The 117414-nt window shown below is 42.5% G+C and overlaps 1 protein-coding gene across 1 annotated transcript; it reads left to right on the forward strand.

The window, feature by feature from the left end:
- Nucleotides 1-24776: 24776 nt before the first annotated feature.
- LOC110505296 (SH3 and cysteine-rich domain-containing protein) lies at nt 24777-111363 on the forward strand. The gene is made up of 11 exons (XM_021584440.2): nt 24777-25618; nt 33947-34325; nt 53276-53409; nt 59865-59946; nt 60265-60371; nt 69407-69488; nt 74539-74615; nt 98365-98459; nt 106881-106932; nt 108631-108768; nt 109563-111363. The coding sequence occupies exons 1-11, from the start codon at nt 25508-25510 to the stop codon at nt 109659-109661; spliced, it is 1356 nt and encodes a 451-aa protein (XP_021440115.2). The 5' UTR covers nt 24777-25507; the 3' UTR covers nt 109662-111363.
- Nucleotides 111364-117414: the final 6051 nt, after the last annotated feature.

The raw sequence follows: 117414 nt of genomic DNA on the forward strand, positions 1-117414 counted from the left end.
GGTGTAATTTCTTAATCTTTGTCACAAAACTCCTACCCCTTCACAGAAGAAATCCTGCTCTCCACTTATTTTAAGCTCTTATATCAGGATAAGATTTTTGATAATTATATTACTGTACTCTTTGAGATGTTTGAATAGCAACTTGTGTCTAGGAAGGGGAACTCTAGTTCCCTGCAGTGAAAGGGAAGTCCCACAAAGGTACACTTTTCAAAAGTATGTGGACACCTGCTCATTGAACATCTCATTCCAAAATCATGGGTTTGACCCCACTTTACTGCTATAACAGCCTCCACTCTTCTGGGAAGGCTTTCCACTAGATGTTGGAATATTGCTGCGGGGACTTGCTTCCATTCAGCCACGAGCATTAGTGAGGTCGGGCACTGATGTGGCCTGGCTCGCAGTCGGCATTCCAATTCATTCCAAAGGTGTTCGATGGGGTTTAGGTCAGAGCTCTGTGCAGGCCAGTCAAGTTCTTCCCCACCGATCTCAACAAACCATTTCTGTATGGACCTCGCTTTGTGCATAGGGGCAATGTCATGCTTAGGGTACTAGTACGAACCATGAAAATCATATTATTCTCCACCAAACTTTACAGTTGGCACTATGCATTCGGGCAGCTAGTTTTCTCCTGGCATCTGCCAAACCCAGATTCCTTAATCGGACTGCCAGATGGTGAAACGTGATCCAGAGAACGCGTTTCCACTGCTCCAGAGTCCACCACTCTAGCTGACGCTTGGCATTACGCATGGTAATCTTAGGCTTGTGCTTGGGTACTTGGCCATGGAAACCTATTTTAATGAAGCTCAATGTTATTGTGCTGACGTTGCTTCCAGAGGAAGTTTGGAACTTGGTAGTGAGTGTTGCAACTGAGGACAGGTGATTTGTAGACGATACGCGCTTCAGTACTCGGCGGTCACGTTCTGTGAACTTGTGTGGCCTACCACTTTGAGGTAGAGTCATTGTTGCTCCTAGACGTTTCCACTTCACAATAACAGAACTTACAGTTGACTGGGGCAGCTCTAGCAGGACCAGAATTTTATGAACTGGTTTTCTCAAAAGGTGGCATCCTATGACGGTGGCACGTTGAAAGTCACTGGGCTCTTCAGTAAGGCTAATGTTTGTCTATGGAGATTGCATGGCTGTTTGCTCGATTTTATACACCTGTCAGCAACGGGTGTGGCTGAAATAGCCGAATCCACTCATTTGAAGGGGTGTCCATATACTTTTGTATATATTGTATATATATCAAGTGGATAAGGATTTGCCCCGCTCTGTTACTGAGTTATTTTCAGTGTCTGGCTCACCAAATAGGCATTTTTTTGAGTGCAAAATCGAGACAACAAAGCTAAGCTTTGAGCAGAGCATTTCACAAAGTTATTTTTAAGGTTTGACATTGCTCATTTCTCGTCAAGAGTTTATGGGAACGGAATCAGTGCAGTTATCATTATTCTTGGTGCACCACATTGTCATTGATAAAAAGGGATCTTTATTGACATTTCAGTCACCAGCTTTGTGTTTGTATTCTACTTTGTCACCATTTTTGTTTTGGCTAACTAGTGACCATGCCATCTAATGGTCTCTGATTAAATGCATGCCATGTGTCTGTATGCTGCCAAATGGAAGAAAGAGCTGTGTTTGTTTGTTTTGTGTTTAAACTTAAATAAAGATGGGCTGACATGTTAAACTCCAGACTCATTCTTTATAATTCCTGCTTGATAACAGACCATTCTTTTAAAAGTCTTACTGACTTTCACAATGCTGTAATTTAAATCCTTACAAGTTGTCATTGCTGTAAATAGTGTCAAAAGTTGATGGTATGATTGGCTATATTTTGATTGTAAACACAGAACAGGCCAGAATTACCACCATTAGGTAGTTGTGCATTCCCAAAAAGTGACACTAGATCACCACTGGGTTGCAGTGTAGATTCACTATTGACTGAATTGTTATACTTTATCAAGAATTAAATCATTAAATTGATTTACATTTTTTGCATATGTAACAAAGTGGTAGAGCACATTCTTTGTATTATAATGTGCAACCCCTTTCTCGTTTTTTGGGTGTGTAGGCACTTTATATTGTTATACACAATGCTTAATTTCAAAATAGTGACAGTAGTACCATTCTATAAAAACATCCTTCAGACTTATTCTGAAATGGCAGGGCCCCAAGCAAAAATGTATCCTGTGGTTTCTGTTCACTCTACAGTAGCACACTAGAGGAGAAGCACAAAAAATATATATACAAATAAATCATAATAAGCCAGTGTCATTTGCTCAGATCTTGTTGTCCTTTTGTTAAGATGGGGTCACCTGCCCTGGCCCTATCCTCCATGATACCTTCAGTTATTTCAAAATCTTTAAAAGCTCCTCTCTCTCCGTCCTTCTCTTGGGAGGCTAATAACTTTGAAGATTCTAGTTAACCTCATTTTTTCTCTCCTTTCTACTCTCTTTCTCGAAGGCCCAAGATGATCCAGGCCATTTCTGTTTTTCCATGTGAGTCCTTGGCATACTTTGTCTCTCACTTCCACCAAGAGCTTCCTGCCTATTTTAGATGCTGGGAGATGTCTGTGGAGAGTTCATCAAATAGAGGTCAGTGTAACGACGTGGCATTGTTAACTGTTAATATAGACATTAGGGTGACATTGAGACTGTTTTGTCATCCAATATATAAGTAAAACTCCTCAAAACAGGTTACTGTGCTTCTAAGAGCAAATAAAAGGACCATGACATGAGAACCCCCATGAGAGATTGTGTCTGCAATAGTAAACTTATTTTCTTTCCCTTGGTCTAAGTAACATTTCCACAGTAAGTGGATGCAATAATGTGACATGGAGTTTTAGCCCTTTTGAATTCTCCCTTACTGCCACAACTTGTCCTGTAAAGGGTTAATTCGCTATTGCTCAAGATCAAATACTTGGATGCATCATTTTTTATTTTATTTTTCCTTTATTTAACCAGGCAAGTCAGTTAAGAACAAATTCTTATTTTCAATGACGGCCTGGGAACAGTGGGTTAACTGCCTGTTCAGGGGCAGAACGACAGATTTGTACCTTGTCAGCTCGGGGGTTTGAACTCGCAACCTTCCAGTTACTAGTCCAACGCTCTAACCACTAGGCTACCCTGCCGTTGCCATATTATCCTCTCAGATAATCCGTGTTCAGGTCCTAAACATCTTAATTTGACTAATGTCTCTCAGCCTCATCCATATATAACAATTTTGTCAAAATGACTGTAGCTCCCACTTCTGACACCATGTTATATATGGGATCCAAAGTAATTTTGGCAAAAATGTTTAGGTAACCGCAGGCTTTGATAAATAATTAGAGTTCCTACACTCCCTTTGCCATTTCAACTAGGCTGCTAGCTTCCGCAAATGGTAGTGGTTTCATGAATAGAGTGCTCCTATCTGTCATATGGGCTTGACCAACAGGGTTTTTCAACTTTTCATCAATTCCTCTTTTGTTTGCCAGAAACTCTTTATAAACAGACAAGTCATTAAGCACAGAACTTTCCCAATGCTCTTAAAGTTCTCTTCACTTCCCAGACATTGCCATCACGATTTTTAACTTTTCCATTTGTTCCAGTCACAGACTAGGATTGTTAGTTGTCAGTCTTCAAAGTGACCCAGGAACAAGACACTTCGTCAGCAAAGTGATGAAGTTTTGCTTTGGGCAAAATGTGGCAACTAGCCACAATGAATATTTCTGACAAATGTGTCAGGCACTGCACTCATAGAAAAACAAGATCCAAAAGGGTTTTTCAGCTGTCCCCATAAGAGAACCCTTTTTGGTTAAGGTAGAACCCTTTTTGGTTCCAGGTAGAACTCTTTTGGGTTCCATGTAGAACCCTCTGTGTATAGGGTTCTATATGGCACTCAAAAGGGTTCTACCTGGAACAAGAGGGTTCTACCTGGAATCAAATAGGATTCTTCACATGCTTCTCCTATGGGGACAGCTGAAGAATCCTTTAAGGTTCTAGATCACACCTTTTTCTAAGAGTGTGTATGAGACTGAGCAGAGAGGTAATTCTGAGGCCTGGCTAGGTGAAGAGCGATTTGCCCGACGTCTCAGCTCCAACCAGGGGAAGAGAGATTGATGACCTAACAGACATCAGTCTCATTAAACTGAAAGCTGCAGGGCAGGTGTCGCAGGGAATGTGTGAAAGTGGGTGTCATTTAGGCAGATTTACACCCTCTTTTGACTGTCGGGGATGTCACTTCAGCACAGTGGAATATCCTCATCCATGGTTCATACCCATTCTATGGAAATAAGCGGAAAATAACTGTGCACAACATTTGTATTAATGTACACTATCTCTGTATTTGTGTAAATGAAAGTTGCAATGTTTTACCTATTTAACTAGGCAAGTCAGTTAAGAACAAATTCTTATTTTCAATGATGGCCTAGGAACAGTGGGTTAACTGCCTGTTCAGGGGCAGAACTTGCAACCTTCCGATTACTAGTCCAACGCTCTAACCACTAGGCTACCCTGCTGCCCCAGTTATGAGATGTAGTCATTGTTTATGTGCATCTATACGTTTCTATATGGAGTGGAGAATTATTTTTGCTGAAAAAAATGAAAACTGAAATTTTATTATACAATATTTTAAAAATAACATTGTATTGTATTTTATCACAATGTCATATCAAACTAAAAAGTGTGACTTATACTTAAATTGGCTAATATTCACTTGGGTATGACAGAATTCTCCTTTGAAAAATCCCCCATAATCTCAAGACAATCACAATACACTATATATACAAAAGTATGTGGACCCCCCATCAAATTAGTGGATTCGGCTATTTCTGATAGGTGTATAAAATCGAGAACATAGCCATGAAATATACAAAGACAAACATTGGCTGCAGAACGCCTTACTGAAGACCTCCGTGACTTTCCACGTGGCACTGTCATAGGATGCCACCTTTCCAACAAGTCAGTTTGTCAAATATCCGCCCTGCTAGAGCTGCCCAGGCCAACTGTAAATACTGTTATTGTGAAGTGGAAATGTCTAGGAGCAACAACGGCTCAGCCGCAAAGTGGTAGGCCGCACAAGCTCACACAACGGGACCGCCGAGTCTTGAAGCCCGTAAAAATCATCTGTCCTTAGTTGCAACACTCACTACTGAGTTCCAAACTGCCTCTGGAAGCATCGTCAGCACAATAACTGTTCATCGAGAGCTTCATGAAATGGGTTTCCATGGCAGAGCAGCCGCACACTAGCTTAAGATCACCATGCGCAATGACGAGTGCCGGCTAGAGTGGTGTAAAGCTCGCCGCCATTGGACTCTGGAGCAGTGGAAACGCTTTCTCTGGAGACATGAATCACGCTTCACCATCTGGCAGTCCGATGGACTAATCTGGGTTTGGCAGATGACAGGAGAATGCTACTTGCCCCAATGCATAGTGCCAACTGTAAAGTTTGGTGGAGGAGGAATAATGGTCTGTGGCTATTTTCCATGGTTTGGGCTAGGCCCCTTAGTTCCAGTGAAGGGAATTCTTAAAGCTACAGCATACAATGACATTCTAGACAATTCTGTGCTCCAACTTTGTGGCAAAAGTTTGGGGAAGGCCCTTTCCTGTCTCAGCATGACAATGCCCCCGTGTACAAAGCGAGGTCCATACAGAAATGGTTTGTCGAGATTGGTGTGGAAGAACTCGACTTGCACAAAGGCCTGACCTCAACCCCATCGAACACCTTTGGGATGAATTGGAACGCTGATTACGAGCCAGGCCTAATTGCACAACATCAGTGCCCATCCTCACTAATGCTCTTGTGGCTGAATGGAAGCAAGTCCCCACAGCAATGTTTTGCATCTAGTGGAAAGCTTTCCGAGAAGAGTGGAGGCTGTTATAACAGAAAAGGAGGGAAGAACTCCATATTAATGCCTGTGATTTTGGATTGAGATGTTCAACGAGCAGGTGTCCACATACTTTTGGGAATGTAGTGTATCTGTTGCCATAGGATCCAAAGCTCCTGTAATGATGCCATTGTCCAGATGAGTATGAATGACTTGCCAATTTGAAAATAGCAGAAGCTGAGAGCACATAGCTGACAGCTTAATGAGCATTACAGTGCCTGAACTCTGTCTCAACCATACCCATAGCAACATATTAGCAGGAGAACATTACCTTTAGGAACACACCCTACGCCAGTATTTCATATTAATTAAATTCTCTGACAGCACCTTGCTCCTGCCCTCTGTCTTATTATGATTGCTTTATGAGGCCCAACTGTCTACTAAATGGTTAGATGGAGGCGCAGGAATATACAGTGCTATCATTCATAGGTTTTATGAAGTAATCAATCACTTAACAATATCTAAAGTACCAGAACTACAACTAAAACTGTGCCATCTTTCAAAGGGGTTCTAACAACTTTTAGATTGTTATAATGACAAGAATATACACTATGGACACTGGGTTGAATCTTGATCACTCTCGCATTTACTTCAAACGAATACACTCTTAGAAAAAAGGGTTATTCGGCTGTCCCCATAGGAGAACCCTTTGAAGAACCCTTTTTGGTTCCATGTAGAACCCTTTTGGGTTCAATGTAGAATCCTTTCCACAGAGGGTTCTGCCTGGAATCTGAAATGGTTCTACCTGGAACCAAAAATGGTTCTTCAAAGGGTTCTCCCACGGGGACAGCCGAAGAACCCATTTGGAAACCTTTTTTCTAAGAGTGTATGACTTAGTCAAAGCTGGGCGTGATTAAGGTCTGTTGCAGTGCAATAAATGTTTCCCAGGATGAGTATAAAAAGTTGGAAATCTTTTTTGCGTGTACTTGGGGAGTCATTTCTTGCCTCCTGACATCACGCATCGGGAGGTATCGTAGCAACAGCCAATTAGGTGTTGTTAAACTAAATGGAGGTCAAGAGTCTTGGGGAACACCCCCACCACCCACCTCAGTCGCCTCAAATACACCAAATGCTTATGATTCACAGCCAAGACAAGAAAGTCTCAACAACAAAGAGGGTCTCCTTATCGGATGTACTGTATATTCATTTGGATCTATTTTCAGCATTCTGATTTCTCCTGCTTTTGAAAATATGTTTGGCCTCTCCTCTTGATGCTTTGTAATGGAAAATAAAGTGTGTCCTTAATGGTACTCAGATAGCACTCGGGAAATGAAGGAGGACTCACACTAGGGAACTATCACGCAATATAGCTTTGTAGTTTAACACTAATGTTGTTGACCTTCAAACTACCTATTGTGAATCAGTCTTGGCTGAAAGCTGCCTCGCTAACTCACTGTTTTTTTCTTAAGAGCTCCACTAATCTCATGACATGTTAATTGTGCTGAATTATCAGAAATGAACAGTGTTTTCTTCACTACATAGATTTATGGCTTTGCTCATTTGAAAGTATTTTGAACATGTATTCCATATTTATTGTCTTTTCTGTACAGGTGAGAAACCATTCCAAGTTATTCTGGACATGGCATCCCATCATATTGGAGTGTGATTACATTCCTAAAATGAATTCGATTGAGACGAAATTGACCCCAAGGGCATAAAGTTAGATTCACAAATGTGTTCATGACCCTTAATTTGTTTTTTGTATGGATTAGGGATTGTCGAACAGAGTGAGAGAAGCTGAGGATCGGTCCTGTTTGAAAACAATACAAACCCAGATATTTTTGGGATGCTCAAAATCATCAGTTAACCGTTAATTGGAGAAAGCCATCCCCATGGTTCTGTTCGAGGCAGCCGTCTTCTTGTGTGGGGGGTTTGGAGTTAATATGACACCTTTGTAACAAAGGGTATGATTTGGGGCACAGTTCTTTCATCCTGGCTGGCCTACTCCCAGCCTGCCTCCACCGCCAGCTGCCTCCAATAGCTGATAAAAGGGAGAAGAGATGGAGAAAGAGAGAGAATCAGAGCGAAGGAGAGAGAGAGAGGGGGGGGGAGGGGGGGGAGAGAGAAGGGGAGTAATTGTGCAGTCTTTTTCCCCTCAGCTCAGGGTCACGTTTTGATTAGAAACTGAGGCGAGGCAGTTGTCTTCCACAGATGGCACTCTGGTAACAAGGCTTCTGTGTTAGCGGAGACATGTTATGTTGCTGTAACACTAAAGGCCAAATGAAGAAACCAATCACATTTATGGGGGGAATATGAGAATGATCATATATTCTTGAAGTGTCTCTCTGTCTCTATTAAATATTTACTTTATAGGGTATAATTTAAGTGTTATTGGGGTTCATAACCAAAAGAATGTGTTTCATGTCACTGAGTTTATTTTTTGTTAGATAGGATTAACCCGTTTTTTCAAAACAATAATGAGATTCATATGGTAAGAAGATGACTTGGGAGGAGAATTGATGCTGCCTAGAAACAAGAAATGAGAGTAAATTGAGCTAATGAAATAACAATTACAGGAGAAAATTTTAATTATTTGTGCTGCTTTCTTCAGCAACCTGACCGAAAGTATGTGGACACCTGCTCGTCTAACATTTCATTCCAAAATCATGGGCATTAATATGGAGTTGGTCCCCCATTTGCCTCTATAACAGCCTCCACTCTTCTGGGAAGGCTTTCCACTAGATGTTGGAACATTGCTGCGGGGACTTACTTCCATTCAGCCACAGGAGCATTGGTGAGGACGGGCACTGATGTTGGGCGATTAGGCCTGGCTCACAATCGACGTTCCAATTCATCCCAAAGGTGTTTGATGGGGTTGAGGTCAGGGCTCTGTGCAAGCCAGTCAAGTTCTTCCACACCGATCTCGACAAACCATTTCTGTATGGACCTCGCTTTGTAGACGAGGGCATTGTCAAGCTGAAACAGGAAAGGGCCTTCCCCAAACTGTTGCCACAAAGTTGGAGCACAGAATCGTCTAGAATGTCATTGTATGCTGTAGCGTTAAGATTTCCTTTCACTGGAACTAAGGGGCCTAGCCCGAACCATGAAAAATAGCCACAGACCATTGTTCCCCCTCCACCAAACTTTACAGTTGGCACTATACATTCGGGAAGGTAGTGTTCTCCCAGCATCCGCCAAACCCAGATTAGTGGAGTGATTCATCACTCCAGAGAATGCGTTTCCAATGCTCTAGAGTCCAATTGTGGCGAGCTTTACACCACTCCAGCTGTTGCTTGGCATTGTGCACAGTGATCTAAGGCTTGTGCCCGGCTGCTCGGCCATGGAAAGCTATTTCATGAAGCTCCAGACGAACAGTTACTGTATTGTGTTGACGTTGCTTCCAGAGGTAGTTTGGAACTCAGCAGTGAGTGCTATGCGCTTCAGCACTCGTCGATCCCGTTCTGTGGGCTTGTGAGGCCTACCACTTCATGGCTGAGCCGTTGTTGCTCCTAGACATTTCCACGTCACAATAACAGCACCTACAGTTGACTGGGGCAGCTCTATCAGGGCAGAAATTTAACACACTGACTTGTTGGAAAGGTGGCATCCTATGATGGTGCCACATTGAAAGTCACTAAGCTCTTCTGTACATGCCATTCTACTGACAATGTTTGTCTATGGAGATTGCATGGCTGTGTGCTCGATTTTATACACATGTCAGCAACAGGTGTGGCTGAAATAGCCAAATCCATTAATTAGAAGGGGTGTCCACATACTTTTGTATATATAGTGTAATAACTACTGGTGAGCAATTGGAAATGTCTTGCATCAGAACACAAATAATTCATTTTCAGTCAGAAATGATTCATGCTTTTGTGATGTTGCCCACTCCATTAGTATTTGTGCCTGCCTTCACAAAAACAATGTGCTTGATTTAGCAATGGTGGCTAACCTACTTATCCACAAATAAATACGGGGTGTCTCACACTGAAAGTGATCATGACCAAAATGACACAATCAGAATATACAGTACTGTAAATAATGTTAAAAATGAATGAAAATGTACATGTGATATAACATGGTTTCATAAAACATCCTCTTAATACTGATGCTGTATGCCAACGCCCTTTAGGTTACACTTTATAATAATGTTCAGAAATAAACCATTTATAAGTCATTTGCAAAGAGTTTGCTTACCATTTATTAATCATTAGTCCCACATATTGTAAATGTTAGTAAGCTAGTTATTCACATATTTATAAACAACTTTATCATAAAGTGTTACTGCCCTTTTTCATGTCAAATGATACATCTCTGTTTATATATGAAACATCTTATCTAAGCTCTCCCCATATAGATCAAAGGGAAATTCAAATTGTTCAAATATAAAAGCAATGCTTTTTGCATGTGATGGCTTTCTTGAAATATATATGAAGCAAACAGAACTGAGTTGAAACGGAGTTATCGGCTGCCATAACACAATATCTTAACATTTATGAGAATATCAAAAAGAGAATGGTTTACCATCACAGTAAACAACTGAGGAAAGGTATGACAGATAGTAGCATAATATAGCAACGCTTTTCAGCCTTTTCATATACATTCAGCATGTATGACATACGTCTTGAGCGCTGGCGATAAGACCTTGTGCGCAACACTATGCTAACTAATAACCACATTAGCTAGGTAGAGGTTATGGGAGAGATATGAGCGCGTTCCCCTTGGCATTCAGTTTAAAGCACACAGCCCCAGAGTTCGCCAAAAACCTGGGGCCACACATTGTGCTATTTAAAGCCATATTCCAACATGTCAGGTTCAGACATACACGACTGAGCCACTCAATTGTAGACCTCCTGTACAGTACAGTAAGAAAAACCTTTCATGAAAGTTAAACAACGGACAGCTTCCTCTAACGTGTTGTGGCATTTTCTCTTAGGTATGTTAGGTGAGTGTGTTGCTTTTAGGTGAAAACGTTGTTCAGCACAGCGGCATATGTTGAAGAAACGGCATCATCTTTGTATGTGCCTACTGACAGGTGACAGGTGTTATTTTGTTACACTCATAATACCTTCTGACAACTATTACTCTTATAGAGGTATCACCTCAGCTAAGAATGAGACATGTGTGTATTGAGGGAATGAGAGGAATACGCGCTAGAACATTTGTAGAGGGGTAAAATACAACCAGACCATCTTCACTGTGTGAGCCCTCAATGTGTGTTGCATCTCTCCCTGGGGTTAGGCAGCCTTTACCACAGTGCCACTCTATGAGAGAGATGCTTTCAGTGAGGCAGGGGGCTGCTGTTACTGTTGCGTGCTGTTTTCAGCCCAAGTCTGCAGCCTCATTAACGCTGGCTGGTGAACACAGAGACAGAGTGACCAGCTGGAGACCAGCATCGTGGTCTTAGGGGTTCAGTTGTTTGCGTCACCGGATGAAATACACAGGACGAAAAGTTCAAAACGTGACACTTGGCCAAGACAATGAAAAGGGAAAACTATATTTTCTCCATTCTACGAATTTAGGCAGTGCATTTTACATTTTCAATAAATTGAGTTTTTGTGATATTGAGTAACACCTATTGAGTTTTTGTGATATAAGACACATCCGCTCTCACATCAGACATAATCATAATTGATATCAAATGGTGATATGGAAGTGCAATTTGGTGCTCCACAGGCACTACAACACCCTGACCATGGTATCAATATTATTCTGTTTAAAAAAGTGATACTGTGCACCACCATCGATTATCATTTTTTATCTTAAAAGCAACATTCACTTACAATAATAGTTTCTGTCTTTTATCTCTTATCAGTCTACCTCCCTGCTGAGACCATTCCTTGGATTCCTCATTATGAGTTGGGTTAATTAGCCCGGTGCCAGTGCACAGCTTCTTAGGGAATCCATTTACCCATTACTTCAAACACACGCTGTGCCTCTTTCCGCCATACTCCAGTCAGTACAGACAGTATGGGAGGTGTGTGTCAGGTCATGTGGGGTGGGGTCACAGTATATTTCAGGTCACATTTTTGTTTTCAACATCCTTAGGTTGAGGTCTTCTCTGTCCGTGTGAGAATCAAAGCTTGTTTGCGTCCTGATCAAAATCCTATTAGAATAACTGCAGTGCTGACATTCCCACAGCCTGTAATAGTTAATGTGGCCATCAGCGAGAATTCATGCCAAAGAAAGGCGATTATGCCAAAGAATTAGCCATCTTTCATCCATTACTTTGAAATTTCACTAAAATACAGATACATTTGCAGCGCTTCACCTTTAAAGGTCAATTTTGCTGGATTTTTACGAGGAAGTTTTTTACAGGGTGGTGTCAGCATGATTTAGACATTGTTAAATTATTTTCCTCCTCACTCAAAACAATGATTTGTTGTTACATTTTTGCCGATGGCCTGATACATTACATTACCGTGGTATCACATCAGGGTAACATCCAAAGAACATCTTACGTAAGAACTTGTTGATATAGGGGTTATTTAAAAATAGAAGTATTACGACATAAATATTTTTAAGTACAGTACAGTACATTCTCACCTGATAAACAGTGATAATTAGGCCTGTAATGTAAAGTGCTACCTTTATCATTTTTCTGTTGGCATCAAAACAGTTAACACCATGTGTGGATGAAGGAAACTACATTCTAAGAATAACTGGCTGACATGTTTAGTCTCTCAGGGGAGCTGAGAACCAAAAAGAGGGATGTTAAGATTTTGGCAGACAAGGGTGACAAAGCTTCTGATGCATTAAGAAAGAAATGGTACCCTGACATTCTAATCAGCACCAAGGCAAATGCAATTCATGAAGCAGAGAGAGACAGAGAGTCCCTTTCCAATCTACAGTTATATTTATCATCTTACCTCATTCTGGCACTGTTTTTGGTGTGGAATGAGAATTTAGCAGCCGGCATAGGGAGATGTGTTCTACTGTAACGCAAAATAATCTCCAACAAAAGTCAAACAAATAGCCATAAAAAGCCTTTCTGCATATGCTATGTCAGTACTAGTGGCAAACTCTAGGTCAATTGTAGAGCATTATAGGGAGGGAACCAAGCAGATGTAAAATGTGCTATTTCAATATAGCACATTTTTGTGTGAAATCATTAAATATTCCGTGTGGAATTGGAAATGTGTATATCTATACTGAACAAAAATATAAATGCAACATGCAACAATTTCATTGATTTTACTGAGTTACACTTCATATGACGAACTCAGTCTATTGAAATAAATTAATTACCCCTAATCTATGGATTTCACATGACTGGGAATACAGATACAGTGCCTTGCGAAAGTATTCGGCCCCCTTGAACTTTGCGACCTTTTGCCACATTTCAGGCTTCAAACATAAAGATATAAAACTGTATTTTTTTGTGAAGAATCAACAACAAGTGGGACACAATCATGAAGTGGAACGACATTTATTGGATATTTCAAACTTTTTTAACAAATCAAAAACTGAAAAATTGGGCATGCAAAATTATTCAGCCCCTTTACTTTCAGTGCAGCAAACTCTCTCCAGAAGTTCAGTGAGGATCTCTGAATGATCCAATGTTGACCTAAATGACTAATGATGATAAATACAATCCACCTGTGTGTAATCAAGTCTCCGTATAAATGCACCTGCAGTGTGATAGTCTCAGAGGTCCGTTAAAAGCGCAGAGAGCATCATGAAGAACAAGGAACACACCAGGCAGGTCCGAGATACAGTTGTGAAGAAGTTTAAAGCCGGATTTGGATACAAAAAGATTTCCCAAGCTTTAAACATCCCAAGGAGCACTGTGCAAGCGATAATATTGAAATGGAAGGAGTATCAGACCACTGCAAATCTACCAAGACCTGGCCGTCCCTCTAAACTTTCAGCTCATACAAGGAGAAGACTGATCAGAGATGCAGCCAAGAGGCCCATGATCACTCTGGATGAACTGCAGAGATCTACAGCTGAGGTGGGAGATTCTGTCCATAGGACAACAATCAGTCGTATATTGCACAAATATGGCCTTTATGGAAGAGTGGCAAGAAGAAAGCCATTTCTTAAAGATATACATAAAAAGTGTTGGTTAAAGTTTGCCACAAGCCACCTGGGAGACACACCAAACATGTGGAAGAAGGTGCTCTGGTCAGATGAAACCAAAATTGAACTTTTTGGCAACAATGCAAAACGTTATGTTTGGCGTAAAAGCAACACAGCTCATCACCCTGAACACACCATACCCACTGTCAAACATGGTGGTGGCAGCATCATGGTTTGGGCCTGCTTTTCTTCAGCAGGGACAGGGAAGATGGTTAAAATTGATGGGAAGATGGATGGAGCCAAATACAGGACCATTCTGGAAGAAAACCTGATGGAGTCTGCAAAAGACCTGAGACTGGGACGGAGATTTGTCTTCCAACAAGACAATGATCCAAAACATAAAGCAAAATCTACAATGGAATGGTTCAAAAATAAACATATCCAGGTGTTAGAATGGCCAAGTCAAAGTCCAGACCTGAATCCAATCGAGAATCTGTGGAAAGAACTGAAAACTGCTGTTCACAAATGCTCTCCATCCAACCTCACTGAGCTCGAGCTGTTTTGCAAGGAGGAATGGGAAAAAATGTCAGTCTCTCGATGTGCAAAACTGATAGAGACATACCCCAAGCGACTTACAGCTGTAATCGCAGCAAAAGGTGGCGCTACAAACTATTAACTTAAGGGGGCTGAATAATTTAGCACGCCCAATTTTTCAGTTTTTGATTTGTTAAAAAAGTTTGAAATATCCAATAAATGTCGTTCCACTTCATGATTGTGTCCCACTTGTTGTTGATTCTTCACAAAAAATACAGTTTTATATCTTTATGTTTGAAGCCTGAAATGTGGCAAAAGGTCGCAAAGTTCAAGGGGGCCGAATACTTTCGCAAGGCACTGTATGCATCTGTTGGTAGCAGATACCTTTAAAAAAAAATGGGCATGTGCATTCAAGTTGCCATTGATAAAATGCAATTATGTCCGTTGTCCTTAGCTTATGCATGCCCATACCATAACCCCACCGCCACCATGGGGCACTCTGTTCACAACGTTGACATCAGAAAATCGCTCGCCAACACAATGCCATACACGTGGTCCGGTTGGACATACTGCTAAATTATCTAAAACGAAGTTGGAGGCGGCTTATGGTAGAGAAATTAACATTAAATGCTCTGGCAACAGCTCTGGTGGACATTCCTGCAGTCAGCATTCCAATTGCACGCTCCCTCAAAACTTGAGACATCTGTGGCATTGTGTTGTGTGACAAAACTGCACATTTTAGAGTGGCCTTTTATTGTCCCCAGCACAAGGTGCACCTGTGTAAAGATCATGCTGTTTAACCATATTATTTATATGTCACACCTGTCAGGTGGATGGATTATCTTGGCAAAGAAGAAATGCTCACTAACGGGGATTTAAACAAATTTGTGGCCAAATGTTGTGCATGGAACATTTCTGGGATCTTATATTTCAGCTCATGAAACGTGGTACCAACACTTTACATGTTGCCTTTATATTTTTGTTAAGTGTAGTATTCTCAGCTCCTTGATGCCAACCTGCAGACAGCTAGTGAGCACCCCAGTACATTATTCACACATGCTTAACTTGACAGGTCCCTAAATAAACCCAGAAGATCTGACAACCTGGTGAAGGTAGTGAGAATGTTGAGGCTTCTGTATATTTAGTGCTTCTGAAACCTAGTAGCCTATATCATCATCTGCTATATAAGGATTAGCATGGTAATCACAGATGCAGATGGCTCATTGACAAAACCTTGATTCTGTAGCCAACATCTCCATTTGCCTCCAGAATTATCATCCCGTGTTTGAATTGAGTGTGGTTTGGCAGCGACAATGACATCATTTTAATGTGTACATGTGTAACGTGTAACATGTGGTTTGGGAGAGTCAACATTACCAATAAGCTGCTAAATGCCAAATGCTTGTGGAAGAACAATACTGACAAAAAACACTCAAAATAAATAAAAACAGGTCTCTTGGTGAGCTAGCCCCTTTCCCAGAGGCTAATGCATGGATAATGGACGCAGCAGAGGACAGCATTCAGGACTGGGTGGCTTAACCCAGGAAAGAGGCTCCCATCAGGACCACAGCCTTTAAGGGATTAGTGATATCTAATGGGAGGTGCTCAGGCTTTTCATAGGCCTACAGAATGGTGTGAGCCACAGAATTGTTCTGGGATCATAGGGACTGGTGGAAAGGCTGTGCTCTTGGACCAGACTGTGTAGATGTTCGTATATTGAGAGCTGAGAAAACGCTGAGAAAAGCGCTCTCAATTGAACAAATATGTATTTACTTGTATTATTATTATTATTATTAACACACCAGCTACCTTGTTCCTTTGTGATGACTATAAATGTAATGTCATAATGGTAAAAAGCAGGCTTTTGAATGCATTCGAGAATATTGAGCGTGTTTTTATACTAGACTGTAGCCACACACAGTAGGTGATGAGACCGCTGAGAGACTTGAAATGACCTCCCTTTAATGAGTAGCATCTGTGGGCTCTAATGGATGTTATGTGTGTGTGGTGTGTGTGTGTGTTCTCTGGAGGCAGTGGGTCTGACAGCACAGCACTGATTCTGTAGATATGACTGCAAAGTACAAGGACTAAATCATGAAAGGTACTCCCAAGGCATTGACCGTTATCGCAAAAGGCGCATCCATCACAGCCAAACCAATTGTTTCTCTATTGTTTCTCTATTCTCTGTGTATCACACAACATCCATATAGTAAATACAATCCTTTGAATGGCCTGCCATCTCAACTCCCAGACGGGCGAGGGGTACCGGAGGAGGAGGCTCCCCCTGCACCAGCTGTGGTCGGAGAGGACACACGGCCGATCGGTGCTGGGGGGGTCCGTCTGGGAGTCAAGATGGCAGGCGGAACACTTCTCGGTCACCCCAGGTGAGTCAGCACCAAACCCACCCAGAACCACCTGTTGGTCACATGTTTGTCTTGATTTTTTTCCCTTCTTCCCAGCATAAGGCGCTAGTCGATTCAGGTGCAGCTGGGAACTTTATGGATCGCGGACTCGCCATCAAGCTGGGTGTTCCGCTCATGCCGATAGATTCTCCCTTCCCCGTGCACTCCCTAGATAGCCAGCCATTAGGGTCAGGGTTGGTCAGGGAGGCCACGGTTCCACTGGACATGGTGACGCAGGGGAATCATAGGGAGCGAATTAGTCTCTTCATTATCGATTCGCCTGCGTTTCCAGTGGTGCTGGGGATTCCCTGACTGGCTAGTCACAATCCTAAGATTTCATGGAGACAGGGGGTTCTCCAGGGGTGGTCAGAGGAGTGTTCTGGAAGGTGTTTGGGAGTTTCCATCGGTGCCACGTCGGTGAAGAGTCCAGACCAGGGTTCCACGGTGCGCATCCCCCCCGAATATGCTGATTTGGCAATCGCTTTCAGTAAGAAGAGAGCGACTAAATTACCACCTCATCGACCGGGGGGGGGGGGATTGTGCGATAAATCTCCAGGTAAACGATGCGCTTCCCAAGAATCACGTGTACCCATTGTTCCAGGAGGAGACGTTGGCTATGGAGACATAGGTCACGGAATCTCTGGGACAGGAGTACATTCGGCCCTCCATCTCACCCGTCTCCTCGAGTTTCTTTGTTGTGAAGAAAAAGGAGGGAGGTCTGCGTCCGTGCATTGATTATAGAGGTCTAAATGCCATCACAGTGGGGTTTAGTTACCCACTACATCTCATCGCTATGGCGGTGGAATCATTTCACGGAGCACAGTTTTTCACAAAACTGAATCTCAGGAGCGTGTATGCGTGTTCGGGATGGAGACGAGTGGAAAACCGTGTTTAGTACCACATCAGGCCACTATGAGTACCTCGTCATGCCGTATGGGTTAAAGAATGCTCCAGCCGTCTTTCAATCCTTTGTAGACGAGATTCTCAGGGACCTGCACGGGCAGGGTGTGGTTGTTTATATCGATGATATTCTGATCTATTCCGCCACCCGCACCACGCATGTGTCTCTGGTACTCAAGGTGCTTGGTAGACTGCTGGAGCATGACCTATACATCAAGGCTGAGAAGTGTGTGTTCTCCAAACGAGCCGTCTCCTTCCTGGGTTATCGCATTTCCACCTCGGGGGTGGTGATGGAGTGTGACCGCATTAAGGCTGTGCGTAATTGGCCGACTCCTACCACGGTGAAGGAAGTGTGGCGGTTTTTGGGGTTTGCCAATTACTACCGGAGGTTTATCCTGAGTTTTGGCCAGGTAGGTTTTGGCCATTACCTCACTGCTGAAGGGGGGGCCGGTGCGTTTGCGGTGGTCGGCAGAGGCGGGTGCCATGCTATCACAGCGCTCGTGTACGCCACCAAAACTCCGCCCCTGCGCTTTCTTTTCGAGGAAGCTCAGTCCGGCGGAGCGTAACTATGATGTGGGGGACCGGGAGTTGTTAGCGGTGGTCAAGGCCCTGAGGGTGTGGAGATACTGGCTTGAGGGGGCTAAGCACCCCTTTCTCATCTGGACCGACCACCAGAATCTGGAGTATATTCGGGCAGCTAGGAGACTGAATCCACGTCAGGCAAGGTGGGCCATGTTCTTCACCCGATTCAGGTTTACTCTGTCGTATAGACCAGGTTCCCTGAACGTAAAGGCTGACGCGCTGTCCCGTCTTTATGACACGGATCAGTCCACCGAGCCTACTCCCATCCTTCCAGCCTCAAGGCTGATGGCACCAGTGGTATGGGAGGTGGACTCGGACATCGAGCGGGCGTTACGGGCAGAGCCTGCGCCTCCTCAGTGTCCGGCTGGGCGTAAGTACGTGCCGCTTGGTGTTCGGGACCAACTGATTCGGTGGGCTCACACCCTACCCTCCTCGGGTCATCCTGGAGTGGCGAGGACAGTGCGGGGCCTCCGGGGGAAGTATTGGTGGCCCACCTTGGCTAGGGACGTTAGGGTTTATGTCTCTTCCTGTTCGGTGTGCGCCCAGAGTAAGGCTCCTAGGCACCTTCCTAGAGGGAAGTTACACCCCCTCCCCGTTCCACAACGGCCATGGTCTCACTTATCAGTGACCGATCACCCCCCGTCTCAGGGGAACACTACGGTTTTGGTGGTTGTGGATCAGTTTTCTAAGTCCTGCCGTCTCCTCCCGTTTCCCGGTCTCCCTACAGCCCTACAGACTGCGGCGGCGTAATTCACCCACGTCTTCCGGCACTACGGGGTGCCGGAGGACATTGTCTCTGATCGGGGTCCCCAGTTCACGTCCCGGGTATGGAGGGCGTTCATGGAATGTCTGGGGGTCTTGGTCAGCCTGACCTCCGGTTATCATCCCGAGAGTAATGGGCAGGTGGAGAGAGTGAACCAGGAGGTGGGTAGGTTTCTGCGGTCGTATTGCCAGGACCGGCCCAGCGAGTGGTCTAGGTACGTCCCATGGGCGGAGTTGGCCCAAAACTCACTCCGTCACTCCTCGACAAACTTATCTCCGTTCCAGTGTGTGTTGGGCTACCATCCGGTCCTGGCACCTTGGCATCCGAGTCAGACCGAGGCTCCTGGAGGAGGAGTGGAGGAGTGGGTGCAGCGCTCCAAGGAGACCTGGATGGCCGTCCAGGAATCCCTCAAACAAGCCAGTGGATGGCAGAAGAGGAGTGCTGACCGCCACCGCAGCGAGGCACCCTTGTTTGTACCGGGGGACAGGGTCTGGCTCTCGACCCGAAACCTACCTCTCCGCTTGCCCTGCCGGAAGCTGGGGTCGCAGTGTGTGGGGCCCTTCAAAGTCCTGAGGAGGATAAACGATGTGTATTATCGATTACAACTACCTTCCTATTATCGTATTAACCCCTTGTATCATGTGTCTCTCCTCAGGCCGGTGGTAGCTGGTCCCCTGCAGGACGGCGAGGTCACGACTCCTACCGAAGGTGGCTCCCCTTCCTGTTCAGGTGGCGCTCGGCGGTTGTCGTTACCGGCTCGGCGGTCGTCGTCACCGACTATTTAGTCCCCCGTGTTTTGGGGGATTTGTTTGCGTTGGCGTCGTTTTCACCGGTGTGGTGAATTAAAAGTATCGCTACCCTGAACTCTCTGTTTACTGCGCCTGACTTCTTCCTCCACTACCTTTATTTTTTTATTTTACTAGGCAAGTCAGTTAAGAACAAATTCTTATTTTCAATGACGGCCTAGGAACAGTGGGTTAACTGCCTGTTCAGGGGCAGAACGACAGATTTGTACCTTGTCAGCTCGGGGATTTGAACTTGCAACCTTTCGGTTACTAGTCCAACACTCTAACCACTAGGCTACGCTGCCGCCCCCGGGCACCCGGGCATTACACACACACACACACATAACATGTGCACACATGCATAATGATGCCACACACACTCACACGCACTTTCACACTCACCACATAAGCTGCTGCTCCTGTCTATTATTCTATCCTGTTGCTTAGTCACTTTACCCCTACAGTACCTATATGTACAAGCTACCTCAATTACATCGTACCCATGCACATCGACTTCGTACTGGTACTACCTCTATATAGCTATGTTATTTTTACTTGCTATTGTTATTCGTTATTCAATGTGTGTTTATTTCTCGTGTCACTATTTCTATTTCATTTTTTATCTTTAACTTTGCATTAACTCAAATCAAATCAAATCAAATATTAGGTTGTCTATAGGTTGTCTCATCGTTGTCGGTGATCAGGCCTAACAATGTTGTGTCGTCAGCAAACTTAATGATGGTGTTGGAGTCGTGCTTGGCCACACAGTCGTGGGTGAACAGGGAGCACAGCAGGGGACTAAGCACGCACCCCTGAGGGGCCCCCGTGTTGAGGATCAGCGTGGCAGATGTGTTGTTGCCTGCCCTTACTTCCAGGAAGTCCAGGATCCAGTTGCAGAGGGAGGTGTTTAGTCCCAGGGTCCTTAGCTTAGTGATGAACTTTGTGGGCTCTATGGTGCTGAACGCTGAGCTGTAGTCAATGAACAGCATTCTCACATAGGTGTTCCTTTTGTCCAGGTGGGAAAGGACAGTGGGGAATGTGATTGAATTTGGGGGAATAGTCTGAAATGTTGCCAGGGGAACCACATGCACTGGGCTCTCAAACAGTCAACTTGTGAATGTCAACACTATTTCAAGTGGATATTTGTCATTTTTAAGTGTTTCTTCTGTGCTTTGGAATTCCCCCAATGTGAAAAATAAAGCTGGCACCCATTTATATCCAGTTGAGAAGTTAATGATCACGACCTCTCATTATTCAAGACTTTCAGTCATGCAATGCTTAAAAGGTCATTTCAAGTTAATTCATGTATTTATCATCCCTCATTCCACCTAGCAAATATAATTCCATAAAGTGGCTGCCTGGCACTATGATTCTGGTACCAAGAATAGAGTGTGAACATTCACTGACAAGGTCATTGAAGATTAGCACTTCAATAGTGCTGTTTGCTAAATCAAGGAGAAGTGTTACAAAATGTCTTTGTAGATCCTGTCCTGATAGGATGTACATTATACTGTGAAGTTCCATAACACGCAAACAATCTCACTGGATATCTTCCAGAGACTGGCAAAAACTGTAAACCCCCTGGATTAAAACCGCAACTGCATTTTGGAGTTATAATGCGAAATAAATCTAGTTTCCAACCATGGAAGACATCAAACTGTCATATCTGAACTCTTGCCTGAGAGAACAATGGGGTAAATTGGACTAAAATTTTCCCAATGGCAGAGGTGAAGCTGTAGCCTTTGTTTTCTTTAAGCAGAGAAAGCAGGAAAGAAAGAAAAAAAGAAAAGAAAGAACTGATAGAAAAGAAATAATCTGTGATAATCAGTCTGTCAGCCATGAAATTACACAAGTCAGCTCGTCACAGTGCCTCAGCCTAGACCCTTAATTTGATATAATTAACCCTGCATCTCTCCTAGCCCTTTGGCTCTTAGTCATGACCAGCAGCTGAGAGTAGAAATTATAGTGTTTCTTCTCCTTCACTTTCCCACTTCCTGTCTGCAAGTGGTGATGCATTTTCGTCTTAATCGCTGATGAGTTGGTTCTCGGTAACCCACCATCTTGGTTGAGTCACGCTCACTCACTTGTGTGAGTTCTTCTCACTCACTTGTGACTGATTTCATTAGGGATAATGAAGTGTCATGAACCTGTTGATCTGACACAGTTGAGTCATTATGCTGATGAAAGAAAGACTTTGTGGCCAAAATTAACTTCCATCCTCACAGGCCAGGGGCACAACAATGTATGAATTTGTGGTTGGATCAGAATCACCGGCATTATCATTGGCCAGTACGGAGAATTAAGTAAAACCACAAGTCCAAATCCCTATCTCCATCCATGGCTAATTTAGGAAAGGGCCAATTTTAGCTAGCTGGCTAGCTAGCCACTGGAGGACAACAACACAATGAGATTCAACAATTCAAGTTTTTATGTAAATTACTTATGCTTTCAATTGGATTTGATAGAAGTCACGGCAAATCCAAGATGGCTTCCCTTGACACTTTTTTTTTGCTGCGCCAGGACCATTCACAGTTGAGCTTGCTCAGTTTAGCTCAATGCTAATTTTGTATACTTTTTTTGTCAAGGGAGGACAGAGGCTCACTGGCTTCCCTTGCCTTCAATGCAACAGGAGGCAACAATGTCATACTCGTTTGGACCAGACAGCATCAGATAGATGGCCTACACATAGAGAGACAGAGGGGCGCTGTTTTGCTCTCTCGGATGCATTCACCTGTGAGATAAATTCAGCCTCTTGCGAATTGCAGGAAAATTATGAAACGCAGAGAGACGAAAGATATATTATTTTACGCTTTTTAATTTTTTTGTTGGTAAATGTTTTTGGGAAGCCTAACTTCCCTTGGCATCCTTGAATATACACACCTGCCATGTTATTTAGGGCTTGCTGTCTTCATTCATTTCAAGCAGCACTAGGCCTGCAGGAGACAATACCAAGAATTGTAGAGTAAACTACATATCAGAATTGATTTCAGACATATGGGCTCCCGAGTGCGCAGCAGTCTAAGGCACTGCATCTCAGTGCAAGAGGCGTCACTACAGTCCCTGGTTCGGATCCAGGCTGTATCACATCCGGCCGTGATTGGTAATCTCATAGGGCGGCGCACAATTGGCCCAGTGTCATCCGTTGTGGCCGGGGTAGGCCGTCATTGTAAATAAGAATTTGTTCTTAACTGACTTGCCTAGTTAAATAAAAAAAAATTAAAAAAAATATAGACAATGCTATGATGTTAAGATTATTGTTATTTCTGACCATTACTATTTTTGGATTAATGCATCCTGATATAAGATCAGTAGCATAATATCTGTATTTCATACCCTGCTCTGTTGTGGTGTTTGTATTCAAGTCACAGAGAGGCTGCAGTCTAGCTCGCTCTGCTATTATTTCAAGGACATCACCTCACAGAGGAGCCTTGGGGGAGGCAGAGTGATCTGTCACTACTAGGATCACAAGACAGGGATTCATTTGTGAGTAAATTTGCTTTTCATTATAGTCATGCACTACAAACCAAGTAAATTTTAAACATAATGACAACACACAAGAAAAAATCTCAAATATATGCATAATTTGTTTGTGGCTACAACATATTGGGGAATAATACCAAACTGATTGGCAATAAAGCAATAAGGCCAGAGGGGGTGTGGTATATGGCCAATGTACCACAAACTCTTGAGGTGTCATATTGCTATTATACACTGTTTTTTCATACCCGTGGTACGTGGTCTGATATACCATGGCTTTCAGCCAATCAGCATTCAGGGCTTTAACCACCCAGTTTATAATATACAGTATACATTGAGTGTACAAAACATTAGGAACACCTGCTCTTTCCATGACATAGACTGACCAGGTGAAAGCTATGATCCCTTATTGATGTCACCTGTTAAATCCACTTCAATCCGTGTAGATGAATGGAAGGAGACAGGTTAATGATTTTTAAGCCTTGAGACAATTGAGACATCGATTGTGTATGTATACCATTTAGAGGGTGAATGGGGGAAAGACAAAATATTTCAGTGCCTTTGAACGGGGTATGGTAGTATAGTAGGTGCCAGGTGCACCGGTTTGAGTGTGTCAACAACTCTAATGCTGCTGTTTAAAAAAAATTCTCAACAGTTTCCTGTGTGTATCAAGAATGGTCCACCACCCAAAGGACATCCAGCCAACTACAGGCATTGATGAAAGATGACAAAGGAGGCTGACACGAATTGTACAGAGCAACAGACGGGCTACAGTTAGTCAACTGACAGTCCAGTACAGCATTGTTGCCCAAAGACCCATAAAATAATGCACAACTCATCATACCTTGACACGAAGGGAATATGGCAGCCGATGACCTTACAGAGTTCCACTTCTTTCAACAAAAACACAAAACTGCGGTTGCAGTGGGCTAAGGAATGAAAACACTGAATAGAGATTTGGAAAAACATCAAGAATGGTCCACCATCCAAAGGACATCCAGCCAACTTGACAACTGTGGGAAGCATTGAAGTGAACATGGGCCAGCATCTCCGTGGAACACTTTCAACACCAAATTGAGGCTGTTGTGATGGCAAAAGGGGGTGCAACTCAAACTTAGTGTAACGGATGTGAAACGGCTAGCTTAGTTAGCGGTGCGCGCTAAATGGCGTTTCAATCGGTGACGTCACTTGCTCTGAGATCCTTGAAGTTGTAGTTCTCCTTGCTCTGCAAGAGCCGCGGCTTTTGTGGAGCGATGGGTAATGATGCTTCGTGGGTGTCAGTTGTTGATGTGTGCAGAGGGTCCCTGGTTCGCGCCCGGGTATGGGCGAGGGGACGGTCTAAAGTTATACTGTTACATTAGCAAGGTGTTCTTAATGTTTTGTATGATAGCCTGCCTGCTGCCTGCTTCAATCTGACCCAAGAATAATAACCAAATTCATGTAATATTCTTTCTGACATTTATGATGACAAAAATAGAAGGATGTCTGGGACTGCATTACCAAACTACATTGACAAGAAAGACCCCATCCCTCCACATCCACCATGAGGCAAGCGCTCAAACAGAGAGTAAGCGAGAGGTTTTAGTTTAGCCAAAATCTGTCCAAAATAAGCCCAATGCGTTTCCATTTATTTTGCACCTCAACTTGTTGCCTGCCTTCCCGTCCTCGGGACAAGGACTCCCATTGTTAGGGCGGAGGGATTATCATCTCGTCATTATATACAGATCTCTAGCTCAGCTATCCACGGATGAACAAGACGACAGCAGAATCCAGCTGATCACTGACAGGACCGCAAGGGCAAGAACAGCTCGAGACCAGAGGCAGCGCGCATGGACACGGATGTGTTGTTGGCAACATTACGCAGCACAAGAGTGGTGGAAAGTACTCGATAGAGTCGATAGTGGGCGAATTATAACACATTTGGCTTACAAGTGTGTGTCCACATACCTAAATGTAATTTTAAACCTTTATTCTACACACCAAATTGTTTTATTTTCATCAGAGTCGATTATGTAGCTTACCGTTCCCTTTCGACGGAATTCCAGGCATCATCTACATTATTCCAGAACCGCCGGCATCAGAAAGACTTCTCTTCACAAACGACAGTTGAAGAAGTCACGACGAAGACAGGAAAACACTGAAATGTGTAGCCAACAGGGATATTTAAGAGTGTGAAAACTTCCTCAACGCAACACGAAGCTGCTCTTTCAGTTTTTTTTGTTGTTCTAGAGTAGAGAAAATGATTCCACCGGCTAACATCATGCAGGACGAGAGTTTGGGCAAGAACGAGCGCGATCAGCACGAGACACCTCAGTCACCAGCGCCCAGTGCTAGTCAACAGGAGACAAAGGTAGTGTACCCAAGAAGGTCGTTTTTAGGTGATGCGACCATTCCATTAATCAGTAGATCGTGAAAGGGTATGAAATAGATAAAGAGGCTGCATGACTCCCTCTCAATCTAGAACAGCCAAAGCTTAGACATGTGTTTTACAAATTTAGCCTGTTCAATTAATTATATATTTTAAATATGCAGCCTCTCAGTCTGGAACAGCCAAAGCTTTGACATGTATTTGACATATGTTGTATATTTTTGATGGCTCATATATTGGACAAGGTCATACTTCACTTATGCACTATGGTGGAAACAAAAATATATTCACACTGTATATTCCATCCATTCATACATATTTAATGTATTCAGTTATGTATTCCAAAAATGTTAATTAAAACGTATCTGTCCCATAATAGGCATTATTGAAGTAGAGTTATATGATTGAAAAATTAAGCCTGTACTCTGAAATGCTATTCTAGGCAACTATTTTGCATTATAGCGTAATGTCCTTTCATAACAACATTGTTTGTTCCTGAGTTCATTTAGTCTGAATTTAGTTTTTGCACTTATTGTTTTCAGCCAATAATATTAATTTATGACATTCAACCTTGTCAATGAAAGTACAGTATCATAAACAGCTTAATATGTATGAATAGGACAGACAGATGGACCCTAAAAGTTTTGGTGGTTGCAACGTGTGGGAACTATAGGATTGTTCCAGCTCTGCTATTGGCATTTTGTCTACAGATGTAAACTCTTAATTTGAGCCAGTTTGCTACAGCAGAAAAATAATCATGAACAGAAGGGAAATAACCCTACAGCAACAGGACCCATAAAAGAATGCGCAGCTCATCAATACCTTGATATGAAGGGGGTATGGCAGCCGACAACCTTACAGAGTTCCACTTCTTTCAACAAAAACACGAAACTGCGGTTGCAGGAAATTTTTATAGGGGTTGATACATTTTTCATTAGGGCAAATCAAGTCTGAAATTTCAAAGTGGAATTTACAAACTTTAGAAGCCTTTTACACTATACTCATAACTATACGTTTGCATTTCCTGCTCCGCAGGAATATTCTAAGCAACAATAGAGTGATCAAATTAATTTCCCATATCTGTAGTTTTGTAGTCCACACCCATTTATCTGGGTCACCTGTAACCCTGTGTAAGTACTTCAATTAGATGTGAAATACTGGACCAATCACTATCACTACAGTTGTAGATTTTAAACCAGTTACGCTCCCTTCCTGTCCCAAAGCTCTCGGGCTTAAGCAGGACACTTTAGACACGCTTCTGAGTTTCTTTCATCACTGACCTGTTTTCATTTCAGTTTTTCCATTTCCTCTCCATGGCAGCCAGTTGCTCCGGCGATGGCAAAATGAGAACTCTTTCCCTTTCATTGTTACATTACTGTAGCACTCCCTATCCCTACACATCAGTAAATGTGGTCACTAGACTGTGCGATTAGAAGGGATTTGTGGCAGGTATCCTGGCATAGTTAGCAGCTGTGGGCAAGCAACTGTACTACTTGCTTCCAGGTGTCTCAGTTGGGATGCTATGGTTGGGTTCCTTGGAGAGAGGTGCATGACTTTGAGAATGTTGATTGCTTTCTAAATGGATAATGAGCTATTTAGCCAGGTGTCATTATACTCTTTGATAATCAGAAATAATATCTTAGAAAGGCAAAAGCATTTAACCCAAACCCTCTGAATCAGAGAGGGCTGCCTTAATCGACATTGGCGCCCGGGGAACAGTGGATTAACTGCCTTGCTCAGAACAACAGATTTTTACCTTGTCAGCTCAGAGATTCGATCCAGCAACCTTTCGGTTACTGGCCTGCTCCCAGAATTCCCTTGATACTCTAGGGCAGGGGTATTCAACTCTTACCCTACGAGGTCCGGAGCCTGCTGGTTTTCTTTTCTACCTGATAATTAATTGTACCCACCTGGTGTCCCAGGTCTAAATCAGTCCCTGATAAGAGGGGAACAATAAAATAAACACTGTGGAACTGGCTTTGACAGACACAGTTGAGTTTGAAGGTTCTAGGGCATTCTAGAAGGTCAGAGTAGTGCATGGAACCATACCTCACATGGGTGATTCAACAATGCACATGGCACAGACTGTTGATTTCACTCAAAATGCATAATAAACCATTTGTAATACATGTTCATGAAGTCGCAGAGAAAGAAGCTAGGCTATTTCTTTGAAAACACCATATAGGGACTCTTTCAATCATTTGAATGTGACTTTTATGGTTTTTCCTTTTAAGGAAAAGTTGGGATTCATAAAGTAAGAAAAGTTAAGTGCCCTATCAAAACTTGCATCAGTATCTTTGCTAAAACTCTAATTTTGTATAGTCTTAATGACAAACACTATTTAAGCTTCCTTGGGAAAATCATAATTCATCATATTCCCTGAGGTGTTTTTGGTAAATTAGGTTTTAGCCCCCCCTCTCATGGCTCCTTTTAAGCTTGTCCATGTGGCTATTGCTCTTGTGATAGATCCCGTATCAACAGCCAGCTATTTCCCAATGGTGCACCCACAGTCTGGTGTTGCTTGATGCATTTATTTTCTTATTATGCTGACAACCTTTATGTTAGTTTCCAGTCTTGAGAAAGAGAACATTGCATCCTTGAGCCTTCATTGTTTAGAATTAGAAATAGCTGAAAGCTCTTCATCCAGAAAGTAGTTTGTTTTATTTTTCATCGTTGGAAAGCAATATATAGGTGCAAATGTTTTCTATACAATATAATGCATGTCAAATCATTTTAGAATTGAGGTACAGTAAATGTTCTGTTTAATTCCATAGTATCTCTGTAACTTAAAGATAACACAGACAGATCATCCCCTTACTGAGGGAGGGAGAGAGTGGACAATATCTTTTTTATACACTACCGTTCAAAAGTTTGGGGTCACTTAGAAATGTCCTTGTTTTTGAAAGAAAAGCACAGTTTTGTCCATTAAAATAACATCAAATGGATCAGAAATACAGTGTAGACATTGTTAATGTTGTAAATGTGTCACGGCTGATTTCCTCCTCTTCGTCTGAAGAGGTGTAGCAGGGATCGGACCAAAATGCAGCTTGGTAAGTCTCTATAGTTGTTTTTAATGAATAAACCGAAACACTACAAAACAATAAACGGAACTTGAATAACCGAAACAATACCGTGTGGTGAAACAAACACAGACACGGAAACAATCACCCACAAAGTACCCAAAGAATATGGCTGCCTAAATATGGTTCCCAATCAGAGACAACGATAGACAGCTGCCTCTAATTGAGAATCAATCTAGGCAACCATAGACATACAATATACCTAGAAAGGAAACAGACAAAAACACATACATCACCCATGTCACACCCTGACCTAACCAAAATAACAAGGAAAACAAAGAATACTAAGGTCAGGGTGTGACAGTACCCCCCCCCCCCCCCCCCAAAGGTGCAGACTCCCGGCCGCACACCTAAACCTATAGGGGAGGGTCTGGGTGGGGCGTCTGTCCATGGTGGCGGCTCTGGCGCTGGACGTGGACCCCACCACACCATAGTCTTTGTCCGCTTTAGTCTCCTCCTAGGAACGGCGACCCTCGCTGTCAACCTAGGATTGGCACCCTACTAAATGGCCCCACTGGACTGAGGGGCAGCTCCGGACTGAGGGGCAACTCCGGACTGAGGGGCAGCTCGAGACTGAGGGGCAGCTTGGGACTGGCTGACGACTCTGGTGGATCCTGGCTGACTGGCGGCTCTGGCGGATCCTGGCAGACTGGCGGCTCTGGCGGATCCTTGCAGACAGGCGGCTCTGGCAGATCCTGGCAGACTGGCGGCTCTGGCGGATCCTGGCAGACTTGCGGCTCTGGCGGATCCTGGCAGACTGGCGGATCCTGGCAGACTGGAGGCTCTGGCGGAACCTGGCAGACTGACGGCTCTGGCGGATCCTGGCAGACAGGCGGCTCTGGCGGATCCTGGCAGACTGGCGGCTCTGGCGGATCCTGGCAGACTGGCGGCTCTCGCGGATCCTGGCGGCTCTCGCGGATCTTGGCGGCTCTGGCGGATCCTTGCTGAATGGCGGCTCTGGCAGATCATGGCTGAATGGCGGGTCTGGCGGATCCTGGCAGACTGGCAGCTCTGGCGGCTGACTGGCGGCTCTGGCGGCTCCTGGCTGACTGGCTGCTCTGGCAGCTCCTGGCTGACTGGCGGCTCTGGACAGGCGGGAGACTCTAGCAGCTCTGGACAGGCGGGAGACTCTAGCAGCGCTGGACAGGCGGGAGACTCTAGCAGCGCTGGACAGGCGGGAGACTCTAGCAGCGCTGGACAGGCGGGAGACTCTAGCAGCGCTGGACAGGCAGGAGACTCTAGCAGCTCTGGACAGGTGGGAGACTCTAGCAGCTCTGGACAGGCGGGAGACTCTAGCAGCTCTGAACAGGCGGGAGACTCTAGCAGCTCTGGACAGGCAGGAGACTCTAGCAGCTCTGGACAGGCGGGAGACTCTAGCAGCTCTGGACAGGCGGGAGCACCTGTAGGGCTGAGACGGAGAGACAGCCTGGTGCGGGGGACTGCCACCGGAGGGCTGGTGCGTGGAGGTGGCACTGGATAGACCGGACCGTGCAGGCACACTGGAGCTCTGGAGCACCGAGCCTGCCCAACCTTACCTGGTGGAATGCTCCCGGTCGCACCGCCAGTGTGGCGAGGTGGAATAGCCCGCACTGGGCTGTGCATGCGAACCAGGGACACCATGCATAAGGCTGGTGCCATGTACGCCGGCCCAATGAGACGCACTGGAGACCAGATGCGTAAAGCCGGCTTCGTGGCACCTGGCTCGATGTCCACTCTAGCCCGGCCGATACGAGGAGCTGGTATGTACCGCACCGGGCTATGCACCCGCACTGAGGACACTGTGCGCTCCACAGCATAACACGGTGCCTGCCCGGTCTCTCTCACCCTCCGGTAAGCACAGGAAGTTGGCACAGGTCTCCTACCTGGCTTCGCCACACTCCCTGTGTGCCACCCCCCCAAGACATTTTTGGGGCTGATGCTCGGGCTTCCATCCGCGCCGCCGTGCTGCCTCCTGCGCTGCTGCCACCAGCGCCTCTCAGCCTTCGCTGCCTCCAGCTCTTCTTTGGGGCATCGATATTCTCCTGGCTGTGCCCAGGGTCCTTTCCCATCTAGGATCTCCTCCCAAGTCCATGTCTCTACATAGTGCTGCCTCTCCTGCTGCTGTTGCTGCTGCTGCTTCCTCTCCTGCTGCTGCCTGTTACCACGCCGCTTGGTCCTTGGTTAGTGGGTGATTCTGTCACAAAATAACAAGGAAAACAAAGAATACTAAGGTCAGGGTGTGACAAAATTACTATTGTAGCTGGAAACGGGACATTTTTTATGGAATATCTACATAGGCGTACAGAGGCCCATTATCAGCAACCATCACTCCTGTGTTCCAATGGCATGTTGTGTTAACTAATCCATGTTTATCATTTTAAAAGGCTAATTGATCATTAGAAAACCCTTTTGCAATTGAAAACTGTTGATCTGATTAAAGAAGCAATAAAACTGTCCTTCTTTAGACTAGTTCAGTATCTGAAGCATCAGCATGTGTGGGTTCGATTACAGGCACAAAATGGATAGAAACAAAGAACTTTCTTCTGAAACTCGTCAGTCTATTCTTGTTCTGAGAAATGAAGGCTATTCCGTGTGAGAAGAAACTGGATCTAACCAAAATAGAAAGAGGAGTGGGATGCCCCGGTGCACAACTGAGCAAGAGGACAAGTACATTAGAGTGTTTAGTTTGAGAAACGGACACCTCACAAGTTCTCCACCAGCAGCTTCATTAAATAGTACCCGCAAAACACCAGTCTCAACGTCAACAGTGAAGAGGTGACTCCGGGATGCTGGTTTCTGATAATGGGCCTCTGTACGCCTATGTATATATTCCATATAAAATCAGCCGTTTCCAACTACAGTAGTCATTTACAACATTAACAATGTCTCCACTGTATTTCCGATCAATTTGATGTTATTTTAATGTGCTTTTCTTGGGTAACACACATGCACTGTATGCTCATAAAGTACTGATGTCTAGTGTATTATGTCGCTCTCTGGTCTTAGTAGAGAAAAAAGTGCAAAATTCAATGATAATGCTCCTGTAGCTAGACAATGTTAGAGATTGCTTTTATAATTCTACTTCTCAGCCAGGCCCTATTGAAATGGAGAACAGGTATTCCTTATATAAGTTATCAGCTCATGTCTTACCCCACCTTACCTGTTTAATTCAATTAGACTTGAATCGAAATGGAAAGAGAGATAACGTTACAATTTGACTTTCAAGATGCCACAATGTATGCCAACATTTTTTATCTCGACCGTAGTTTCATTTCCATCTCATTACTAAGAAGGTAAACAAACAGAAAAGGCAGCGTTTCTCAGTGAGAACGCTGTGTGTTTCTGAACATTATTGATAGGTATTTTCTTTCCTAATCTCCTAGAGTGAAGGCTAGGCTACATCAAAGCTTCAGTGAATTCCCAGAGTACCGTGATGTGTAGGTGGTAGAGGGCTGGATTGATTGTTTCCAGATTGACCTGAGTAATCAATAGGTCCTGATCATACACTTGCTACCACAACTCCACTCAGTTGATTTGAACTGTTATACAATCATTGATCACCCCAAGTGATTTCAACTTAACAAAACATTAATGATCCTCTGACTGTATAGGCTTATGTGTGTTAACCTCAACACTTTCCGGTCATGTAACCTAGAAATCATTGTTGAGGCCAATCTAATAAAACCAGATCAAATGGCATTTACGAAAGTTCAATCATGAAGGCTGGTCTGAAGCATAACATAATTCACTTTTGTTTCCTATTCCACGGGCATATTGGGAATGAATACAAATGTATCATCATCAAAATAGCGTCTTCTTTCTTCTCCTCTTTCCTATTAGCCATGTGCAGAATGTCATTCACCTACTTACCTTATAGCCTATAACACAGCACAATAATGCACATTCCTCACACCTGCTGTTTAACCTTGCAATTATCACCTTCCTCTTTCTCAACCAATGGGTGTAATTATTGGGATGTATTTATACTGAATGTCAACTTACCCATGTTCTCTCACTTGCTGTTTTTTGGCAACAATTTTCAACAACCATCCACTTCCCCACCACCACCAGCTATAATAATCTTAGGGCCCGCCACTGGAACTCCTTTACCCCAGCGGGCGGGGGGCTTCGATGCCAGCAGCCCTGCATAGGGCTACCTGCCATCACATCATCGTAAACGAGGTCATTCCCCAAACTATTTAATAAAATGTCATATTGCATTCCGTCTTTGTTGTTCGTTCAGTTAAGCCTGTACTCGATTGAACAGCAGGGACAAATGCACCTAAATAGCAAGCAGAAAATAGGCACTCAATTCACCCTGGTGTTGGGTCCCCATTACAGAGCCAGCCCTGTCCTGTGTAATTGAACATCATGTTTTTATGAGACCATTCTATGACCGTCATTCACCATCATTTATAAAGAAATGTTCTTCAATGTTTATTTTTTACATTTGATTGAACCTTTATTGAAATAGGCAAGTCAGTTAAGAACAAATTATTATTTACAATGTGACGCTGCAGGCACTGACTGGACAGATACGGAAGCAATGAAATGATCGTTTGTTGGAGAATCATTCGGTTGAGACTTTGTCACTACCCAAGTGGGAGCATAGTAAACGATAAGTCCTTCAAGATTAGGAAATACATTTTCTAGAGGTTGTAGAGGAGCTGTTTCCTGTCTCCAGGGTTGCTCTATAAATTATAGTTTAAAAAAGAGAAGCAGTAATGAAATTGATTCAGGTTGTGGCACGGAATTGCCGCCCAGCATGGTAGAAATGATAAGCTACCTCCATGATGCATAGCCTAACCCAGGAAATTGCATTTCCTTTCGAGATGGGGGACCGGACCTACTGTATACAGAGTTTTCACAACAACAACAAAATCAAGTTGACCTGGCAATGTAAGTGGGCAATATTGAGCATCAGAAAGCTACAAATAAATGAACATTTATGAATGGTTGTCTCTTTCAGTTGAGGCAAGACTAAATGTGAGTTTTCTTGGAACAGCCCAATGAGAAGTCATATGGAGTAATAGTGCAGAACAGGACTTTACGGAACCTTGTACAGATGTAATGCGTATAGTGATGGAAATTTTAGGAGCAAAGATACCCATACATATTACAGTCATGAGCAAGATTGACTGAATTTGATACATACTGTACAGTATGTAATAAACATGCTTTAATATGTTATGATGGGACTATAGTCAATTTCTTCTCAAGCTTCTCTCTCTCTCTCTCTATCTCTCTCCAGATGCAGAAGCTGAAGCGCTCCTTTTCCTTCAAAACCAAGAGAATGCGCAGCAAGAGCGCAGACAATTTCTTCCAGCGCAACAACAGTGACGCCAAGCTGTCGACAGAGCTGCTCTCGGACAACAGCAGCATCACAGGCCAAATGAGCATCATCGGGGTTACGGTGGCCAATCCCGTCCACCCTGTCCACCATGCCCCCCCTCGCTCAACCTCCAACCTGGTGATCTCTAATGCGCCCCCGGCCATCCCATGTGCCCCCCCTTCCTTGGTCTACTCCCCGGGGCGCCACCCCCTCGCCATCGACCCCACCGGACACGGCTTCATGGAGCACATCTTTAAGAAGCCCACCTTCTGCGACGTCTGCAACCACATGATCGTAGGTAATGGTCACCCTTCCAACCCAAATAAACATTTGCACCGCATTGTATTGCAGAAAAAAAATAAATGCAGATGATCTGGAAGGTGTCACTTATCCAGTGACTCTCGTTGATGTTTTGAAAAGCATTGTTATGAAACCACCCCTTTCTCGTGAGATGTAGTTCTATCCATCAAAATGTGTCAGGCGGTCACAAGTGTCATAGAGTCATACTTAACCACTAGCTTCATTCCCGTAGGAACAGCCCGACAGCGGAAATGTGTCAGAGTTGTCCAGGAGCTGCAGTATGAACTGGGTGCTTAGTGAAAGAGGTCAGTCGGTCTCTCTCAGTGTCAGTGACAGGCAGCACAGTTCCATATGGCGGTCCCCAAACAGATGCTCCACCTTCCTTGCCCCCTTGTTAGGCACCATGCAGGCAGGGACCACCGGGAGCTTATGTAACAAGGTAGTAATGAGGGTCGCTTCAGACCATCTGCTAAGCCAGTGTTTGACAGCCAATAAAACAAAACAGACGGTAGGTAGGGACCACGTGCTTTTGGTGTTGTTTGATGTGTCGGGGAGATGGGAGTACCAGGAGAATGGACCATTTGTTTCCTCTCTGAGTTTGAGGAACAATAGTGCTTTATTATTATGTAAAAAGTGCTTTGTTATTACGTACACTGCCGTTCAACATTTTTGGGTCATTTATAAATGTCCTTGTTTTTGAAAGAAAAGCACATTTTTTGTCCATTAAAATAACATAAAATTGATCAGAAATACAGTGTAGACATTGTTAATGTTGTAAATGACTATTGTAGCTGGAAACAGAAGATTGTAATAGAATATCTACATAGGCGTACAGAGGCCCATTATCAGCAACCATCACTCCTGTGTTCCAATGGCATGTTGTGTTAACTAATCCAAGTTTATCATTTTTAAGGCTTATTGATCATTAGAAAACCCTTTTGCAATTATTTTAGCATAGCTAAAACTGTTGTACTGATTAAAACAGTACTAAAACTGGCCTTCTTTAGACTAGTTAATTATCTGGAGCATCAGCATTTGTGGGTTCAATTACAGGCTCAAAATGGCCAGAAACAACGACTTTCTTCTGAAACTCGTCAGTCTATTCTTGTTCTGAGAAATGAAGGCTATTCCATGTGATAAATTGCCATGAAACTGAAGATCTCGTACAACGCTGTGTACTACTCCCTTCACAGAACAGCGCAAACTGTCCCTAACCAGAATAGTTTGAGAAACAGACATCTCACAAGTCCTCAACTGGAAGCTTCATTAAATAATACCCGCAAAATACCAGTCTCAACATCAACAGTTAAGAGGCGACTCCGGGATGCTGGCCTTCTAGGCAGAGTTGCAAAGAAAAAGCCATCTCTCAGACGGGCCAATAAAAAGAAAAGATTAAGATGGGCAAAAGAACACAGACACTGGACAGAGGAACTCTGCCTAGAAGGCGAGCATCCTGGAGTCACCTCTTCACTGTTGATGCTATGCATCAATTAAGAAGCCTGATGAACATTCCTCAGCGATCAATGCATCTCTAAATCCTATCTAGACTGTAGATAGTTGGAAGTAAGCCGTATTAGAAAACCTGTTGAGAATTCTCTGCCAGGAGTCAACAATACCCTGTTTGCACTTTTTGCTTTTGTCGCATAAAATATTTCAGAAAAGTCCATGCTATACTATCTAGCCCTCTCACTCCACCTCTCTCTCTCTCTCTAAAGGTGATATAATTTTTCTGACTGGCCCCAAGTACTTGAAAGATGTCTTGTGCGTTGCTCCCTCAAATTTTGGTGGAAATAAGCTTCAGTCGGCTTTTCAAAAAGCCATTTAATTGACTAGAAGGCTCCTTGCGTTCCGCGGATGTAGGCCTTGGCCATAAAAGTCTCTCTTATTGAACGTGATGGGAACTCCACAGCAGATTAGTTGCCTCTGATTGAGCACCGCACATTACTCGGTTATTGATTAAAGGGCCTTGCTGCAAATTACCTATTAAATAAACGTCTACCTTGTTACTGGGGAGTGTATAGGAGAGTTATAGGGGGGTGACAGAGGGTGGAAAGTAATTTACAGTTGAAAAGAGGTGATAAATAATCGTCCAGCTTTTACTGAATGCCTCGATATGAATCATTTTCTAGCTGTAAGCTATGTGTGTATGCGTATGTTTATGAGTATTGAACAAATATACTTTATACAGCTTATAAGGCATGTATGGAGGCCTCATAACCTGCAGTCGCTGGGCAGACGGGTTTAGGGTCAATAAATATTGTGGGGCTAAAGGGCGGGTGGGTGGCAGACGGGTTGAATAAAGAGAAACAATACCTTAAAACCATATTTTTTTTAAGTATAATTATTGTGCAATTTACATAGGCTACATTGAGGTTTTTCTTTCATTACTTTAGGCTATCTGGTATTACTGCATAAGCAGAAAAAGTTAACGTCAATCCACGGATGCAAAAAGGACATTATCAAAGTTTAATAATTCAATAAAACAAAAGCTGCAAAAGCTGCAGGAGAGTTGAAAATAAAGAGAAAGGAGAGCTATAAAAGTAATATTTGGAAAAGATTTGGTGAAGTGGTAAAAGAGGATGATAGCAGTGTTATGTCGTGTGTGATGATTGTGAGGCTCTATACAACTTCGACAGTCACAAGTCTTGTTTTATAGAATTCAATACATTTAATGTGCTGCGCATATGAAGGGCCGACATGTATCAACTTTCACAGTGAATGCTTTTGTTTATACGTTTTGTGCGAATTAATTGATCATCACCAAATGCATCATGAAAAAAATATTGAGCTTCTGGAATAACGGCCATTCTGGGGTGATAAATACAGTACCAGTCAAAACTTTGGACACACCTACTCATTCAAAGGTTTTTCTTTATTTTTACTATTTTCTACATTATAGAATAATAGTGAAGACATCAAAACTATGAAATAACACAAAAAAAGTGTTCAACAAATCTAAATATATTTTATATTTGATATTCTTCAAAGTAGCCACCCTTTGCCTTGACGACAGCTTTGCACACTCTTGGCATTCTCTCAACCAGCTAAATGAGGTAGTCACCTGGAATGCATTTCAATTAACAGGCGTGCCTTGTTAAAAGTTCATTTGTGATATTTCTTTCCTTCTTAATGCGTTTGAGCCAATCAGTTCAGGTAGGGGTGGTATACAGAAGATAGCCCTATTTGGTAAAAACCAAGTCCATATTATGGCAAGAACAGCTCAAATAAGAAAAGAGAAACAACAGTCCATCATTACTTTTAAAAAATTATGTCAGTCAATCTGGAAAATTTCAAGAACTTTGAAAGTTTCTTCAAGTGCAGTCGCAAAAACCATCAAGAGCTATGATCAAACTGGCTGTAATGAGAACCGCCACAGGAAATGAAGACTTAGAGTTACCTCTGTTGCAGAGGATAAGTTCATTAGAGTTACCAGCCTCAGAAATTGCTGCCCAAATAAATGCTTCACAGAGTTCAAGTAACACACATCTCAACATCAACTGTTCAGAGGAGACTGCGTGAATCAGACCTCCATGGTCTAATTTCTACAAAGAAACCACTACTAAAGGACACCAATAATAAGAAGAGACTTGCTTGGGCCCAGAAACACGAGCAATGGACATTAGACCGGTGGAAATCTGTCCTTTGGCCTGGAGTCCAAATTTGAGATTTTTGGTTCCAACCGTCTTGTCTTTGTGAGACAGAGTATATGAACGGATGATCTCCCCATGTGTAGTTCCCACTGTGAAGCATGGAAGAGGTGGTGTGATGGTGTGGGGGTACTTTGCTGGTGGGACTATAATTTGTTTTTCAACAGGACAATGACCCAACACACCTTCAGGCTGTGTAAGGGTTATTTGACCAAGAAGGAGAGTGATGGAGTGCTCCATCAGATGACCTGGCCTCCACAATCACCTGACCTCAACCCAGTTGAGATGGTTTAGGATGAGTTGGACTGCAGAGTGAAGGAAAAACAGCCAACAAGTGCTCAGCATATGTGGGAACTCCTTCAAGACTGTTGGAAAAGCATTCCAGGTGAAGCTGGTTGAGAGAATGCCAAACGTGTGCAAAGCTGTCATCAAGGCAAAGGGTGGCTACTTTGAAGAATCTAAAATCTAAAATATATTTTGATTTGTTGAACACTTTTGTGACCCATTTCAGGAAACTAGGCGTATGTCGCAAGTCACAACTTCACAGGAGAGCCATTTAAAAATAAAAATATGTTTTTTTGGTATCAAAATGTGTTTTTTGGCAAAATTGCCTTCTGGAACATGTGAACTTTCATGTGCCTTAATAACAAACTTGTATGCCATCTGTAAACACTTCTGTCTATTTGAGCTGGTCTGTCTGTGCTGGTAATCCTGTCGAATGCTGCTTTAAAAAAAATATATTGTGTAGTGGAGCTGCCTAAGTGTTGCTCTCCACTTTCTGGAGGATCGAGTTTCGAAATCAGTGGAATTAGAGTTTGATAGCTAAAGAGATGGCGAAAACACCTGTCTCCGGATTACATCTTCAAACTAAGGGCAACCATGGCATGGCATCCGTGACAGGGGGACGCGTCCATCATGCATGATGATGTATAGGGACAGGTAAGATAGTCTAGCTAGCTATATTTTCAGATATTGCACTTTTCTAATTTTGACAGTAAGTGGTTTCATTTCACGCTAAAATGTACTGTTAGCTAGCTAGCTAATGTTAGCTGGCTGGCTGCCTAGCTAATGTTACGTGTATGATGTTATTATTCGTATCCCAGAACCATTTGCTTTGCTAGTTAGAGCCTAATGTTAGCTAGCTAACATTGAACCTGGTTGGTTAGGGCCCGCAGATTCATGCAGGGTAGTAACAACGTGATTTGGCACTATGTTCATTGTTGTTTAACAAGCTAATGTTAGCTGGCTGGCTCGTTAGCTAACTTTACGTGACGTGTGTGATCTTACACGTTGTTTACCTAGCTAGGTTCATTGTTAACCTAGCTAGATAGCTACATATTTTAAGCTAAAGTGTACTGTTAGCTAGCTAACGTTAGCTGGCTGGCTCCCTAACTAACGTTACGTGTATGATGTTATTATTTGTATCCCAGAGCCGTTTTCTTTGCAAGTTTGAGCCTACAGTTAGCTAGCTAACATTGAACCTGGTTGGTTAGCCTCCAGCATAGTCATGCAGGGTAGTAACAACATGATTGGCACTATGTTCATTGTTGTTTAACTAGCTAAATGTTAAATGGCTGGCTCGTTAGCTAACGTCGACGTTATGTGACATGTGTGATCTTACACGTTGTTTACCTAGCTAGGTTCATTGTTTACCTCGCTGGCTAGCTACACGTCTTAAGCTAAAGTGTACAACAACCGTTGAATATGGTTGGTGTCAGTAAACGTCTGTAAAAAAGCGTAATGAAATTGTTGACAGCAGAGCTGGTTAGGCTGTTTTCATGTTATCCAGAGGTAAACAAATCTTCAGCCAGAGCGTCAAGTGTGCACTCTAAACGTTGCCAGAGCGAAACGAGGCGAAACGGGGTGAATGATGCTGAATGGGTGGTGGCAAATTAGAGCTCTTCACCTGATAACAAAACATTCAAAGGCCATTTTCTCAAATGTATCAATTTTCAAAGCAGAATTAGTTTCCCATTGTTCCTCAAATGCAGTGTATGATATACCATTTTGTAGCACTGAGTCTAATTTTATCCAATGTAAGAAACACAATTTCAAATTTTGCTTCATAAAACCAAATCCAGGTGGTGAGTCACATTTTGTTGTGTTACAGCCTGATTTCAAAATGGATTAAACACAAGTCTACACACAATTCCCATAATGACAAAATGAAAAAATGTTTTTAGATATTTTAGCAAATGTATTGAAAATGAAATACAGAATTTACATAAGTTTCACACCCTTGAGTCAATACTTTCTAGAAGCACCTTTGGCAGCAATTACAGCTTAGAGTCGTCTTGGGTAGGCTGTTGTGCACATATGGATTTGCACATATGGATTTGGGGATTTTCTACCATTCGTCCTTGGGGTCTTTCTCAAGCTCTGTTAAGTTAGATGGGCAGTGGCAGTGAACAGCAATCTTCAAATCTTTCCACAGATTTTCAAGTCTGGGCTTTGGCTGGTTCATTCAATGACTTTTACATTCTTGTTCTGAAGCTATTCCAGCATTGCTTTGGCTGTATGCTTGGGGTCATTGTCCCGTTGGAACATAAATCATCGCTCCAGTCTCGGATCTCATCAAGGATTTGCCTGTATTTGGCTCCATTCATTGTTCCCTCTATCCTTACCAGTCTGCCAGTCCCTGCCGCTGAAAAGCATCCCAATAGCATGATGCTTCCACCACCATGCTTCACGGTAGAGATAGTGTTAGACAAGTGATGAGTCTTACCTTTTTTTCCCCCAGACATAGCGCTTTGAATTCAGGCCAAAGAGTAAAAATGTTTGTCTCAACAGAACACAGCATCTTTTTTGCCTTTGGCGCTCAGTCCTTCTCATGCCTTTTTGCAATCTCCAGGCCTGCTGTCATGTGCTTTTTTCTCAAGAGTGGCTTCCGTCTGGACTCTCTGGCAGGTTCTCCCATCTCTGCCAAGGAACACTGTAGTTCTGTCAGAGGGGTCATTGGGTTATTGGCCACCTACTGTAAGTCTACACCCCCCTTGGATTTCTTCATATTTTATTGTGTTACAAAGTGGGATTAAAATGGATTGAATTGTCATTTTTTTCGTCAACGATCTACATAAAATACTCTGTAATATCAAATTGGAAGAAAAATGTTTTTAAAGGTTAATGAAAAATATAAACACTAATATACCTTGATTAGATAAGTATTCACCCCCTGATTCAATACATGGTAGAAACACCTTTGGCAGCGATTACAGGTGTGAGTTTTCTTGGGTATGTCTCATAAGAGACACACCTGAATTGTGCAATATTTGCCTATTATTATTTTCAAAATTCTTCAAGCTCTGTCATGGTGTTGAGGATCATGGCTAGAAGGTCATTTTCAAATCTTGCCATAGATTTTCAAGCAGATTTATGTCAAAACTTAGCCACTCAGAAACATTCACTTCTTGGTTCCACTTCCAGTGTCTTGTGTAAAGCAGACTGAAGCAGGTTTTCATATAGGATTTTGCCTGTGCTTAGCTCCGTCCCATTTATTTTTATCCTGAAAACCACCCCAGTGCGCAGCTGAACACTATGCTGGAAAAACTTGGTTTGTTGTTTTTGACTAAAGGTAACCAATCTTCGTAGAAATGCGTAGAAATGCGGAACATGTTTTTGCATAGATTCTGCGATGCGGTTAGCTTTTAACAGTTAGAAACGCTATTTATTTGTCCCGGAATCCCACTTAACAGGCAGGTTGAAGCCTGCCGCTAACCTTAGCTAGCCATCAAGCTAAAGAAGTTAGTCCCAGATGTGTTGTGCAATGGAGCCCTCTTTGTCTGGAGGAGTAAATGAACGGTTCCAGTGCTGTAGGAGCTGTATCTACTACGCTTTGTTTTGGGACAAGCTGGATCACTCGAAGTTCCCATGCAGCAATTGTCTGCTTGCCGACGATTGAAGTGGCTTCCTTGATCAAGCAGGTCGCCAGTCTACGTAAGAAACTGGGGAAAACGCAGAGTGGAATGTTTACCTTTTTTAGCTACACCGGTAGCTGGACGGAGTTCAAGCTTGTTGGCTGCATCTCTGCCTTGCCATTTGTCATTGTCCAACAGGCCGGTGTTGCCCGGCGTTCAATGCCAAGGGAGCCATCTCCTGCCTCTCCTCCCCCATGTGATAGTGGAGTCGAAGGAGCACAGCAAGAGGAGCATGCCAATTAACTATGGTTGCATGTCACGAGCTGTGGAATCCGAAGACAGCGTCCTCACGCAAAGTAGTCTACACTCCCAACGAGAGGCCCAGAGCGGATACAAACAATGAATAGTTTCGCCGCCCTGGAGCCTGATCTTCTTACTCCTTCGTCGCTAGGGGTACCTGTGTCTGCGAACGCTGTGCCTACTCCTTCCCCTACAATATCCAAGTCGACGTAGGCCACCTTCCGTCCTTGCTCTGGATCGAGCGGAGCTTCTCCATCTGTCAGAGGCCTGCACCAGGCGTTGGGAGCTTTGGGCTCAAGTTATCCTGCCTCTCACCCGTCCTTGAAGGGTTCTCCGAAACCTGTGAAGCATAGAAGTGGGCAGATTTCCTCGTCCTTCTCGCCAGCCGTGATTTTGGGCAGCTCCATGGTAAGAAATGGCACTGTTTCTGGTGCAAAAACACTGTCCTATCCCGGAGCTCGAGTAAATGACATTACTAAGCTTCTCCCGAATGTTCTACGCCAGGTGTGTGCAAAGCTGTCATCAAGGCAAAGGGTGGCTACTTTGAAGAATATCAAATATATTTAGATTTGGTTACTACATGATTCCATATGTGTTATTTCATAGTTTTGATGTCTTCACTATTATTCTACAATGTAGAAAATAGTAAATGAAGAAAACCCCTTGAATGAGTAGGTGTGTCCAAACTTTTGACTGGTACTGTGTGTATATATATATATATATATATATACAAAATAATATATAATGTCAAAGTGAAAAGAACATTCTATTAAAATATATATATATATATATATATATATATATATATATTTTTTTTTTAAATAGAATGTTCTTTTCACTTTGACATTCTATATTATTTTGTTATATTATATTATTATATATTATTATATATTATTTAATATAATGTTATATAATGTAAAAGTGAAAAGAACATTCTATTTAAAAAAATATATATATATATTATTGTTTTTAATAGAATGTTCTTTTCACTTTGACATGATATATTATTTGTATGTAGATCAATGACAAGAAAGTACAATTAAATCAAATCAAATGTATTTATATAGCCCTTCTTACATCAGCTGATATCTCAAAGTGCTGTACAGAAACCCAGCCTAAAACCACAAACAGCAAGCAATGCAGGTGTAGATGCATAGTGGCTAGGAAAAACTCACTAGAAAGGCCAAAATCTAGGAAGAAACCTAGAGAGGAACCAGGCTATGAGGGGTGGCCAGTCCTCTTCTGGTTGTGCCGGGTGGAGATTATAACAGAACATGGCTAAGATGTTCAAATGTTCATAAATGACCAGCATGGTCATAATAATAATCACAGTAGTTGTCGAGGGTGCAACAGGTCAGCACCTCAGGAGTAAATGTCAGTTTGCTTTTCATAGCCGATCATTAAGAGTATCTCTACCGCTCCTGCTGCCTCTAGAGAGTTGAAAACAGCGGGTCTGGGACAGGTAGCACGTCCGGTGAACAGGTCAGTGTTCCATAGCCGCAAGCAAAACAGTTGAAACTGGAGCAGCAGCACGGCCAGGTGGACTGGGGACAGCAAGGAGTCCACATGCCAGGAAGTCCTGAGGCATGGTCCTAGGGCTCAAATATATTTCAATTCCACTTTGTAACTCAACAAAATGCGGAAAAAAATCAGAAAGTGACAATACAGGGTTCAGGTCTGTCACATGTCCAAACTATTACTGCGGTTGCCATGGTGCCATCACTTCTCCTGTTATAATCTGAAGCTTCTTGCCAACTCACCCCACCAGCCACCATTCACCACCGTATGTCATTACCCAGCTGAAAGGGCAGTGGGGATGGCTTTTGTCAGATGGAAGTGTCTAGGCACTTGGGCACCATGGCTCATTCTATAGTTGCACTCATCTCATTCAGCGTGAGGGGTTCTCATCATTCTTCCATGTTATCACAATGAGTCAGTGAAAGCACCCACATTCAACAACTGTGTGACAAGGGTTTAATTTGACCTTTGGTATTATTTGGTATTTTTTAAGGATCCCCATTAGCTGTTGCAAAAGCAGCAGCTACTCTTGCTGGGGTCCACATGAAACATTACATAATACAGAACATTAATAGACAAGAACAGCTCAAGGACAGAACTACATCAATTTAAAAAAGACACACGTAGACAACATATCAATACATACGCATAAAATATCTAGGTTAAATAGGGGATAGGCGTTGTGCCGTGAGGTGTCGCTTTATCTGTCTTTTGAAACCAGGTTTGCTGTTCATTTGTGCAATATGAGATGGAACAGAGTTCCATGCAATAATGGCTCTATAAAATACTGTACGCTTTCTTCCAATTTCTCTGGATTTGGGGACTGTGAAAAGACCCCATGGTGTCATGTCTAATGGGATAAGTGTGTGTGTCAGAGCTGTGGGTAAGTTGAATATGCAAACAAATTGGTATTTTCAACACATTAATGATTCTCATAAAAAAAATAAGTGATGCGGTCAGTCTCTCCTCAACTCTTAGCCAAGAGAGACTGGCATTGTCACGTTCTGACCTCTATTTCCGTTGTTTTGTATTTATTTAGTATGGTCAGGGCGTGAGTTGGGTGGGCAGTCTATGTTTGTTTTTCTATGTTTTGGGGCATTTCTATGTTTTCGGCCTAGTATGGTTCTCAATCAGAGGCAGGTGTCATTAGTTGTCTCTGATTGAGAATCATACTTAGGTAGCCTGGGTTGCACTGTTTGTTTGTGGGTGATTGTCTATGTTAGTGGCTTGTGTCAGCACAGGTCTCATTTTGTAGCTTCACGGTCGAATTTGGTTTATTGTTTTTGTTACTCTTTTGTATAGTGTTCAGTCTTTCTTTATTAAAGATTTTACCATGGACACTTACCACGCCGCATATTGGTCCTCTGATCCTTCTCGCCTCTCCTCTTCAGACGAAGAGGAGGACGACCGTGACAGGCATGCATAGTATTTATATTAGCCCTCTGATTTCAATGAAGGGCAAGACATGCTTCTTTGTTCTGGGCCAGCTGCAACTTAACTAGGTCTTTCCTTGCAGCACTCGACCACACGACTGGACAATAATCAAGATAATCAACTTGTTCAACAGCGACACCATTCATTACCTGATTGAGCTGAGGTCTAATTTAGGGAATGATTTGTTCCAAATACAATGCTCTTAGTTTTACAGATGTTCAGGACCATTTTTTTTTTCTAAAACAGACTGCAGCTCTTTGTTAAGGGTTTCAGTGGCTTCATTAGCTGTCTTTCTGCCCATAATTTCATTTAAACTACTCCAACGTTTTTTTCCATCATTCTTTATATCATTGATCTTGGCTTCATAATACAGTTTCCTCTTCTTTTTGTTGAGTTTACTCATATCATTTTTCAATTTGCAGTAAATCAGCCAGTTATTTGTACAGCTAGACTTATTAGCCACTCCTTTTGCCCCGTCTCTTTCAACCGTACAGTTGTTCAACTCCTCATCAATCCATGGCGCCTGAACAGTTCTAACAGTCAGTTTCTTAACAGGTGCATGTTTATCAATAATTGGAAGAGGAAATTTCATAAATTCATCAAGTGCAGCACTTGGATGCTCCTTATTAATCACATCAGACCAACAAATATCTTTAACATCATCCACATAAGAGTCACAGCACTATTTTAGGCCCAGCAATTGGAACTTTGGCTTTCCTGGATATAACCACTGCATCCAATGAGTATGGATACAGCTTTAGAACAAAGTTCTACAGTATTAGTAAAACTGCGATTGATACATGTGAATGATCTTGTTCCTGTAGTGTTTGTAAACACCTTGGTAGTTGATTAACCAGGTTATAGGCACTGGTTACATTGAGAAGCTTCCTCTTGAGCAGACAGCTTGATGAAAACCAGTCAATATTCAGTTCCCCAAGAAAGTAGACCTCTCTGTTTACATCACATACACACTATCAAGCATTTCACACACATTATTTAGATACTGACTGTAAGCACTTGGTGGCCTAAAGCAATATCCCAAAATAAAAGGCTTTAGATGTGCAAAGTGAACCTGTAACCACAACACCCTTGACTAAGATATTCTCTAAGCATTGCAGGGATATGGCTGTGAATATATACAGCAACACCTCCCCCATAAGAATGTCTGTCTCTTCTATAGATGTTATATCCTTGTATTGCTACTGCTGTATCATCAAATGAATTATCTAAGTGAGTCTTAGAAATTGCTATTATATGAATGCTATACATGTAGCAAGAAAACAAAATATACATTCCATTAATCAGTTGGTGTGTGTGTGCTGCAGGTTGAAGCTACGAACCCATAAGCTTGGCTCTATCAGGGTGTGCAATGAGCCTGTCATAGCGGATTCAAGCAATGACCCCACACACTATGGCAGCTTTCATGGCTGGGATAAGTTATTTTCTCTTCTGGTGCACAGCTTTAGGATAGTCCTCATTGAGGAAGATGTATGTTCCTCTCATGTTCTTGGCTCTTTCCAGAATAGCTACCTTGTCCTTGAACCTCAGGAACTTGACCACTTATCGGCCTGGACCTGTCACCTGGGCCGATGGTGGGTTTTCCAGTTCTGTGGGTGCGCTCTACCTCAATCTTCTTGTGGTCCATCTTCAGTTTCTCTGAGATAATTTCCCTCACTTTGTCCTCAGACTCCATCCAGGTCTCATGTGGAGATTCTGCAATTCCGTCCACAACCATGTGGTGTCGCCTTGATTGTACCTCAAAATAATCTTATTTCTCTGTCATTGTTATCATGTATTCACATACAGAACTGATGTCCTCCCTCAATGACTTACAGATTGCTGTCATCTTAGAAGAACTGCAAACATTTCTTCAGGTCCTGGACCTCTCTGGTCAGGTTGTGCATTCTTTTATTAGTTGACTCCACCAGTATTTGGACAAAACACAAGCTATTTTCTTGTTGTTGTAACAACTGCTTGTAGAACTATTTTTGATTGTTTAAAAGATCCTTCACCTGTGATAGACAGACACCACTGTCCTCAATGGTACTCCTGCCAGCTTTGGTCTTTGTCATGGTAGCAAAGTAGGTTGCGCTGTTACTCCTCGCAGTTCCAGACAGGTCAGGTCACAGGGAAGATTGAAAACAATAAACAGCAGGGATCTACATAGCCACAAGCCCGGGACAATCCGTGGTCCCAACCACAATGGCTAACCACGTCGTGGGCTGCGTTCAACCCCTCATGAAAACCCTGCTAGCTTGATAGGCAGCTAGCTAACAGCTAGCTAGCAGCTACACCAAACAGCTCCTCAGATCCGGCCTTGGTCGGCAAGATCACTGGACAGCAGTGGAGGCTGCTGAGGGGAGGTCGGCTCATAATAATGGCTGGAATGGAACGAATGGAGCCAGTTCTCCCCAATTAAGGTGCCACTAACCTCATGTGCTGGACAGAGAGTAGCAGTCCCAGCAACTAATGCCAACCGGGTTCCGGGATCAAAACTCAAAAGATAGCTAGCTACTAAGAAACTTTTCAATACACTTTTAAAACAACAAACTTTCAAAAACAACAAACCAAGCTCTCCCTCGTTCCGTGTTCAACAGGAAGAGACGTGAATGATTACTGTTTCATTGTCTCCAAGTGGCTACACAGGTTTGCTATGCTGTCAATCAGGCACTCTTAGCTATCCAGATAGATATTGCAGTGATCACAATATAGGCCAGTCATAGTTCCTATTAAAAACAGTCATAAAGGGTACACAGTAAATGCAGTAGAAACAGTCATCCATGCCTTCCAAGTCATACTAGTATGAGTTCACTTTGTTGTAACCTTGACATTTGACATTAGCAGTAACCAAACCTTGTCACCAGGCCTATGAAGTCTACTGTAGTGTGCAAGACTATCAATAACCTGACTTTGCTTGAACAAAATCTCTACAGGTGTAGGTTTATAGGGCTCATGTTCCCCTCTGGTTTACAGTTGCTGTTGATTTGTTTGTTGCCTTGTTGTTGATTGTGATCTGACAAGGATCCTATTCCTCTGGTTTCCATCTCAGTATCACTAACAACTCCTTTTGTTGTCTATTAATGAGGCTTAGTCAAACAACACAGGACAGACTGCAGGATAAGAACCTATCTTTTCCCTCTGGTTAAAGTTGTTTTGGACGGATGGGGGATATGAAGGTGTGCTCAGTCATTCATGACCTGTTAAGAAAAAAAGTAATTTATGATGATAATTGCGTCATCATTAACATTTTTTATAGGTCGGTGCTCATAGACAGTACTTTACAACTTTGTATGAAATTACTGCTTTTACTGTGTACCTATATGACCGTTTTTTAATGGGAACTATGGCTGTTGCTCTTTGCAGTTTTGTTCATTCCTGCTCTTGGAGTTCTACATTTTAGGTGCTGGTACGCCAATGTAGTCCATACCGGTGTGCACCAGCTCAATTCAAGCACTGATGCGCTGAGAGTCACGTCAACAAGTCATTAATTAAGGATCATTTCAGTTTGACAGGGGGCAGAGACACAGGCAGTCTCATCTGTCTAGCCTGGACAGGGCCTCTCCAAATGTCAGCTGTATATTCAGCTCTCATCCTATGGATCAGGTTTTACTGCTGTAATTTGGGCCTGTATGACATCTCACCGCTAATCCAGATTCCACTGTAAATTATGAATGATGGCTGTGCAGTAAGTCAACATGGACACTAACAGAACTCAAACAAACCCAGGCTCACTCTGCCTCGGTGCGATGTGATGGAATCGATCAGGCTTTTGTGTGTTCACATATTCACACACACACAGTGTCTGGGCTGCATGGACACGTGCTCATTGATTAATCAATTACTGGAAGCAAATCGTTTTGCCAGACAAATGGCAAATGGCAGTGGAGCTTGTCGTGGAAAGTACTGAAAGAGATTTGGTCATTTCTTCAAACAATCACCTTTATTTAATATTGATTATTTATTGCAATAATGAGGCTGGTCGACCCCCCACCCTTGAGTGTTGGACCGAGTAACCAAACATTTACACAAATGCACAGTACTATGTATAGCTGACACTAACAATGCTCATTCATGGTTGGTTCAACCCCCCTCATGCAGACCAAGGAGCATCATAAGCCACTGGGTTCATCCTGTCGTTATCTGCACGTCGGTTGTTGTCTTAACCCCACCCTGGCTTAGTTTCCCAGATGCAAGGAGGATTTAGAGAAAATTAGGAATTGTTCTAAACTCCTCCTGGCTATCTCTATCTCGGTTACACCCGCCACATCTTGTTTATGTAATGCAGTCTTTAACTAATTTGTCAGCTCAAGCCATCTCTGGTGACCATACGCCCAGATAAGCTCTAGGGAACTAGAGTGGAGACACTAACAGGACAGAAATGTCTTTCTATTAGTTCAATATTAATTGTTAACCATTAATATCAAATAACCCAGGTATTTACATAATTTTTCTATCACAGACTCATATGTTGCATATTATTACGTGATCACCATTGTCGATGGAATTAATGATCAGTTAGGTTTCATAGGAACACGCTATTGTGAAGTCTACTCTACAAAGCCAATCAATAACATGGGCAGAAAAGGGAAGAAAAGGGGTTGATACGGAAATATAGACACAGATAACAGATAATAAAATCCAGTATTCCAAGATGGCGTAGCATTCAGACGTCTTTGTTTTTGTCCTGTCGTGTCCCTTGTATATATATTTTTTTATTTTATTCTTTGCATATCTTTTAAAAATATTTTCCTAAAACTCAACTTCTAAATACTCTCCTGCAATCCGCCTCACCCAATGTGGCGTGGATCTGCTTTTTTCTAAAGTATTTCTATTTACTTCGGAACTGGAATCCCTCAACTGAAGCTAGCCAGCTAACTACCTACCAGCTATCAGTTAGCAAACCATTGCTAGCGGTCATCAGCTAACCTTCAGCTCGGAAAGCTCTCGCCAGTTCGAACAACGTGACTCAAACCAGAGCATAACGGACCTATTTCTCGCCATATTCCCGGATTCCTACTGCAAACTCTGAACATTTTCATCTGGATCTTCGCAACTAGCTAACCGCAATCCCGCGTGACCACTCCTGGCTAACGTTTAGATTCCGAAGCAAGCACAAATTAGCCTGAAGCTAGCCTGGACAGTGATCCTGTGCTACCACCGAAGCCCACTCCTGGGCTACAATATCCAGACCCCTTCCTATATCGCAACAAAGCATCCTTCACTCATGCTGCCAAACATACCCTCGTAAAACTGACCATCCTACCTATCCTCGACTTCGGTGCAGTCATCTATAAAATAGCCTCCAACACTCTACTCAACAAACTGGATGCAGTCTATCACAGTGCCATCCATTTTGTCACCAAAGCCCCATACACTACCCACCATTGTGACCTGTACGCTCTCGTTGGTTGGCCCTCGCTTCATACTCGTCGCCAAACCCACTGGCTACAGGTTATCTACAAGTCTCTGCTAGGTAAAGCCCTGCCTTATCTCAGCTCACTGGTGACCATAGCAGCACCCACTCGTAGCATGCGCTCCAGCAGGTATATCTCATTGGTCACCTCCAAAGCCAATTCCTCCTTTAGTCATCTTTCCTTCCAGTTCTCTGCTGCCAATGACTGGAACGAACTGCAAAAATCTCTGAAGCTGGAGACTCATATCTCCCTCACTAGCTTTAAGCACCAGCTGTCAGAGCAGCTCACAGATCACTGCACCTGTACATAGCCCATCTGTGAACAGCCCATCTATCTACCTACCTCATCCCCATACTGTATTTATATATTTATTTATTTATCTTGCTCCTTTGCACCACAGTATCTCTACGTGCACATTCATCTTCTACACATCTACCATTCCAGTGTTTAATTGCTATATTGTAATTACTTCGCCACCATGGCCTATTTATTGCCTTAACTCCCTTATCTTACCTCATTTGCACTCACTGTATATAGACTTCTTGTTTTCTTTTGTTCTACTGTATTATTGACTATGTTTTGTTTATTCCATGCGTAACTGTGATGTTGTATGTGTCGAATTGCTATGCTTTATCTTGTCCAGGTCGCAGTTGCAAATGAGAACTTGTTCTCAACTAGCCTACCTCGTTAAATAAAGGTGAAATGAAAAAATAAAATAAATAAATATTGAGGACATTTAGTTTAATCAGTGGTAGTTAACTGCAGTTTTTCAGGCTAGCCACATGCTACATGTCATTGGAATGGTATATGTGGCAAGGATTTCATCTATATCTTCATTCAAAAGTACTAACCCTCTATGTTAAATCTAAAGATAAAGCGTGAACGTTTAACTGACCCCAGTGAGGCTGAAACAACCCTCTGCTGTCACGGCCATCGTCGGAATGAGACCAAGGTGCAGCGTGGTGAGCGTACATTTTATTTTATTTTGTAAAATGTCACCAACAAAACAAGGAAACGACCGTGACGCTTACAAGGGCTATAGTGCCCCTAACAAAGATAACTTCCCACAATGACAAAAGGTGAAAAGGCTGCCTAAGTATGATTCCCAATCAGAGACAATGATAGACAGTTGTCCCTGATTGAGAACCATACCCGGCCAAAACATAGAAATACAAAAACATAGAAAACATAACATAGAATGCCCACCCAGATCACACCCTGACCAAACCAAATAGAGACATAAAAAGGCTCTCTAAGGTCAGGGCATGACATCTGCTCTGACATTCCAAGGGTCAAAGGTTGAAAATGAGAGCCCTGTGATAAGGTTCTCAGTGGCAAATGTCTTTAGGAGAAAACTTTATTTACAGACAGCCAAAGCGTGCTGCTGATTCCCGACCCAAAAAATACCATTCATAAAAATTTGGAAGCGAGTCAGAAAGATGGTGCCAAGCATCTGCTATCATCACCAGGGCTCCTTCACCCAAACAATTCTCTCTCTCTCTTGCTTACAGAAAGTCACACTGTCTGTTTCATAACTCCCGAACGCAACGAAGCCTAATTAATCTTCATTTATGCCAATGTCTGTGACTCAAACATCAATGAAATGCTGCAGTTTAGACACAGAGGCAGGAGGTATAATTCCACATGGGGATTTTTTTTTGTTGTAGCCAGATTAGGGGAACGATTTTGAATGTGAATGGAAGCGCATCTAGACACTGAGGAGAAGAGTATTAGATTAAGTTGGGTCCAATTTAATCAAAGTTTAAGAAAGGAAGTTTGGGGTAAATGGTTTGGGCTTGGGGGAGGTCATATTTGTTCCCTTTGTTTGTTGAAGACTTGATTTATTTACCTTAGCAAGACGGACAAGTCTAGATAAGTTGGGTCCACTGCACTCTCAAGGTGAACGCTGCTGTGGCTGAGATTGACAGCACTGCAAATGGGCAATGTCTTAGTAGTACTTAGTAGCAATGACTGATTACAACAGAATGATAGTTAACTAACCTGTCCTGAATTCCTCTGCATGTAGGCCGGTAAAACCAATCATGACCATAAAATTGTCAGAGACTCCAGTGACCCAAGTCATAGACTGTTTTCTCTGCTACTGCATGGCAAGCGGTACCAGAGAGCTAAGTCTAGGACCAAAAGGCTCCTTAACAGCTTCTACCCCCAAGCCATAAGACTGCTGAACAATTAATCAGACTGTTTAACCGGACTGTTTATATTGACCCCCCGCCCCCCTCCATTTGTTTTGTGCTACTTGCTGTTTATTATCTATGCATAGTCACTTCACCCGTTCCTACATGTACAAATTAACCTGTTTCCCCGCACACTAACTCGGAACCAGTACCCCCTGTATATAGCCTCGTTATAGTTATGTCATTGTGTTACTTTATATTATTATTTTTTAAATACTTTAGTTTATTTGGTAAATATTTTCTTAAGTCCTCTTGAACTGCACTGTTGGTTAAGAGTTTGTAAGTAAGTATTTCACGGTAAGGTCCACATTTGTTGTATTCAGCGCATGTGATAAATAAAGTTTGATTTGACATGGCATGGTACTGTATTTGTGATTGAATCCCCTTTCTTCTGTCATAAAAAATGCTGAGTGAATTGAGTCATGAAATTGTACTGTGTCATGGGAAATGCGGAATGAATTGTGTTTTGGAATTTTATTCTGCCATGGGAATTGCCGAATGAACTGTGTAATGGAAAATGTAGATAATTCAGCCAAATAATTTCTGAATACATCACATAAAGATTAAAGATGAATGTTTTCAACAGGCACCACCTCCAAGCATGTGGTGATGCTGGCAGGCAACACAGCCAAGCATGGCCTTCGCTGCAAAGCCTGCAAGATGAGCATCCACCACAAGTGTGAGAAAGGAGTGGGATCGCAACGCTGCCAAGGCAAGCTGGTAAGAGCCTTAACATCGTCACAAAATTGGTACACTGAACAAAAATATAAACGCAACATGTAAATAAATGTTGGTCCCATGTTTCATGAGCTGATATAATATATCCCAAGCTTATTTCTCTCAAATTTTGTGCACACATTGTTTTACATCCCTTTCAGTGAGCATTTCTCATTTGCCAAAATAATCCATTTACCTGACAGGTGTGGCATATCAAGAAGCTGATTAAACAGCATGATCATCACACAGGTGCATCTTGTGCTGGGGACAATAAGGCCACTCTAAAATGTGCTGTTGTCACACAACACAATGACACAGATGTATCATGTTTTGAGGGAGCGTGCAATTGGTATGCTGACTGCAGCAATGTCCACCAGAGCTGTTGCCAGACTGTTCATTTCTCTACCATAAGCCGCCTCGAAGGTCGTTTTAGAGAATTTGTCAGTACGTCCAATCAGCCTGACAACCACAAACCACCTGTATGGCACAGTGTGGGCGAGCGGTTTGCTGATATCAACGTTGAGTACCCCATGGTGGCGGTGGGGTTATGGTATGGGCAGGCATAAGCTACGGACTATGAACACAATTGCATTTTATCGCTGGCAATTTTAATGTACATACGTACCATGACGAGATCCTGAGGCCCATTGTCGTGCCATTCATCTGCCACCCGCATCACCTTGTGTTTCAGCATGATAATGTACAGCCAGCCCCATGTCGCAAGTATCTTTACATAATTCCTGTAAGCTGAAAATGTCCCAGTTCTTCCATGGCCTGCATACTCACCAGACATGTCACCCATTGAGCATGTTGGGAATGCTCTGGATTGACGTGTACGACAGCGTGTTCCAGTTCCCACCAATATCCAGCAAATTCGCACAGAGGAGTGGTACAACATTCCACAAGCCACAATCAACAGCCTGATCAGCTATTTGCGAAGGAGATGTGTCTCGCTTGCATGAGGCAAATACCAGATACTGACTGGTTTTCTGATCCACGCTCCTACCTTTTTTTAAGGTGTCTGTGACTAACAGATGCATATCTGTATTCCCAGTCATGTGAAATCCATAGATTAGGGCCTAATGAATTAATTTCAAGACTGATTTCCTTATATGAACTGTAACTCAGTAAATTTTCGAAATTGTTGCAAGTTACATTTATATTTTTGTTCAGTGTATTTGTTTCTATTAAGTGTCTTCAGAAAGTATTAAAAACCCTTTACTTTTTCCACGGTTTAAATTGTTGCATTTATATTTTTGTTCAGTATAGAACTAAATTTAGTACTATACTAGTATAATACTGTATGTACTGTATCTCTATGGTATATACTGTATCTCTATGGACATCATCACCAGTGTCGTCATTATTGTCGTCATCAATGTCATCATCAATTACACCACTGTCATCATCCATAGAGATACATACACTATGTTCTATCACACATCATCAGAGTAATCATCAGCGTTCTCTCCAACAATATTGAAAATATTGTATTAACGGCATCATCAGGACCATCAACCTCTCTTCATGCCTACAGTACAGTATGTCTCCCTGCATAAAGCATTAATCCAAAGTCAATAGGTCTACCCTCGAGGCATCTTTTCATTACATGTAATTTATTGATGCCCTACAGTACATGCCATTCTGTTAGAAGTACACCATCGGGATCGAAGCCTGTCGCTTAGTATTATTCACATGTTCATATATTCGTCTCAAAAGTCCCAACAGAATACCAGATTAAAGATGGTGTGGAACATATTGTGCAGCGAGGCACAACTCCACAGAGGTTAATGTACTCATCACAAAGACAGGAAAGATAGATTAGTAATGTGGCACTGCAAACACAGTATTGAATAATCATGGTGGACCTCAAAGTCCACTGCAGCTGCCATATTGCGTCAATAGGCAGCTCGTAAAAAGAATTCAGCAACAGGATGATCAAGGATACAGTTTGTGAGAAGGGGAAGGGGGGGGGGGGTAGTTGCAGAGAATACGAACACCCATCCATCATTTTGCCGTCGTCCACTGTACTCAAGGGAACTGGCAGTCACGACTACACAGGGGTTTTTAAGTCATTCATATCGAATCACACGTCCCACGCAGAAAATATACAGCTTGTATATTCGGTTCTGTCATGTGTGATTGCCTTGGCTCTCCAGTGACTAACTCCTCCAGAGTCCAGGTTGTCCCTGGCCTGCATGGGAGGGGGTTTTCCTGGGATTGACAGGGAATTATTGGGAATAACTGGACATTACTGAGTTTAAATGGAGTACTGGGTAGGATTAAATGAAAATGATCAGGATTGAACTGAGGTTCAGTGAACCTTGTGAACCATGAGAATATATTGGATACAGGGAGACACGTGTTCCCTTTGCCCTCCTTTTTTCTTCTTCCATGAGCTGCCCAATGCCTTGAGGATGAGCCTTGTGGAGATAGGGATCAGCTTTCAGGAGTGGAAAATGAGGTTGAAGGGTCAAGCATAAAAAGAGAATATACTCCCAGTGGGGCTCGCCTCTAAATTAAGGTTTCTCTAAACTTGGCAGGTTGTATTTCTACAACCCTGCTTATTTCTCTTGGCAACAACATTTGGTCGGAGTAAAAAGAGAATACATTGCTGCTTGGGGCTATCTTGAAACCAAATATATATCATGATGCGATGTTTGAGTTGAAGATAAAAATATAACAGTGAACCTGTGACTATTGGGCTGCACTTGAGAGGTGCTGATAGAGTTCGAGAGTTGCTTATTTCAGCTTCTCGTTATCAGCCGCGGCACATTGAGAATCAATCAAGGCAGATTACTTATGCAGATTGCTTGAACACACGGTTGATCATGCAAAATGTAAACAAACAAAAGGAGGCCTCTCCTCCTTTGTGCAGTGGAGGCAGAATGATTGTGCTAATTGTAGTACTAATAGCTGCCAAAAACCTGAAACACAATACAAGTAGATTTCATTGTCAGATCATTATCCCAGTAAGGAAATTACCTTTCACTGTATATTATGCTGAGTTGAATCTCCTTGTTTTGATAAACCTAGTTATTGATAAACACCTGATGTAGCCCTTTCCTGCAGTCAAATGACCTAGTGGCCTCATGGATGGTATGATATTTAGATTTTCATAATTCCATGATAAACATTATTTTAAAAACCTGCTGAAAATCCTGTGCTTCTATGTAAAGCGGTTTTGTTATATTTCAGTCGTCTGTGATGTATATAAAGTGTAATATTGGGATGCAAACTCAAAACGTAATACATTTCAACTCTATATCTGACATGGTACAGGTGTCTTCTTATTTTAAGCCCATAACCATGTGTGAGGTGTATACTTTTGTTTCAAAGTAGATTTGTTTAAGACTACCAAGAAACAAGGCCTCCCGATTGGTGCAGCAGTCTAAGGCACCGCAGTGCTAGCTGTGTCACTACAGATCCTGGTTCGATTCCAGGCTGTGTCGCAGCCAGCTGCAACTGGGAGACCCTTGAGGCGGTGCTCAATTGGCCCAGCGTCATCTGTGTTAGGGAAGGGTTTGGCCGGTCGGGATGTCCTTGTCCCATCGTGATCTGGCGACTCCTGTGGCGGGCTGGGCACATGCATGCTGACAAGGTGTACGGTGTTTCCTCCAACACATTGGTGCGCCTGTCTTCTGGTTTAAGCAGGCATTGTGTCAAGAAACAGTGCGACTTGGCGGGGTGTTTTGGAAGACGCGCGGCTCTCGACCTTCGCCTCTCCCGAGTCTGTACGGGAGTTGCAGCGATGGGACAAGACTGTAATTACAAATTGGATACCACAAAATTGGGGAGAAAATGGGGTAAAAAAATATATATATTTAAAAAAAGACTAAACAAGAAACACTGTGCGAGCCTGATTTTAGCCAACTTCAGTAAAAGGTTAGTTATTCCACCTACTTGTCTTATACAAGCATGTACAGTGCCTTGCGAAAGTATTCAGCCCCCTTGAACTTTGCGACCTTTTGCCACATTTCAGGCTTCAAACATAAAGATATAAAACTGTATTTTTTGTGAAGAATCAACAACAAGTGGGACACAATCATGAAGTGGAACGACATTTATTGGATATTTCAAACTTTTTTAACAAATCAAAAACTGAAAAATTGGCCGGGCAAAATTATTCAGCCCCCTTAAGTTAATACTTTGTAGCGCCACCTTTTGCTGCGATTACAGCTGTAAATCGCTTGGGGTATGTCTCTATCAGTTTTGCACATCGAGAGACTGACATTTTTCCCATTCCTCCTTGCAAAACAGCTCGAGCTCAGTGAGGTTGGATGGAGAGCATTTGTGAACAGCAGTTTTCAGTTCTTTCCACAGATTCTCGATTGGATTCAGGTCTGGACTTTGACTTGGCCATTCTAACACCTGGATATGTTTATTTTTGAACCATTCCATTGTAGATTTTGCTTTATGTTTTGGATCATTGTCTTGTTGGAAGACAAATCTCCGTCCCAGTCTCAGGTCTTTTGCAGACTCCATCAGGTTTTCTTCCAGAATGGTCCTGTATTTGGCTCCATCCATATTCCCATAAATCTTAACAGGGTGATGAGCTGTGTTGCTTTTACGCCAACCATAACGTTTTGCATTGTTGCCAAAAAGTTCAATTTTGGTTTCATCTGACCAGAGCACCTTCTTCCACATGTTTGGTGTGTCTCCCGGGTGGCTTGTGGCAAACTTTAAACTACACTTTTTATGGATATCTTTAAGAAATGGCTTTCTTCTTGCCACTCTTCCATAAAGGCCAGATTTGTGCAATATACGACTGATTGTTGTCCTATGGACAGAGTCTCCCACCTCAGCTGTAGATCTCTGCAGTTCATCCAGAGTGATCATGGGCCTCTTGGCTGCATCTCTGATCAGTCTTCTCCTTGTATGAGCTGAAAGTTTAGAGGGACGGCCAGGTCTTGGTAGATTTGCAGTGGTCTGATACTCCTTCCGTTTCAATATTATCGCTTGCACAGTGCTCCTTGGGATGTTTAAAGCTTGGGAAATCTTTTTGTATCCAAATCCGGCTTTAAACTTCTTCACAACAGTATCTCGGACCTGCCTGGTGTGTTCCTTGTTTTCCATGATGCTCTCTGCGCTTTTAACGGACCTCTGAGACTATCACAGTGCAGGTGCATTTATACGGAGACTTGATTACACACAGGTGGATTGTATTTATCATCATTAGTCATTTAGGTCAACATTGGATCATTCAGAGATCCTCACTGAACTTCTGGAGAGAGTTTGCTGCACTGAAAGTAAAGGGGCTGAATAATTTTGCATGCCCAATTTTTCAGTTTTTGATTTGTTAAAAAAGTTTTAAATATCCAATAAATGTCGTTCCACTTCATGATTGTGTCCCACTTGTTGTTGATTCTTCACAAAAAAATACAGTTTTATATCTTTATGTTTGAAGCCTGAAATGTGGCAAAAGGTCGCAAAGTTCAAGGGGGCCGAATACTTTCGCAAGGCACTGTATTTCACTGACATTACCATCCTTACCTCAGATTACTCTTTCTTGGGTGAGATACTGATTCAGAAAATTGAGGCTGTCTACTGTCATTTTTCTGGATATACGAGGGACACATCTCTGATGGGAAATATTGATTGTATGGGAAGCAGTAAACACAGAAATGTCATGGTTAGATAAATGATAGTCTGGGGGAGTGTCCTTGTAAGAACTTGGTATGTGGGGAATGGGACAGGACTTAACAGCAAAGAGACTGGTATACATCTTCTTAATGACTTTGGGGCTGTATTCAAAAAGGGTTTCAGAGTAGGAGTGCTGATTTAGGATCAGGTCCCCCTCCTGTCCATAGAATCTTATTGATTATGCTCTAAAAGGCTAAACTGATCCGTGATCAGCATTGTTACTCTGAAACTCTGTGAATACGGGCTATGAAATCTGCTGTATGGCACTCTGCCAGCTTAGTTGTTCAAACTGTACACAAGCTACTTAAAGTAACAGAATTGATGCTGGACTAATCTGCTTCTGGTCCAGATGCACTTCTTCAAACAACCCTCATTAAGAAATTTTAACTAAACATTAGGTAATAATGTTTAGCATGGCTGATGTAGGGAGAGTGATCAGCAGGTGGTTTACGGGGGGGAAATAGGAAGGACATGTCACAGTGGTCTGAAGTGGTGAATATGTTTTAACCAGTTTTTCTCGCCTGGAATATGTCTAAAATGGCTCCTCTGCTTTGGCCAACTCATTGTCAAGACAAACAATGATGTTGCGTGGTTGAATGCAGAAACACTCTGATACCCAGACTAAAGTACAGTATAGACAAATACAATTTGATTTGATTAATACAGTGCATGTGGAAACTTAACAGAGAAATTAGGTTATGCAGTGGCTCTAATGTATTTTGCTGGTGGTGTGCTGTGCTGTCTGTTGACGTATCGATCCATCACTCACTATGATGTTCCTGCCCTCTCTTAACCTCTCCCTCCCCCCTCCACAGCCAAAGGGCTTTCGACGGTACTACAGCTCCCCACTGCTGATAACGGAGCAGTTTGGCTACATCAAAGAAGTCATGCCCATTGGTAAGCGCACTCTCTTTCCTTTTGCCTTGACAATACTCTAGAGATGTCACTACAAACCAATGTGCATGAACAGAAGATACTCAGCTATTATTGGTAAGTTTCCTTAATTATTAAGAAAAGTATATTTTGTTGTTGAAACCAACACGTTTCGGCAAATGCCTTCATCATTTACTGAGACAAGACAAAGGACTTTATATTCCTTTCAAAAGGACAACATGAACAGTAGGTTACATTGATACGCAGCTAGACTGTCATGTAGGGGTTCTTGTTGTGTGATTGCTTTGACTGAAAATAGGTTTTCTCAATGTCTCCTCCCAGCTTGTGGCAGTAAAGTGGACCCTGTGTATGAAGCTCTCCGGTTCGGGACGTCTCTGGCACAGAAGAACAAGAGGGCCAGTGGCTTTGAGTCCCCCCACAGAAACTCTGTAAGAACAACAACAACAACACAATGTATTAATGAAACAACCTCATCAGCAACTCAACAGCTGACAGTCATTTAGGAAACTACTCCATCAACAGTAGCAGTGTGTGGGTAAAATCACTGAGGAAGCCAAGCCAAGCCAGTTAAAAAGCCATATTACAACCTGTTGTGATAATTGCGTTGTTTGCTCTATAACCCATTCGTTCAAACGCAACCGAGATATACAATAATAAGGCCGTGACCATAAAGACAACAGTCTCACAGTGGCGGAATATATTCAACTACACATACGTTTGTTTCATCACAAAACCGGTGAAGTTCACAAAGCAAATATTGCATGTAATACGTTATACCTGTTATACGTAATGCGTTCACCTGTAGCATGGTCAATGAGTTCATCCTTTCGACAGTTTACTAAACAACTACTGATTTTGAACCACGGAGTTACCGCAAGTCGCCACAAAGACAACAGGAGCACTGCCTCCGCTATTCAAGCACTATTTCAACGTAAATGTTTAAACATCATCAAATCAACAAGGCTATATATGCTTAGTTTAATACACTGGAAACAAATGTAAAGATACCAAAAACAATTTAGTCCAATCAATGTGGCTAAATATCATGTGGCTGCCCATGGTACTGATTTATCTGTGTGTGTGTGCGTGCGTGTGTGCGTCCGTGCTCATGCAAGTAAAACAAAAAATGTTGACTCACCCTACTTGCAGACTAGTTGAACGCCAATGTCATCCTCCTCTCTTTCATGTTGGCAAAATGGTTTATGGCTCAGTCATACAGTACACTTTTAGTTTTGTTGTCATAGGCTACCTAGCTAAAATGTTTGCTAGCTTCAGTTCCTCGCATGGGCAACAATGAACCAGCTAAGTTAGCTAACTAGCTAACGTGAGCCTACTGGGATACATCTAGGCTACATATTGAACTTCAATCGTCTCAGGCCAGTGGCACAAAATATGAATTTATTGTTAGATCAGAATTGCCATCATAATCATTGGTCTGTACAGAGAATTAAGCCAAAAACACAAGTCCAAATCCCCATCTCCATCCATGGCTTAGGAAAGGCCCGATTTATCAAGCTAGCTACTGCAGGACATCAACACAGCAGATCAGAAACAGACAAGTTTGAAAATGATGTTTTGCTTAGGAAGTGTTTTGATTGCTCTGAAGCCAAATCCAAACTGGCTTCCCTTGGTCGGGCATTTTGCTGCACCAAGACAACCCACAGTTCAGCTCAGCTCAACGATGACTGGCTAATTATTTTAGGCCAAATACCAAATGGCCAAATGCTTACAGGTCTCAATCAATCAAATGCTTCTGCGGCAACATTTTATACAATTTTGTTCCAGACAGCATCAGATACATGGGCTACACATACTGAGATTCAGCCACTTGCTAATTCATGGAAATGTATGAAAACACAGAGAGACGAAAGATAAATGATTTTAAAATTTTTATTGGTTAAATATTTGGGGACGCCTGGCTTCCCTTTGAATCCACTGCCCATCAGCAACACATAGTGATTCATAACTAGTTAACTAATAGCTACAGTATGTCAAACCAGTGGCTAGGCTACTAACATAACAATCATTAAGCAGGTGATTTTAATGTGTTTATGTCATGAAGTTCTGTGCTTTGGTGCTTCTCTTTCATCTTTAATGCCGAGCGATTAGTGCTTTTTGATTTCGGTTCGGATTGATTATAAAAAAATGATCACGGGTTTCGATGCATTATGTGGGTTGAATGCTGTAACAATGAATAAAATAATGAATACAAGTCCCATGATGGTAGTGACTGCCCATTACTGCTCATCACTTATTAACCATCATATATTACATTTCCTTTACATTAAATCAAATATTTGTTTTATTTTATGACTATGAGCCTATGCTGTCTGACAAAATCACTGTTTTAGGAGTTTTTCAAAGTAATTAAGGCATACTTTTATGGCTGCTGAATACCAACTATCAATCACTTAGATCATGTATTTTCAGGCTCGCGAAGCAACTGCTTTCCATCCCTCTAGATCGTGGGTTCTCTCTTCTCTCAGTCTCCATGTCTGCTCCTCACAGACCGGATAAGTTTAACACTAGAACCGCCATAGCCGAACGGCCACTGGCGTTTGATTTTGTAAATAAAAAAATCTGCTCCCCACCAAAAAACGATGTCCTGCCCCTTTCCTGACTTTCCCTAAATGTTTTTAGTTTACACTGCTCGTTTGTCAGAATTTTGAAATCACAAACAGAAAAGTATTTAAAGCCTTCTTACCCATTTTTGTCACACCTATTCCCAACTTAATCCCCCAAGACAATGTGCTGTAGGTCGTTGGTACCCAGCCAGGCGCTAATGCGACTCTCTTTCCTCACTGAATGAACGACAAATGGATGAATGGGCAATAATTATGCACCTTCACAATTGAATTTAAATTAGGCCTAACTGAATGATAAGGAGGGTGAATGATTAGGAAGGTGAAGAGGTTGATTTAATTTAGAAAGACAATAGTGTAATGATGAGTTTGTGTTATGCTTATTTATCAGCGTTGGCGCTCAGTTAATAATTTGACCACGCACCTTGCAGGTTGATACCATTCTCTTTTACGTTTTACTTTGTAAAAATAAGCTGTTGAAGGACTGTTTTATTTACTGTAACTCTATTACTAATCAAATGTATTGTAAGGTAAATGAAGACATGCTATGTGTTGCAGTAGGTCTTTAGAATAATGCAAAACATATCCTTGACTCTATCCAAGTTGATGAGCGGGAAACACACGATGCCAGTCAGCCGGCACAGCAGGCCCATCGAAACTACACCTAAACTATACCAAAACTAATTTCACACATAATAAGAGTTAGCCAATAGACAAGATTACATTTACAATAATCTGATGAGTGACAATATTAAGCCTATAAATTGTCAAATTGTACATGAAGAGATGGGCGCATTTTGTAATTGACAGATGTAGGAAAAGGAGCATCGCTTTATCAAATCCTCCTTCATGCAGGTAAAATATTTTCATTTCTATGACACTTACCTTTTTCAAATAACTCTCAAAATTCAAGAGGTGCAGCTCTATTTCCAAATCTAATCTTTTCCAAGAATGTCCGTGCTCTGGCTGTGCGGCAGGCCCCTAGTGGTTAGACTGTTGGGCCAGTAAACGAAAGGTTGCTGGATCGAAACCCTGAGCTGACAAGGTAAAAATCGGTCATTCTGCCCCTGAGCAAGGCAGTTAACCCACTGTTCCCGGGGTGCCAAAGATATGGCTGTTGATTTAAGGCAGATCTCGTACAACGCTGTGTACTACTTCCTTCACAGAACACCTCACAAGTCCTCAACTGGCAGCTTCATTAAATAGTACCTGCAAAACATCAGTCTCAACGTCAACAGTGAAGAGGCGACTCCGGGATGCTGGCCTTCTAGGCAGAGTTGCAAAGAAAAATCCATATCTCAGACGGGCCAATAAAAATACAAGTTTAAGATGGGCAAAAGAACACAGACACTGGACAGAGGAACACTGCCTAGAAGACCAGTATCCTGGAGTCACCTCTTCACTGTTAATGTTGAGACTGGTGTTTTGCTGGTACTATTTAATGAAGCTGCCAGTTGAGGACTTGTGGGGCATCTGTTTCTCAAACTAGACACTCGAATGTGCTTGTCCTCTTTCTCAGTTGTGCACAGGGGCCTCCCACTCCTCTTTCTATTCTGGTTAGGGCCAATTTGCGCTGTTCTGTGAAGGGAGTAGGACACAGCATTGTACGAGATCTTAACAGTTTTCAGCTGTGCTAACATAATTGCAAAAGGGTTTTCTAACGATCAATTAGCCTTTTAAAATGATAAACTTGGATTAGCTAACACAACGTGCCATTGGAACACAGGAGTGATGGTTGCTGATAATGGGCCTCTGTACGCCTACTATATGTAGATGTTCCATAAAAACAAATCTGCTGTTTCCAGCTACAATAGCCATTTCCAACATTAACTATGTCTACACTGTACTTCATATAAATTTGATGTTATTTTAATGGACAAGGAATGTGCATTTCTTTCAAAAACAAGGACATTTCTAAGTGACCCCAAACTTTTGAATGGTAGTGTACATATGAGATGAGTTAGGCAACATATGTAAACACTATTAAAGTGACTAGTGTTCCATTATTAAAGTGGCCAGTGGTTTAAAGTCTGTGTCTCTAATGCGCTAGTGATGGCTATTTAACATACTGATGGCCTTGAGATAGAAGCTGTTTTTCAGTCTCTCGCTCCCAGCATTACTGACCTCACCTTCTGGATGATAGCAGGGTGAACAGGCAGTGGCTTGGGTGGTTGTTGTCCTTGATTATCTTTTTGGCCTTCCTGTTTTGGCCTTCAAGTGCTGTAGGTGTCCTGGAGGGCAGGTAGGTTGCCCCAGGTGATGCATTAGGCAGGCAGCACAACCCTCTGGAGAGCCCTGCTGTTGTGGGCGGTGCAATTGGCGTACCAGGCAGTGATACAGCCCGACAGGATGGTCTCAATTGTACATCTGTAAAAGTTTGTGAGGGTTTTGGTGCCAAGTCAAATTTCTTTAGCCTCCTGAGATTGAAGAGGTGCACGCCGAGGAACTTGAAGCGTTCCACCTTCTCCACTGCTGTCCCGTCGATGTGGATAGGGGGGTGCTCCCACTGCTCCCTCTGCTGTTTCCTGAAGTCAATGGATGAATGGGCGATAGAAACCAGATAGAAATTGATAATGGTGCATGTCACTTTAGTTCAGTTTTGGTTAGCTGTAGATGTCGATGTGGATAGGGGATAGGGGGTGCTCCCTTTACTGTTTCCTGAAGTCAGTGGATGAATGGGCGATAGAAACCAGATAGAAACTGATAATGGTGCATGTCAATTTAGTTCAGTTTTGGTTAGATGTCAAAGCCAAGTACTTGCTCAATGGCTTTTCATATCTGGAGAAAGATGAAACCAGGCCAGCGGGTGAGCGATTTTCTGAGACTGTGGGTTTGAGACTTGTGGAGCCTTCCATGGGCAAAGACAAAAATGTGACCATGGACAACTTATTCACATCAATTTCCCTGGCAGACAAATTGATTGCAAATAAGACTAGCCTGCTTGGAACAGTGAACAAACAAAGGCGGGAGCTTCCCCCCTCTGCGCAAAACAACATACCAGTGGAGCTGTGGTAAAGCAACACTCATGGTGTACAGATGTAAAATAAATAAGTGTTTGCATCCTCAGCACCATGCATCCCATTGTTGCCATCGGCAGTGACCAGAAGAAGAAACCGGAGACGGTGACAGACTGCAATCGCACAATGGTATATATCTCTGCCATATACAGATAGCCTTTCCACCTGCCAAACACCAAATATGGTCCCCTTTTATTATATTACATTCATATTATTACTATTAGTATTATTATTCTATATAATTCTAACCTATTCTATTTTATGTAATAGTTTAGTGTGGGTGCACTCGACCAGATGGCAAGACTGTGCTCTGTAAAAGGAGGTACTCGCAGCTCTCCTGTTGTGGTGTTTTACAACGTGCTCGACATGGGTGCTATCAACGCGTACGTGTTGTACAAGCAATGCCTTGATAAGACAGTCAGCAGGAGAGATTTCATCATGGATCTGGCATGTGAGCATTGTGAGAACCACATGAACACCAAGAAAGAGGCTACAGCCGTCAAGCAGGCTGCCAAGGCAGCAGGTCCTGCTCTCCCTCTTCCCCAAGCACCACAGTTCCCACTCGGGAAAAAGAAGACAATGTCAAGTAGGTGCACGCGGAATGAGGCACATTTGTTCACACAAAGCCCCGAAGCTGTGTGCTGACTGTGGACCCGAAGCATAAAGAGAATTGATTCATGTGTAAAGGCACGGGTAGAAGGGCATAATACAGTGTCTGATACGATCAACAAATGATTGTTTTTATATCTTGTCATGAATATATTTCCACAAATATTTATTCATGCAATTAATCCTTTGCAATTGTTCATGCACTGGTGCTTTTGTTTAGGAATACAGCAAATGATTTCAGCTGCGCAGCTGGCTGTTTGTATTATTATTATTTATCACGTTTCAGGAGAAGACCCAGATGCAGACAGTGTCGAAGTGACAACGTTTATTACTAGAACAGGGGGCAGGCAAAACCACAGGCCAAGGGCAGGCAGAGGTCAGTAATCCAGATCCGAGTCCATAAGGTACAGAATGGCAGGCAGTCTCGGGGTCAGAGCAGGCAGAGGTCAATAATCCAGGGTGGTGTGACAAGGTACAGAACAGCAGGCAGGCTCAGGGCAGGCAGAAATGGTAAAAACCAGGAAAACTAGAAAACAGGAACTAGAAAAAAGACAGCTGCAAGGGGAAACCGCTGGTAGGCTTGATGAACAAAACAAACTGGCAACAGACAAACAGAAAACACAGGTATAAATACACTGGGGATAATGGGGAAGATAGGCGACACCTGGACAATTATTATAATTTTAGTTTCTTCTTTGTCTAAACAAGCTGTAACTGGACATGATTAATTACTATAACTCTATTACTAATCAAATATACAAATAAAGTTGATCAAATGGATTAAACTTTAATGTTTTAATTGCAAGGGAAATTAAAATAGGCTATAGGCCTATGTTTTTTCTAGGACTTTGTAGAATTATACAAAACACTTCCTTGACTCTATCTAAACATTTATATATTTTATATATTTCCACGCATATTTCTTTATTGAATTAATCCTTTACAATAGTTTATGCACTATTTATTAAGCATTTATTTATCAAGCATGTTTGCGCACTTTGTGGGTTGATATGCATCTGATGCATATGCTAAAGAGGACGCCTCGTAACGTTCCTTAGCGGATACTTATATGCTGAAAGGCCATGCGGTTCTAGTGTTAAGCGGGCGCACAATGGATTATGGTCATTGTAGTTAATTACCACATTTTCTGCCCTAAACTATGTCGAATATTGGATGGTTTGAAACTACAACTCCTTGCTACATTGCACAGTTCAGCCTTGATCTGATTTATCTCTACAGAAACAGCTCACAGAAGAAAAAAAAAACATAACGAAATGGTATTCAAATAATTTAAGCAATTAGTTGTTTAAAAAACAAAAAATAACTGGACATTTTGGAATAAGCATTAGCAGCATTAGGGAAGGGAAAGGGAGAGGGGATACCTAGTCATTTGCACAACTGAATGCATTCAACCGAAATGTGTCTTCCGCATTTAACTCCTCTGAGTCAGAGAATAAGTGTAGGGACTCAGTACATTAGGACAGATACTGGCACCTAGGAAACGTGGTGTATCTGTGCTCCGGCACAGTTGTGTGGCTGCTGCTACACTGGCTTAATTGATTAGAGTTCGATCACTCATTTTAGCCTGGCAGCATGGTTGACGGGTCAAGTTAATACATTATGTACTTTATATATTCTGTTATATTCAGCTGGACTAATGGTACAGATGAGAGACACACATTGAAGTACGTGCCAAAACTAGCGTGCTCTGTTTCTTACAGCAATGATTGGAATGCAATGATTGTACAATTGAAACAAAGAACAGTATGAAAAGCTACAGTACAGCAGCTTCAATACAGGTGTCCTTGTTGTATGTTTACTCCAGCTCTTTAATATCTGATCGTCAGTGGTTGAAAAAGTACCTAATTGTCATACTTGAGTAAAAGTAAAGATACCTTAACAGAAAATGGCTCAAGTAAAAGTGAAAGTCACCCAGTAAAATACTACTTGAGTAAAAGTCTAAAATTATTTTATTTTAAATATACTTAAGTATGAAAAGTAAATATTTCAAAATATACTTCAGTATCAAAAGTAAAAGTATAAGTAATTTCAAATTCCTTAAATATGGCAAACCAGACGGCACGATTTTCTTGTTTTTTTTTACATTTATGGATAGTCAGGGGCACACTCAATCAGACATAATTTACAAATGAAGCATTTGTGTTTAGTGAGTCCACCAAATCAGAGGCAGTAGGGATGAGCATGGATGTTCTCTTGATTAGTGTGTGAATTGGACCATTTTCCTGTCCTGTTAAACATTCAAAATGTAACGAGTACTTTTGGGTGTCAGAGAAAATGTATGGAGTAAAAAGTACATTAGTTTCTTTAGGAATGTAGTGGAGTAAAAGTAAAAGTTGTCAAAAATAGAAATAGTAAAGTAAAGTACAAATACCCCAAAAAATGACTTAAGTACAGTATTTTTTTAAAGTATTTTTACTTAAGTACTTTACACCACAGTTGATCGTGTAATCAATTACAGCCAATAAGGAGTAAATATGACCAATAAAGGAAATCTAGGGGGGATTGGAATGACGACTCCAGGAGAGATATCTGCTCATGAAAAACGCTCAGATTACAGAGCTTTTAGACAGAGAGGAGGACTCGAAGACTCAAAGCATAAAAATTACACCTTTCATCTCCTGCAGTTTATCTGTGTAAATCTCACATTAACTGTACTGCGACTTGAATCAGCCCTTTCTACAAGGATGTCTCAAAGCAACCAGGGCAGTCCTGTCAACGGCAACTGCTACGGAGTGGGTCTAAAATACTATGTGTTTAGACACTGGGACAATGTGATCACAGCAAGGGTTACCATCAATGATAGCAGAGGGCAAACTCAAGTAAACTCAGCTCACCCAGCCCTTTTGCTTACCACTACATACAATAATAATGACCGACTGCAGATTTTGAGCCCATATTACTTTACTTCCACATTCAGTTGATTGGATCATCAGTGTTGTTATGATTCCTTCAACTGTAGCCCAGTCATAATATTAGTCAATGTTTTGGAGCTCCATTGAGCAGCTTTTGTAAATTCAAGATAACATCAAAGCTTTTATGGTGGTCCTGAAAGTGGTCCAACATCTAGACCACCCTCTACGATTCTCAGAAGTGTGGCAAACATTAGGATGTTGTAGAAAGCAGTGTTCCTCAGTGTGTGCATGTTCTGGGTACCTATCTACTGTATGACAGGTGATCTGAATGACTGGTATCAATCTGTCAGTTAGATGTAATAGCTTCTATCTGCTCCCACAGACCAGTGACTTGGCCCAGGTTCCAGAAGAGGCCGTCGCTCACAGCAGTCAACATGAACTCACCAGGAAGCACAGTGATAATGGTGAGTACTGTACACAGTGTACTCGGTGGAGTAAAGTACCTAAGTAAAAATACTGTAAAGTACTACTTGAGTTTTTGGGGTTATTTGTACTTTACTAACTATTTATATTTTTTTTATTTTTTACTTCACTACATTCCTAAAGAAAATAATGTACCTTTTACTCCATACATTTTCCCTGGCATCCAAAAGTACTCGTTACATTTTGAATGCTTACCAGGCTCGGAACTAAAAGCACTCGCATTAACATCTGCTAACCATGTGTATGTGACCAATAAAATCTGATTTGATTTGACAGGAAAATAGTCCAATTCACGCACTTATCACGAGAACATCCATGGTCATTCCTATTGCCTCTGATGGCGGACTCACTAAACACAAATGCTTTGTTTGTAAATTATTAATTATGAGTGTTGGAGTGTGCTCCTGGCTATCTGTAAAAAAAAAAAAAAATGGTGCCATCTGGTTTGCTTAATATAAGAAATGTGAAATTATTTATACTTTATCCTGAAGTATATTTTATTTTAGAAATTAAATTTACTTTTGATATTTAAGTACTGTATATTTAAAACAAAGTACTTTTAGACTTTTACTCAAGTAGTATTTTACTGGGTGACTTTCACTTTGACTTTTTCCACCACTGGGTGTACCAAGAGGCAGCCATTAGTGACACTGGGAAATGCACTTCTGTTATGCATAGACATTATGAATGAAACATTACTGACTACTTAATGATATCTCCATAATCTTAAAAATGCTATACCTAGAATTTATCAGAATGTCACCCCTAAAGTGGAAGCTAGGTGAAACAAATCTCCCCATCCCATGCATCCTATTTCTTCTAACATGGCGGAGGGTCGCACATGAGCCTTTTACTTTAGGCTTTAGTCCACCAGCTTCAAAGGGCTGTAAAAAATAATATTTTTTGTTATTGCAAATATATTTCATAGCAATTTAGATGGTATAATGATTCTCTACACTTTTCAGTGCTTGTTTTCTCATGTAAACAGAAATTGAGCGATTTTAGCATCCAGGAAATAACAGTGCGATTTCTACATTGGCCACTTGACCCGATTTCCACTAGATAACATAGCCACAAAGTCAAAACAGCTTTCCTATTTTAACAAAAGATGCCGCTCCGGCCTGAAAAATCAATAGCCGAATATCACAGCCAATTACAACACTGGCGAGTAAGTAATACTGTGAAACACTATCATTCCGCTATTACTGCAGATATACACTGAGTATACAAAACATTAAGAAAATTATAGAACTTCAAGGTGAAAGTATTGCCAGAATAGGAATTGGACTGTAGTGAAAAGTTTATCATGATTGTATAACATACAGTATTTCAGAAAATCAATTATATCAATGTATGAATGAATCTTACGGAACCCGGGAGGTGACATTGACTGAGCTTTTCCGTAGAATCCGTAGAAGGCCTTGCAAAACAATTGACCAATACACCAAAGATGTACAGTACCTTGCGAAAGTATTCGGCCCCCTTGAACTTTGCAACCTTTTGCCACATTTCAGGCTTCAAACATAAAGATATAAAACTGTATTTTTTTGTGAAGAATGAACAACAAGTGGGACACAATCATGAAGTGGAACGACATTTATTGGATATTTCAAACTTTTTTAACAAATCAAAAACTGAAAAATTGGGCGTGCAAAATTATTCAGCCCCCTTAAGTTAATACTTTGTAGCGCCACCTTTTGCTGCGATTACAGCTGTAAGTCGCTTGGGGTATGTCTCTATCAGTTTTGCACATCGAGAGACTGACATTTTTTCCCATTCCTCCTTGCAAAACAGCTCGAGCTCAGTGAGGTTGGATGGAGAGCATTTGTGAACAGCAGTTTTCAGTTCTTTCCACAGATTCTCGATTGGATTCAGGTCTGGACTTTGACTTGGCCATTCTAACACCTGGATATGTTTAATTTTGAACCATTCCATTGTAGATTTTGCTTTATGTTTTGGATCATTGTCTTGTTGGAAGACAAATCTCCGTCCCAGTCTCAGGTCTTTTGCAGACTCCATCAGGTTTTCTTCCAGAATGGTCCTGTATTTGGCTCCATCCATCTTCCCATCAATTTTAACCATCTTCCCTGTCCCTGCTGAAGAAAAGCAGGCCCAAACCATGATGCTGCCACAACCATGTTTGACAGTGGGGATGGTGTGTTCAGGCTGATGAGCTGTGTTGCTTTTACGCCAAACATAACGTTTTGCATTGTTGCCAAAAAGTTCAATTTTGGTTTCATCTGACCAGAGCACCTTCTTCCACATGTTTGGTGTGTCTCCCAGGTGGCTTGTGGCAAACTTTAAACAACACTTTTTATGGATATCTTTAAGAAATGGCTTTCTTCTTGCCACTCTTCCATAAAGGCCAGATTTGTGCAATATACGACTGATTGTTGTCCTATGGACAGAGTCTCCCACCTCAGCTGTAGATCTCTGCAGTTCATCCAGAGTGATCATGGGCCTCTTGGCTGCATCTCTGATCAGTCTTCTCCTTGTATGAGCTGAAAGTTTAGAGGGACGGCCAGGTCTTGGTAGATTTGCAGTGGTCTGATACTCCTTCCATTTCAATATTATCGCTTGCACAGTGCTCCTTGGGATGTTTAAAGCTTGGGAAATATTTTTGTATCCAAATCCGGCTTTAAACTTCTTCACAACAGTATCTCGGACCTGCCTGGTGTGTTCCTTGTTCTTCATGATGCTCTCTGCGCTTTTAACGGACCTCTGAGACTATCACAGTGCAGGTGCATTTATACGGAGACTTGATTACACACAGGTGGATTGTATTTATCATCATTAGTCATTTAGGTCAACATTAGATCATTCAGAGATCCTCACTGACCTTCTGGAGAGAGTTTGCTGCACTGAAAGTAAAGGGGCTGAATAATTTTGCACGCCCAATTTTTCAGTTTTTGATTTGTTAAAAAAGTTTGAAATATCCAATAAATGTCGTTCCACTTCATGATTGTGTCCCACTTGTTGTTGATTCTTCACAAAAAAATACAGTTTTATATCTTTATGTTTGACGCCTGAAATGTGGCAAAAGGTCGCAAAGTTCAAGGGGGCCGAATACTTTCACAAGGCACTGTATGTTACATACATTGAGTGTACAAAGATTAGGAACACCTGCTCTTTCCATTACATAGACTGGCCAGGTGAATTCAGGTGAAAGCTATGATCCCTTATTGATGTCACTTGTTAAATCCACCTCAATCAGTGTAGATGAACGGGAGTTAAAGAAGGATTTTTAAGCCATGAAACAATTTAGATAGGGATTGTGTGTGTGCCATTCAGAGGATGAAAGGGCAAGACAAAATATTTCAGTGCCTTTGAACGAGGTATGGAAGTAGGTGCCAGGCGTACCGGTTTGTCTGAAGAACTGCAATGCTGCTGGGTTTTTGACGCTCACCAGTTTCCCATGTGTATCAAGAATGGTCCACCACCCAAAGGACATCCATCCAACTTGGCACAATTGTGGGAAGAATTGGAGTCAACATGGGCCAGCATCCCTGTGGAATGCTTTCAACACATTGTAGAGTCCATGCCCTGACAAATTGAGGCAGTTCTGAAGGCAACTACATATCAGAAAGGTGGTCCTAATATTTGGTATACTCAGTGTATTACAGACATTTTCTGAAATTACAATGCAAAAAAAATACAAAATAAATCCAATGTGTCCTACATTTTTGGTAAAAAAAAGAGGTAATCATTTCATGGAGTCTGTGAAGGCAGAAACCACATGGTTTCTTCCTTATTAGAAGTTTCAGGATGCTTGTATCTAAACCAAAGTAGATCATTTTAAGATTGTTCTATATATCAGTTGGATTCTCTATAAGCTTAAGTATGAGGTCCTAAACCTAGCATGAAAGTGCATCCATGTAGCTGTGTCGGCTAATATAGTCAAAATGTTTGCCTTGGGGTAAGTTGAGCCAGTGGTTGAGCCAATGGCAAGTCGAGCAAATTGCAAGGCATTATTGCTGGGATATGAGGTAACAACAGGGCCTATACATTGAAAAAAGGGTCTGATCCTTAAGAGGTTTAATACAATTATAAGTACAAAGTGTTTGTTAGGTGTTAAGCCTGAGTTAAAATATGCTTTAAATTATTAAAAGATAAAAGAGCGATTGTGTTGAATTGTGTTTTGGAAATAAAGATATACATGGTCTTTAAAAGGTAGTGGTACAAATGAATTCAGTACAGAAATGTGTATGTTACTTCACTTACCCTGTCCTGCCGCTCTCCTTACCCCATACCCAGGGGAAGTTGAGCCAAGAGACCCCTTTTTCTGGACAAGCTATGTTTTCAAAATTGTAATGTTTACATGAATTCTGATTCTTTCCAGGGATACAAAACATCCTGAACTACAGTATATGTAAATATATTTGTTAGAAATAATACTATATTTCCCTTGACAGAGTGATGTGGAATTAAAGAACTGCTCAACTTACCCCACTCTCCCCTACTTGCATCTCAGTTCTATGTATGGGTACAGTACTCAGAGTAAGATCTCAAAGACACATTTAATTATAGGAGAAATAAGCCAATGAGCCTGACCTTTTGCTTACAGTAGCATTCACCCAGAACAATGAAGTCAAAGAAAGCACACTATTCAAAATGCCATTTGAAGCTCCACACAAAGAATATCATCTGTCCCATAAGGATAGAGAAATAGAAACATTGTGCTGTATTCCTCTCTGCTTGCCACATGTAGAGACTGGAATTTCTACTCAACCATATTTGAATATCTGGACAGGGCTCAGTAGGGAAAAAATGACCCAAACTCAAAGTATGAGAATCTGCCCCGTTCGTAGTCCCATCCGAATACCCTGTGGCTTTCTGAAATATGTATTTATTCATGAAATAGCTTCTCTACCAAAGCTTGTAAAATGAATGCTTAGGTTTATTCCAGGACATTCAGTAGATAAAATCCCACTGCTGTAGAGATTCAACCAAGCTTCTCTGTCTTCTATAGCTTTGATAATTTAAGTATTTGTCATTGATATGTGGTGATTTATTGAATGTTTTGTGTTCCAGTGTTTACATCACTTGAGAACGGGATGGAGCCCATTCCCTATTGCCATGTGGCTGAGAGGAAACCTGATGATTCACCGGTAAGGAGCCCAAGCACTTAATATACAGTATAGTATGAAGATGGCGATGGCGCCGTACTGGATGGCTGCTGTTTTGCAAGCTTTCGACGCAACTTTGCTATTTTGTGATTTTGTAGTTTATTTTTAGTTTATTTTCATGAAATGTATCCACTATCATTTCTTACAACCGACAAGAACTTTTGAACATCAGATTGGCAGTTAATTACCTCAATATCGGCTTTGACTTCAACTAATCTGCCCTGGGCCCATTCTGTAATTCCGACCCAATTTTCAACATTACAATGACAAGAGTGTGGGGTAGGGCTGTTACGGTGACCGTATTACTGCCACACCGGTGGTCATGAGTCATGACGGCATTCAAATTCCAGGTGACAGTTTAGTCACGGTAATTAGGATTCTCCAAGTTCTGATGCTGCTGATGGTCATTAGTAGCCTACCAAACTTTCTAACTGTCACGTTCTGACCATCGTTCGTGTGTGTTTTCCTTGTTTTAGTGTTGGTCAGGACGTGAGCTGGGTGGGCATTCTATGTTGGATGTCTTGTTTGTCTATTTCTATGTCTGGCCTGATATGGTTCTCAATCAGAGGCAGGTGTTAGTCATTGTCTCTGATTGGGAACCATATTTAGGTAGCCTGGGTTTCACTGTGTGTTTGTGGGTGATTGTTCCTGTCTCTGTGTTTGCACCAGATAGGACTGTTTAGGTTTTCACATTTCATTGTTTTGTAGTTTATTCATGTATAGTTTTCCTTCATTAAAAAAACATGAATAACAACCACGCTGCATTTTGGTCCGACTCTACTTCGCCTAAAGAAAACCGTTACACTAACTGCCTGGTACTCCCTTTAATCACTCTGACGTCAATGCAAATGTAAATCAAACACTTCATAGCAGAACCATGAGCTCATGTTATGCAACATTTCTATAGGCTTTGCAATTGCGTGAGAAAACAGAGTGATGGCCTCTATTAAAAAGAGGAGGATCCCATTACCTTTCTATAGGCTAGGGCTACTATATTTATTTCTCAACTTTCCTAATATTAAGCACATTCCTTCTCTTTAAAACAGGAGTATAGCCTACCTCACTGGTATGAAAATGAACCACGGGAAAAGCGCTCTCCATTCGCTATTTAAGTGCATAGATGTATTTTTTTCCACTGCACCTGTTTCGAGACAGGTGCGTGATAATGGTCCATTCTAAATCAAAACAAATTTCACCCATTTATTAATTTGTATATGTAAAGACAAGATTGAATCAATAATAGTGTGATGGGTGACAATATTAGCCTATCACTTGTGAATGATATATAATCACTTGTGAATGATGCCCAGCTTTTTTTTGCGACTTTTTCAAATCATAGTCACACACCTGTAGCCTAGCCCATAGGCCTATATGTTTTGATCACAACTAAAGTTGGCAAATAACTTCTTAAAAGTAAGCATTCATCCGCTTTACAAGGGATATAGAGCCTAACTGGCATACATAAGCTGCGTGTGAGTTTCAAATTTGGGAAAGATAATTTTCACCATAACATGGTGTTTTACAACTTATGGAACATTCACGCTTATAGCCTGCTGCCGTGTGCGCATTGCTGCGCTTATAATGTGAAGAAATAGCCTAATAGTTTATCAACATTTTAAGCTAAACATTCTCATCTGTTGCATTAGGCTCATTGCTTAAAACATGTTTTTTGATGCTAGTGGTTGTATTCATTTGGGATCTACTGTCCCGGAGAATGTTTTGAATATTTATTTCTCACACAGAACAGGTCAACTTTTGTTCTATGGGGGATAGTAGATTGACATATGCTAGTGCTTTTGCTGTTCGTTAGGCCTACTAATCTTGTTGGCTGATGAAAAGTAAATGTGGACAGTTCTTCCAATATATTCAATATGTGCCTCGGAATTGGATACGGACGCGTGAAGTTGTGTCCCCGATGTGTCTGTCTTCACTTGTAGCCTTTGAGATAGACCCGATCACGTGACTGAAAGCCATGTGAGTGAGAGGCACACAACTCAAGGGCACAACGGCCACTGGACGCAAAAGGCATGGATTTTTTTAGGGGGCATTACAGCCACTTGTATCCAAGATGGCGTAGCAGTCAGACGTCTTGTCGTGTCCCTTGTATATATCGTTTTTTTTTACATATTTTTCTTTGCATATCTTTTAAAACATTTTGCTAAACCTCAACATCTAAATACTCTCCTGCAACCCGCCTCAACCAATGTAGCGTGGATCTGCTTTTTTTTCCTAAATTATTTATATTTACTTCGGATCCGGAACCCCTCAACTGAAGCTAGCCAGCTAACTACCAGCTACCAGTCAACAAACCATTGCTAGCGGTCATCAGGTAACCTTTAGCTCGGAAAGCTCTCGCCAGTTCGAAAAACACGACTCTAACCAGAGCATAACGGACCTATTATTTTTATCCCCGGATTCCCACCGCAAACGGAACATTTTCATCTGGATCTTCACAACTAGCTAACTAGCTAACCGCAACCCCGGATGACTACTCCTGGCTAGCGTTTCCATCCACTTAGCTTGAAGCTATCCTGGCCAGAGCTCCTGTGCTACCACCGAAGCATACTCCTGGGCTACAATATCCGGACCCACGACCGGTCTATCGATGTCACCGCATGAAGAGGCATAAACAGACTTAACCCCATCGCGACGTCCCCCAAAGGCTAACTTTCTAGCCCTTGCTATCTGCTTGCTTGCTAATTCGGCCTGCTAACTGCTAGCTTGTTTAGCCCCAGTCTGCTAACTGCTAGCTTGTTTAGCCCCGGCCTACTAACTGTTAGCTTGTTAGCACAGGCCTGCTAACTGTCTGAATCGCCGCGTCCCCAGCCAGCCCAACCACTCACTGGACCCATATTTACTTTCAACTCTTTTCGATTTTTAATTTGATTATACCTTCCGGTAACCTGCCTCACCTAATGTGATACGGAATCGCTATTATTTTTAATTTTTAGAACACATTCAAGAACCTCCAGAAGCTAACCAACTACAAGCTATTTAGTCATTGTTAGCCACTGCTAGCGGCTTTTACCTTCTGCACAGCCAGCCAGTTTTTTTAGCCTGGATAATACTCGACAGTCTAGCTTCCCTGTCCCATCCACTGCTGCCCCCTGGACACTGTGATCACTTGGCTACATAGCTGATGCCTGCTGGACTGTCCATTAATCACGGTAGTCCATTCTGTTTGTTCATGTTTATCTGTCGGCTCCAGCCGCACTCAAGCTCTGTGTGTAGTTAATCCGACCCTCTCTGCCTAGTCAACGCCATTTTACCTGCTGTTGTTGTGCTAGCTGATTAGCTGTTGTCTCACCTACTGTTTTAGCTAGCTCTCCCAATCAACATCTGTGATCACTGTATGCCTCGCTGTATGTCTCTCTCAAATGTCAATATGCCTTGTATACTGTTGTTCAGGTTAGTTATCATTGTTTTAGTTTACAATGGAGCCCCTAGTTCCACACTCTGCTAACCCTGATGTCCTTGCCGTGTCTGAATCCTGGCTCAGGAAGGCCACCAAAAATTCTGAGATTTCCATACCCAACTATAACATTTTCCGTCAAGATAGAACTGCCAAAGGGGGAGGAGTTGCAGTCTACTGCAGAGAGAGCCTGCAAAGTAATGTCATACTTTCCAGGTCCATACCCAAACAGTTCGAACTACTAATTTTAAAAATTACTCTCTCCAGAAATAAGTCTCTCACTGTTGCCGCCTGCTACCGACCCCCCTCAGCTCCCAGCTGTGCCCTGGACACCATTTGTGAATTGATCGCCCCCCATCTAGCTTCAGAGTTTGTTCTGTTAGGTGACCTAAACTGGGATATGCTTAACACCCCGGCAGTCCTACAATCTAAGCTAGATGCCTTCAATCTCACACAAATCATCAAGGAACCCACCAGGTACAACCCTAAATCTGTAAACAAGGGCACCCTCATAGATGTCATCCTGACCAACTGGCCCTCCAAATACACCTCCGCTGTCTTCAACCAGGATCTCAGCGATCACTGCCTCATTGCCTGTATCCGCTACGGATCCGCAGTCAAACGACCACCCCTCATCATGGTCAAACGCTCCCTAAAACACTTCTGTGAGCAGGCCTTTCTAATAGACCTGGTCCGTGTATCCTGGAAGGATAACGACCTCATCCCGTCAGTTGAGGATGCCTGGTCATTCTTTAAAAGTAACTTCCTCACCATTTTAGATAAGCATGCTCCGTTAAAAAAATGCAGAACTAAGAACAGATATAGCCCTTGGTTCACTCCAGACCTGATTGCCCTCGACCAGCACAAAAACATCCTGTGGCGGACTGCAATAGCATCGAATAGTCCCCGCGATATGCAACTGTTCAGAGAAGTCAGGAACCAATACACGCAGTCAGTCGGGAAAGCAAAGGCCAGCTTCTTCAGGCAGAAATTTGCATCCTGTAGCTCTAACTCCAAAAAGTTCTGGGACACTGTGAAGTCCATGGAGAACAAGAGCACCTCCTCCCAGCTGCCCACTGCACTGAGGCTAGGTAACACGGTCACCACCGATAAATCCATGATTATCGAAAACTTCAACAAGCATTTCTCAACGGCTGGCCAAGCCTTCCTCCTGGCTACTCCAACCTCGGCCAACAGCTCCACCCCTAACCCCCCCCTCCTCCGCAGCTACTCGCCCAAGCCTCTCCAGGTTCTCCTTTACCCAAATCCAGATAGCAGATGTTCTGAAAGAGCTGCAAAACTTGGACCCGTACAAATCAGCTGGGCTTGACAATCTGGACCCTCTATTTCTGAAACTATCCGCCGCCATGTTCGCAACCCCTATTACCAGCCTGTTCAACCTCTCTTTCATGTCGTCTGAGATCTCCAAGGATTGGAAAGCTGCCGTAGTCATCCCCCTTTTCAAAGGGGGAGACATCCTGGACCCAAACTGTTACAGACCTATATCCATCCTGCCCTGCCTATCTAAGGTCTTCGAAAGCCAAGTCAACAAACAGGTCACTGACCATCTCGAATCCCACCGTACCTTCTCCACTGTGCAATCTGGTTTCCGAGCCGGTCACAGGTGCACCTCAGCCACGCTCAAGGTACTAAACAATATCATAACCGCCATCAATAAAAGACAGTACTGTGCAGCCGTCTTCATCGACCTTGCCAAAGCTTTTGACTCTGTCAATCACCATATTCTTATCGGCAGACTCAGTAGCCTCGGTTTTTCTGATGACTGCCTTGCCTGGTTCACCAACTACTTTGCAGACAGAGTGTGTCAAATCGGAGGGCATGCTGTCCGGTCCTCTGGCAGTCTCTATGGGGGTGCCACAGGGTTCAATTCTCGGGCCGACTCTTTTCTCTGTATATATCAATGATGTTGCTCTTGCTGTGGGCGATTCCCTGATCCACCTCTACGCAGACGACACCATTCTGTATACATCCGTCCCGTCCTTGGACACTGCTATCTAACCTCCAAACGAGCTTCAATGCCATACAACACTCCTTCCGTGGCCTCCAACTGCTCTTAAACGCTAGTAAAACCAAATGCATGCTTTTCAAACATTCGCTGCCTGCACCCGCACGCCCGACTAGCATCACCACCCTGGATGGTTCCGACCTAGAATATGTGGACATCTATAAGTGTCAGGTGTCTGGCTAGACTGTAAACTCTCCTTCCAGACTCATATCAAACATCTCCAATCTAAAATCAAATCTAGAGTCGGCTTTCTATTCCGCAACAAAGCCTGCTTCACTCACGCCACCAAACTTACCCTAGTAAAACTGACTATCCTACCGATCCTCGACTTCGGAGATGTCATCTACAAAATAGCTTCCAACACTCTACTCAGCAAACTGGATGCAGTTTATCACAGTGCCATCCGTTTTGTTACTAAAGCACCTCATACCACCCACCACTGCGACTTGTGTGCTCTAGTCGGCTGGCCCTCGCTACATATTCGTCGCCAGACCCACTGGCTCCAGGTCATCTACAAGTCCATGCTAGGTAAAGCTCCGCCTTATCTCAGTTCACTGGTCAACACCCACCCGTAGAACGCGCTCCAGCAGGTGTATCTCACTGATCATCCCTAAAGCCAACACCTCATTTGGCCGCCTTTCGTTCCAGTTCTCTGCTGCCTGTGACTGGAACGAATTGCAAAAATCGCTGAAGTTGGAGATTTTTATCTCCCTCAACAACTTCAAACATCTGCTATCTGAGCAGCTAACCGAGCGCTGCAGCTGTACATAGTCTATCGGTAAGTAGTCCACCCAATTTTACCTACCTCATCCCCATACTGTTTTTATTTATTTACTTTTCTGCTCTTTTGCACACCAATATCTCTACCTGTACATGACCATCTGATCATTTATCACTCCAGTGTTAATCTGCTAAATTGTAATTATTCGCCTACCTCCTCATGCCTTTTGTACACAATGTATATAGACTCTCTTTTTTTTCTACTGTGCTATTGACTTGTTAATTGTTTCTCAACTAGCCTACCTGGTTAAATAAAGGTGATTATTTTTTTTTTTTTTAAAGCCGGGAAATTCGAGGAATTATCGAGTGTATGTCAAATTGTGAATGAGATACTGATGAAGTGTGTACAGCCTGCGCAAAAACTAAGCAGAGCTCATACCTTTCATGCGGCTTTGTTCAAATCATCATTAGAGTCGCATCATGCAGCCTTAGAATGTATAAAAAATCTAAACATATAGCCCAACATTTATGTTACAACCAAAGTTACATAAATAACTCTAAACTAAGCATACCTGTTTCTTTGTTACCGCTCAACACAGAATAGCCGCATGTGCGCACTCCCTGAAATCGTTTGGAGAAAATATCCTTTCTATTTTATTCAGCAAATTTTGTCTGCTAAATAAACTAGTGTAGCCCACAGCCATATGGCATAGTCAGAACAGGGCCTAACATCAAATCAAATTATATTTGTCACATGCGCCAAATACAACAGGCCTTACAGTGAAATGCTTACTTACCCTTAACAACAATGTAGTTTAAAGAAAAATAAGTGTTAAGAAAGTATTTACTAAAATAAACTGAAGTAAAAAATAAATAAATAAAAGAAAAAGAAAAATAACAAATAATTAAGGAGCAACAATAAAATAACAGTAGTGAGGCTATATACAGGGGATACCGGTACAGAGTCAATGTGCAGGGGCACCAAAGAATAAAGATATAAACTTGCCATTTTCACATACAGTGCCGTGGAAAGTATTTGCCCCCTTTTTGATTTTCTCTATTTTGGGCCATTTTTTATACTGAATGTGTCACGTTCGTCATAACGAGGATACCAAGGTGCAGTGTGATATGAATACATTCTTCTTTATTAAACGAAGAACACTAAACAAAATAACAAAATGAACGTGAAGCTATATAAACCGAGTGCTGACAGGCAACTACACATAGACAATAACCCACGAAATACACAAGGAATATGGCTACCTAAATATGGTCCCCAATCAGAGACGACGATAAACAGCTGCCTCTGATTGGGAACCAATCCAGGCAACCATAGACATATAAACACCTAGATATACACCAACCCCTAGACAATACAAAAACTACACAAACCACCCTCGTCACACCCAGACCTAACCAAAATAACAAAGAAAACAAAGATAACTAAGGTCAGGGGGTGTACCCCCCATCCCCCCCAAAGGTGCGGACTCCCGGCTGCAAACCTAAACCTATATGGGAGGGTCTGGGTGGGCATCTGACCTCGGTGACGGCTCTGGTTCTGGACGCCGCCCCCCTTCTTTACACTGAGTTCTCGCCGTACACCCCGGGCTGGGGACCGTCGCTGGAGACCGCGGGCTGGGGACCGTCGCTGGAGACCGCGGGCTGGGGACCGTCGCTGGAGACCGCGGGCTGGGGACCGTCGCTGGAGACCCCGGGCTGGGGACCGTCGCTGGAGACCCTGGGCTGGGGACCGTCGCTGGAAACCCCGGACTGTGGCCCGTCTTTGGAGGTTCCGGACTGTGGCCCGTCTTTGGAGGTTCCGGACTGTGGCCCGTTGTTGGAGGTTCCGGACTGTGGCCCGTTGTTGGAGGTTCCGGTCTGTGAACTGTTGCCGGATGTTCCGGTCTGTGAACTGTCGTCGGACGCTCTGGACTGGGTACTGTCGCCGGACGCTCTGGCCTGGGTACTGTCGCCGGACGCTCTGGACTGGGTACCGTCGCCGGACGCTCTGGACGGGGTACTGTCGCCGGACACTCTGGACTGGGTACCATCGCCGGACGCTCTGGACTGGGTACCGTCGCCGGACGCTCTGGACTGGGTACTGTCGCCGGACACTCTGGACTGGGTACCGTCGCCGGGCGCTCTGGACTGGGTACCGTCGCCGGACGCTCTGGACTGGGTACCGTCGCCGGACGGTCTGGACTGGGTACCGTCGCCGGACACTCTGGACTGGGTACCGTCGCCGGACGCTCTGGACTGGGTACCGTCGCCGGACGCTCTGGACTGGGTACCGTCGCCGGACGCTCTGGACTGGGTACCGTCGCCGGACGCTCTGGACTGGGTACCGTCGCCGGACGCTCTGGACTGGGTACCGTCGCCGGACGCCCTGGCCTGGGTACCGTCGCCGGACGCTCTGGACTGGGTACCGTCGCCGGACGCTCTGGACTGGGTACCGTCGCCGGACGCTCTGGACGGGGTACCGTCGCCGGACGCTCTGGACTGGGTACCGTCGCCGGACCCTCTGGACTGGGTACCGTCGCCGGACGCTCTGGACTGGGTACCGTCGCCGGACGCTCTGGACTGGGTACCGTCGCCGGACGCTCTGGACTGGGTACCGTCGCCGGACGCTCTGGACTGGGTACTGTCGCCGGACGCCCTGGCCTGGGTACTGTCGCCGGACGCTCTGGACTGGGTACCGTCGCCGGACGCTCTGGACTGGGTACCGTCGCCGGACGCTCTGGACTGGGTACCGTCGCCGGACGCTCTGGACTGGGTACCGTCGCCGGACACTCTGGACTGGGTACCGTCGCCGGACGCTTTGGACTGGGTACCGTCGCCGGACGGTCTGGACTGGGTACTGTCGCCGGACGCTCTGGACTGGGTACCGTCGCCGGACGCTCTGGACTGGGTACCGTCGCCGGACGCTCTGGACTGGGTACCGTCGCCGGACGCCCTGGCCTGGGTACTGTCGCCGGACGCTCTGGACTGGGTACCGTCGCCGGACGCTCTGGACGGGGTACTGTCGCCGGACACTCTGGACTGGGTACCGTCGCCAGACGCTCTGGACTGGGTACCGTCGCCGGACGCTCTGGACTGGGTACCGTCGCCGGACGCTCTGGACTGGGTACTGTCGCCGGACACTCTGGACTGCCGAGGCGCACGGTAGGCCTGGTGCGTGGTGCCGGCACTGGTGGTACTGGGTGACACGCACCGCAGGGCGAGTGCGGGGAGGAGGCACAGGATACACTGGACCGTGGAGACGCATTGGAGTTCCAGAACATAGAGCTGGCTCAATACATCCTGGCTGGATGCCCATTCTAGCCCGACAATTGCGAGGAGCATAACACGGTCCCCTGACCAGTAACACGCTCCCTACAGTAAGCACAAGGAGTTGGCTCAGGTCTCCTACCTGACGCAGCCAATCTCCTCGTGTGCTTCCCCCCCCCAAAAAAAAAATCTTGGGACTGCCTCTCGGGCTTCCGTGCTAGCTGTGTACCTTCATATCGTCGCCGTATCGCCGTTCCTCTTTCGCTGCCTCTAACTCCTCCTTAGGACGGCAATACTTCCCCAGCTGTGTCCAGGGTCCTGTGCCATCTAATATTTCCTCCCAGGTCCATCTCCCCATTAAGCTCTGTTCCTCCTTTTCACGCTGCTTGGTCCTTGTTTGGTGGGTTATTCTGTCACGTTCGTCATAACGAGGAGTCCAAGGCGCGTGATATGAATACATGATTCTTTATTAAACGAAGAACACTAAACAAACTAACAAAAATAACAAAACGAACGTGAAGCTATATAAACCGAGTGCTGACAGGCACACACATAGACCTAAATATGGTCCCCAATCAGAGACAACGATAAACAGCTGCCTCTGATTGGGAACCAATCCAGGCAACCATAGACATATAACCACCTAGATATACAACAACCCCTAGACATACAAAAACCCCTAGACAATATAAAAACTACACAAACCACCCTCGTCACTCCCTGACCTAACCAAAATAATAAAGAAAACAAAGATAACTAAGGTCAGGGCGTGACAGTATTTTATCAGAGCGTCAACCAAAACCTAATATTAGATAACGGGAATCTGAGTTTACAAATAACCAAAAAAATGGAAGCTTATTTCATTTATTTAATTAACAAAGTTATGCAACGCCCAATTCCAAAGTTATGCAACACCCAATGGGACCCATCTTGTCTAAAAAGTTGACTCAAGTTTGCCAAAAAGAACCTATCCAGGTTCATCAAGACTTTTGAAAGAATGTTCTATGGACAGATGAGTCAAAAGTATAACTTTTTGTACGGTATGGGTCCAATTATGCCTGGTGAAAACCCAAACACTGCATTCCACAGTTAGAACCTTATACAACCGGTCAAGCATGGTGCTGGTTGTCTGATGGTTTGGGGATGCTTTGCTGCCTCAGGACCTGGACGACTTACCTTAATAGAATGAACCATGAATTCTGCTCTGTATCAGAGAATTCTACAGGAGAATGTCAGGCCATCCATCAAGTCTACATGGAAATGGCTAAAAAGTTTTGGAATGACCTAGTCGAAGTCCAGACCTAATCCCAATTGAGATGGCAGGACTTGGAATGAGCAGCTCATGCTTGAAAACCCACAAATGTCGCTGAGTTAAAGCAGTAATGCATGGAAGAGTGGTCCAAAATTCCTCCACAGCGACATGAGAGACTGAACAACAACTACAGGAAGTATTTAGTTGGAGTCATTTCAGCTAAAGTTGGCACAACCAGTTATTGAGTGTAAGGGGGCAATTATTTTTTCACGCAGGGGCAGTGGGTGTGGCATAACTTTGTTTATGAAATAAAATCAATAAGTATGCAATTGTTGTGTTACTTGTTCACTCAGGTTCACTTTATCTACTATTAAGTTTTGGTTGAAGATCTGATAACATTCAGTATCATAAATATGCAAAAGTAGAGAGAATTGGAAAGGGGGCAAATACTTTTTCAAAGCACTGTATGTAGGATGCTGGAGATGATGAATATGATGTTGAAAGTTGGTGGAATTGCCCTTTAATTCCTGCCAAAGTACAATGCATTCGGAAAGTATTCAGACCCCTTGACTTTTTCCTCATGTTGTTACTTTACAGACTTATTCTAAAAATTGATTAAAAATGCTTTCCCCTCATCAGTCTGGACACAATACCCCTTAATTAGAGCTAGGGTCTATTTCCCTGAATTTCTGCCTGACTGACGTGCCCAAAGTAAACTGCCTGTTACTCAGGCCCAGAAGCCAGGATATGCATATCATTGGTAGCATTGGATAGAAAACACAATGAAGTTTCTAGAAATGTTAAAATAATGTCTGGGACTATAACAGAATTGATATGGCAGGCGAAAATCCGAAGAAAGACCAACCAGAATCATTCCACTAGATGTCAAAAGTCTTTATTCAAGATTTCAGGCTTGTTTCTTCAAAAACGAGCAAGAACTTTGAGTTTTTGTGACGAGACCACCGGAACAATATCAGTCTTTCTGCGCGCGAGGAAGAGGGCACGTGCTTACAAATTTTACTTTCGTATTGAAATATTATAGTTTATTTACATTTTGGGGTACCTGAGGATTAAATAGAAACGTCTTTGACTTGTATGTACGAAGTTTAGTGGTAGCTTTTTGGATTCCTTTGTTTGCATGTTGAATGAGTGGATTACTGAAATCAATGGCGCCAACTAAACAGACCTTTTGGGATATAAAGAAGGATTTTATCTAACAAAATAAACCATTCATGGTGTAGCTGGAACCCTTGGGATTGCAAACAGAGGAAGATTTTCAAAAGTAAGTGATTTATTTAGTCGCTATTTGTGATTTTGTGTAGCCTATGCTGGTTGAAAAATATGTTGATGTGGGGCGCCTCAGACGATCGCATGGTCTGCTTTCGCTGTAAAGCCTATTGTAAATCGGAAAACGCAGTTAGATTAACAAGAATTTAAAGCTTTTAAATGATATAAGATACTTGTATGCTCATGTATGCTCATGAATGTTTAATATTACGATTATTTATTTGAATTGCGCACCCTCCAATTTCACCGGATGTTGTCGACAGGTGTCCCGCTAGCGGGACGCATATCCCCATTAATGACAAAGCAAAAAACAGGTTTTTAGAATTTTTTTGCAAATGTATAAAAAATTAGAAATGAAATATCACATTTACATTAGACGCTACAAGCTTGGCACACCTGTATTTGGGGAGTTTCTACCATTCTTCTCTGCAGATCTTCTAAAGCTCTATCAGGTTGGATGGGGAATGTCACTGCATAGCTATTTTCAGGTCTCTCCAGAGATGTTTGATCGGGTTCAAGTCTGTGCTCTGGTTGGCCCACTCAAGGACATTCAAAGACTTGTCCCTAAGCCACTCCTGCATTGACTTGGTAGTGTGCTTAGGGTTGTTGTCCTGTTGGAAGGTGAACTTTCACCCCAGTCTGAGGTCCTGAGTGTTCTGGAGCTCAAGGATCTCTCTGTACTTTGTTCCGTTCATCTTTCCCTCAATCCTGACTAGTCTCCCAGTCCTGGCGCTGAAAAACATCCCCACAGAATGATGCTGCAATGACCATGCTTCACCGTAGGGATGGTGCCAGGTTTCCTGCAGACGTGACGCTTGGTATTCAGGCCAAAGAGTTCCATCTTGGTTTCATCAGACCAGAGAATCTTGTTTTTTAACAGTCAGAGTCCTTTAGGTGCCTTTTGGCAAACTCCAAGCAGGCTGTCATGGGCCTTTTACTGAGGAGTGGCTTCCGTTTTGCCACTCTACCATAAAGGCCTGATTGGTGGAATGCTGCAGAGATGGTTGTCTTTCTGGAAGGTTCGCCCATCTCCACAGAGGAACTCTGGAGCTCTGTCAGAGTGAACATCGGGTTCTTGGTCACCTCCCTGACCAAGGCCCCTCTCCCCCGATTGCTCAGTTTGGCCGGATGGCCAGCTCTAGGAAGAGTCTTGGTGGTTCCAAACTTCTCTGTTTAAGAATGATGGAGGCCAAACCCTTACCCAGATCAGTGCCTCGACACAATCCAGTCTCGGAGCTCTACGGACATTTCCTTTGACCTCATGTGTTGGTTTTTGCTCTGACATGCACTGTCAACTGTGGGATCTTATATAGACAGTTGTGTGCCTTTCCAAATCCTGTCCTATCAATTGCATTTACCACAGGTGGAGTAGAATCAAGTTGTAGAAACATCTCAAGGATGATCAATGGAAACAGGAAGCACCTGAGCTCAATTTCGAGTCTCATAGCAAAGGGTCTGAATAGTTACGTAAATAAGGTATTTCTGTTTTTTACTTTTCATTAATTTGCAAAAGTTTCTAAAAGCCTGTTTTCACTTTGTCATAATGGGGTCTTGTCTGTACATTGATGAGGCTATATGTTTTTAAAATCTATTTTAGAATAAGGCTGTAACGTATCAAAATGTGGAAAAAGTCAAGGGGTCTGAATACTTTCCGAATCCACTGTATATCTTTGGAATGCTATAGTTTAAAAAAAAATGTTTGATTGTGCTTTTTACTCATCCAGGAGGCCACTTAACACCCAGATACTTTAATCAGGGCCAGTAGAAAGAGAAAATGGATGTAACACTAGAAAATGGTTGAGGAAATGGTACGATGTGGCACATGTGGGTGTGTGAAGCGGCCTGTCTGTCTTATTCTAGTGGAACAGAGTAGAACACACAAACAGAAATAAGGATTCTTTTGATTTTCATACTGTTTTATGAGGTCACAAATAACGTCTCTCGCGAGACGCCTGCCTCATCGACAGCCCTTTTGTCTTGGGTGCTGCGCTATTTTATGACCAAGCACAAACGCATTGAAAAAGATTGCTGGCACATTGAACACAGGTATAAATAAATTCTGTGAGAGATGATCATGACAAATCATAATAACTTCTGGTCTGGAAATAGAAAATGGAGCCCTGTGACAGATTTTTTTCTCAGCCCCTATTGTTTGTGCATGCTGCAGGATTTTTTGCCCACAGCTATCCTTAGTCCAGTGCCCATTTCTCCTTCGGACTAACACATTGACATCATTGAATTCTAAGTATAGCACCAACTGCTCTGGAGCTAAGAACAGTATGCTATTGAAAGCCTCTGAGAAATGTGTCTGTACTGTGCTTGCTGGCGAGCTGTACTCTACTCTTTAGCCTGAGAACTGATCCTGAGCCAGTTCTTGCTGTGTGTGTGTCCATCAGTGTGCTACTCTTGGCCAGACTCCCATTACTTCTGAATTTCCCAGGAGTTGGGAGAAAAACCTATCTCCCTGACAGACAAATGGTATTCCTGCCTTGGCCACTGGCACACACAGATGTGAATAGACTCTGACCCTAATGTTTATATCTCCAGCTCTGGTCTGTGCAATATTTATTTTCTGCGTGCAGCTGACATGTTACAGAATTCATAGTTTTGTTTCAGTGAAAGTTGGCAAACCTGTGCGAACTCCATATTGCCCACTATAATATTAAACATTTTATGGGGAAATCTTAGACATATTTATTTTACCCTCTCTGGCTTCTACGATGGTAGAATGACAAAGTTGTAGTATCAGAACGTTCATATTTGTAATATTTCTATCCAGTCTCTATTTATAAATATTTGACATGTTTATCCTTAATGTCAACTTTGGAAAAGATCAGATAAACACAAAGATATACAATCAAACATGCACTACCAACACAGCTTTTTTTCACACACACACACACACACACACACACACACACACACTGCAACACAGCAAGTGTTTATTCTATTCTACTGACACATTTACATTGTGGCGAAATCCTGCACGAAGTCTTTACCGGGCGCTGACACTTTAAAAGCGCATCAGCAGTCAGGAATGAGAAAATAAAGATAGCTCTTCCGGCTCTGTGTGGGAGCTCTCAGTTGTCGCGGCAGTTTGATAGTGTGTGCATCTCTGCAGAAGTCTATTTTCAGCGTGCTTAGTTTGTAAAGTGTTTAAGTCGATCGGCGGTGTTACTGCTCTAGGTTGTGGTTGTAATCCTTCAGGACCGCTCCTGTTACTGATCGCATGGATTAGTAGCAACATTATTGCGAAGCATACAAACCAACAAACCATCAGATGGACAGACAATGCTATTGCAAGCCTGAAGTCAACAGCTAAGACCCCCCTCTCTCTCTTACTCTCGTTTTCCCTCCATCGTTCCAGTGCTTTACACTGCAGCAGACTTTCCTTTTTTCAATGTGCTCTCTTTGATGTTCAGTGCCACTGAACTATTATTGCCCTGCCAGATGCATTTGAATGAAGAATGGTGCCGGAGGGGATGGCTGCCGTTTTACGGGCATCTAACCAATTGTGCTATTTTGTGTGTTTTTTCCGCATCGTTTGTGACTTATTTTGTACATAATGTTGATGCTACCGTCTTTTATGACTGAAAAGAGATTCTGGATATCAGAACAGCGAATACTCACCTCGAACTGGATGAAGATTTTATCTTTAATGAGTCAGACACAACGGATATAATGTTGCTCCCAGACAAGGCCGAAATCCCTGTCATTCGCATGAAGAAAAGAAGGAAATACTAGGGGCAGGTATCAGGGTGCCTTGTGAGAATTTGTCGGGTAAACCGCCTGCACCATCCGTTCTATTAGCCAACATGCAATCAATCACTGGAGAATAAACTGGATGAGCTCCATTTGGGACATTAAAACCTTTAATATCTTATGTTTCACAGAGTCGTGGCTGAACGATGACACGGATAATATACAGTTGGCTGGGTTTTCCGTGATTCGGCATGACAGAACAGGTATGTCCGGTAAGACGAGGATTGGGGGTGTGTATCTATTTGTCAATAACAGCTGGTGCGCGGTGTCTAATATTAAGGTAGTCTCGAGGTATTGCTCTCCTGAGGTAGATTACCTCATGATAAGCTGTAGACCACACTATCTACCAAGAGAGTTTTCATCTATATTTTCGTAGCCATCTATTTACCACCACAAACCGACGCTGGTACTAAGACCGCACTCAACGAGCTGTATAAGGCCATAAGCAAACAAGAAAGTGCTCAATCAACAGCGGTGCTCCTAGTGGCCGGGGACTTTATTGCAGGCAAACTTAAATCCGTTTTACCTAATTTCTACCAGCATGTCACATGTGCAACCAGAGGAAAAACAACTCTAGACCACCTTTGCACCACACACAGAGATGCATACAAAGCTCTCCCTCTATTTGGAAAATCTGACCATCATTTTATCCTCCTGATTCATGCTTACAAGCAAAAACTAAAACAGGAAGTACCAGTGACTCGCTCAATACGGAGGTGGTCAGATGACGCGGATGCTACGCTACAGGACTGTTTTGCTAGCACAGACTGGAAAATGTTCCGGAATTATTCCAATGGCATTGAGAGTATACCACCTCAGTCACCGACTTCATGAATAAGTGCATCGACAACATCGTCCCCACAGTGACCGTATGTACATACCCCAACCAGAAGCCATCGATTAATTTTTTTATTTTTATTATATAACCTTTATTTAACTAGGCAAGTCAGTTAAGAACAAATTCTTATTTACAATGATGGCCTTCCCCGGCCAAACCCGGACGGCGCTGGGCCAATTGTACGCCGCCCTATGGGACTCCAAATCATGGCCGGATGTGATTCAGCCTTGATACAAACCAGGTGCTGCAGTGACACCTCTTGCACTGAGATGCAGTGTCTTAGACCACTGCGCCACTTGGGAGCCCAGGAGCTAAAGGCTAGAGCTGCAGCTTTCAAGGAGCGGGACAGAAATCCGGATGCTTATAAGAAATCCCGCTATGCCCTCAGATTAACCATCAAACAGGCAAAGCGTCAATACAGGACTAAAATTGCATCCTACTACACTGGCTCTGATGCTTGTTGGATGTGGGAGGGCTTGCAAACTATACGAACTACAAAGGAAAGCCCAGCTGCGAGCTGCCCAGTGACGCAAGCCTACCAGATGGCTAAATGCATTTTATGCTTGCTTCTAGGCAAGTAAACACTGAAGCATGCATAAGAGCACCAGCTGTTCCGGAGGACTGTGTGATCACACTCTCCATAACCAATGTGAGCAAGACCTTTAAAAAGGTCAAAATTCACAAGGCCGCGGGACCAGATGGATTACCAGGACGTGTACTCAGAGCATACACGGACCGATTGGTAAGTTTACTGACAGTTTCAACCTCTCCCTAACCGAGTCTGTAATACCTACATGGTTCAAGAAAATAAAGAAAAGTGCTCAAGATAGCGAAGTTAACCTGCCTAAATGACTACATTGGTACTACATTGGTAGCCATGTAGTGCTTTGAAATGCTGGTCATGGCGCACATCAACACCTTCATCCCACAAACCCTAGACCCACTCCAATTTGCATACCGCCCCAACAGATCCACAGGTGACGCAATCTCAATCGCACTTCACACTGTCCTTTCCCACCTGGACAAAAGGAAGACGTATGTGAGAATGCTGTTCATTGACTAAAGTTCAGCGTTCAACACCATAGTGTCCACAAAGCTCATTACTAAGGACCTGGATCCTGGACTTCCTAACGGGCCGCCCAAGGTGGTAATGGTAGGCAACAACTCATCTGCCATGCTGATACTCAACACGGGGGTTCCTCAGAGGTGTGTGTTGAGTCCCCTCCTGTACTCCCTGTTCATCCACAACTGCGTGGCCAAGCACGATTCCAACGCCATCATTAAGTTTGCTGACGACTCAGTTGTAGTAGGCCTGATTACCGACAACGATGAGACAGCCTATAGGGAGGTCAGAGACCTGGCAGTGTGGTACCAGGTCAACAACCTCTCCCTCGACGTGAGCAAGACAAAGGAAAAGATCGTGGACTACAGGCCGAACACGCCCCCATTCGCATCGACGGGGCTGTAGTGGAGCATCGACGGGGCTGTAGTGGACTTTCAAGTTCCTTTGCGTCCACATCACCAATGAACTATTATGGTCCAAACACACCAAGACAGTCGTGAAGAGGGCACGACAATACCTTTCCCCCCTCAGGAGACTGAAAATATTTGTTATGGGTCCCCAGATCCTCAAAAAGTTATACGGCTGCACCATCGAGAGCATCACCGCCTGGTATGGCAACTGCTCTGCATCCAACCGTAAGGCACTACAGAGAGTAGTGCGCATGGCCTAGTACATCACTGGGGCCAAGCTTCCTGCCATCCAGGAACTATATGCTAGGCGGTGTCAGAGGAAGGCCCAAAAAATTGTCAGACTCCAGTCACCCAAGTCATAGACTCTTCTCTCTGCTACCACAAGGCAAGCGGACCAGAGCACCACGTCTAGGTCCAAAAGGCTCCTTAGCAGCTTCTGCCTCCAAGCCACAATTAATCAAACGGCCACCTGGTCTATTTGCAATGACACCCCCCATTTGTTTTTACACTGCTGCTACTTACTGTTTATTATCTATGCATAGTCACTTTACCCCTACCTACATGTACAAATTACCTTGACTAACCTGTACCCCCATACATTGACATTGACTCAGTACCAGTATTTGCAATATTCTGTATTACCTCCCAGTGGTAACCCAAACCAATAATACCTCATAAAAGAATAATGCCAACAATTGACAAGAATGAACCCAGTCATAACCCTTAGAGAATTTGCAATATTCTGTATTACCTCCCAGTGGAGGAGTGAGGGGGGAATGAATGGGTGTGTGGGGGTGTGTTCACAGACAAAACAAAGGCCTTAAAATGTCCCAAATCTTCTCGGGAAAATGTCAGTAGTAACACACCAAATCAATACAGTTCAAGCAACAATAAACAATCAACTCGCTCACAAGCTCCCTTTAACTAAAATGTCAACCCAAATACATCTGGAATGGCAATAATACTCCAGCGACACTGAACATCAAAGGGAGCATATTAAAAAAAAGAAAGTCTGCTGCAGTATAAAGCACTGGAATGATAGAGAGAAAATTAAACTAAGCGAGAGAGGGGGGGTCTTAGCTGTTGCACTGTCTGTCCGTCTGATGGTTTGTATGTTAAAGTTTTACAACAATGTTGCTACTAATCCATGCGATCAATAACAGGAGCGGTCCCGAAAGATTACAACTACTACCTAGAGCGGTAACACCGCCGATCGACTTAAACACTTTACAAACTAAGCACGCTCAAAATAGACTTCTGCAGAGTTGCACACAGTATCAAACTGCGAGCCAACTGGGAGCTCCCACACAGAGCCGGAAGAGCTATCTTTTTTTTCTCCTTCCTGACTACTGATGCGCTCTTAAAGTGGCAGCGCACAGTGAAGGCGCCGTGCAGGATTTTGTCACACTCTCCTCCCCCCAGAAACAGAGAGGATTCAGGCTTTGGCAGGTTCATGTTCCCACTACACAATATCAGGGACGTTCTCATCATCGGAGTCCTCCAAGAAGAGTTCCTGCAGATGTTGCTTTTGCCTGCGATCCAGCTCTTCTGCCATAGGGTAGCAAGGCTTTAGGTCCACAACATGCACCGTCCTGACATCTTCCCAGTGTCTTCCAAACAGACCAGGTAGCTCACCGACCCCAACTGCTGCACCACACAGTAGGGACCTTTTCAATCTCAAAGCTAGCTTGGCAGTGAACTGCTTGGGCACCTTTGACAGATGATTAGAACGGATCCAGACACAAGACTGGTTTTGAACCACATGTCTCGTCCATGTTTGTCATAGTTTCTGAGCTGTTGTTGTGTTGGCTATGGTAGCCTAGTGGTTAGAGCGGTTAGAGCGGGGGACTAGTAACCGGAAGGTTGCAAGTTCAAATCCCCAAATCTGTCGTTCTGCCCCTGAACAGGCAGTTAACCCACTGTTCCTAGGCCGTCATTGAAAATAAGAATTTGTTCTTAACTGACTTGCCCAGTTAAATAAAAAGATTCTGCTGGCCTCTGCTCTGGCTAGCAAGGTATGGTGGTGTTGGACTGCATCAAACGCTGAGCAGTCAGATGAAACGTTGGAACTTTGCAAGACTCTGTCCATCGGACCTTTTAGAGTTCAGTGCAAAGCGAAATTCAGGAAGATGCTGATCCCACCTTGTGTGCTGATCCCCCACAAATGAAGCAATCACATCCCCTTCAGGTGTACCCTCTCGGTCAGGTAGGCCGTGGTCAGCTTGGCAACTACACCTTAATAGGTACAGAGCTCTTTGTAAATTCTGAGATGAACTGCAGACCTTGGTCAGAGAGAATTTGGTCTGGAGTCCTGTATCTGGTAAAGACTTCCCTTCACAGAATTAGAGCAATGGCAGAGGCAGTATATAGCCTCATTATTGTTATTTCATTGTGTAACTTTTTTTGCTTTAGTTTATTTAGTAAATATTTCTTAACTCTATTTTCCTAAAACTGCATTGTTGGTTAAGGGCTTGTAAGTAAGCATTTCACGGTAAGGACTACAACTGTTGTATTCGGTGCATGTGACAAATACTATTTTATTTTATTTTAAATGGGTTGACATTTTAGTTAAAGGGAGGTTGTGTGCAAGTTTGTTTATTGTTCTTTGAACTGTATTGATTTGGTGTGGTACTATTAACATTTGGCCGAGACGATTTTGGACATTTTAAGGCCTTTTTTGTCTATGAACACACCCCTACACACCCATTAATTCCCCCCTCACTCCTCCACTGGGAGGTAATACAGAATATTGCAAATTATGACTGGGTTTATTCTTGTCAATTGTTGGCATTATTCTTTTATGAGGTATTATTGTTTTGGGTTACCGCCGTGCTGTGACGTGTTTTATATGGTGTGTCTTATCCTTTCTCTCCACTGACTATCTGTAAAACAGGCTACCCTCTAGGCAGTCTCTTCTGATATGCGTGCATCTGGTAGTGGGTCTCTATCTATCCTACTATTTTCCTTTAGGCAGGGTTAATACCTGCCTGGAACCCAAATAAAAATCATTTTCAGGACCCTCTAACAATACTCCTATAACTTTATGTTTGTATTCTTATCTTTTATTATTTCTTATTGTTGTTGCGTTGTTGAGAAGGAACCTACAAGTAAGCATTTTATTGGACAGTGTTTACCATGTGTATCCTCTAAAAATGACTAATAAAACTTGGATCTTGAAATAAAACTTGAAACACACACGCTGCACACGCATACACTATGCAATCTCTCCTGGCCAGCTCGCTGAAACATGTAAAGTGGTATTTTCCACTCTTATCTGGCTGAGCTTAGCACAGCTGGGTGGAGGTCATTTGTCTGTCTGAAGGCAGGTCTATAAAAGCCTGGCACAGAGACACAGGCTCTGACTTTGAATTAACCACACACTGCAGGAGCAGATTGCCCCATGGTGCCTCCTGTCCTATCTGAAATAAGAGCCACAAACAACCGGCTGGCCTTTTCAAATTTGCAGCCTATTTATTTTCCCATATTCTGAACACACCTGTTCCCTGGAAATGTAATGTCCCCATGTATTGAACGATTGAGAACTAATCAAATGGCTTGTACTTCTCACACTAAAATGTGAGCTAGTAGACTTTATTTGCTGCTCCTCATATAACCTCTAATGCTTTACTATTTCTTATTGGTCTTTCTTCCGTGATCTCCGCTTTCCCAATGTAATGACCACCATACAGACACATACAGTACATATATTATCACCTAGCGCTAGCCATCAGAGTCGAAAGGCCCCCAGAGAGCTGTTGTTTTGCCATAATGGATCGCCTAAAGTTTCTGTGCCTTACTGCATTTTAACCCAGAGCCAACAGAGCATTGCTAGAGAGTAACTCAGCTCATCCATCACTAATATCAGTTGCCCACCTGGGTGACGCATGCTGACCATTTTGGAACACGTCATCCCAAGACACGACACATCATAGCTATGCAGTACCATAACTGCAGTCTGGGAGGAGAGGGACCTTGTGATGTTGTTATTTCTGTTGGAATGGAATAAGACCGTTTAGCAAATGTACAGTACATTGTGGTCTCTACTTTGCTATGATTCTCCCTCAATTCATATAGCCAAAGTATTTTCTCCTGTATGAGAACTACAATGAGAACAAGTTTGTTGACTGGTTGCAGCAATATTTTAGGTCATTGTGAACTCGCGACTAATTGTGACAAAAGTAGAAAAATGCCTTTCGGTGTGGGTGTGTGCAATTACATTAACAAAATGTGTCTGCAATAATTGGGTTAGCTCTTCTCTAACAACATCCTCTCCGCCCCCGCTTTTGTTGTCTTTTAATTTCCTGGGCGCTTATGAAAACAGAACAACTAAACAAGGGAATGCTTCCTCCCACTCATGTTGATGATATAATGTTGTGGAAACTTTACAGTAGCAGGTGGCAGAACGACTTGAGCAATTTTCCTTCCTTCGATTGGAACAACAGCTCATTATAATCTTGGAATAATCAAAAGGAAACATAGCTCCGAACAGCAATGATTGGGGTTCACAGGATGGCAGAAAGGACACAAGATTAGTTAGATAACAAAGCAAGCACTCTATCATGTAGGAACTATCTTACTTTATGTGCAATCATTGAAAACATTACTATGTTGATTTAAATCACAGTTGGTACTCTCAACATTAGCATTCCCAAATAGACTCTCATAGCAGTAATATGCTGACTGCGCCAGCGGCAGGACTCATTCTCATTTTACAGTATAAATATCCACTTTTCACTATGTTCAGACCACATAATATGGCAACAATATTTGATTATACTAATCATGATATACTAGTCACGATATTTCACATTGTTCATCTGCATAATTGAAATCTAACATTAATTTCCATGAGACAAAGTCCACTATCCTATGGTGCCACTGTTGCCAATGACATCTATAGTGCTGCCTACTGGTCTGGTGTAGTCAGGCCCTCAGATCAGAAGGGAGGAGTTGGACCTCAGAGGGAAGGAAAAGCAGTCAACTAGTGCTCAACATATGTGGGAACTCATTCAAGACTGTTGGAAAAGCATTCCAGGTGAAGCTGGTTGAGAGAATGCCAAGAGTGTGCAAAGCTGTCATCAAGGGAAAGGGTGGCGACTTTGAAGAATCTCAAATATCAAATATATTTACATTTGTTGAACACTTCTTTGGTTACTACATGATTCCATGTGTGTTATTTCATAGTGTTGATGTCTTCACTATTATTCTACAATTTAGAAAATAGTAAAAATAAAGAAAAACCCTTGAATGGGTAGGTGTGTCCAAACTTTTCACTGGTACTGTACATATACACAATGTACAATTTCAACATAAATAGTTTACTGATTTGTGTTCCAAAATAGCTTAGCATACAAGAAAGGAAAGAGAGAAAAAAGAATAGTCACTTATGACCGAGCATTAGTATCTAAAATACCAGTAATAGATAGTGATCGTTTTATTTTCTACACCATGTGTCCAAAGTTTCTGTGTGCCAAATTACAAAAAAAGTTTTTTGATTCGATTAATGAATAACAAAAATCTGTTGTCGTTTTTTGCATGTCTATGCTCAGACAACCTGTTTGGTGGATTGTGCTGACAGCTTCTGTGTGTGTGTGTGTGTGTGTGTGTGTGTGTGTGTGTGTGTGTGTGTGTGTGTGTGTGTGTGTGTGTGTGTGTGTGTGTGTGTGTGTGTGTGTGTGTGTGTGTGTTTTGTAGGAGAGGAGACTGCTGCAGAAGGACATACTGCAGCTCAACACCTATGTGGCTTTGTTCACATTCACACCCCAGGAAAGTGAAGACCTGGAGATGAGGTCAGTGGGATCCACACACACACACACTAACAAAAAACAGACTAATCAATGGTCAGATTAATTCGTGGGATTGCTTAGTTAAAAGTCTCTTATCTGCAGAGGCCAAAAGCTCCTAGCAGCTCACTGTCAGAACTGGATGGATGTTTGATTGGTTTCTAAAGGGCCTTGGCTTTGCCTGAACCTGTCCTGCATTCTCTTTGTAATCCCATTGTGTTAACAATTACCTATGCTCCTTTTGAATGACTAACATATACTGTGTTTACCTAGATAAGCAGGCAGGCGTCACTGAATGCATGCTCTAATCACTGCTCAATAGATATTTGTCAGAGTTCTTCTCTAATACAACATGTACAAACATTGTATTTTTTTGTTACACATTATAATTGAATTGTCTGTGATATGTGTGTGATCTTCCGTTTCTACCTGCTCAGTTAAACGACCATTAAACCGTCTCCTAATCATACACTCTCAGGAAAAACAAGGTATAGAATTGTACTTGTACTTTTTCTCAATCGTGTACAAGCATTTTTTGGAACAATGTTGTTGACACAGAACTCTGTGGCCTTTTGCGAAACAGTACATGTGTTTTCAAAATGTAGTTGCCTTCTCAAAACATAAATACATCCATCAAAACAATATTACTAAGAAGAAGCAAAAAGCACAATTTGTAAAGGATTCATTCTTTGGTATCATCACAATCCAAATCCATGCATTCAATAGATAGACTGGTTTGCTCATAGTTTTGTAGACTTTCCATTGGTACACAGAAACAACAATTGGTGGCTGACTAAATAATTTTTTGCCCCACTGTAGATACTTTTGTACCGGTTTCCTCCAGCATCTTCACAAGGTCATTTGCTGTTGTTCTGGGATAGATTTGCACTTTTCGCACCAAAGTATGTTCATCTCTAGGAGACAGAACGCATCTCCTTCCTGAGCGGTATGACGGCTGTGTGGTCCCATGGTGTTAATACTTGTGTACTATTGTTTGTACAGATGAACGTGGTACCGTCAGGCATTTTGAAATTGCTCCCAAGAATGAACAAGACTTGTGGAGGTCTACACATTTTTTTCTGAGGTCCTGGCTGATTTTTTTGATTTTCCCATAATCTCAAGCAAATAGGCACTGAGTTTGAAGGTAGGCCTTGAAATACATCCACAGGTACACTTCCAATTGACTCAAATTATGTCAATTAGCCTATCAAAAGCTTCTGAAGCCATGGCACCATTTTTTGGAATATGCCAAGCTGTTTAAAGGCACAGTCAACTTAGTGTATGTAAACTTCTGACCCACTGGAATTGTGATACAGTGAATTATAAGTGTACTAATCTGTCTGTAAACAATTGTTGGAAAAATGACTTGTGTCGTGCACAAAGTAGATGTCCTAACCGACAAGCAAAAACTATAGTTTGTTAACAAGAAATTTGTGGAGTGGTTGAAAAATGAGTTTTAATGACTCCAACCTAAGTGTATGTAAACTTCCGACTTCAACTGTACGTCCTGGATGTCAGGAAACTTGGTCCTAATGATGTACTGTGCTGAATGCACCACCCTATGTAGGTCCTTAAGGTCAGATGCCAAGCAGTTGCCATACCAGGCGGTGATGCAACCGGTCAGGATGCTCTCGATGGTGCAGCTGTATAATTTTTTGAGGATCTGGGGACCCCAGCCAAATATTTTCAGTCTCTTGAGGGGGAAAAGGTGTTGTTGTGCCCTCTTCACTACTGTCTTGGTGTGTTTGGACCATGATAGTTCGTTGGTGATGTGGACACCAAGGAACTTGAAACTCTCGACCCGCTCCACTACATCCCCGTCGATGTTAATGGGGGTCTGTACGGACCGCTTTTTCCTGTAGTCCACGATCAGCTCCTTTGTCTTGCTTACATTGTCATCGCACCACACTGCCTGGTCTCTGACCTCCTCCCTATAGGCCGTCTCATCGTTGTCGGTGATCAGACCTACCACTGTTGTGTCGTCAGCAAACTTAATGATGGTGTTGGAATCGTGTTTGGCCATGCAGTCGTGGGTGAACCGGGAGTACAGGAGGGGACTAAGCACTCACCCCTGAGGGGCCCCAGTGTTGAGGATCAGCATGGCAGATGTGTTGTTGCCTACCCTTGCCACCTGGGGGTGGCCCGTCAGGAAGTCCAGGATCCAGTTTCAGAGGGAGGTGTTTTGTCCCATGGTCCCTAGCTTAGTGATGAGCTTTGTGGGCACTATGATGTTGAACGCTGGCTGACCTGTAGTCAATGAACAGCATTCTCACATAGTTGTTCCTTTTGTCCAGGCAGGAAAGGGCAGTGTGGAGTGTGATTCAGATTGCGTCGTCTGTGGATCTATTGGAGCGGTATGCAAATTGGAGTGGGTCTAGGGTTTCCGGGATGATGGTGTTGATGTGAGCCATGACCAGCCTTTCAAAGCACTTCATGGCTACAGACGTGAGTGCCACGGATTGGTAGTCATTTAGGCAGGTTACCTTAGTGTTCTTGGGGAAAAGGCACTTTTGATGTGAGATTACTCTGAAGGTACATTATGTTCCCTAACTGTACCCTTTTTTTCACGGAGTGTAAACCAAACATTAACTGAAAAAAGATTATAAAGATATAATTTGACCCGATGACAATATGATAGTTATGAGACAATGGCTCTGTGTCTCTGAGATTTTCTAAAACCTTTTGTAAACTGACAATTGTCTGGACTACCATAACGTAAACCTTTTTTAATGTACTTTTTGATTCGCTGTTACGAAATAAGGGTTTCTCTCTCAACAGCCCTTGGCCCTAGTATCCATTTTACTACATCATTCCCTCAGTAATCCTGATAGTCTACTCTTTGACGCTCCAAAATGAGATCCCCAGAAAGATTTCAATCATCCCACACTTAATTTGAAATGTATTGACACTAAAGGTTGACCGATTAATCAGAATGGACGATTAATTAGGGCCAATTTAAAGTTTTCATAACAATCGGAAATCTGTATTTTTGGGCACCGATTTGCCGATTTTGTTTTTATACCTTTATTTAACTAGGCAAGTCAGTTAAGAACACCTTCTTATTTTCAATGACGGCCTAGGAACGGTGGGTTAACTGCCTCGTTCAGGGGCAGAACGACACATTTTCACCTTGTCAGCTCGGGGGATCCAATCTTGCAACCTTACAGTTAACTAGTCCAACGCTATAACCACCTGCCTCTCTCTGTTTGCACTCCACAAGGAGCCTGTTACGCGAATGCAGTAAGCCAAGGTAAGTTGCTAGCTAGCATTAAACTTATCTTATAAAAAACAATCAATCATAATCACTAGTTAACTACACATGGTTGATGATATTACTAGTTTATCTAGCATGTCCTGCGTTGCATATAATCTGACTGAGCATACAAGCATCTAAGTATCTGACTGAGCGGTGGTAGGCAGAAGCAGGCGCGTAAACATTCATTCAAACAGCACTTTCGTGTGTTTTGCCAGCAGCTCTTCGTTGTGCGTCAAGCATTGCGCTGTTTATGACTTCAAGCCTATCAATTCCCGAGATGAGGCTGGTGTAACCGAAGTGAAATGGCTAGCTAGTTAGCGCACGCTAATAGCGTTTCAAACGTCACTCGCTCTGAGCCTTCTAGTAGTTGTTCCCCTTGCTCTGCATGGGTAACGATGCTTCGATGATGGCTGTTGTCGTTGTGTTGCTGGTTCGAGCCCAGGGAGGAGCGAGGAGAGGGACGGAAGCTATACTGTTACACTGTCAATACTAAAGTGCCTATAAGAACATCTAATAGTCAAAGGTTAATGAAATACAAATGGTATAGAGGGAAATAGTCCTATAATTCCTATAATAACTACAACCTAAAACTTCTTACCTTGGAATATTGAAGACTCATGTTAAAAGGAACCACCAGCTTTCATATGTTCTCATGTTCTGAGCAAGGAACTGAAACGTTAGCCTTCTTACATAGCACATATTGCACTTTTACTTTCTTCTCCAACACTTTGTTTTTGCATTATTTAAACCAAATTGAACATGTTTCATTATTTACTTGAGGCTAAATAGATTTTATTGATGTATTATATTAAGTTAAAATAAGTGTTCTCAGTATTGTTGTAAATTTTTAAAAAGTGTTTTAAAATCGTCCGATTAATCGGTATCGGGGTTTTTGGTCCTCCAATAATCGGTATCGGTATCGGCGTTGAAAAATCATAATCGGTCGACCTCTAATTGATACCCACAGAACAGCATGACTCCTAGCCCACAATTAGCTGCTGTACAGTTGCCCGCTGCTCCAAGTGTTGTTTTAAATGTTTTCCAATGAAAACCAAACTAGACATGATCAAGGTCTCAGGATTCTAATACAGACCTTAATCAATACAACAGACGAACACAAAAAATTCACAATGTCATCACAATGCCTCATCAAAAGCGGGAACATTTCAATCTCTTTTGTGAACTTTTTACACCTGGCTTGTGATAACTTTCTTTGGCATTTTTTGATTAGCCTATTGCTCCATGATTATGATGGTGATTATGAATACTAAAAGCATGTTTCCAAACATATCGGATTGGCTATATACTTAATTGTTCAAAATCAAAAAACAATTGTACAATATATTTATTGGCATTTTTTAATTTTTTTTTTTACTATTTAACAATCATCAAAATATGACACAGATAATGCCCCTTCCACCTACACAAAACACCATGCTACATGGGGGCACATCGTGCAAAACCCTCCCCCCCAACACATGAACACCCCCCTCCCTCCACTCTACCGGTATTAGCTTCACTGATTATCAACAAAAAAAAGAAACAGAATTACCTTCACATTCCATGCTAGAATGCAACACAAAAACAAATAATAATAATACATTCATGAAGAAAGTAATAAGGGTTTATTGCGTTAATTGTATGTTCTTTTTTCAGATGGAATATAGGAAGATAGTTATTTTAGCCACGTTTGCTTGCTTGGCGGAGTGTCACTCTTCCATATAATAGCTGTTTATTTATTGGCTGCAATGACTGCAAATGTAATGAATCTGGTTTTGCTGCAAATATTAACTTGTAGAACAGAATCCTCTCCAAGAAGTATAAGGGAAGGATCTAGTGGTACCGTCATATTAGTGACCTGTGATAAGATCTGAATAATGTCTTTCCAATAATAGCTTAGTTCAGGGCAGGACAAAAACATATACATAAATGTGCCCACTCCTGTTTTACACCTAGAGCAAAATTTTGAATATTCAGAATTGATCTTATACAGTATCTCTGGTGTAAAGTAGACCCTATGTAAAATATTGAATTGCATCAACTTGTGCCTTGTGTTAAATGAAAGACGCTGAGCATCTAAAATGGGGACATTTCTCATCTTCAACGATGAGACCAAGGTCATCATGCCACTTCATGCAAGCTTTCCAAGGTTCATCGTTCCCCAACAGAGCTTGAAGACCAGAGTACATGTAGGAAATGAAACATTTTACCCCTTTCCTCTCCAGCCACAGTTGATCAGTTTTAGCTTTACTCATGAGCTGAATCCTACCTCCCTGCTGAGTGGCAATGTAATGCCTAACCTGTAGGTACTTGAAGAAATTAGTTTGAGGTAACTGAAAATGAGATGCCAGTTGTTGAAAGGATAGTTGTTCACCTTCTCTATAGAGATTACCAAATGTTTTAATTCCTTTGTTGAACCAAGAAAATGTAATACCATCTCTCAGGACTTTGGGTAAGATGGGAGTTATTATAGAAAGGTGTTTGTTCATATATATATCTAAGCTCTTCTGTTTGTTTACAGACTTCTATCCATATATTTGAAGTGTTTTTAATGAAAGGGTTGTTTATGGTTGTTTATGAGACCTAGCAAAGCTTTAGGTGGGCTAATATAAGGTTTAGATGCCAATGTAGCAGGGGTCAGTCACTCCTCCTCTATCTGTCTCCAAGAGGGTGAACTTGTTGTTGTATCTTGCCATACCCACACAGCCTTTAACTGAGATGGCCAGTAATACAACTGGAAGTCAGGTAGAGTAAGTCCCCCTTCTGAGTATGGTTTGCATAAAGTTGTGAGTTTCACTCTGGGGGGTTTCCCTTTCCACAGAAATGAAGAAACCTTCCTATTAAGTTGTTTGAAAAAAGCTTTGGGATTAGGAAAGGGCAAGGTTTGAAAAAGGTAAAAACATTTTGGTAATATCACATCTTTACACAATTGACCCGCCCCATATAAGAGAAATTGGTAAATCCCGCCATCTATCCAATTCTTCCCCAACCTTTTTGAGAAGTGGAGTATAGTTCAGTTGATATGTCTTAATAATTTCAGAAGTAATTTGCAATCCAAGATATGTCATTTTCTGTGGTTTCCAAGGAAACGGCTGGTCTAAGATTGGGTTCTGCATAGCTGCCCTGTTAAAAGGCATAATTATACTCTTCGATAGGTTTATTTTATATCCTGAAAAGGTCCCATGTTCTTTCAGGATGTCAACTAATGCTCGGAGTAAAATTTCTGGTTTAGAGAGGTAAGGCAAAATGTCATCGGCATATAGCGAGACCAGATGTTCACACCCACCTATACGAACACCATGGATGGATGGATGTGATCTGAAAGCTTCTGCCAGTGGCTCTATAGCCAAAGAAAAAAAGGAGAGGACTAGCGGGACAACTCTGTCTTGTGCAACGTGATAGAGAGAACTGTGAGGAAATTTTTCCATTAGTCAGGATCTGAGCTACCGGACATTTGTACAGTAATCTAATCAGACCTACATACTTAGGTCCAATATTCATCCTCTGGAAAACTTCAAACAGGTAGTTCCATTCTATGCGGTCAAAAGCTTTTTCCACATCTAATGAAGCCGCCATTACAGATTCTTGGTCATTCACTACATAATGCATAACATTAAATAATCTTCTGATATTATCAGGAGATGTGCGGTTTCTTACAAAGCTTGATTGGTCCATATCAACCAAGTCCAGAAGAACCTATGAGCTATGAGTTTCGCAAGAATCTTATATGAAGTGTTCAATAGAGATATTGGTCTATACAACCCACAAAGCAGAGGATCTTTGCCAGGTTTTAACAAAACTGTGATCAGTGCCTGTTCAAGTGTGTCTGGGAGCTTTTCTGTCTCTATGGCATAATTAAACATACTGCAGAGGCTCAATTAGTTTGGGTAAAAAGGATTGATATAATTCAATAGGGAAACCATCTAAAATTCATTAATTTGTATCATGTTCAAACTAAACAGTCCTGTTTAGGGTAGCAAAAATTCCTATTATTCCGATGTTTTCAGGAATCTTTTAACCAGGATATATGGACAATTTATATGAAAAGCAACCCTAGTCATAATTCAATAGACAGCATGTTTAAAAGAGGCATATGACTTCAGGAAGCAACAAGTGGTAATTGAAACAACATTATTTCATGTTTGTCTTTCTTATTGTCAGATGAGATCTCATATAGAGCACCAGAGCTCTATTCTCTTTGAGTAACTCAGAGAGCATTTTCAGTACCAGTCCTCTAATTAGACCACGAGATGAATGACAAGCAGGAACAACTACACTGACTGTTGTTTCTCATTGGTTGAAAAATATTTGTCAAGGCTTTACATAGGCTTTGAATGGATAACAATGAGGACACATAAGGAAGAAAAAACAATAGGTGAAAACTGAGGTATCGTTTGTATGGCCATTGACAACTGACAATAATGGAGTGTCATTGAACAGTGTGAGGAGGCAGCAGAGGCTGTTTTCACTGACTTCAGCTACCCTGTAGGGAACAGCAGTAGCATGTGTCTGAATCACCATATTCTGTACTCCAGAATATCCAACAGTCCTTTGTCCTCCAATATTTATACTGACATAACGGCAATATGTTTTAGATTATACACTGAGTATACCAAACATTAGGAACAGCTTCCTAATATTGACTTGCACACTCCCCCTATATTTTGCCCTCAGAACAGCCTCAATTCATCAGGGCATGGACTCTACAAGGTGTCAAAAGCGATTCACAGGGATGCTGGCCCATGTTAACTCCAATGCTTCCCACAGTTGTATCAAGTTGGCTGGATATCCTTTGGGTGCTGGACCATTCTTCATACACACGGAAAACTGTTGAGCATGAAAAACCCAGCAGCGTTGCAATTCTTGGCACAAGCCGGTGCTCCTGGCACCTACTACCATACCCTGTTCAAAGGCACTTACACTCTCTGAATGGCACACATACACAATCCATGTCTCAATTGTCTCAAGGCTTAAAAATCCATCTTTAACCTGTCTGCTCCCCTTCATCGACACTGATTGAATGGGATTTAAGAAGTGACATAAATAAGGGATCATAGCTTTCACCTATGTCATGGCAAGAGCAGGTGTCCTTAATGTTTTGTACATTCAATGTATGTATTTGGCTGTTCCTGTGACATTGATTTTTAATACGCAATTTATTTCCAATTTAGACCCGGAGACAGAATCGTACTGGCAGACGACTCCAATGATGATTGGTGGAAGGTATGTATGAGAGGGTGTCACTTTTGGAAGACACAGTGTTTAAATTAAGTGCTTTGTAACACCAGAACACTAGTGGCAACTGAGCTGCCACCAACACGAAGGAGACGAAACCTTAACTTTGCTGTAGTATTGAAACACATCATCCCGAGATGTTTTGAAACATTACATGGTGTGTTGTAACACCCCTTAATCAAGTGTCGTGCAACACCTTGACAGAAACGGTTAAAACACTTTTTGTTGTATTTAATGCAGAATTAGATGCCTTCTCCTTTGGTGACGTTCCCTCTCTCTATAGCTTCTAAACACTATAATGGTGTTTCAAATCCTGCCTAATGCAGAATGACAGTATTATTACAGTATTTTTATGTTTAACATTGATTTATGAATCTGATCATTTGCCAGTTTAACCCATTATGGTAGGCATTGTTGAGCACAGTACTCAATCCACCAGCAATAACTACATGTTTTACAGCAGACATTGCAGGATGCTGTATTTGTCTCTACAATTAAAAGTTGGAAATGTGGGAATGGGTCGTCTCATCTTTGAATGTAATTTTTTCCTGACTGTTTTAATATCTGTTCATCATGACCAGTTACACCTCATAGCACAACATGCGGATTAATACTAATATAGAAGTATACTTTTTTTTCTTCAAACATGCATACAACATTGTGTATAAGAATCATCAAGTCAAAACATTTGGAATGACTCACAATCCTCTAAAAAGAGAGCCATGTGGCAAGATAGGAAGAGCAAGGAGATTAAATCCAGACTTACAATGAGTTCAATCACGCAATTTTGTATATCTTTGGTAATCCTCATAAAATATACTTACATTTTGAGCAACATATTAAGTGGGATTTATTCAGAATTTCTTTGGTAAAATTAAATGAACAAATCATAGAAATGACTGGCATTGATTTTTATGAAGGCTTAAATTCAATCAGATCAAGCGTTAACCGGCGATGGCAGACACCCGCATAGCGGATGTTTTGGCAGTGTCGAAGGTGGAGCTGCGTTGGACCCGTCAAATCAGTGAGCAGCTGCTCTTGTGATCATTGCCATTGCTCAGTTGTGCACCGGGGCCTCCCACTCCTCTTTCTTTTCTGGTTAGAGCCAGTTTACGCTGTTCTGTGAAGGGAGTAGAAAACAGCGTTGTACGAGATCTTCAGTTTCTTGGCAATTTCTCGCATGGAATAGCCTTCATTTCTCAGAACAAGGATAGACTGACGAGTTTTAGAAGAAAGTTCTTTGTTTCTGGCCCTTTTGAGCCTGTAATCCAACCCACAAATGCTGATGCCCCAGATACTCAACTAGTCTAAAGAAGGCCAATTTTATTGCTTCTTTAATCAGGACTGTATTTCTGATCAATTTGATGTTATTTTAATGGGCAAAATGGGCTTTTCTTTCAAAAACAAGGATGTCACCCCAAACTTTTGAACAGTAGTGTATATGTTTTAAAACACTTTCTGTGTATCAAAGCACTTACATTGGGTTTACCCCCTCCAAACACCAGATCTTAGGTTAGGTGCACTACTTTTCATGGTTTCATTACACAACCATGGTGTTTTGAGTCCAATTTTTACAGTGCACCTAGTACTTACACTTAAACCACTACACCGCACAAGTCTGCTGCCATGATAGTATAAGTAGTAGTTGTCATGGTGTATAACATTTCATCTGGATGATGGTTCCAGGGCGTAATCGAGGACAGGATTGGTTTCTTCCCAGCAGCCTTTGCTCACCAGGTGAAGGACGGGGACAGAGTGTTCAGGTGTCACCGGACGTTCATCGGCTGCAAGGAGCAAGGCCAGATCACCCTGAAGGAAGGACAGGTACGTGATCCCACTGTTATATAAAAATACAATATGGCAAACTACTTTGCAACAAAAAAGGACCCAATTATGCCCATTTGAAATGATACACAAGCAAACATGAATGTTATTATCCATTGTTAAAGAATGTTTATTGTTAGTCCCTTAATTGTTTCCATGTACTACTTTATTTGGCGCAGTTCATGATCAAGCCCCAGCAAAAAGTGGGCATCGGACATAGTTCCTCCTCCCACCAATTCTCATAGGCAAATGGGAATCCTGAGCACTCAGTCCACAGATTCACTCCCAGAACATTAACTTCAAAGGATTGACCTGAGCTGGCCAATTGGGAGTCACCCGTCTCTCAGCAGTTTCCATGGCATTACCATTTTGGCATGGCAAATGGCTTTGCTGTCTCAAATCCTTTTCCCACAATGCTTTGCATGGGCATTTTGGGATTCAGAGGAGAGTTCAGGCTAGTAACGCCAAATGGAGATGCATTCATTCCAAACACTTTGAAGATGAGTCAGTGACCTCCTAGCTCTGCCTCGATCCCCAATGAGTAGCAACATCTGCTCTCTCTAGTCACATAGCCATTCACACTACCTCTCTGCAGCTGTATTGAAGACTATCAGGCCAATTACAGTCAGGTGTCATTGTTATATGGTGGGGGAAATGATATATTTATTACAGTGGTCCTAAAGCTACTTTGCCCCTTAGGGTCAATGTGCATTGTTTAATGAATGTGTTAAAATGTATTTTGCTTGTACACGAGAGCAACCAAATCACGAGAGTATTCGTCTCTGTTTCACCAGATTTGTGTAAGCGGTGAGGATGAACACAGCGGCTTCATCCGAGTGGCCAGTGGAAAGAAGAGAGGCTACGTGCCCTGTGATGTCCTGGAGAACATCTGAGAGAGAGAGAGAGAAAGCGAGAGAGAAAGCGAGAGAGAAATAGAAAGAGCCGGAGAGAGATGATGAGAGGAAGAGAAGGAGAGAGTGGAGGGAGGAGAGGCACAGTCGCACACTCCATTGGTGTACAGGGATGGCTCTGACAGTAGTTTTGATCAGCTGCCAACCTCCCTGGCGCGAAGAGGACGATTGTAATTACAAAATGGCCATCTGAGACCATGGAGGAAGCCCTCTGTTGAGCTAGGACTCTAAACTTCAAAATGTTGCTGTTGGCATTAAGGGAGTGGCTTTGTCAGAAGTCAAAGCCAACCTTCCCCATTTCCTTTAAGTCTGAATGGGAACATGTTGAGACGGATCAAATAACCTGAATTTCTGGTCACAATAACCCCACTCTCCCTCCTTGTATCACTGAATTTGGTTTGATTTGGATTTTGGGATTTTTGGTTTGATTTTGTTTGATTTAAAGAACTGCCGTACATCGTTTGTTCTTTGTGTGACTTCCCATTGGAGAATACAGCTGACACATCATGCATGAATTTACTGAATTCATGCTTGCTTTTTTAGCGTCAGCTGCAGTATGTTTCAATGACCTGTTTATCCTATGCCCAAATGTTCAAACACTTGTTCTCTATATCAAATAGTTGCCTATAGGCCTAGATAATAATTGACATTACTTACAAACAGGATAAATCCCTTTTTCTTCTATGCTTGTACAATGGCTCCACTGAGCCTTGATAGGCTCTAGCTCACAATTAAAAGCTCATTCTCCTGAGACATGAGTTATTTTATCAGACCCTCTGACACAAAGAATTCAATGGTTTTGTCACTGGAGAGGAACAACAAAAATAATCGGACGAAGCAGAAATGTGTCGATTCTGAGGGGAGTGTTATTCAAAGGAGTCAGACGGAATCAGAGGAATTCCTTTTCTTTCAAAGAAATGCTGTAGTCTTTTGCACAAATCTAGCTAGTGATGTATCTAGTCTAGCTGCTTACCCATCGAAAGACAGAGCTTTGCATAAAAAAATTCAGCCTCATGAAAACACCTTTCTAAAAACCTGTCAAAGAAATTCTTTGAATATTTGAAAACAACGAATACCTAATTTGCTAGTTGAAGTCTGATGATAATGTTCTCTTCAGGTAGCTTGTCATGATATATAGTTTCTTGTTTTTATTTGTAAAGGATAATGGATTTGATAAAGAGAGGATGGGAATTTACTATAGTAAGTGGGCAACCTTTCATACGTGGTTAGATACATTGTATTTGAATGTATGTCGTCAAATCTGCATACCTGTTATTTCAAGGTATTTGATCACAATCCTTTCAGTGAAACTCAAGTTAATGGGAGTATAGGACATCTAGAGTATAGAAATGATACAGTATCTTCAGAGCATGAGGTACATGACCTTTGGCTTTGATTTACATTCATGTATGCTTACTCCAATTGCACTAAATGGTCACTCCGATATGGCTATAGCCTTATTCCAATGTAAACTTTCTAGCAAATATTGAACAACATTTTATGTCAGATCAAGACATGCTTGTTGAGATGTAACTTAAATCTATTTATCCCTTTTAATGTTAATGTTATCACAGTCCGGGGCTATTCCTTTCTCTTCGCTGAGATGTTCTTTTAAGATTTCTTGTTCATCCACATTCATATTTGTTTTCTGTTTTAAAATATCGTTATAAAATGAACTGTTAAAGGAAAGGTATTTTAGTAAATCTGTCTTTAAACTAATCTAATCTGTACTGAAACATGGCTTTATTGGATGGCAAAGGCCACTGTATTGTATGCACAGAATCAAACATCTATTTCTGATCAATTTATTGTCAGCATTTTGTGAAAGTATTCACAGAATATATAAAGCACATTGACCTTAACTCGGTCTCGATAGCTTTCTCTTCAAACACAGGGCACTCAACGCAGTGTTAGAAAGGTGTTCTTAATATTTGGTATACTCAGTGAGGTGAAAATTCACTGTGACGAAGAAGCTGCTATCCCCCTCGTCCTCATCTCCTTCCCGAGCACCATACAGATTTTCCACATGAGAAACAAGACAGTGTATCCAATGGTATGTAAAAGGTAGAGCATGAATATTACCAGAAAAGATCAACGTGATACCCATAATCTTCTGGTTTCTTATGAGGGAATTGGAATCCCTTTATTTCCCTTTGAAGTCTCTGGTAATGCAATAATTGACATTTTCATTAGCTCACACATTGGAACTGTTAACTACATGCAATATGGCAATCGAGATTGCTCACACATTCTATGCAGAAGAGCACCATCTACAGACAGCATAGTGAACATTGTGTTCTCATGATTATACATAGCATCAATAAGCAATATGGTCACCAAGTCACTGACTCACAGTTTTTCATTCCTCTTTATACATCTGTCACAAATTATTCATAAAAGTCCCACACAGATAGCCGGGCCTCCAATTTTTGCACCCACACGTGAATTAGCTTATGCTAATTGGCTCATCATTTGCTCAACTGGACCACTTAAATTATCTTCGCCCCATCAAGCTGTTATGATTTGTATGCTAATGAAAACCGCTGTATTGTGGCTCCCAGACACAATGCAGCAGGATTCTATAAGTATTTTCATAATGTCTATCACAGCATCCCAGGGACTGTATTTGGAGGGCTTCTGAGTGGCGCAGTGGTCTAAGGCACTGTATCTCAGTGCTTGAAGCGGCCAAGCCTGGTTCAAATCCAGGCTTTTTATTATTTTTTTTTTTTAATTTATTTTACCTTTATTTAACCAGGCAAGTCAGTTAAGAACAAATTCTTATCTTCAATGACGGCCTGGGAACAGTGGGTTAACTGCCTGTTCAGGGGCAGAACGACAGATTTGTACCTTGTCAGCTCGGGGGTTTGAACTCGCAACCTTCCGGTTACTAGTCCAACGCTCTAACCACTAGGCTACCCTGCCGCCCCAAAGGCCACTGCTTTATCACATCCAGCTGTGATTGGGAGTCCCATAGGGCGGCATGCAATTGGCCCAGCATCATCCAGGTTTGGCCAGGGTAGGCCATCATGGTAAATAAAAATTTGTTCTTGACTAACCTAGTTAAAATACAAAAAATATATATATTTTTGTATTGATTATGGATCCTCATTAGCTGATGCCAAGGCAGCAGCTACTCTTCCTGTCATGTATAATGAATAGGAGACAGGCACAGGAATACAAAAATAGTTTTTAAAATTTCTCTACCCAAAATAGCGTACGTCATGACGGGGATGAAACCCAAACACACGTGTGTGTGTGTAATATATAAAAAAAACACAGGGCTATAACCCAAACAAAGAGTGAGGTGTACCTCTAATAAATACAAGGGACGAGGCCCCTCTAATAACAAGTGCACACAAGCCGATAAAACAGCACAGGTACTCACAAGACCAACGGACATGGAACAATAATCAACAAGGACAATGGGGAACAGAGGGCACATATATACACATACTAATCAGGGGGAATGGGAACCAGGTGTGCGTAATGAGACAAGACAGTCTGGGGTTGGTGGTAATGAATCAAGTTCAGTGACGCCTAGAAGGCCGGTGAGGTAGACCTCCAGAGCTGGTGAACAGAATGAGCAGCAGTACCGGGGGAATCTGTGACACTTCCTGGGGTACAGCAAAATTAAGGCAGCTATACGTTTTAAAAACATTACAATACATTCATAACAGATTTCACAACATATTAAGGGTGTGCCCTCAGGACTCTACTCTACTACCACATATCTATAACACAAAATCCATGTGTACATGTGTGTACAGTGTGTATGTTACCATGAATTTGAATGCATGTGTTTATGTTGCTTCACAGTCCCATAAGGTGTTTTTTTTATCTGTTTTCTAAATCTAATTTTACTGCTGGCATTATTTACTGGATGTGAAATAGAGTTCCATGTACTGTAGTCATGTCTCTATGTAGTACTGTGTACTGTACTGTACTCACATAGTCTGTTTTGGAATTGGGGACTGTGAAGAGACCTCTGATGGCATGTCTTGTGGGGTATGCATGGGTGTCCGAGCTGTGTGGCAGTAATTCAAAAAAATAACTGTGACAGTCAATCTGAAGAATGTTACTTCAGGGTGAAGTGGTATTAACTCTTTTCTGACTGAACCTTATTGTGATCAGTCCACTTTCCTATCCGGTGCACATGTTAGGAAACCACTCTGTTCATGTTCAGTCCCCTCGACCTTGACTGCAGCAGAGGATAAACCATGAGGTCCATTATTAGGAGATGGTTTTACTGCAGCTCTCAGGTTCAGTTGCCCCATAAGGCAGCTGTTCAGAAGTGTGGTGGCTGTGACTGCTGGATTATTATTTTGGCAGGAGGCAGAGACCGTTCTAAAGACGTGCCCTTGTCTTGCTCCCCTGTTCTCTGTCTTTGTCATGACATCCTACATTGGTGTTAGCCTGACATTAGCCTGTATTGCACTGGCAACATTTAGCATTTAGAGTGTTGCAGCATGAACAAAAGTGCTACCCAGCTTGGTGAATCCAACGGCTGTTTTTTTGACATATATCACACAATGTACACTTTGTCGCACAATGGTGTGGTTGGGTGTGAGTCGGTGGGTGTGTGTGTGTCGGTGGGTGTGTGTGTGCTTGCGCACGTGCGTGCGTGTCGTGGGAAAGAAAGAGGTGCTAAAAAAAAAATGTGTCTAGCTCTAAGCCATAATAGACAGGCTGTGGTAGTAGTTTGTCACTTGGCTCGTTTTGGAAGGCAAAATTAAAACGAGAAAAAGGAAGCCAGTGACAGAAGAACAAAAGGGAAACTGTAGCAAAAATGAGCTGTGACACAGCAAAACCCACTTGGCCGCTTCATTGCTTCGCCTCAGCTAGGAATGCCTGGACTATCTCCAGATACTCAGTGAGATTGCCGGTGAAATTAAGAAGAAAAGAGGCTGCTTCAGGTATGCTTGAGGTATGCCATCTCAACACAACCTTCTACCGAAGTTACAGAAATACTTTAATTAACAAAAGGTTCCTCACAGGTATATATAGCATGCCAGGTGCCACAATTTGTCAAAACAATAATTTGATTCATCCCCCGGATTTATATACAACTATTAATAAATCACTGACCTATGAAATGATTAGTGGAAGTTGCCTCAAAAGTGTGTTGAGGATTATATTAAGAGCTGCAGGTTGTAGCTTAACTGAGGTTCCCCATAGAGTCGTTTTAGTCGTTGAATGAACATGAGGCTGACGTTAATAACTCACACTCTCCCAGTTGTCATGCCAATGAGCTGTATGTCAGTGCCCGTTGTGAAAACTGGCATTGGCCTCCTGGCTGGTACCCTTCAACAGCTGGCCCCTCAAACAATCATAACTCTCCTGTAGCTCAACATGATGCCTGTTTGTCTTACAATGCCCTCGTCCATTCTATCTACTTGGTCCATTTCCCTCAGTTGTCCAATAATATAAGAGTCTATGGTATGACTCAACCTTCTAGTATCCGGGCGGATAATTTAACCACGTGTAATAAAACTAGGGTTCATGTGCCATGGGTAGAGTTTTTGTTTTGTTCAGCTGACATCTCCGGAACAAGCCGGGAACGAGACAAAAACCTCCAGGTGACCATGACAGAGCGTTCTAAGTGCATCCTATAAACATCCTTGGGGACGTCCCCAGAACAAACCGGGTAGGGGTGAGTGGGGTATGTTCAGCAATCTTTACATTCAGCATCACTACGTCAAGGGAAATATGGTATTATTTCTAACAAAGATATCTACATATATTTCTGGATGTTGTGTATCCCTGGGAGTAATCATAATTCATGTAAACATACGTTTTGAAAACATATCTTGTCCAAAAAAAGCGGTCTCTTGACATGGGGTAAGTTGAATATAGGGGCAGCGTAAGTTGAGCCGCCTTGGGGTACGTGGGTAATGGTGTACTGTGACAGTGGGTGATGGTGCTGGTAGGTGATAATTCATGGAATGGGGTGTGGTATATTGTATATCTTAAATGTATGCCAACATCCAGATATAGAGCTCTCTGTTCAATATCACTTACCCTTCCATTTCTTGACCAGTTGTCTGGGACTAGGATTTTGTTTTGATGTAGCAATTCGTAGGCAAGTTCTCTGCATTTGGGGCAACTAAGCCCATTAAACTGGTCCGCAAGCTCCGACTCCATGTGACAGGTATCAGACCTTGTGTGCCTCTGCTACTATTTCATAGCCTCTCTTTCGCACAGATATGTTTGTTTTCTTTTTTGTCAATGTACCTCTTCAGCAGGGTTTATTAGGTTACTTTCTAAATGTAATCTGTTACAGTTACCCACATTCAGTAATGTAATCTGATGACTTTAAGTTACTATTTTTTGCTACTTAAGAGTCAATAGAAGAAGACAAAAAGGTTCCATCAAACGCATTTGGTGTGTCATCATAGTGATCTCTGACTTGTGGTTAGACTCGATCACACGGAACAAACTTAAACTTGCATATTTTTTCAATGCCGTTGAGAATGTCGTTGAGAAAACAGAAATGTATCATGTTGTGGGTTATTGCATTTAAAAGCAATCCAAGAAGTAATCTAGTTTTTCAAAAGTATCTGTATTCTGATTACAATATTTATTCTGGTAATGTAACTGATTACAGTTTTAAATCAGATTACATGTTACTCCCCAACCCTGCTCTTCAGTGTCATTCAGTAAATTTTTTCATCCCTTTCTGCTGCTCGAATGGATTTATTTCCTTCCATTCTCTCACTTCCTTGGCTGCTCTCTCAATAACCTCAAAGGGAGCTAAACCCCTGCTTGTTTTACATTTGTATACACAGGGCTTGATGATGTCTGCTCTGTAATAATACAAATGAGTTAATATGCATGACAAATTGCAAAAATACTATGCATATTGTGCATAAAATCATAATTTGTAATTAATTTGTATGGGGTATGGTGGCCATTGGATCAACTTACCCCAAGTCAAACATGTTGACTAAATAAACTCAGCAAGAAAAGAAACGTCCCCTTTTCAGGACCCTGTCTTTCAAAGATAATTTGTAAATATCCAAATAACTTCACAGATCTTCATTGTAAAGGGTTTAAACACATGCCTGTTCAATGAACCATAAACAATTAATGAACATGCACGGTCGTTAAGACATTAACAGCTTACAGACGGTAGGCAATTAAGGTCACTGTTATGAAAACTTAGGACCCTAATAAAGAGGCCTTTCTACTGACTCTGGAAAAACACCAAAAGAAAGATGCCCAGGGTCCCTGCTCATCTGTGTGAACGTGCCTTAGGCATGCTGCAAGGAGGCAGATGTGGCCAGGGCAATAAATTGCAATGTCCGTACTGTGAGACGCCTAAGACAGCGCTACAGGGAGACAGGAGCGGGATCGATTTGGAGGTGGAGGGTTCGTCATGGTCTGGGGCGGTGTGTCACAGCATCATCGAACAGAGTTTGTTGTCATTGCAGGCAATCTCAACACTGTGCGTTGCAGGGAAGACATCCTCCTCCCTCATGTGTTACCCTTCCTGCAAGCTCATCTTGACATGACCCTCCAGCATGACAATGCCACCAGACAAACTGCTCATTCTGTGCTTGATTTTCTGCAATACAGGAATGTCAGTGTTCTGCCATGGCCAGCGAAGTGCCCGGATCTCAATCCCATTGAGCAAGTCTGGGACCTGTTGGATCGGAGGGTGAGGGCTAGGGCCATTCCCCCCAGAAATTCCCAGGATGGTGCTGGTGCCTTGGTGGCAGAGTGGGGTAACATCTCA

The sequence above is a fragment of the Oncorhynchus mykiss genome, chromosome 25 (genome assembly GCF_013265735.2).
Source record: "Oncorhynchus mykiss isolate Arlee chromosome 25, USDA_OmykA_1.1, whole genome shotgun sequence".
NCBI lineage: Eukaryota > Metazoa > Chordata > Actinopteri > Salmoniformes > Salmonidae > Oncorhynchus > Oncorhynchus mykiss.

Bases quoted from the DNA above. Each gene is read 5' to 3' on its own strand.
- LOC110505296 (XM_021584440.2), top strand. From the start codon at position 25,508: ATGATTCCACCGGCTAACATCATGCAGGACGAGAGTTTGGGCAAGAAC. The intron at 74,616-98,364 runs GTAAGGAGCCCA...TGTGTTTTGTAG, and splicing joins GGAAACCTGATGATTCACCG to GAGAGGAGACTGCTGCAGAA. The intron at 106,933-108,630 runs GTATGTATGAGA...TGATGGTTCCAG, and splicing joins CCAATGATGATTGGTGGAAG to GGCGTAATCGAGGACAGGAT.